The sequence below is a fragment of the Psittacula echo genome (assembly GCF_963264785.1).
Source record: "Psittacula echo genome assembly, chromosome: 3".
NCBI classification, from domain to species: Eukaryota; Metazoa; Chordata; class Aves; order Psittaciformes; family Psittacidae; genus Psittacula; species Psittacula echo.
Window position 1 is genome coordinate 46,935,581 of NC_137736.1, and position 144,179 is coordinate 47,079,759.

At 42.0% G+C, this 144,179-nt stretch overlaps 2 protein-coding genes across 2 annotated transcripts; one reads left to right on the forward strand and one right to left on the reverse strand.

Moving 5' to 3' along the window:
* Positions 1-25,349: 25,349 nt before the first annotated feature.
* On the forward strand, positions 25,350-85,178 carry SCML2 (Scm polycomb group protein like 2; the record flags this gene model as incomplete). Its single annotated transcript, XM_080614172.1, has 14 exons — positions 25,350-26,081; positions 31,560-31,628; positions 38,319-38,389; positions 42,594-42,828; positions 46,866-46,954; positions 48,353-48,596; positions 62,526-62,776; positions 67,652-67,787; positions 69,496-69,699; positions 74,257-74,439; positions 75,524-75,637; positions 82,387-82,668; positions 83,376-83,539; positions 85,053-85,178. Exons 1-14 carry the CDS (start codon positions 26,060-26,062, stop codon positions 85,176-85,178), a joined length of 2,190 nt encoding a protein of 729 aa, XP_080470298.1. The 5' UTR covers positions 25,350-26,059.
* A 12,814-nt stretch (positions 85,179-97,992) lies between these two features.
* Positions 97,993-100,355, reverse strand: RAI2 (retinoic acid induced 2; the record flags this gene model as incomplete). Its single annotated transcript, XM_080613461.1, has 1 exon — positions 97,993-100,355. The coding sequence occupies one exon, from the start codon at positions 100,353-100,355 to the stop codon at positions 98,691-98,693; it is 1,665 nt and encodes a 554-aa protein (XP_080469587.1). The 3' UTR covers positions 97,993-98,690.
* Positions 100,356-144,179: the final 43,824 nt, after the last annotated feature.

The following is a 144,179-nucleotide window of genomic DNA, read 5'->3' on the forward strand; positions in this document are numbered from 1 at the left end:
GTCTCTGTAAAGCACAGGAAAGATAGCAACACAGAAATACTCATGTAATCAAAGGAATTAACTATCTTCCTAGTAGAAATACCCAACAAAGCCCCCAAAACTAGCTAGCCATGTATTTTAAGGGTCAGTAATTTTTCAACCCTAAGAATGAGTACACACATGATTGTACACAGAATATGTAAGGAAACCATGAAGTGTCTTGATAATAAAAGTGTTGATGTATATGAAAATCTACTATTTATAAACTTCAAATGCAGCTAAAGGAAAAAGCTACATAGCCAAACAAAACCATATATTAATCCACCCTTTTTTACAGGTTTGCTTGTACTCAGACTGAAGGTGGGGTAACCACGACCTGTAACATCACGCATGTCAGGGCTGATACTACATGGGAGTTGTTCAGAGCAACATGATTCAGTTTTGGTGTTATTTGAGCCCATGTTACCATAACCCTGGCTCACAAGAGAGAGAAAATTAATTTGGGCTGGATCCTATTATTCTCCCTGTGAATATATCTTTGTCGGAACATACACATCTTTTTGACCAAATTCAGTATCTGATTTTCAATGCAGTCCTAGTTTACCTCTTCTTTTTTTTTAACATGTGCTAAGCTAGAGTGGTGGCTTTCCAAAGCTGCAAAATGAAAACAGCAGTTCCTTTTGATGCTGTTCTGTATGCTGCTTTTTCCTTCTGCTGGAGTATAAACCATCTGACAAGAGCTTTTAGTCCAATCTTCAGGTTCAGTGTTTACCTTCCTGTTTTCTGCATAGCTACTTTGGCTTTTTGGAGTAAGGCAAGTTTATGTCCTGCTCCTGTATTTTGTTTAGATCCTTGTTTCCTAAACCTATCAAAGCACTGAAAATGTGCACAAAAGGGCACATTTCATCGAAGGGCAGCACATGAGCTTAATTATAACTAAAGGAAGAGAAAATGTCCCTTTTTTGTGTCATCTGTATGTAGCAGTAATTTCTCCAAATGCCTCAGGCATCTTGGAACATCAATTTATTAAACTTGTCTCAACAAAGAATTCAAGGGCACCATTTTCCAAAGGATGTTTTATTTCCGAGTTAGCATCAAGAAACATGAAAAACAAAGTTCCTGATTTTGTATATTAAAATAAATAGAGTTTGCAGTCTCTTTAGTAGTGAAAGCTTTCTACTTTCAAGGGATTTTCCTGTGACCAGGACTGGATAAAGTAGTGATAACATGGATGGGTACAGTGTAGTGGCATTACCTTTTTCCCCTCCCTTTATCTCAGAAGTACTTGAGCACCACAGCGTTCTCTTTGTCCTTCAAAATCCCTCCTTTAAGTATCTACATTAGCTCAGATGAGTAAAGCGAACCAGATAAATCATAGCTGTATGCTGTTCCATGGTGGGCTTTTTTCAGCTGGAAGCATGAAACACCCTGAAATGTGAGCTTGTGTCCACAAGAAAAAATGATCACAGTCCAAATGATTTCTATGGGCTAATGCTCTGGCATGCTTTCAGTACATGTAGGATATTATAAATGTATTTAAGAGACAGCTTTCAGCCAACCACTATGAATTAAGAGGGTACTGTAATTATGCTGCTGCTGTGGTGTGTCTAACCAGAGCATCACCACAGCTTGCTGGCTATGGCCAAGTAAGTGGCAGATGGCATGAAACAGCAACAGTGCCATGAAATTCAATCGTTCACTGTGAATAAAAAGTGAGGGGCATAAAAGGCCTTATTCCACACACAGAAACACATGGAAACATGACAGTTCGTAAATGAAAAACAAAGAAAAAAGCAGGGGTTTTTTAATCTTCAAATGGTTTAGGTGACCATACACATTCACTAGTTCTCACAGGGCTGGTGCAGGGGGCTGGGGAGGAGCAAAGAGTTTTGTGAACTCTTTTGAAAATCCAAAAAAACTACATTTTTCATTGTGACAAAGTAGTTGTAAGTAGGACATTAGAAAATTGCTATTTGTTTACATGAGTAGTCTGGTATAATTTTTGGTCCAACTAAGAGAGGAAAAAAACCCCAAACCTTCAACGTCTGTTCATGCAATGGCATGACATTAGCTAAATAATCCATGTCTTGTCAGTGTGTTACCCCAACTTGTTCTTCACTTGTCACAGGTAGTGAAAAAGGTCTTTGTCTTGTGCAAATAAAAAGACATTTGAGTATTCCTAAGTAGAACTTTGAGAGAAATAATATTTGCTTGAGACAAACAACTGTTTTGTGACAGAACTATTTCATCTGAAAAGAATGTAAAAATCTAAGCAATGTGTCTCTGGTGTATAAATAAATGCCCTGTAATTGTCTGCTAAAAGTGGAGTTAATGGTGTTGAAACAATAGACTCCATTGAAAAATGAAATCCTGTAAAGTGATAAATGTGTAAGGTCAGCTGAACTATTTGAAGGTAAATCATTTTTCTTTCCTTAGCTACTGGCATCTTTAATCTGAGAAAGAAGACATCCAGAAATTAACTCTGTGTGTTCCACAGAGGTAGGAAAAGATCTATAAGAGCTATAGGATCACACCTGCCACTTCACTGAGCTGGAACCCCTTCGGTACACTGCCTCTTGACTGGATTAGACAATTCCTAGCACAAAAATGTCCAAGCTCTGTTCAGACATGCTCAGCTCCCACTAAGACAGTTTCACACAGATGGCTGGCAAGACTGATGGGACTGATGCATTTCTGACCAGTTTGCGGCCAAGGGGCTAATACTTCACATTCCTTCTAAGAGGCTGGGGTCCTTTAAAAAGGTAATGGGCAAATCCCTCTTCTATACGCAAAGAAATGCCAGATCAGTGGGCCCAAATCCCTGCTGGAGCAGGGATATATACAGGATGTATACAACACTGCGTGTGCTGATACGTACATATCTATATAGCACAGCTGCTGTCCCAGGCAGCGGAGGTATCCTATTGTAAAGAATTCTCCACCCAAGCATGTTAAGTCAGTAGTGGAACAACATGTATCCTTGCTGCACGTATAGGAACACTCCACTTGTGATGGGAACATCAACCTCTGCACCAACAACTGGGTGCAAGCACCAAGGGCTTCATTTGGTTTTGGCTCTGTCTCTGTGCTCGTATCCTCTTTTATTTTGAATGCATGAGAATTCTTCCATTAGAGCTTACTTTGTGAAGTTATTTTGGGAATAACTTCACAAGCAACTGAACAAAAATATAGAACAAGAATAAAGACATAGAACAAGAATAAAGACATAGATAGTGAAGGAATAAAGAAAAAGGTGTTAACACCAAGTATGTAAGAACTTACAAAAAAGAACTACTAGAAAGAAAAACACCGTGTTCTGATAATTCAGATATTTGATATCTCATTCTTATGCAACTCATTTTCTTTACATCCCTGGTGTTTCCATTAGAAATATGATTCTCCACCCCTGCCTCCTGTTCAGCTGGTATTTTGGTCATGACAGTTTTTCATCTTTAAGAACAAAGGCATTTTTGTACTTGTTAAGATCAGAGGTTTGTGCAGCCCCATGACTTCCCTCTGACAATGACAACCCAACTGACTGCAAAAAAAGTACAAGCAATTATACAGGCAAAAAAAGAATTTTCTTTGTCACCCTTAGCAGCTGTCAGCTGCAAAAGAAAAACCTGAAGGGATACTCCCTATTTAAAATTATCTCTGTTATTATCATCATAAGATGGTCAGGCCTATTTTAACATCTACAGGTCTATTCTTTTGTGATATCCTCTTAACTCTTGACAGCAATGTTATATCGTGGTAAGGGGCTTCACAGATTACTCTATTTTAAGTATTCACATTTCCTGATATTCAAGTTCAGCGTATGTTCTTATGTTTGGAATAAAAGACTATGTAAGTTTACATTCTTTGTATTTTTTCTTTTTTAAGAATATTTATTTATTGCCTCTCATTCATCTCTATATTAAGCCCCATGTATATGGTCTCTCCTTGTAGAAAAGTCTCAAGAGAATTTCTAATTTAGTTTAACATCTATTTTTGAAGTAAATTTTTTTGCCTTGTTTTGAGATGGATAGAATAAAACTAACCACAATAGAAAGAATACTTGTGAGTTAAAGAATGCTTGTATAATTTCAGTGTTATTTTCAATGCTCCTTATAGGCCTTTCTTGATAATGATAATTTTATGCAGACACTTCCAAAGTGTAGAAGGATTTGCCTTAGGGACCATCATCATCTTTGACCCTTTGCTGGGAAATGTTTGAAAAAAATACCTTAGGCAAAGAAAGTCTTCCTAACAAGTTCCTGAGAAGTATCTCTTTGTTTTGCCTAAGAGTGACTGCATCTCATATTAGCAGTTCCACCATTTATTTCAAAACTGTCTGAATGTACCATTTAACCCTGAGGACTTGTCCTTCACTGTATCCTGCTGTTTCAACACCTCTCCCTCCAATTCCTCAATCTTCATCTTTACTACCAGAATGTAGAACAGAAATATTGACATTTTCTCACTGTTTCTACCCTCCTTCACACCAAAACTTTACCCATATTCTCATATTTTTAACAAAGAACATTTCCATAATCTTTTTTTTTTTTTTTTGAGTATGTAACACAAAGAAAGATCTTGTTAAAATTCAAAGCTAGCTAAAATAGTTGAAATGCTTAATTTTCTTCACACAAATGCTGAAAGCTGAAGGTAAGGTGATATATATACATGAGCATGTAAAAGCACATTATTTTTGTATCTTTATAAGAAATACTTTAACTGCTGTAACATCATTTCTCATACTAACAAACTTAATTATGTATTTATTCAAAGTATTTAATAGTAGTGTTTTGACACAGAGAGAAGAAAACCCCATTACCTCTATGTACTGCTGATTTGGGGTTGTCTATTATTAATTCAAACAGTTGTCTTGGGAAAAATCATCCTTACTTATGAATATTAACAAGAACATTTCATTTGGCACTGTTATGCTTCTCCACAGCTTGAGACATTCCCTGTCCTTCCCTTGCTCAGTCTTGTTGCTGTGCAGATGAGGTGCAGACCCAAAGGAGGACAGGAATGGGTGGCAGGAGATGACAACTCTCACTTTGCAGAAAGGGAAAGAGAGGTGCTGGCTGCTGCTTCTTGTCCTCCCTGCCTTTGACCTACTCCCTTTCCCCAGTTAACTGCCCTTTTGCTCTCCCTCCACATTCTCCAGCAGCAAGGGTACATACACCCCAGGGTCTACTGCGCATGTGGGGCTCCATCCACAGACAGCTGAGAAAGGCTGTGCCTGGCATGTGCCTGCCAGAGACCCTGCACAAGACCGGCACTCACATCACTCCAAAGATTAGTGTTGAGCACCCTCGTGGGCAGAAGCAGCTATTCCTAGTAAAGCTGAATAAATGAAACTATAAATAAATTAATAAATAAATGATTGAGAAGCTGAATAAATGAAACAGCACTTTATGTTTTCTATCTAAACCAAGCCATTCTGCTTACAAAGAACAGCATTTTAAGAAAAGCAGAAGTCACTGGTGTTTGTGAGCTTGCAAGCCAAGAACTGCAAGCAGACTGCGTCTGTCATCATTTGAAAACACAACACTGACTGATCTCTGACTTGATCATAGCACTAAACAAGATTAATCACTTTGGCATCTCAGGTTTCATTGCACTGAAATGGGAGTAAGTGTTGTTCACATGAAAATGGCGTTTGTCATATTATTCATGCCTGCGGTGGCCTCTCAGGGTGTACATGGTTGGCCACATCATGCCAAACAATGTATGACTTGAAACTAAATTTTCAAGAGTGCCTTAATGGTGTTATTATCAGCTAAGTCTTCTTTTGGTCTCAGGGTATTAATTGAATGAGATAGCAACCCAGCTCAAACATCATGATATCCCTGGCTTCAAGAAAAAAACAATTTTGGGTTTATTCTCATGAAGCCCATTGATTTAACAGCCCCTCACCCGCCCTATGCACTCCCTATCACCTGCATTTCAGCCAGGGCACGTTCACCAAGGGGTATAGCAAGAGCAGGACTTGCACAGCCATAATAGAGGCCTGATTCATTGGATGGTGAATTCGGGATCCCATTGCCAACTGGAGCGTGTCCTTTTGGTGGCTTCCCCAGGTCCCAGCTGCTGCCCAGACCCAAAGGCAGCCCAGACGGTGGCCACCTTGCACTTCTGGCTCACTCCGCCATCCCCACTTGCCAGCTGGGCTACCCCTTGCTATCCTGGGTCTTGGCTCCCTTCTGTCTCCTGATGCACCAGCAGAGCTGGGGGAACAAAGGAGTTGAGGAGACAAAAGAAAATGTCAGGGAGCTATCTGCAAATCTGGCAAATCCCATGGCAAAAGTGCTTGGTTAGGTGGCATCACAGAAACTGTACTGGATATGGAAGCTGTGGGATCATGAGGTCCACAGGCTGCATACGAGAGAAATCCACCCCTCACATGTATCTGTATGGCATGTCAGATTACCTAAAAATATTGGCAGAAAACAGTACATTTGCTTAAATTTGTTAATTTTCTCAAAGTCTCCTACAGTCTGATGAGTTGGAGGTTTATTTTTTAACCACACAGAAAGCTGTCAAATCTTCCCAGACAGACCTCCTGCAGCACATCTGGGACTTGGTTGGGCAGTGATCCCCCCAGACAGGTGGACATGGCAGCGTTAGCACCAACCACTGAATTCAAAAGCACGGATTATTAGCACTTCATCTTGTTTGTGCTCTCTCTGTTAGGGCAGTGGGTGCTCTATGTTACTTGAATTTCATTTTTAATTGTACAGAGCACCCAAAGGAAAAATGTTAGTATGCTAAAGGAGAGTTTACTTTTGTTTGCCCAAATGTGAACCTGCAGCCAGAACAGTTCCTCTGTGGTTAGAATCAGAGAATAGTTTGGGGTGGAAGGGACCTTCAAAGGTCATCTAGTCCAAACCCCCTGCAATGAGCAGGGACATCTTCAACTGCATCAGGTTGCCAAGGTCACATGCAGCCTGGCCTTGAATGTCCCCATGGGTGGCACATTCGCCACCTCTCCAGGCAACCTGCTCCAGTATTTTACCACCCTTATTGTAAAACATTTCTTCCTCACATCCAGCCTAAATCTCTCCTCTTTTAGTTTAAAACCATTACCCCTCGTCCTGTTGCAATAGGACCTGCGAAAAAGTTTGTCTCCATCTTTCTTATAGACCCTTTTTAAGTACTGAAAGGCCACAATAAGGTCCTCATGGAGTCTTCTCCAGGCTGAAAACCCCAACTCTCTCAGCCCTTCCTCATAGAACAGGTACTCCATCCAACTATTGGATGAGCCAATGGCAACAATGGCTCAGCCACTTATTGCCCTTGTGTTGGATGATGCTTGTGGTACCCCTTGAAGAGATTCAGTCTTACTCAGACATGCAGAGAAACTAACTGCATTAAGAGAAAACAGGGTAAATTATGCCACCTTCCATGCTGTTCCCATAGCTAAAATATTTGTTGATGCACCAGGACTGATGATTTAGGGTTGGTATTACAGCTTTTGTGTTTGGCCCCCTAATACAAATCACTGATTTGAACTATTATTGATCCAGAAGGTTTCCTGGTGCTGCTGCTTTACTTCAAATCCCATGTTTATATTGATTCCATACAATGTTTTCTCTCATTTATTCACACCTTTTAGACTAGTTGGAAAGCTTCCTACTACATTTACACAAGTAGTTTCAGTGCTTCACTGAAATTCCAGTAAAGGGATAATTTTTCTGCGTTCCTAGATCCAGACAGCAACAAAACAACAGACAAAACAGAAAAAACAAGCTAAGGTTGGGTATTATAACTCTCAAAAAGGATAGAGCTAAAAGTTCTGACAACATCTGGTTCACAATCATTGAATTGTTTCAATTAAAATATAATGCAATTTATGTGAAAACAAAGAAAGAAAGGGTGAAAATGGGGGATTTAGAAATACTGAAACAAACCATTGCCATTTACTGAAACAGTTTTACTCTTGACAGCTTGTGATCATGTGTCAGGATTTTGATGTTTCAGCTATGGAAAAATATACAAAAGAAATGGAAAATTCATAGGGAAGGAAAATCAACTTTCTCTCCAGCCCTGCATATAATTTATCCAACCAAGAGGCAGCCTGAAGAACTTGATAAATGTTAGGAAAAGAGTCTCCTCATCACTTCAAATTTTATCTTTTTTGGCAATCCAAATCTATTGCAGTATTTTGTAAACAACAATTTGGGAGGCAGTACTTTTTTCTTTTTTTTGTTTGTCACTGTGCAGGAAGCACTCGTTTAGGTAACACCGAACCAAACCAAGCTGTTTTCCCTTGATAGGGCAATTTTAATCACTATCCATCCAATGGCGAAAGATTATCCACAGATGAATTCTATCTTACCTGAAATTGGCTCCTCGCTGCTTTTCCCCTACAAATCAATTTCTAACTATTACAGGCAAATATTTTAACAAGTTGTATGGCCAATACTCTGTTCCCAGTTATTGCTGTGAGCATCCTGTACCTCAGAGAAGTTATTTTCAGGTTTGCACCCATGCAAATGAAAAATAACTCCTTTTCTTTCAGTGTTACCAGTTCCTACACACATCTTTAAACACCTTATGTATATACTGTAACAGTATAGCATTATATGGAACTGCTTTAGGAAGTCTGAATATTTTTACTTAATATAGTCATGGTGAGTGTTCTTTACACTTGTCATCTGTAATTCTTCCTGTTCTTAAACTACACAGTTTAAAAGTTGTGAAGGTGGTGGTGGCATTTTCTACAAGCAAGCAGAAAAGAAAAAAAAAGGAATGAAAAAAAAGATGTTATTAAAAGAATATGTCATTGTCACAGTTCATACGCCTTGAAGCACTTTTGAGGCTTCATTCTCAGGAAAGAACAAACTTTAAACTTGCTGTCAGATAAAAATCTACAATATCTGTTGAATTCATATAATTGTGAGTAGAATGCAGACCTATTTATGTCTAAATTATGTCTCTCTTCAGGTAATGAAACTGTGCATCCTCTTGTGTATCTATCATGTACTTTGCTGCATAGGACAATCACACTGTGACAGCTTGAATGAAGGAGGACTCAGAAAATAGACAGCCAGTTTAAAATTCTTATTGAAACAATTTATTTTTGGAAGCTAGCGGCATACTCATTGCAGAAACAATAAAATCATTTCCCTGAGGAAGCTGGCACTTACCAATAGCCTTAAAGAAAGCTTATATTCATTGACTCATGTTTCTGGCAAGGACCATGGAAGGGGATTGAGTCCACCCTGTGCTTGAGGACCATTCTACCTGTGCCAGCTCTGAGCAGTGGTCCCTAGCTCTTTTTAAAGAGTCCGAGGCTAGAGGCTGCACAACCACCCATATGATCTTCTTCCCTGTCCTTATCATGTTTATTTTCTAATCTTCCTTGCTGTATTTTAAACCTGTTCTCTCTTGACCCATCCACCGTGGAACCGGAGAACAAATTCATCCTTTTCTCTTTACAGCAATCTTTCATATATTGGATATACACTCATATCTGTATTGTATAGCTATGTATGTTATTTTCCCTTCTTCCACTTTTCCCCCTTCGACATATATACCTTTTGGGTTTGGGGTTGTTTGGTTTTTTTGTTGTGTTTTGTTGGGGTTTTTTTTGTTTGGTTGGTTGGTTGGGTTTTTTTAGAATTTCCTTATAGGGCATATTTTGTAGATGTGCTCTCGTTTAGATTGTTCTTTCTTACTCTTTTAGTGAGCTACATATTTACTGAAGCCAGACCACAGCTACCGAACTTATCAAAAGCCATGTAAAGGAGGCTGCTTTACAAAGTGAAGTGTGCTTCTTTTTGTATTGTTTTATGTGATTTGACTTTCTCACTGCAGGTCTCTGACACTGTCCCTTTTGTACAGATTGTGATTCAAAGAACTACAGGTCTTTTTTCACTTTTTCACATAATTGAAGCTTTTTATCCTCCAGAACACCTGGTAATTCCCCCTTTCCCATTTGTATGGCTGATTGTATCTGCCGTATCTCTTGAATAGTACCCTCCTTTTTTCAGACCCAATCTCTAGTGTGTGAAAATCCTTCTAAATCGTACATTTGTTCTCCAGCATGATAAAGCCCCTCAGTTTGGTATGATCTGCAGTTATGTAAACATGTTTTCTGTGCCATCCCCAAGTTCATTAACATCCTTCTGACAATGAGCCGCTTGCATCAGCTCCCTAAATACCTTCATCCTCATTCTCTTGTTTACTTACATAATATCATATGAAACCGTGTCAAAAATCTAACTAAAGTGACATCCAACATGACATCCAATGTTTCTCCTCCACTGACAATTCCTCCTACTTTGTTGTGAGAGGGATGAGATTTGTTTTACATCTGTTTTTCTTGACAAACCTGTGTTGGCTGTTGCTCATTGTGTTATAACTGCTTAAAAGTATCCTGTTTACTTGCTCCAGTATCCTTTCTGGGCAGTGAAATTAAATAAATGAGTATATAACTTTCTATTTCCTTCTTTCCTTACAACAACACCATTTGTCTCTCTCTGTCCTGTAATACCCCTACACTGTAAATTCTCAAAGATGAACACTAGTAACTGAGATTTCATCAGCCAGTCCTTTAAGTCCAGCTGGTGGAAAAGTAGCAAATTTTGTTTGAATAATTTATCATTTAATACTCTTTTTTTCTGAAGAATAATCAAGTCTGAAATCCATCTGTTTTCCCAAGTATTAGTAACGCATGATTATTATTGTTATATCAATATAAGATGCAAAAATATTAAAAGGCTTCTCTTTCTCAGTGTTGCCTGTCAAAAATTTTCCAGTTCTCCTTGATACTGGAGTAATCATTTGCTTGAGCCTTTTCCACTTCTGGTAATGTACGTGAAATGACTTCATGTTACTCCTGATGTCCCTTGCTAGTTACATCTCATTTTCTGTCACCTTTTCTGATTTCATCCCTGCACGATCAAGATACATTTTTGTAGCTCTCCCAAGTAACATGACCCAGCTTCTCTTTTCTGGGTGCTTCATTCCCATCTGAGCTTCAGGAAGAGCTTGTGATAGTCGAGCTGATCTTTTACTGAGCCCCTTACCTCTTCTGCATGGCTAGCTCACTTACACTCTTAATGTTATTTGTTTGGGGAACTGCCAGTTCTCTTAAACATCTTTTTCCTCTGCATCAACTTCCCATTACATTATATTGAGTGGTTGTACAATTTCATTGCTGTCTACCTCCATGAAATATTTCAGTTTTGTTTTGGTATTGTTGGTTCTTTCTAAAATTATGGAATCACCCTATAAAAAACCCTGTGAAGTCAGAGTATATGTACATGTACATGTACTGTGTACACACGTGTATATATATATATACTTATACATACACATGCACACATTTCTCTCTCCCTCTTTGTAAAAAACACTGAGAACTTAAAAATTGCCTGGCTTTTCTGACCCAAATGATTCAGTTTAATACCTATAATACAAAATGAAAGATGATGGGTGAGTCACGGGAAAACAAGCTCATCATTCTGCTGCAGAATGGAAGCAGGCAGGACTACTTACTCCTTTTCTAATAATCCTGTAAGGAATTTTTTTGCTTTACATCAGCTATAGCTCATAGGTGGAGGACATGTGAAGATGGAATGGACCCATCTGGCTCCTGGATTAGAGATGTACATGTGATCTTGTAGACATTTATTCTTACATTTATTGTTTATTCTCGGTTTCACCACACGAGGGGTTTAAGAAATAGGATTAATGTTGGACTTGCTTCCTGACTTCAGCCTCCCAGGAAAGCTCCGAGCAGGTAGAGAACTGTGCCAGTTCACATCATCCCGCTGGCTCACAGGGAACAAATTCCTCAGATGTTGTATCTGTCACTGAAAAAGGATATCTTTAAAATATGTTTTCGTTTCCGTCTCCCACAAGGACTTATTCTATGATGCTTGGCACATTTCTGTGTCCATCTCTATAATGAGCATAATCTCTCATTTTCCTGCAAAAGTTCAGTACGACAGAAGAGGGAAAATATTTCAAATTAAGCAGCAGCCACCTGCATTGGTTCTAAGCATACTGCACTTTGCTATAAAGATTTTCTGTAAGCATGTTTCAGTATTTGTCTTTCTCTTGTATATTTTTAATCACCCAAATTAGCGTATTTTTATTTCTCTCATGTTGTCTAAATATGAAATCATTTATGGCAAGGACTAATTTTTTTGTTTGTTTCTGAAGAACCATTTACTGCTTATGAGAGTGCTTAAAATAAATTGGTAGTAGTAACTTACAATATATGCCGGATACAAAAGTTGATAGTATTTAAGAGGCTATTTCTCACCAGATATTCCTATGGACATCCCTATGGATATATATGCCTCTTGGCACCCACTGCTTATAAAACAGGAACGTACCCTCCTAAAAAGCCAAGGACGTACTTTTCAATTGTTATGCAGTATTTATAAGCACGGATATCGGTAAAATAACGGTGTATGAGTTCTCAAGCAGACGTGCACAAACAACTCTGTAAACCCCGTGCATGATTAACGCGGAGCCGGTCGCACCGCACGGGGGTGACCGCCGGCAGCCCAGGTGTACCCGCAGCGCACAGCTGCGCTTCCCTCGAGTTTCTCTGCTGAAAGCCTTGCCTTTAGTTTCTCATATATTTTCCAGACGTTAATGGCTTACACGGAGGCCTCCGACAGAAACACCTGCCATAAGGTCACCTTCCCCCCCCTCACAAAGCGCTCCCTGCGACAGGAAGCGAAGGGGAGTGCGGCGCCTCCTGCCCTGCAAGATGGCTCCGGGGGAGCGGGGTGCCCTGCTTCCCCAAGCTCCACGAGGGTACGGCATCAGGTCTGAACGCAGGAGGACTGCAGACGGGAACGGCCGCGGAGCCGCCGGCCGCGCGGCGCTCGGGGCCGCCTCACCGCCCCCCGGACGGGCCGGCGCGGCTCGGCTCGTACAGTGCCGGCTCAAGCGAGGCCGCCTCCCGCAGGTACGGGCGAGAGTGCAAGGATGCCAGCACCCCGACCCCCCAAAGCGTGCTGCTCCCGGCGTGGGATGCAGAGTCCCAGCCGCCCTCCCTCCGCTGCCGCTTCCCCCCGCGGCGGGCGGAAGGTGGTCGGCAGGGGGGAGGCCCGCGCCCCCGGTGCAGCTGCCGGGCATGCGCGGTGCCCCCGGAACATGGCGGCGGCGTGAGGCGGGCGACGGACAGGAGCGGCTTGACAGGCGCGCGAGCCTTCACGGACCCGCTTCCCGCGCGCTCGGTGAGTGGCGGCGGCTCTCCTGCAGTGGCGGGCGGCAAGAGGGAGGGAGGAAGGAGCGGGAGAGTAAAGGGAGCTCCCACCCTGACCTCCGCCCGCCGTGGCCGCGCCGGGCGCCTCGGGGAAAGCAAAGCAGTGGCCCAGTTCCCTCTTCCCTGTCCCCCTCATTCGTCTCCGTGGTGCCTCCCCTTGCCGCCCCGCGCCAGCCCCGCCTCGCTGAAGGCGGCAGCGGGTCATCCCAGGGCTGCCCCATGCTTAAACACTGCGTCCCAGCCTCCCGGATCTGCCCTCTCCCCTCCTGGGCGGGCTGAGCGCCCGGCGCGGCTCTGGAAAACCGCTGGTGGCTGAGTCAGGGGCGCAGCAGCAAGAGTGGGCAGCGGGAGCCGCTCCCCCGGCGAGAGGAGCGTGGCGGCTCTGCCTTCCGGCACCAACAGAGCTCCTTTCCGAGGGATTTTGTGTCTGTGTGTACGGGGTGGTCGCGGCTGCCAGGCAGCAGGAGCGTGTGCGGCTCGGGAGGTCTCGGGGAGCGCCAATGCCTGCCGCCCGCCGGAGCAGCGGGGCCGGCGGTGTTTGACAGCAGCGCCGGGAGGACACGCCTCTCCTGCCCGCGGCGGCTCCGCTCACAACCCGACGGCGGCGGCTCTGCGCCCTCCTGGCCGGGGCTGCCACTGCCCCGCTCCTCCCCGGCCAGCTCCGATGCTGGCGTGGTCCTAGGGAACGGTCGTTACCCATAAAAGTGGATGCGCGTTAGGAATTACGTGACTGGGAGCGAGCTCTTGTGTTGGGTAGGGGCCGGAGACTGCGCGGCCGAAGGGGGCCGGTCAGTGGCAGAGGAGCGGGGAGGCACTGGCTGACTGGCGGCGTTCTGAACCGCTCCTGGTTCATGTGCAGTTGAACGGCGTGTGTGGCATGCGTTGATTGCTGAATTAAAGGGGGTGTCTTGCATGGGGAATCGTATTTTCCATCACTGTGGAGTGGCCCAGAGAAGTTGTTACAGTATGAAAAGTTCTGTTCCGACTGTGTTGTGCATCAGCGTTGTCTGTAGCACCTGGGACAAGCTGTGAAGTAGATTGCAGTGCTTTAGTAGTTAAATTAATATTTAATATTAATAATTAATATTCAAGTTAAATTTTGTGCGCAGTTATTGTTTGGGAGAGATGCTTTAAGCGTTTTTAAAGATCTTTTAACTAGTTGCTTACTGCAGTTTAAAGCTGAAGCCTTTAACCGAAACAGTTACTTTTGGTTTTCACCTGATTAATTGGGCTGTAGGAGATAGCTAGAAATAATTTTAAAACCTTAAAAGTTTAATGAAGAGGTGTTATCTTAGTTATAAATACTGTTATCTTAGTGAGTTCTAATAGTATAAATCTTACATGTGACTCATGTATATTCTAACTAATGTAGCCTGAAACAAAAAGCAGACTCTGTAGATATGACAGTAGCTTTTCAGAGCGTCCTGTGTCTGACTTGTAAACAGCTCTTCAAACTTGACTGGTTGTGAATTTTTTATTATTCAAAGTAGCAGTCTTAAACCTTTGGATTTTTAAAGCTTCTTTAAAGATTTTTTTAAACTTTACTCTTTGAAAGCCACAGGGCAAAGCAGTCGTCGAGGCAGTTGCTTAGGCTCAGTAACCACTGCAGCACTTGTGCAGGTGGGAAGAGTAATGGCAGGAAGGCATTTGCTGAATTACAGGCATGTTTTAGGCTGTCATGTTAACATCGGGTAATAAAGAGGGGAGTGAACGAGTTGCGATGTACCAGTTCCCCACGGGCCACCATCAGGTGCTGCTCACTGGTAGCATGTCCAGGGAGCAAACTTGTACAACCAGGCTGTGTGCTTGGAGCTGGGGGAGCTGGTTTTCTCCCTTAGGGTGTCGTAAAATGTAAGTACTATTTAAGGATGATATTACTTGAATTGATGTGAAGAAAAAGCTCTTCTGCTGGTACTTTAAGGGAAGTTCTGCAAGCGGGAGGCAGCAGAAAGGTGTATATGGTAAAACTGGAGATCTGGAAGTACTTGTATAGCTTTTAATTTTAACAAGGTCTGGTCTAAAATGTGAAAACTAATGTTTACGGATTTTATTTGAGACTCAGCTGATGGAGTTTATGCTCTAGTTTTCTATTTGGTGTACATTGGTGGTAATATTTGTGTAATAAGGCAATAATGTTTGTATAGTATCTTGTATCAAGTAGGTTGTTTGGTCTTGTGTATTTTTACAGTAATATTCACATGTAGCAAAATCAAATGCTGGCTTTGATTGTGTGTTATAACTGTTATAAGAAGTATAAAGTATTTTCACACCGATTAGAAGCTGTATAGATATGCAAACGTGACTGTGTCTTATTAGATTGTTCTGAAAATTTTGTCATATGTTAAGTGTTGATCTTGATGGAGGGAGGTTAGGGAAGAAGCAATGACAGTCCTCTCAAATATGTTTCCTCAGACTTTGAATGTGGTGATGCCTTTTTTCCTTCTCTGTGCTACCCTTGCTGTACCCATGCTCTCATGAGGCGGAGGCATTGTTTTCTGGAGTAGCTTCATGAGTACAAAAGAGGCATTGAGAGAGTGTTTCTTTTACAAAACCAAGTGTAAATTTGTTTTCGCTAGTGTGAAATTTGCAGTGCTGAGAAAGTATTCCAATGTCTGTCTAAAAGTTGTGTGTATAAAACACGGATGCAGCTTTACTTGAGAAACTGTGAGAAAGCCTGAAGTAAACATAGGTAGCTCCTTCTGCCTGTTGCACATGGGTGCCTTTCTCATGATTTTGCCTCATTGTTGTCTTACTGTTCCAATGGGATCGTGAACTGTGAGTGAGCCCTGTTTACTCCCATTACTGTTGCAGTCAATCCATAATGGAGTGGATGTACAGGGAGAAATCAGGTCCTCAGTAACTATCCCTTGGTACTAAATGGCATCACTAACAGGAAATAGCATTTGTCATTGACAATCTACTGTATTTTCTAAATATAGAACGAATTACAGGTAGAGACCAGGACACTGCTTCTAGGAGCCTACAAAAGGAAGGTTGTTAACCAACTTCTTGAACTCTGCATCTGCAGGGCATTTAGAGTTCTCTTCATTCCCGTTTGAAAGAAATAGCCTTAGGCACCCAGCCTCAGTGCTGATTGCTTCTTCCAGAGATTAGAATCTTAAATGAAAAGGAGAATAACCTTTGTGTTCTTCAAAGTGTAAGACATGAAACATAAATGGCCCAGAAGTCCGATAATTTTCTAGCATGTGGGAAAAGCTAGAAAATCTGGTATAAAGTTGAGGCTTAATAGAACAATTTTTAAATATAAAACAATGGAAATGTTAAATAGAAAATTATTTGTACTTGAATGTTACAGGTGTTTTCATTGCATGTGGTAGCCCTGATATTTTTGCGAATACTTCTGATTTGCAGTTTGGCTCAATGTAATTTGAAGTTAATAATCTGTTAATATTCTGATATGATTTGGTATATGATTCTTTTTTTTTCTTTTTCCCCCCACTGTGGTTTTTGTTTTGGCGTATTGGAGTGGTTTTTCCAATACAATTTGTACAGCTTCTTTGGAGACTTCTTTTAAGGTCCAAATGTCCTATAATTTGGTGATAACATGATGTAGTTGTAGGAAGCTTTAATATTAGTTAATATTAAGTTTAATATTAGCATATAGCAGTTCAGATTGTTCTCGCATTGTAGCAAAGACTGGTAATGGTGAGGTACATGTGATGTGTGTGAACAGTTTTAATTACCATCTCTAAGTGGAGAGATGATTCATTTGCTTGAGGTAAAGCCTATAAGAAGTGAAATAGTGAAGTCCTTAAGGGACTTGTCTATTTTAAGAGTATATTTCTGTGTGAATACCATTTTTATGCCTTCATGCACTTGCTAGCTGACTTGGCTGCACAGGCAATGAGGCCTGAGGGTGTGTGCCCAGCTCCTACAACTTCTCGCCCCTGCAGCAGTGCTGGAGGTGGAGCAACAATGCTGCCTGTTGCTCCTGGAAGCAGTGAGAGAGGATTTGGTGAGTGATCAGCTCAGTCCGTGTGTGGTTGTGTGTGTAAACTCCTCACATTGCCCAAAATTTGTATCCTATGTCTGATCTCTTTGAGCATATCTACCTATTGTCTTTTGGGATGGGCAAGGGGAGCTTGCAGGAGTGGATGGCTGGCTTCAAGTAGCTGATCCAACACTGAGCAGACTCCCCTTTTGTCTGCAGCAGGTATATAGACAAAGAGTAACCGATGCATAAATGGTGGTGATGACCCTCAGAGGCACTCGTATCCCTTCCTTGTAGTGTTTTCACTTGGTCAGCAACGACATAGAAACGAGAGTCCAGAGCTGCATGACAGCCTTTCAGAAGGTAGCAACTGTCTTTAGAAGCTTCCTTATCTCTTTTATTCAGGCTTGCTCTGGTAATTTGTCTTGTATGCAGTAGACATTGGGCACAGGTATATACAACTGGACCATTTGTGGCAGAGGGCGTATACTGTTTCCTGCTCTTAGCAACTCTCCTCCCAAGATCCCTGTTACAAAAAGTAATGACTTTAGTTTCTGTGCCCTTGGAATAGTACCAAACCCCCAGTGTTTTCTTATATTAGACCTAATGAAATTGAAGAAGTATACACTTCTTTGCGATGGCAAGTTACATGTCTCTTTTAGCAGTGTAGATTCAAGACTCATTCGTAGTTCCGGACTTCAACAAAGGTGCCCGCTTTTGAGTAGTGATTGATAACGTTGCCTCAAATTGGTCCAATGCTAAGTGTGTGCTTACTGTGGGTTTTCCATGTGCTTTCTTCCTGCCTTTCTGAATTACTTAGACTCTAATATCAAAGCCTTTCTGAAATGGTGAAGCCTTTAACAGAATGTTAGTGCTCTTCCATTTGTTTCAGCAGGGGGGTAACCCCTCTGCTCCCCAGGGAAGCTGCTGTCTAGATAGCTTATGTCCAAAGTAATCCTAAAGTACTTTTTTCTTTTATTGATCTGTTACAATAATGCTATATGCAGCTTAAGTATGAATGGTGTTTTGGACTGGTATTTCTTTACCCTTAAATGGTATATTTTCTGCGCAGCTCCCCATTTGTATGTTGTCATCTAAAGCTAAGCAAGACATTGCATTAAAGGTAGATGTCCTACTTAAATAATTTGACTCTAGGCGGTCACAAATCAGGTCAAATTCTATTTAAGATATCAAGGGAATTCAGCCTTTCATGAAAGGGATGAATTTCTTTGATGGAAATCTGTTGTCTTCTCAAGGTAATATGATATCCTTTTTAGTGCAGGGCAAAGACCAGGTTGAGCCTTTCATCATCTCTAGCATACATTAGCTCAGGGAGCATCTGAAGTTTATAAAACTTACAAGAGGGTAGCACCATTTTAATGAGGTGCATACCTAAAATGAAGCATGAACCGTTATTTATGTACTGTATGGAATCTATCACAAATTAATGCAGGAAGGTTCAGTGCAAGAAGTGCCATTCTTGGGGCACTTTTAAAAGCCCATTAAAAAGCAGAGTTTGTTAAAGTGAGTCTTGTACATGGAGGAATGTGAAAGGGTATCAGAACTGCTAAATTTGGTGGAACTCCTTATTGTCACTGTCGTCTGTCAGGGGCTCAGAGATTAAAAGGGCTCTAGCATGTCTGATGGCACTTCTCATACCCTCTCTTGTATGTGTACCCTGCACTGGAGAGTTATAAAGAGGCAGATAATACTTTTATGGAAAGTTCAGAAAACTTGTACTGGTTTTAATAACAAAATAAACAGTGTTATAATTAGTGGAAAGACTTTGCATGGGGTGTGCAATTTCTTTTTCCAGATTGTTGTAGGAAGGACCTACATAGGTCCTTTGAATATTCTCCAGTGCTCAATGGTGTGGGCGCTGAGTGATGGAGTGAGGGGAGATCTCCTCCAGAAATGTGATCTCTAGAAGAAAGGGGGACGCTCTGCCTCTGTTCTGGGCTGGAGCTGCACACAACCAGTGACAGCTGTGCAGCCATGCTGAAGAAGAGGTGGAGGAGGTTGCCTGCTTCTTTTTTAATTAATAATCAGAAATGTTGTCCTGGTAAGTGGTAAAGAGAGAGATGGATTTGCTGTGGATGTTACTGATGCTTTGGGTCTTTCATCTTCTTCCATTTTTGAAGATGGAAGATACTACAAATAAATACTACAGCTGAGTATTGGCAGCAGTCAAGTTCTTTGAGCACTTCTGAGTTGTCTTCTGACCTATCAGCCCTTTGTTAGCTGCAGAAATGTTCAGCAGCACTGAATGTTGCTTACGAATGTTTGTCCAAATAGATGGACAGGTGGTTTTGGTGGCATCTGCATGCAGGATGAATTCCCTCTTTTGTGTGAGGGGATTAAAGAAGGATTTCCCTTTTTAGTTTGAGAAATAAGAAGTTGGAGAAACAGCGCAGCCATTGGTACCAGCAGCACAAGTGAGCCTAGGGCAGGAATGTGGGTCAGCCTGGAGACTGCAAGCAGCTCTTTGGGGTTTTCCCTTTAGAAATATCCTTTGGAAGGGGGAGCTATCGGGAAACTGCTTCAGGGTTGGTTTGGTTTTGTGCACTGACTAGGCACCAGGATGTGTGACCAATGTAGCTATCCCATTACATAAGCCAGGGTAAACCACTGAGCATTGCAGTGGCAGATGTGGTGAAAAGAGTTCTGTCTTTGTTACTGTAGAGTGGCAGGAGTCCCAGCTAGCATTATGTTGTTTAGATTCTCAAGTGGGGAGAGAGAAACAGATACTTTAAGCACTGGAAGAAGATAGTGGCAGAAGTATGTTGCTGTTGGCATTGAGAACAAGCAAAGGGAGGCAAGTGTGTTGCTCTGAAACAAGCTAACTCCACTGGGGATCCTGTGCAGAAACGTCCCAAGGCTGTTCTCCATGCCTTCAATGAAAAAAAAAAAAAATAGAAATTGTGCATGCTATTTGATGTTCATAGATTTCTGCACCAGACTGAAGGTGTTTGTGTTTCTCTAGATAATCTGTCGGATGAATAAAGACTCTGGACCACAGGGGTGGGATTGCTGGCTGCGTAGTATGTGGGTAGAGATCTGTTAGATAATATCTGAACTGAGCTTCCACAGCCCTTTTCAAGTTTGGAGGCAATGTAGATGGGAGGAAGGCAGAATTGCCTAAGAGGTTGTAAAATCCCTTTTCCACCATCCCTCCTCCGCTTGTCTTCCTCCCCCTTGTCCACTTATGTACACATACTCTCTGACTGCTGCTTTTAAAGCCAGTGCAATTGCTTGTTCTCCAAAGACAAGTGCAGAAAAGTTCTATAGGGATCTCTAGCATCTGGGAATCTCTTACTATGTTTGCAACAGCAATTTTTTTTTTCTCTCCCCTACCTGCTGTATTTACACTGTGCTGAAAGTATGCTTGGTGCCTCACAGAACAAATAATTCGAGAGCTCTCTTCTCTGTCAAGGGAGGCTGAGCTGAAGGCAAAGGAGATGCTTTGGGGTGTAGAGAGAATTTCATGCAGGTATGTAGATCTTAGCTTGTGCTATATGATACAAAATTGTGGGGTTTTGTGCATAAATTAGTTTGCTTGATGAACAAAATTTGAGTTTCGCATTTGAACAAAGCCAGGTTGAATAATGATGATGAATGTTTTCACGAAGAGTACTCCGGGCTTGAAGGGGGAAGTGGAAAACAGCACAGAGGTTTCAGTGAGCTCAATTCACCAAAATGTTTAAACAATTTGTCAAACTCTTGTGCTACTGTAAATAAGTACTAGTAAACTACTTAAAATGGACAGTTTAACTTAAAATAGAACTATAAGCTTTGTGAGCTGTATTTTTGATTTATTTGAATATAACATTAAAATACCCTTTCATGGGGGAAGACTGGCATTTTAAGAATATTTAAAGCTGTTAATGGCCAGTCAGCCGCTTTGCTGAACTGCTGACTTCACACATACCATTTCCTTTTACAGGTTTTTACAACCCCACATCTTCCGACTTTTAAAGCAGAATGGGGAGAGAAGGAAAGAGAAAAGCTATTTTTATTTTCCACTGGTAGCCATAGAGCAGCTTTAAACTTTAATTTGTAAAATTACTGTGAAATCTGTAATTGTTGAATCTACATGACATAAATTGTTTCTGTTGCGTGTTGACACAAGCTATGCTGTTTAGTTTGGAGGCTTCAGTTTTCCGCTTTTCTCTTTTATAAGTATTTCTTGTTTCAGGAATTTTTGGGACACATCTTTGGTCTAAAACCTATTAGCGTTGCTTTTTAAAATACACAATGCCTTGCTGTGTACTGAATAATACACTTAGTATGGTTTGAGAGTTTAGAGAGGTTTTTGTAGTCTTGAAATGTATGACTTACTGTAATTACAGTTGCTCGTATTCTAAAGCAGATCATAAACTTACCTGGAGAGAGGGCAGAACAGTTATAGGCAGTATTTTACTGCTGACAGCTTAAAAGTTTGTTTATGCTAATCACTTCATAAATAGTGAGCAGTACACTACGGGTGACTTTCTGAGGAATTTTGCAAGTGTAGAAAGTCTCTTCTTGATGTTAAGGCAAGTGACATTATGAAATGATACTTGTAAAGCACTAAGTACCCACTTGCTTCCTTTAACAACTTAAGAAATACTTCAACTTAGTTGTTGTAATAATACATATAGCTAGCTAATAGTTATTCTTTTGAAAGCTTGTAAATTTGACAAAAGCCTGTCTCTCCTAGGTCTGTTCAGATACATCAGCTCGTTACAAGTTCTGCTTTATGAAAACATGGAAATTTCATTTGCTTTCCTTGAAAGAACTATAAAGCTTGTGTTACATTTTATAAGCTTCTGATACATTCGTGTAAGTTTTTTTTTTTCTAGTCTTCAAGATCTTTCTTTTCTATGATGATGCCACGGTATGCTCTAAAAGGTGTGAATTATTTCTCTTACAGAAATGAGGAAGTATATGCTGTTGTGTTTTGAAGTGTATTCAGTAAGTCTACACATTGGATAACTTGCTGGAAAGTAAATTTTCAAGTACTGGAAATTTGGAAGTATTGCATGTTATAGAAATACTCCTTTTAAGTCTTCCTCTCTTTATTTGCCTCTTTAAACCTCTTTGGGAATTGTGAAAATAGTATGAAGTAGGGTTTTTATTCGAGAGATAACTGGTCAGTAGATGATTAGGTTTAAAAAAAGGTATTCCAGATTCATGAAGATGACTTTCAAGGAATGCAGTCAAGTCACATTGTGTTTGAGAAGTGACTGATGCCTGTTAGGCACGTTACCCGTGTGTGGAAGCTGGAGAGGGAGCTGCAGCTGCTGGTCTGTGTGTCGGTCCATGGAGGAGGCTGTGCAGGTCCTTTTCTTGAGGAAATACTCTGCTGTATTGGCCATAACAAACAGCAAGAATGAGGTGAGGAGCAGTAACAGCAATGGGAGCATGGTGATATTGGCCAGTGGTTGTAAATAGTGCCTCTTGTGTTTCTAAAGCTGACAGCATGTGAATGCTGGTGGTGAAAGCAAACGTAGTACTTGTACGTACAAAAGAGTTCGGAGAGAATAATCTTTTTGCTTACGTTGTGCCTATTCTCTGTCTCTCTAACTGGTTTTGCTGTTCAAACTATGTGTTTCCCCTTTCCCCTCCTTGTGTATGGAAATTTGATCTGGAAGCATTTGTAAAAGAAAAAAAATGACAGAAGAGAGGGGCAACTAAACCTCCTTGTTCAGATTGATTCTGAAAAATGTCTGCCTGTATTTCAAGCTAAGATTAAGAAGAACTTAATCTATGTTTCAGAGTGGATGTTTTGTTGGATTCCTCTTCTGTGCTGTGTATCCATGTAAAAGAATAGTCTCAGTCCTTATCCAGTGGGGGCTGCTCATTGACAGCTGTCCCTTCATCCCCAGAGGATGGCAATGATGAGGTCTGAGTTACTGCATTCATACCACTGGTAGGGTCAAAAAGCTAACTGGCTCTGAAATCAGTGTCTCTATCTTACTTCCAAGAATGAGATATAGTCATTGATGGAAAAACCTTTAATCTTTTTGATGGGGACTAAACCAACAATCTGCTGGTTGCTCAGGCTTTTAAAAAATGTTATGTTTATGTCTGTAATTCTGTGCTGTGTATTTTTTATGAGCAGGCATGCTATCAAGGTGAACTGGGAAGTCCTAGATAGGCATGATTTTTTTTGAGGACATTCAGCTTACTTGAGTGCCTGTCTTACAGTGAGAAGGATAATGGAGAGATCTTGCAGGCAAAACAGAGAGTGTTTTTGACATCTTCTCTGGAATACTAGCTTCTCTGAAATGCAGCAATACATGTCCTTTGAGTAATTCTTTCAAAATCAGAAGAGCAAAGTTAGAGAGGAATAATGTTTTCCATCCTGTAGTCTGACACCTAGCATTATGCAGTAGCAATGAGGAGAGGGTGAGAGCATCAGCTTGTCTGCTAATATACTGCTTTGTGACAAAGGGCTTGCACAGTGGGAGGTGGCTAGTAGAAGTGATTTGGGGATTAACAATAAAAACTTCAGTGAGGGATTAAGGGCAGATGAATGCTTTCTATCTTGATTTTTTAAAAAAGTAACTGATGTAAGGGATGGTAATCAGAGATAAAAAACCACCTCAGTTTACAGGATGAATTGAGATGTAAATTGCATAAATAATACACTTCATGAGTGTGGAGATCCTGCACTACTGTTTAAATTGGATATATTTTGATGATGAATACTGTGTTACCCTAGGTTCATGTCTTTTTGGGATTTGACCATTTTCTAGCAATCGCTGTGCTTAGCTTGATCCCTGTAACTTTGATTTTCATTCTGCTGCTTTGCACATCCTAATGCCATTATGCTTCAGCCTTGCCATTGCGTTTATTTGCTGGTATATTCCTGACCTGTTTTTTTTTTTCATTTTTTCCCTTTCATTTCTAGAAAGCTTCTAGAAGCTGCTAGATTAAGTTCTTAACCTCAGCTTTCTGTATCACTCAGCTTGCTTGCTGAGGTGCACATACAAGAGCACCACGAGCTCTGTCCTTGCTACATAATTTTGCCCAAACTCTCTGGAAGTTTCTCTCTTGTATTTGCTGGTAGTTCTCTTCTGTGGTGGGTGTACTGTGGGTTGAGCAAGGCTGGTGATGGTGAGTGCAACGTTAAGAGATCTCTGTCTTGGTTAGCAAAGGATATAACTGCCTTCCTTATGGTTTGCTGCTTAATTGCTTGAGATGATGGAAAGCTGTTCCTAGGTCTGCCCCTGCAAAAGAAGTTATGCTTTGTTTCAGACTGATCCTGCTCTGTGTTGGAGGTAACTGGTTTTCATTTTGCTCTAGTTCAGCAGCATGAGCAATTGTTAGAGGCTCAGAAATACTGTTCTTGAATGTTTTCTGTGACAAACAGCGCTATCTACAAGCTAATTTAATAGTGGCTTTAAATTGAATACTTAGGTGTAAGGGGGTTTTAAGTAGCACCTCTCTGAAACAGTGGCGTATTTTATTCCTGAGTTGGATTTGCCGCATTTCAGGCAGCACTTTCAGAACTTTCAGTTGTCTTATATTTTTAACAGGCTGGTGGGCACGCTGTAAAACAGCCTATCTGGTACAACACAAGCTAATGAAAAGCTGGAATCCTTTTTATGTTCTGACAGACGCTCCGGTTGTGCTAAACTTGATGACTATCACTGCGGGGTTGGAATCTTTATTACTGCACCAAGTGCAATCTGGTACTTGGAGCAAAAAGATAAAAACCATGCACTCTTTTAAAGTAATCTGTAAAAACAGTTACTTTGACTCTGCATCACCTTTTACGATTTATTACTTGCAGTGGAAAAGCTTTGAATTTTTGGGGGAGTCTATGAAAGTATCAAGTATTTCAAATCTATCTTGTGGCTTAAAAGGATTTCTGGTCTTAATCCTGATGATCACTTATGCTATGAATGCTATTGTGTAGCAAAACCTGCTTATTTTATGGTAGGATTCAGTTTTATTTATAACTGCTTTCAAGTCTCAATCTTGAGAGTTTTTGTAATAACGGTCTACCATGTTCACACACACACACACACACAAAATGAATTCTTCCGTCAATGGCATTTTTAAAGCCATATTTAATTAGCTTTAGCCATGGGACTTGAACACAGAGTTCAAAAAACTAGGTGCTGGAGTTTGTAATGTAATGTACCTTACAAACTAATCACAGTAATGTATGCACACACACACAAAATTAAAGGTTGGTTTTGCTGTTTTGCAATAGTTTAGCTAATCTGGCCCTTCTAGTTTCTAAACATTACAATAATGTGGCTTGCCACTTTTATCTGCAGTTAGCGTTCCCCTATCAGGTTCTTTCTGCTCTATTACAAGTCATAGTGGGCAGGGGTATCAGTGAGCACATGGGCTTTTGTGTAGATCTCTTACATGAGTGTTTTGTTCTCACTTCTACCGTAGTTGTGCAAGACTGTGTTTTACCCAAAGGTGTTTAAGTTGATGATTGTTTAACAAGTGAGGCAGGATGAGTGGGTTGTGTATAGAAGTCTTTCACCCATTTCTCAAGTAATGTTGGTGAAAAAAGGGATAAAGCATGTTTTATATCTTCGTATTAGAAATCCACAGGAAATGCAAATCATTATACAATGAATGGTCTAAAACAATGAAATTAAAGTTTGGGTTCTGTACCCTTGCTAGTTTGCTACATCCATTGTTTGCACGCTGTTCTACACATAGTTTGTTAAACATTTGCAGCTTAGTACCAGCAAGATAATTATACACCAATACAAAAAAAAAAAAAAAAAATCCTCCTTTCAAATAAAAAAACCAACCCAAACCCCAACAACAACCTCCCCCCTAACTTGTTGTATTACTACTCCACAGGAAACTGTTGTGCTGAAAGGAAGAATTAACTGGTCTTTCAACTTCAGCCTTTTTATTGTGAGAGGGGAGATCACAGAAGTGTTACCATGGGGAGAACAGCAGCTAAAGGTAAGGCCTAGTAGCTTTTATCCAAGAGGAAGGAAAATAAGGAACCTGCTGAATTCTCATTTTGAAGGTGGGTGGGATATTACTTGACAATTATACTGTTAGAATAAAGAATACAGTTTATGATATGTACTGAATACAGGTAAGTTCAAACTTCATATTGTTTTAGAGTAAATATGCTAAATTTGTCTTATCCTGGAGTTCTGCAAGTCGAACCAAAGCAGTTTTTTTCCTGTGACATCTTTGAAGCCGTTATGCTACTGTAAAATTGACGAATGTGTCTGGGTGTGATATTAAATAAAATGTAGTGCTTCATTCTGTAACTGCATATAATTTAGCAGGACAATAACTTAGTAGTAAAAGGAATAAAATTTTACCACCATGAATGGCATTAGCAGCTGTCTCTTGAAGACAAAATGTGCATTTTTGAAGAAATTCATCCATGAATACACAGTGTATTACAAAGGTGTGATTTCTGCAGTGTCAGGTCTGCCAAAGTTAATCATGAAATAACTGCTGAAATAAAGAGTGAAGCTTAAGAAGAAACAAGGGTGTTTGGGTTAGTGAAACAAAGAGAATGTGAAAAAAGACCCACTGTCTGAAACCAGGTTGCTGCTGCTTTTCAGAGCTTTCAGATGGGTAGTCCTCCCCCCTAAAAGGCTGCTAGCACTTTTCTATTTTTCTTGAGCTTTGCATCTTCAGCCCAAGCTGCTTTATGTGCTTGTGTGCTCCCTTGGTAAATAATTGCTTTTGTTATAATAGATTTTCTGTAATGGCAGGAGTCATCTGTGTAATTGTCGCACCAAGAGTTTATGGAGGAAGTCTGTCCCCTTCTCTTGTAGGTTTTCTGTATGGCTGTTGTCTAAATACACTAAAAGAGATACCCTGTTCTGGGCAGATAAGATAAGAATCCCAATAGGGAAGCACAAAAAGAAGGGAAAGGAGACATTTCATATTAACTCGGTCTATATATCTTCAACTGTGTGCAGTGAGGCTTAGCAATGGGTAGATTTAGCTCACAACCCTGGGTGGTATGGAGTGAAGAAGGCCTCCTCCTGAGCAGTGGTAAGTCTTAGTAAATTTCATCTGATGGTGAGTAACTATGTGGCATGGAAAGAGCAAAAGTCTCAGTCACACCAAAGCATTTCACATCCTTCAGGAAGAGACGAGGGGTTTCTTTGAGAAAAGTGGTCTCCTGCCATGCTTTGAACATCCATCGGAGTTGAAGATTTTAAGGTGGCTAAGAAATAGCTGTGGAAATCTCAAAAGCATGACAGTGAACTGCTTTTTGCCCATGTTGGATGGCAAGCATATAGCAAGTCTTAGAAGGTAACGCATATATGCTTCTTCATGTAGTACACCATTCTCTGATAAAAACTAATACTGTCAGAAGATGTCATCTTGCTTGTTGAAAAGTTAATTCTTCCCAGAAAGAAGTGTTGTGGATTTTTAAAGCATCTCAGACGAGAAGCTGGAGTTCAACATTGGAGTTTATAAGAGGAACTATACATTGGTCACCAGAATTATCTTTACCGGACCTTATATACTAAAATCGCTTTTTTTTTTTTTTTTTTTGCATCAAACTCAGTTAAGATAGCTTTTTTTTTTTTTTTTTTTTCCTCCTTGTCTCTAATTTCTTGCGTGATAGATGTGGTTCTGCCTGTCTGCTGTTGAGTAATCTTATCAGCAGAATTCTGTGGTTACAGATAGGGTGGGAGTAATGTAAACACATGAAGTTTTGAATTGGGAAGCAGAAAGCACTGTTTTAAATGATCTCACACTATGTTTTGTAGCTACAGCTTTAGTTTATGAAGTGCACCACAGAAAAACAGGTAGTTGGTGAACTATAGAACATACTACTTCTGTAATTTTAGTATATTCTGTATTCTAATATCGCTACCTAAAAGAAAATAATCTTTCATGGGGTTTTGAAAATAAGTTATTTAGCCTGTATTAGTATTATAGGCTAAATGTATACATAGCAAATATAAAAACTCTATATATTTGTATGTATAACTATTTTTTTTTAACTTTCTTTGAAAATGGTATCCCATTCCTTCATCTGAGCCGAGTAGCATGTGATGAAGTCCACAGCAGCTATATTTCATTTTTGTTCATGCTTTGACAAAATGGTCTAACACATATACTGTGTTTTACATTGGAAACTAGACTGAAACTTGTCTCTTTGAAAATGGACTTTATGAATAGAGGAAAATATATAATGACCTTTTTTTATGTCACCATGAGCTAATGTTTGTTCTGTCTCCAGTGTATGAATAAAGTGCCTATCTTCAAGTCCACTTTTCAGATTTCAAGGAATTTAGTCATTGACTGTAGCTAGGTGAAGGAGATGAAAAGAAAATACTCTTTGTACCTGCAGATGCATTTCCCTCTTTCATAACCTAATTTTTGAAGTTTGACCTCAAAGTTTGACCAAGCCGAGAGTCGTATGCTGAGGAAGTCGTCTTCCTTACCCCAGTGATTTGATATAATAGTCTTCTATGTCTTAGCTTTGTTTTCAGTGATCTTTTTGATCTTCGTTTTATTCAGACTTATTTTTGGGTGCTTCTGCATGTGCTGGGTGAGTTTTATGTCAATGTTTTATAATGTAAATTTCTGATTTCTGGCCATCAAAAACAAGTGATAGTGATGATGCTTTGGGTTTATTATGAATGAAAATACCTCCACCTCAAATGAAACAGATGTTTAAAGTGCTAGTAAGGAATCAGTTTCTTCTCGTTAATTAATGGCATTACCTCTTCTTATTCTTGTAGTTTTATAGTGGCTGATCATAAGAAAAATGTGTTGCCAAGTGTTCCATTTCAGCATTTGTATTAGCTGTGATATTTGTGAGGTAGGCACTAAACCTAACTGGTAAATGAAATAAATAATTTGGGTGGTGGTTGTCAGTGAGAACTCATCTGGTGTCCAGGCTGCGGTTTTTCATTCCTTCACCTGTTCTTAATGTCTCTCATCATGAAAGGCTGTCATGGTGTTTGAAATCTGGCACCGTTGGGTAGATACTCTTTCATGACTGTATCCTTTCAAGCTTTGGGTGTTCACAGGAAGCAGTTATTAATTCTCTTCTTCAGTAAGTCTCTTATGTGGGACTCTGTTGGATTTCCTTTTCAGAAGTAAGCAAATTGGAACTTAACCATTCTCTAAGCTGTCAGCCTGATGTCTGTGATAGTCTCATGATAGTTTTGGGGAAAACCTGACTAACTGAGCTTGTAGAACATGGCAAAAGGCTCTGCTGGTAGAGACTGCCACCACCCAGTAGAAAACCAGCTGGATTCAGTTCAATCCTGAAGAGGCTGGATGAAATGTATTTTGATCTGTGGAAGGGAGGAGGTGGATCACGGAATCATTAGGGTTGGAAGGGAATGTTAGCCTTGTGTCTAGTCATTGTTTCTGAACTATCTATAACGCTATCCCCGTTCAGATTTCCACTGGTATTTGTTGTTGGGACACAGGGTGTCCACTTGTGTGGCTTAACACCCTTCCTGATGAAGTACTGGGATTAGAACTCTGTAGGCCTCATCCGGCAGCATTTCAGCAGGTCCATCTAAAGTTGACCTTAAGGATTTTTCTTTGGGAACTTATCAAGTAAAAAATGTTCTAAAGCAAATTTCTGCCAGAAGAAAGAACGTGTAAGTCAAGAAAGAAGACTAAGTCGATGAGTAAATGTAGCATTTTCTTTCCTTTTCAAAAGACCCGTGGTAATCCCTGTATCTGCTTTAGGAGAAGCAGGCTATAGTTTTGCAACGTATGGTGAGCAGGTATGTAGCTGTAGATATATTTTCTAGGACTGTGGAGTCTGGGATATTTTTGGGAGATGTCTTGGCCCTGAGTCCACTAATAGGCTTTAATGGCCCTGACTCACCTCACCTGGGACCTCTCCTCATCCTGCCCAGAGCACCATGTCAGCCTGTGTCCCAGCGAAGCCAGAATAGGGCCAGTCTCCAGCTCCTCACAGCCTTCCCCTGCCAGGCCATGGGCCCATGGCCCATCCCATACTTAGCCTGTCCCCAGGGAGGGTACCCAGTGCTGGGGCTGCCCCCAGTGCCTCCACACTAGTGGCTGTTTGCCAGGGTGAGGGGTGGCCCCAGCTGGTGTAACCCTGCCTGGCTGCCCCTGAGGGGTCCCTGCCACTGTTGTGCACTGCCCAAAGGAGCACCACATCCGGCCCAGCACAGAGCCAGGTGGATGGCTTGTTCCCGCCTCACTGACCGATGAGGGAGGATTTGGGGACTGATGACAGAAGATTGTCATGATTCAGCTCTTGCTGTATGTGGCAATTCCTCAACAAATAATGAAAGATTTGTGAAAGAAATTATGAACATAATTTCTTCCTTTTCAGTAGTCCTTGTATTAAGAAGAGCCTTACAGAAAACACAGAAGAGAAACACTATTAGGGCTTAATATTTGCTGCAGAACAACCTGGATCTTGTGTGTCTGGTCACTAAATGCTACTTATTCTAGGTTAGAAGTGTTTTTATTTCATGTACCAGTCAATAGTGAAAGACATAAGTGTGAGTGAATATAAGAATCGCTACCAACAGAGTCTCAAGTGAGTAATCTCTTCACCTGTTAGTTTGGGCTAACTAGGATGACCCAAGGCGTGAGCTAAGGCATGCGCTTTCCCAGATGAGCGGCCCCATTCCTAGTGCTGAGGTGCTTACAAGACAGTTATTCTGCTACACAGAGCTTGATAAGCTTTTTAGATCTGAAAATGTACTTGCACTTTGGTTGCCAACTCAGTGTCAGATTTGAATTGTGCTTGAGTCTATGGGTGTCCAAAGCAGGTCATCAAACCAGTATTTTAAAGACTAAAAGGAATGAGTGGAACTGCCTCAGTCTTCTCCTTTCTACCTTCCCAGTCTCCTGGGTCTCTCATACATACTTAAATCCCCCCAAAATGAAATACTGCAGGCTCCTTGCTGTATGTGTGCAAAGATGAGTGATAGAGAAGGTAGATTCTTATGAATGATTTTTTTTTTTTTAATAACTGATGTGTGCGCTGAGATAACTGCTTGCCTGTGAGTATTCAAGAATTTAAATATAGAATGGAATCTTTAACTTGGAAGTATGCTTTTAGGTAAGTTCGTTTTTTCTTGGTTTTCAGTTCATGGTGGTCTAGGTAAGATTTAAAAAGATAACCAGTGATTCTGAGGATCTCAAATTGTGTGTAGCTCAAGTAAAGCTGTTAAAAAATTAGGATAGGGTTGCTCTTTGTGAGGCTAACACTACATTTTCTGCAACTAGATTTATTCTGATAATGTAATATAAAGTAGTCAAAAATAGTACTGCAGTGATTAAATGTATAGTACAAATACCTTTTTGATTATGTACTGAAATGAGTAAAGGAAGTCGATATTTGGAACAAGATATTCTGTATTGTTTGAATACATTCTGTGTTATGCTGGACATTGTTATGATGTGAATATTGCATTTATTATGTAATGGAATCTTGTCTTTTAGATTCAAAGAATATTAAAAAAGAGAAAGATGGAAAGAATCAGCAGGCAAACAACCCGTCTTTAAAAAGTGGTAGGTATTGCAGCTGTCAGGCTATTAGTTGAAGTACTGTAAAAGGAAAAGCGTGTATTTGGATTGCACTATATTCTGAGGCTTTTTTTGCAATCACTTTAGCTATTACTGGTGGGTAGTTAAAAACATACCTATACCATACATAACATATTGCTTTTGTCTAACTGTTATAAAAGTATGTTTTGGTATCGAAAATTATATTTGAAACTGCTTGATAGTTTTACTAGCCAAGACAAAGTACTCTTTGTATATATAATCAAAGATATTGTGTAAACAATAATTTTCTTAGATGATTACTGATATTTTTTCTTCTCATCATGTATTTCATGGTTTCATGACTTTGCTGCTGCAGTTATCTTCTCTTTCCTTAATGTGTTTGCTCATGCCAAAGAAAGGATTTTCAGTTTAATACCCTTGAGTTTTTAGGATCGCTAACTGGATTAAATTGCCTGAGATTCTAATTTTACTTTAAGCAAATTCTGTTTTCAAAAAAATTGTGTTTTTATAATAAACTGAGAAAACTACACACTTTCCAGAAATGATCCAGCTTCTTATCAAACTAAGACAGCCTCTGCCATCCTCCACAGGTGCCGTGGAGCAGCATATACATGGGATTGCTGACAGTTTATCTTTTGTGGCTGCATTGAGAGGGCAGCAGCATCCTTATATACCTTTCATATTTTCATGTACATTGCTTGAATATGTGGCAGTAAGAAATGATACCTTATTACCACCAGCCATAGTACAGCTTTCTGCTGTTACATTTGCCAGACTTAATTCTTCAATTTCTTGGAGTCCTAGTAGCCATCTTTGTTATTCTTCCCTGTTTCTTTGAGACAGGAAAGGAGGCATATTTGTGTCTTGTTTTCCCTCTTCTGCATTGTAAGAGGAGCTCCAGTCAAACTGGACTCGGATAGCATGTCTCTTTTAAAATAGTGTTGTCTGATGTAACAGACGGAGCCCCATAAACCACCCCCACCCCCCAGCAAAGTGCTTTTCTTATGTGGGTAAGATAACTGTATTTCATGAGTCACTGGAAAATGTCGCTGCTTCATTCTGCAAGGTGTTGAAAAAGCTTTGTAGAGAAGTAGTGCTAAGCAGGCAAGCCTTATTCTATCATCTGTGTTCTATGTTCAATCTGTGTTCAATCAGGACTATGCTGTTAATCTAGTGTCTGAGCACTGAATTTACTTGTGAAGTCTAGACTCAGCTGTGTCAAACACTTAGAGATGAGCGCCTTGCTCAAGATCATGGAAGATCTCTGATTTTTTTTTTTTTTTTTTTCTAATCCTGTGCTGTTACTTGTTGGTGGCAAGGACGGCAACAAGTTACTTGTTGAAGTTCGATGAAGAAAGATGCCTTACAATGCTCCGGGCTAGCATCCACGAAATCCTGGAGTTATCAGGGGGATGTGTGATAAGAAAAGCTGAAAAGGGTCGAAATACAGAGATGTACAAACAGGTGAAAAAATAGTCTAAAGTAGGTAGAGGACAGGAGGAGGAGAAAGGGTCTAATTGAATAATCACAACATATAGGAGGTACAAGGTATAAAGCAGGGTATGAAATACCCTGACACTTAAACTAATATGTTTGAAAGAGTATGCAAACGAAAATTAAACGGAGGCCTTATTTTTGACAAAGAAGGACTGTGGGATGAAGGCTGAAATGGTCATACAGTCATAGAATGGTTTGGGTTGGAAGGGACCTTAAGTGGTCCCTTGGGTTGGAAGTGCCAACCCCCCTGCAGCAGGCAAGGACACCTTCCATTAGACCAGGTTGCTCAAAGCCCCGTCCAACATGGCCTTGAACACTGCCAGGGATGGGGCAGCCACAGCTTCTGTGGGCAACCTGTGCCAATGTCTCACCACCCTTACAGTGAATAATTTTTTGTAATATCTGATCTCCTCTCTTTGTGTCAAAAGTCTCAGATACATGTGTGCCAAGGGGACCTAAGGGTGAGATGAGAGGACATGAGGTGCTCAGTCTGCTTAAACAGTGTTTAGGCTATGGTGATACTGTATTGTAACCTAAATAAACCAGGATCTTAAATTTTACCTAGGTAGAAGTGACATTTAACTCGTAGTTTAAATTTTCAATTTAAATTTTGTGAAACTTGGCTTAAACTAAACTGAACCATTATGTACAGTAAAAGATGACAGGGAGCACTTTAGCAAACGGGGCATTCCCCTATTCCTGGGAGCAGATGGGATATCTCCAAGAGTGCTGAGGTAGATGACCAATGTCACTGTGAGACTTCTCTCTCATTTTGGAGAGGTCATAGTGATTGGGGGAGTTTCATGATGACTGGAGGAGGATGAACAGTATGCTCAGCATCAAGAAGGACAAGAAGGGATCACCTGGGGAATTACAGGCTGGCCTGCCTGACTTCAGTCTTCAGGAAGACTATGAAGAAAAATCCTCCTGGAAGTCATTTACAAGCAAACTAAGGACAAAAATAAGGTTGGGAACAGCTGGTATGGATTTGCCAAGCGTGAGCCGTGTGTAACTGACTGCTTTCTGTGGTAAGTGATCCTGTAAACAAGGAGAGAGCAGTAGGTGTTGTTTGCCTTGACTTTAGCAAGGCTTTCTATAGGGTGTCTGTAGTGTCCTTTCAGCCAAACTGGTATGGTGTGATTTGGATAGGTGGATGGAAAATTGAATGACTGCCAGACAGTACAAGTTCCACCTATCGCTGGTAGCTAGTGGCATTTCTCAGAGGTGAGCCCTATGGCTGATGCTATTTATGCCTTACCAAGAGACAGGGACAACTTTACAACATGCTGTCAGCTAGTTTGTTGGCAGCATCTAACTGGGGAACTGTCTAGTAGGCTGGAAGGCAGAGCTGCCCTTCAGATGGACATCCCCATCCTAGAGAATTGTTCTGACAGGAACCCAGTAAGAGTAAAAGGCAGATGGAGGGTTCCTCATGCCCCTGGGCAGATTCGAGCCCTGAAGCAGCACAGGCAGGAAGCTGGCTGGCTGGAAAGCATTTCTGCAGGGAAAGCGCTGGAATCCTGGCAGGCAGCAAGCTGAGTGCGAGCCAGCAGTGTACTCTTGTGGTGAAAGATGTTAACTGCAAATCGAGTCCTAACAGCAAAACTGTAGGCAGCAGGCTGAGAGAAGGGATTTGCTGCTTTTTGGTATTTGTGAGACTGTATCTGCAGTGCTGTATTCAGCTCTGAGCTCCCCAGTACAAGGAAGACTGTTCTATACTGAAGCAGGCTGGCTGGCAGTCCAGCAAAAAAAATGAAGGAATTGGAATGCAAGATGTAAGCAGAAAACTGGTACTGAAACCAGAAAAATGGTTTCTTCAGCGAGAATAGAAAGCTTGTGGAGGATGGTCTTGCTGTCTTCAGTTACCTGACAGGTGGGTGTAGGGGGGACAGAGCCAGGCTTTGCCCAGAAAAGTTGAGGCTGCCCAATCCCTGGAAGTGTTCAAGGCCAGCCTGGATGGGGCTTTAAGCCACCTTGTCTAGTGGAAGGTTGGAACCCATGGCAGGGGTGTTGGAACTAGGTTATCTTTAAGGTCTCTTACAGCCCGAACCATTCTGTGATTCCCTCAGAGACAGTGGAAGGATGAGAAGTAACAGCAGTGGCTGGAGCATAAGAAATTCCTGCGTGATGGAAAGAAAAAAAAAACAACATATTGAGGGTGATGGAACCCTGGAGGAACAGGAGACTGAGCTAGAGACCTCCTGGGGTCCCTTTTAGCTTGAGTTACTTCGTGATTGGCAGGTTTGACAGGAAGTGATAGGGTATTGATACAGAACTGCAGAGAGCATCAAGGGTCATTGACCCATGGGTTGTTGCCAGGAGTGCTGGCAACTATGGCATAAACTTATTTCCTCCATTTTCAAATTAGGCTGTTTGCCCATGCTGATTGTCTTGGATCACTGTTTTAGAGTCTCAGTCCTGTGTTGATAAAAACTGGGGTTTGTTTGTTTGTTTTGTTTACAAAAGGTCCTAGTTTCATTCTGGTGTAACATATTTCCTGCTTCCAGTATATGCTGGCATGTTATTCAGCATGAAAATTCCTTTCTCTCTAGTTTTCACTTTGCTGGTGGGTTACAAAGTTGTGCTTGTTGCATAATGGGTTTTTCTTAAGCTTTTTTAATTCAGCCTGCGGATTTGAGTGGGAAGAGAATTGCATGTTAAGTCATTTAGTGAGAGCTAATTTTCTTAAGGTTTTCTGTTTCTCAGAAGTTGCATGTTTTCAAGGGATTTAGAATTAGAAATATATATAAAACAACTACTTCTTTACCTGTGGACACTGAGAATACAGAGAAGCTTTTTGTGCAGAGATTTTTTTTTCAATGTGATTATCTTCCTAGGCATGCATCTTACATGTTGCAAGCATACATTCATCTCCTGTTTCTATGAGTGCAGTAATTAAATTATAATTAGCACTATCTCTGAGAGCTTGGTTTTAATTTAATACAGCGTATCTTCACAGGTGGAGAGGTTCTAATTTCAATTTCAGGTCATTTGTGCTTGATGAAAGAGGTTTTGATAGCCAGGAGTTAAAGCAAAGAGCCAGGAAGTGTTTTCCTCTTGGCTTTATCTGCAGCTGGGTGCTTATGTTACCTTATGTGTCTTTCTAGTGAATATTCCCTTGGAAAAAAAAAGAAAATCTGTTTGTTTCCTGCTCTAATTTTGGGTCATCCCACCAAATTTACAGTCCTGTTAAAAAAATTGAGATCATTTGGGAAGTGATGGTATATAGAGGTAATTATTTTGGAGGTTTATCCTGGTGAAAGGTGCAGTATCTAAAATACCTACATTTATATGGTCCTTAACATGGTGAGGCTCTGATTCATAATTACAGCTTTTACATCATGTTTTGCATCATTTTACATCAGAGATAGCTGGGACATAGCTAACATTTTCTTTTAGGTACGTTTAATTTTACTGAATTTGGTACTTTAAAGTTTACTAAGGTAAACTGATTAAAATAACATTTATTTATTTTTAAATCAGAAGTCAAACATAAGCAGCAACTTTATTATTAAACTCAAAGAAAATAAATATAAGATGAAGCTTCCATAACAGTTCATCGTAGTTAATTTTTGCAGTGTCCTTGGCCTGTCAGTGAAAAGAGCAATGGATTTGGAAGCTGCTTTCTGGAGAAAGCTCTGAAGTGCCATTTCCTGAGCATGCCTTCCTGAAATACAAATACCTAACATATGCTTAAGTTAATGTACCCTGCCTTTTGTCAGTAATACAAAAATGATGTAATGGTATAAATTTGTGAAGAAAATTTTCATTCCAAAATAAGCAGACTTTTAAGATATTGCATGGAAATGCCTTTGTTACTGGCCTACATGCAGTCCAGACCACCAAATTAACAGCTTTTGAGATTTTACTGGCTTGTTACATAGCTAACGACCACATGGCCTCTGCAGTGTCAAGGACAAATCACTTGTACACTTTTGAGTCTGTTATGCCAAAAAGGATCTTGGCAGATCAAGGGGGTAGTTCTCTTCTACTTGAGGTGCTGTATACTTTCAACTAAATGATGTGCTAATGCAGGCAGACTCTGTTCGAGCCACTGTGCATCCTTCAGAGAAGCAGTGTGAGAGTGCTGGAAAATGCTGCCATATTCAGATTATTTCTTTGCTTCTTCTCTCTCCTTAATGTTGCAGAGATGTGTTTAACTGTGCACGGTGGTGTTTTGGGGAAGATTAGTATAAACCCAGTGTGGTCTCTCCATTGTCACCAAGGATTTTTGCTATAAGCTGTGTGATTGGCCGTTGCTGAGCCACTGGGTGGCATCACTGCATCATTTTGGGGTTCATGGGTGATTTACTCTTCAGGAACATCAGAAAGATGCCAGCTGCCCAAACAAGAAAAATAAGCAAAATTGCTCACTTAGATAATTGAGGAACAAAAGCATTAGCTTTTGCCATTATAGCTTTTCTCTTGTGCTTTATATTAATTTATATATTTATAATTTATAATGCTTGCTTATGTCTTTAATGTTAGTATTTCATACTGTTGCATTCATGCAAAACTAATAAACTGATTAAATCAAATGCAAAATACACTCACCCATGCATGTAAACAGTGCCAATGTCAACACTGGAAAGCATACCATGATGCTGTTGCTGAACATTGCCATAATAATATTAACCCTGCAAAGAGAAACCTTTATCAGACTTCAGATGAAAAGAAACAAGATGCAGTTGGAAGGCTGTGCTAATCCTTTTGCTTTCTAGTGGACTGGGGTAGTATTCTCAACATATATTTCAACAGAATCTATGTGTTTGTGGTTTTCAGCATGCATCATCTCAGCACTCCTATGAGGTTATCATGTAAGTGCTGCTGATAGGGGAACTAAGATACAGAAACGCTAACATGATTTGTACAAGGATGCTTGGGAAGTCCTTATGCAGAAAATTGAATCTGGAAAGCCTGACTTGTATCTTTGTATGCAGGGGAAGGTTTATATTGATTTTGCCTATTGTGTGATCACTCCTGTGAATTAACAATACTCTTAAAGCTCCTTCAAGGGTTGTTTGTTTTTTCAAAGCTGGAGTTTCCATTTGAGAGTAATCCTGTTCTTGAAAAAAAAAAAACTATTCTACAAGATAGTTGAGTTTTTCTGACCCTTTCTTCCCTCACCCCTCCTTTTTCATTTAAGTTCCCTTTAAAAAGTGTCTGTGTGGTGTTTTTTTATCTTGTGTCTTCCAGAGCAGTTTAATTGGGATGAGTATCTGAAAGAGACTGAAACAGTAGCTGCCCCTCTGCATTGTTTCAGACAGGTATGCCAGATACTATTTTGCAAGTGTGTATGTATTTATGCATGTTACAGGGTGATGATTCTAGAGCAACTTCTATGTTTGGATTGCTTGCAAACTTCCCATTTGATTCCTTTTGATCTCTAGTTATCAGTAGCTTACAGTTTTGGCAGATGCGAGCTACTGAAGTTTTTCGTTCTTGCTTTCTGCCTCAAGCCAAACTTTGAGGGTTTCATTAAAATTGTAGCTTTGGACTCTGTTTTCCTTTTAAAATTGATTAGTTAATGAAAACAGTCTTATCAGAGTTCAAAAATATTTCCTAATTTTTTTTCAGTAATCTTAGAGGTACCATGGTTTTAGTGAGAATTAAAATATGGCTGATGGTCAGAGGAGCCTTTCTCCTGCCCTGTTTTTTAAAGAGTCCTTTCAAAAATGGCTAGCTACAAGATGTGTGTCTGTGTGTGTGGTAGAGTTTCTTCCCCACTTCTTTTCTGTATCTCTCAAATAGGTTCTGAGCTTTTGCTAGGAGTAACAGATACTGAAGTTTAAAAAAAAAATCAAGGGGAATATATGGGAATACAAAGGAAACACTGGATTTATAGTGAAAGGTGTTTAGTGTATTATGTTTTGGACTGTGCCCTACAAGTTTGATTCTCCACTGCCAGATGGTTTGGTATGTATTTGCAGATGGAGTTTAAATCTGCCATCTTGTATGAACTAATGAGTCCAGCCCTCTGGAGACTGAGTTGACCTCTGCAGGTATCTTTCTCTCAGTAGAGGAAGCTGGAGTTGGTATTTTCTTAAGTTGAGGAGTATCTTAGCTGCATAAAGGTAAATAGAGTGAGTTTTGGTCTGTATGCTTTCACTGTGTTAGGAAGATAGATGCCGAAGGAATTGGATAGTTTAGGTTGATAGAACTGTAATAGGTGTGACAAGTGGAGCATGTCTAGTTCAATGGACTGGGCATGTTCAGAAAGGTATCTCGTAGGGTTTGTTGGTAGTCTGATGGTACTGTAAATGATACTGGCCTCTAGTGGGGATTAGACAAAACGCAACAAGAATGTAATCGGGGCGAAGAGAAACCATCATTTGGTAAATCTGAAGTAGCTGCAGGTATGGAGAACAGGAAGAGAGAAGTGCAAGTGGTAGCATTTCCTTGTACTAGATCTTGAATCTCATCTTGCTTTTTGCAGATGAGGGTAAAGGACAAAGAGCCCCTTGCATGCTGCTTTCAGTCAGAGATAGCTAAGAGTAGCAGCGTCCATAGCTGTGAGTGGAGCTTCAGAGGTTAATTCTACAGTATGTGTTTTTCACAGTGGATACCAGCTCAAGGCAAAGACTTCAAACATGGCTTGGGTAGAGGCAGAGGGCAATAGCACATTACTGGATCCTTCTGATGTTATTGCCATACGCAGATGGTAGACTGCCATGACCAGAGTGTACACTGTTGAGAGATGTAGCTACTGCAGAAAGCTGCTCAGAAGCCTTTCCTTTCTTACATCTTCTTCTTCCCTACTAATGGTCAGGAGGTCCAAACTGAACAATGAAGTAACACCTTAAATAAAGACGCTTAAGTGATGTGCATTGACCAAGATAGATAAATCCTGGTGACCTGTATTGCTTAAGAAGTGTGTGGTTTGGGAAGAAGAGCTTTAATTTCTGTGCATAACAAATTTTGAAACAATTTGCATGTGCAGACTTTCAGTTTTTCTAAGAATTGACCTTTTAAGAAAGTGATATGCAATGTTAATTAGTGCAGAGCTAGCTCCTCTCACTACAGAATGTTCACAGATTTTAGAAACTACAATGCTTGAGCTTTGTGTAGGACTAATTTGACTTTATTGGGTTACATATGAATTGTACATGTCATTATCACCCTGTGTAATGCAAGGAAATACACTGCTGTGGCTAACCAGAAAACAAGTAGCAGAGAAAAGTTTAATTTGAGAATTATATCCAGAATTTGTGACCTGTGGGAATTCTACAAAGTTTAAATTTTGTAGTAATTAAAAATGACCCAGGGAGCAATAAATTAAAGCCTGTATCATAAAGTAAGATACAGGCACAGACTGCTAATGGAAATTGATTAAAGTATTTATCTTAATTTAGAAGGTATTTTATCTTTTGCTCTAAGTTGTTTTTAATTGCTACTTAAAATTTCGAAGCATTCCACATCCCTTTCTCATGCCCTGAAACTTTTTTCCAAGCAGTTGAAAATTTTAAATAAAAAAAGCTCAGTCCTGTGTGGTTTAAGCAGAGCTTAGAAAGAGGCTGTTACCGAATGGGTTTTGTTATTTTGCTGTAAGGACAAAGTGGCATGGAGGAGTTACCTTTTTAATAGAATGCCCTGAGTTGTTGGTAATAAAGCAATTCACCTTTTCTATAAGCAAACAATCGCCTCGATTTCTCCATTTCAGTTGCTTTTTGTGGTTGTAGAACATAACAGCTGGACAAGCAATATCCTGAAATTGAATTGCCCTTTAAATTTAATATGCTAAGACTCCCCTTTCAGACAGCCTGTTGTCTAAATGCAGCATTAGCAGATGCTACACTCAGTGTTCACTGAATATTGAGTGCCTCTGTTTTTCGGGCTTTGGCTCCTCCAGGGCTCTTGCTGTTTATCTAGGATGTGTTGTAAATAGTGCACCTGCACACCATAGCAAGCAGAGCAAGATGTATTTATTCATAAATTGTATTAATAAAAAAATTAAGTGTGGTGGAGGTAAAATACCACTAACACTTGTTGAAGTAGCAGATTTCTTCAGCCTTTTCCTGTGTACCCAGATAGAGAAGTGCAGTTTCTCTGCTTACTGTGGGATCCTCACCTGGACTGGTCAGGCAGGCAGGAGGGGGGACATACGAATCTTGTGAGTGTAAATGCCCATGGTTTTGGTTTTTCTATCTGCCCTCCCATATTAGGATTCAGATTGTGTTCCCATGTGTTTACATGAGATAGCAACTGGGTATAAATGTCATGGAGAAGGCTGTCTATAGTTGTCAGCATCTGTGTTCAAGACCAGATTTGTACTGGAAGAGTTGCAGTAAAGGACTTCCAGGATGACAGAAGAATAGTCTTCCTCTCATAAGAGAAACTTCAGTGTTTGGCTTATTTAACTTGTTGAAAGAGTACTGAAAAAGGGCCTTCTGTAAATAAACTATAGACTGTTATTTGCAAAGATGCAAAAAGAATTTAAGTTAAATTACAGTGTTGGCAAAAATTGCCATTCATAAATTTATCTTGAAATGAGGAGACATCTCAAGAGAATAGTGAGAAGCATTCAGTCCCAGTTAGTGCCAATATGAAGTTTTGAACACCATTAGATGATGTTGCTGCCTGCAGTATTACAGTATCAGACTGTGATTCAGCCAGTCCAGACAGAAATATATTGACACGTGAATAAAATATACTCTCCTTATCTTTTGTTTAGCTTGTGACAAAAAGTTCTGCTCAAAGACCAAGTCGCATTCATCATGTTTCTTTTCCCTGTGATAATTAAATTGGCATTGCATTATATGTGTATGGATATATTCAATTCTCTATGAATAAGCATCAGATGCAATTTCTGTCTTAGAACTTTAAAGTTTTGTGTGACTTTAACAGAAAGAAAACAGACAGTCCTAATGCAGTTAACACTAACTCCCTTTTCTGTTGTCTGTATTGGCATATTTTTTTGATTCAGAAACTCTTTCTTGCCTTGAACTTTCGTAGTGCTTAGTGCATAGGGTTCAAATTTAGTTTAAGTTTCCCAGATATTACTATAATAACTATTGCTTTTGTATTGAAAGCATGTGAATTTTGTGAGTGGGGTTTTTTTTTGTAGGTTGGTTTGTGGGATGCTTTGTTTTGGTTGAGTGATTTGGGGTGTTTTTTAGTTGAATGTCATGTTTCCCAATGTCCTTGTTCTCCATTCCTTTCAAGTATTAATCATTGGATCTTTATGTTCATATCTTCATCAGGATTCCCTTGTTAACCCTTCTTGGTGTGCTTATCTTCTTAGAAATCAGTCATGTTTGTGCAGTAGGAACATCAAGTATCTAAACCAGTTGCTGTTGGTAGGTTATCCAGCTGCCTTTTCTGACTTGCTGCTGAACACTCAAAGTTCAAAGACTTTTTTATACTTACCATTTATATGATATGCTTAGGTGCATGAAAGCTGCATATTGAACTGGCTGGTAAATTTAGCCATACTAACAACAATAAGAAAAAGTCTTTTACCTTTTATTGTAGTCTAGAATTCCACCCACGAACGATTTCAAAGTTGGGATGAAACTGGAAGCCCGTGATCCTCGCAATGTTACCTCAGTTTGTATAGCTACAGTAATTGGAATCACTGGTGCCAGGCTGAGGTTGCGGCTGGATGGAAGCGACAACAAAAATGATTTTTGGAGGCTTGTGGATTCCTCAGACATACAGCCCATTGGAACCTGTGAAAAGAAAGGGGACATGCTCCAGCCTCCACTTGGTAAGAAACAAAGCTTCTCAACTAAAGCATGGGAGTATTGCTTTCGTGAAGTCGATTTGACCTTTTGCCTTGGCAAATTCAATGGTATTAACATTTCACCAAACTATTATTTAATTGAAAAAGAGGTAAGCAAGCTAGTTCAGGCAGGGTGAATTGTGGCTTTTTGTTCTTTTTGGGTTCTTTTGACATAAAAATGAGCAGAATAAATAATTGGCTTGAGTTCTGTTGTTTTGGATTTTTTTCAACAATCCCTTAGTAATAAATGGAACTGTTTGACACTTAGTTATGAGATACACTGCCGTGTGCCCATTCTAGTGTGTATGGCTACAACGTTTTCTTGCTTGATGCTGTGCGTACTTCTTTTAGTCAGACCTTCGTAAAAAGTGGGGGAAGTTGACTTGCCTTTCTTCTACCCAGTGAATCAGAGCAGTCCACTAGAAGGCGCTGGCTGTTAACCGATCAGTGAAGGGCCCAGCAGGACTGCAGACCTTGCAGCAGCTCGGGGCAGTCTGAATGTTTTCGTGGGCACTGAGCAAATTGGTTTGTGGTCTGGGAAAGGCAACATAGGGTGGGTTAACCGCGGTATTGCAGCATTCTGTTCTGCGGCAGGAAAAAGAGCACTCCAGAGCTTCACCAGACTGCAGGCTTATATTGTATGTGATTCTCCTCAAATCAACGCATGTTGAGGAGCATCTGCAGTTTGGCATGGCTGGTTTTGTGATCACAACGAATGCTTGGGAACAAGAGATAGCTTTCATGTACTTAGAAATAGTATGCAGATTTTTTTTTTTTGCCTTCCATAAGCAATATGGGTGACAACATTATGTGTCTGCCCAAACTGAGAACAGTGCTTGGGGTTAGGAAGCTTATTAAATAGGGAACTCTACAAAGGAATTCCTTGCTATGTGGTGAATAGTCAGAGGTAACTTTGACTAAGTGCTAGGGGTGGTAAAGTGGGATATCACCTTTCTTTGCTGTGATTACCCTCTATACTTAGATCTTCTTTCTTGTGCCATATTTGTTATAGCTTGAACTTGTAGGTGTGGAAATCTTTAAAGAAACACATTTTTCACATTGGTCTGAAAGTAGTTCAGCTTTTAAAAAGAAGGAAAAATAATGACCAAAATTTATCTGAACACACCCCAAAGCCTCCGCATCAGCAACATCTCCTCCCCTGTTGACCTGTTGCCTTCTGTAATTTTTAGAAGATGCAAGAAATAACATTCTTAATATAAGAAATTAAATGCTACTGCTGTTTTCTCATCTTATACTTATGAACCTATGTCTGGTTTGGTGTCATTAGTAAGTATTACAGATTTCTCATCAGAGATTTAGTAAGGTAGGTATGCTTTCTCTTAGTAGCCTCTCAGAAGCTTGTCATCCCAATTTGTTAACAAGAAGTGAAAAGTATCGTTTAACTACAGTATGAAACTTGATTTGCATATAGAAAGGCAAACAGACATAGGAGCAGTTGACATAACCATTATGACACTTTACATAAATTACAATGGTAGGTTTTTGTTTTGTTGTGCTGCTTTAGAAACACAAGAAAAGCAATGCCACCAGAGTACCTTTTAGAAAAATATCATTTGGGATGGATAGATAGATAGATAAAGTTTGAACCTGAAAGGATTTTTTTCCTTCTTTTCTCTGAAGTATAGGAGTTTTGAATGAAAGCACTAAAAGCTCTTGACCCCTGGGTGTGTCACCTTTGAGAAGTAACTCAGTTTAACCTCTCTGAAATTCTTGCTATAACCTTGTAGAGTGAAAGCAGTGATACGAGTATGAAACAGGATTGTAATAGAGAAAAGTATACCTATTCCTTCAGCTGCATGTATGTACCATGCTAAATATATGGCTTCTATTGAGGAGCATAGTGCTTTTTCAAACGTGTTTCTAAACCAGTCTGATGAATAAAGCAACTCTGGTTATGTATAATGGAGGCAATTGATCTCTTAAGAAGATAAACTTTCCATGATCATCAGTAGAAGCAGATTCTCCTTGGGTACTGTTTGTTTCTCCTATTTGGTCAGGCGCTGGTAGTGCAGCACCAAACAACCAGGTGTTCCTTATACCTAGGTGTGTAAGTTTACCTGCCCTCCAAACAATTGCTGGTTTTTCAGAAAAGAATGCGAGTGCCATTATTTTTGTCCCTCCTGCCCTAGATATTTCTAGAGATAGGCTAAATTCCAGCAATCAAATGTTCTGGCATACCTAGATAAATTTTTGAAAAAGCCTCTTTGGCAGTTCTACAGCGTCCTGTTCCTGGGCAAAGCTGGGAGCTAATTGGGTGTATAATTACCTCCTGTTAGACATTTAAGCAACTGAATAATTTTTTTTTTCCTGAGTGCTAGGGAACCTTCTGGATACTAATGTTCTGCTTCTGTTCATAATAACTAGCTAAAATAGTCCCTCCTACCTGATTTTTACATAGGTTTAATTATGCATGTTACATAAGGGTTTTGAGAAAGCGATTACTATAGCAAAGCATTCCTGTGCCAGCCTCTGTTTCTCATAGGTGATTTTTTTTTTTTATTGTAGAGAGCTTAATGTTCTCAACAAATTACATTGAGGATAACATTTTCTCTGGTTTTACCAAGATGAATTAAAGGCCAAATGAAATTAACTGAAACTATTGTTTAGCTGTCATTCCTATATATATATCTTTTCTGGGCTAGCTGTTTAGGAATATTGTGTTTCAGTAACCACACATGTTTAGGTTGCATAAAGACTCTGGTATCAAACCAGGACTGATAATCAGCGCAGCAGTCCTCAAATTACAACACCATTTATCAAATAGGAGCTTTGTATTCATGTAGGTGTTGCATAGGTAGTTCCAACTTGAAAACTGTTTATTCAACTCAAGATAGCATAAGTTACTGGTTAAAGAACCATTATAGTATATAATCCAATTTTAGATGACTTAATGATTTAACTGATCGAGAATAGCAGGTATGTTCCACCTTTCTAATTCATTTTTTTTAAGAGAATTGTCAAGGCTCAGTTACGAGGGAGCTCATCAGTTCCTGGCAGATTCTTTTACTGTTTGCTTTGTGGAAAATTTTCCAATTTGCTCTATTATGTCTATTTTCTGTAGAACTGTGCCAGACATATAACTGCTAAAGACATAGAAGAAAATGTCCACTATCTGTTATCTTACTTATTACTTTGAAACATCCATTTGGAAAGCACAGAAAGCAAAAGGATTTTTGTTTTGTTTTATTTTTTAACTGGAAAGTAGTTGCTTCTGAGGGAAAATTATCTGGCATGAGAATGTTTTCAGCCAAACCTTTGTTCTGCTTGAATAAGGTAGTTATCTAAACAAATGTGATTTTTTTTTTGCGCTTTTTACTTCCTTGTTAATGAAGAGTATTGAAGTGGAAACCTCTTCCAGCTTGTTTTCCAATATTATATATGCATTTGTAAAAATAATTGTATATTTGTTCTTTCCTCTTACGATTTCTTTGGGATTTAGGGCTATTTATTTATCTTAATGGGGGAGGGAGTAGAAACAGATTGTTCTTTTTTTGTCTGTGGCCTGGTGAAAGAATTACAAGAGTCTTGAACATAAAAAGGTATCTCAATAAATGAGAGGAGCTGGAGCAGGAACCAGATGATCTTAAGATCCTTTCCAACCCCAACTATTCTATGCTTCTGTGATTCTGTTGTTTTAGAATGTGAGCAAAAAGCAGACCTGAAAAGTTAGCTAGGCACAAGTGCTGGGGAAGTTCCACTGGATCCCAGACTGCGAGTGACAACCTTATGATCTCCTGTACTAGAACCTGCATGTCAATAAGTCCTAGATGTTTCTCTGTAGTATCAAAAATTATGATGAGTGATTCTGCAGGCAAGTAAATCGGAATGGAAATGCATTGCATGGCTTTCTGCACCTACAGCAACCCTGTTTGTTCCTTCTTGGCTACTTTTATTTTGGCCAAATCCAAACCAGAGGCAATGAGGCATTAGTAAACAGACTTTATATCCTTCTATTTTATTTTGCAAACTGAAAGTGGGGCTATTTTTAATTTGTTACTCAGGGTTCCAGATGAATGCATCTTCTTGGCCAATGTTTCTCTTAAGAACTCTCAATGGAGCTGAGATGGCACCGGCAACATTCTTTAAGAAGGTAAGAAGAAAGGGACTGCTAGTAAACAACTTCTTATCAATTGGCCCATGAATACATTTTTTAAATGAGGATGTCAACATATTTTCCTGTTGTCTGCAGCATGGCAAGGGAAGACTATTTAAAATTACTTTGAACTGGATTGGCAAGCTACAGGAAGTGATCTGCTTCTAGTCAATTGAGATGGGCATGTCTGTTTCTGAGTTGAGATTTTTGAAGTATGGTGTATTATTTAGAAAAATTGTGTTAGCTCATTTTTTGTGTCAGTACAATACATATCACATCTCTTAACAGCACCATATTAATGTGATTGTGCACAGGAGAAGAAAAAAATACAACAATGGGGAATAAGTCATTGGAATGCAGTGGGGCTTGGAAAGGTTTTGTTAAACATTTTCATCAGTTAAACTGTAGTGAGAAAGTAGTTGAAAATAGCAGAAACAGTTACTCGTTTTTTTAAACGTGCCTTGAGTAAGTTAAAAAAATTATTATAAACCCAACAGTAATATTGAAATGACTTGTTGGTTTAATCTTTTGTCAAGGTGGTAAAACCTTGCTGTCACATTGAGTGACTTCATTTTTGATACTGAGAGAGACATTGACAAGTATGTCAGCAAATCAAACAGTTGGGTTCAGACCTGCACTCACATCATTTGCCTGTTACCTTTATATAATTATGTAGTTGTTTTTTTTTAAATAAAAGATTGTATAGATTTCCTGAGGCATGAGGAACCATGTTTGCCTGTGATAACCTACCAACACATCTGAGGTGGCTTTTGGATAATGACGTTCCTGAGGCTGAGGTGGTAATTCACATTCCATTGGGTCACAACTCCTGTTATGGGGGTACACTTAGTCTCATCACATTGACTTGGTTTTTGTTTTTCTTCTGTCCACTCGGAATTGGTATGAGGCCAACTGAGCTAACTGAGGCCTATAAATAATGTCCAATGCTAATGAATTTTTCATGGATTGAGAGGTGAAGCTTTTACCAGACAGTTATCAGTCCCCAGAAATATTCATTCCCTGCAAACCTCTTCCTCTTTATTAGCATGTAATAATTCCATTTTAGTGTCTTTGCTGTCTTGCTGCCCAGACATAATGTATTGGGTGCGACCTATTGCTTATGTAAATATTTATAGCAGGGTCTTTCTGTCATGGAGAATTTTGCTAATTATCCCAGCTGTGTCTGTGGGAACAGAATCTAGATTTTTATAATACAGAAGAGCAAAAGCACATTTGAAATACAAGTAAGTTTTCTTGAATGCCTGCTATAACTTTTTGAGAGTAGTGAGTGTAAGAAGTAAGGATGTTGAGGAAAAATAGATAGTTTTCTTTTTTATTATTATTTTTTTAAGAGGCCATAGAAATGCAAATATTCTGTCACTCTTACTTTTGTAGGAACCACCAAAACCTGTGCCAAACTGCTTTAAAGTTGGAATGAAACTTGAAGCTATAGATAGAAAGAACCCATACTTGATTTGCCCAGCAACCATAGGAGATGTTAAAGGAGATGAAGTTTTTGTTACATTTGATGGCTGGAGAGGAGCATTTGACTATTGGTGCAGATGTGATTCTCGAGATATTTTCCCAGTTGGATGGTGTAGCTTGACAGGAGATGCATTACAACCACCAGGGAACAATGGTAAGATGACTAATAATATTGCTTAATTATTTTTCCCCTCAATTACAGCAGAATTTTAAAAACCAGCAGTTTGTATGCAGATAAGACTGAAGATTTGATTTGTGAGTAGCTGCTGCTGCTGAAATGCTGTCAAATTTTCTTTAAGTAGTTTAAAGTTAGTAGGATAAGTTCTGAGAAACAATTTTTGTTGGTTCATAGTAACTCTGAGAATGTGTTTAATACTGTTAGAAGGGCTTCTGATAATCTTCCATTTTCATGTGCTTATGAATAATCTTGGACTTAAACTAGATTTGCTGTTTATGTTATTATAGTTAAATACTCCTGTTTAATGATACTGTATATTGACTGCAGCAGCACTTAATATTAAGCTAACTGCTAAGAAAGTAAAGTAGTCTTTGCTTCTTTGATGATTGAAGTTTAAAGTGTATATTCACTCTTTCTTCATAGTCACAAAATTCAGAATAGGCAGGTTCAAGACAATGCTTTATCATTCTTATGCCTTTAAGGATGTTTTTACATAGGGTTATAGAGTCTCTTTATGGCCACTGTGCTTTATAATGTACAGCTGTCTACCTTAGAAAGAAAGGAAATGGCATGAAGAGGGATATCACTGAATGTAATCCCTCTGCTACGCTGGAGACCTCGTCATGTTTCTGTGTTGTAAGGCTTTTCTTTCAAACTGTTGGGGCTCTTCTATCCTCACTCCATTCAAATTTCACATGAAGAGAGGTTTTTAAAGAGGGGAACCATATTTTAATTAATTACTTCAGTATTGTTGACCAGAATAATTTGTTCTTATGGTGAGCATTTTCACAGCTGTTGTTAAGTGAGTAAAAACAAGTAGACCAGTATCACAGAACTCTCACTGAAAGTACCAAAGGAACAGAAGCAAGAGGGGAAGAAAGCAGTTGTATTTCCCACCCTCTCCATCCAAATTTTTTCTCCTATTCTTTTGCCAACAAGTCAAGAACTGTATGGAAAAACTAACTGGAATCAGTTAAGGGTACCTCTGCATCCTTGCTCTCACCTGCCTGTCTGTAGTTACTGTCTGCAGTTACTGCAGATGGTCATAGTACCCATAATCTAGTTTATTCCACTTTAGCAGATTTCAGCAAGGGATGAACTATGTGTGTAGCTTTACACACCTCTATATGTGTAGGTCCAGGATGATCTGCCAGTACAAACCTGCAGTGAGAAGGCAGGGGGAAGTCAGGTGTGGACAAAATACATTTGAGCAGTAGTCATCTAATAGGTACCCTGCTGACCTCAGTTGTAGTGGTTTTGTGCTCCCAGTCTGTAAAGTGTCTTTCTTACCTTCTTCAGAAGGTTGACCATGTCCTGAGAAATCATGAATAAGATGTGTAATTATGGTAAATTATTTATGTTAATTGTGATAACATAAAATGGCTTTATCTTAAACGGGTGGTATAAATAAGTGGTGTAAAATTTTTAGAAGATATTCCTGTTTAGATTGCTGAGTCCAATTGCATCTTCTGAATAGAAGTATTATTAATTTGTTTAGTCGACTTCACTTTCACTGCTGGAAAACTAGCAATATTTTGAGATAATACGTACAGAATTTTTCTTGCTTGATAGAGATCTAAGAGTTCTTTAACAGTTAGTTGGTAAAGTTCACTATATATTCCAGTTCAGGTAATGAAACAAACAGAATTGAATATGTTCAAATCTGCTGAAGGCTTGAAATAACCAAGTATTCTTAGGAATTCTATTGCCTTGTTACGAAAAACAATTAACACTTCAGGAATTAATAAAACCTGAAGCAGGGTCCTTACAGACTTGCAGTTAAAACTGAGAATTTTGGACACGTGATAGAAACTGAGGGCAGGGAGGTGCAGGCTGTGGATTTCATTATTTTTAATTCTGACAGTGGACCCAAAGTTAAGTGCATTTTTATTAAAATTGTGTGTGCTCCTTTTTTGCTCGTTCTGAGCATAAAGAATTTGTTCTTTCAGTTTTGCTTCATGTGCTTATTTTTTTTATGAGCTGTTCACATTATACACACTTATCAAATCTACATAGCTAGATGAAATATTTTTTTGCTCTCAGGTTATGTTTTTCACTGTTATTTGATCACTTTTGAACCATTAAAGAACTGTAATGATAATTCTTTATTAAGATGTAAATAATAGCTTCAAGGAGAGTGTAATCAAGTCATTTCAATTCAGAAATATGATAATGTTGTCAGGATTCTTCAGGAAGTCACATTTACATTGACTATTCCTGTTAAGGAAGAAAGTATGGCAGATGCTATATTGTAGGTATTCACTTGAAATATTATAGCAGTATTCTGGCCTGGACTTTTTTCCAGTCAGTTTAGTATTTCTGCCTTGGATTTCCACAACAGAAAGTGAAAATAATCAAGTGTAGTTTAGATCACAGTAAATATAATGAGAAATATTCTTGGGTTTTGTAGCTATCTTTCTTGAAAGCATTTAACGCTGGTTAAAGCACAGAAAAAAACCTCTCTGGTTTTAGTGAACAAGCAAAACCAATACCCTGCAATAAAAGTATGAAAGCAATAAAGGATCCATACCTAGCACAACGATTTCCTGCCATGAGACTTGCATTTTAAGGTCTAATTTAGCTTTTTGAAAGAGAGATCATTATAAAATCATAGAATAGTTAGGGTTGGAAAGGACCTTGAGATCATCTAGTTCCAACCCCCCTGCCATGGGCAGGGACACCCCACACTAAACCATGTCATCCAAGGCCTCATCCAACCTGGCCTTGAACACTGCCAAGGATGGAGCATTCATAACCTCCCTGGGCAACCCATTCCAGTGCCTCAGCACCCTCTCAGTAAAGAAGTTCTTCGTTATATCCAATCTAAACTTCCCCTGTTTAAGTTTGAACCCATTACCCCTTGTCCTGTCACTGCAGTCCCTGATGAATAGTCCCTCCCCAGCATCCTTGTAGGCCCCCTTCAGATACTGGAAGGCTGCTATGAGGTCTCCACACAGCCTTCTCTTCTCCAGGCTGAACAGCCCCAACTTTCTCAGCCTGTCTCCATACGGGAGGTGCTCCAATCCCCTTATCATCCTCGTGGCCCTCTTCTGGACTTGTTCCAACAGTTCCATGTTTTTTTTATGTTGAGGACACCAACATGAAATGCAGTAAGGCAGACAATATGAAAATTAAGGAAGAGTTTAATTCAGCTGTTTACTGTCTTAGCCATTTGGGATGTCCAGAGAGAATATAGGACCTCCATCATGGGAGGTTTTGAAGAACAGTTTAAAAACAGTCTTCTTAGATATGAGTAAATTTATTCACACCAGATTATGTGGTATATTTAGTCTTTATATCATATCTCTGTAATTTTAATATACAATATCTCTGTAATTGGCATTGGTTTAAGACAGATAAGATCAAGAACTAAGATGCAATTAATAGAAGATAAAATGAAGAAGGTAGATGAAAAGTTGTTTTGCACTAACTGTTTTGAGCATTCAAGCCTTAATCTTCATGTTGATGTTTTGTCTTCAGTCCTTACCAGAAGATGTGATGTAAGTGGACCTGGCTGAGTGCCAGGGTGTGCATACAGTGGTTTGAAATGTAGTGTTCAATATTTATATTTGCAGAAGCTGTGCTTAGCCAATGTTGTAGTTTGTTTCCTTAGAAATATCTCTGATAATTTTTGTTATGTATGGTTTGACAACAGTGCTTGATGTTGGCTTGGCCTGCTGGCCCAAGGTTAGTATTTTACAGATGCAGTAGACTGTTTTCTTTGTCTCCTGGTCACTTAAGTGCTTTTAGAGATGACTTGTCACTCAGAACATCATTGTGAACTATAGCTGGTGAAGAAAGTTGGCATGATAGTGTCTGTGCTGGATCAGTCTGAAGGATCATCTGCTTTAGCAGGCTTTCTCCCAGCAGTGGCACATAGGAGAGAGGCTTTCAGGAGTATTCCTAGTATCTGGCTGTCTATGACCCAGCACCTCCCGAGCCCAGAATAACACTTCATGCTGAGTACCTATGGAGGAGCTCGATCTATTTTGTTCAGTTATATTTTGGAGCAGTCTGCGCTTTCATCACCTACAACATCCTGTACTTAGGAGTTCTGTACTTGAGTATATGTTCTCTGGAAAAGGTGATATCCTTTTTCTTGATGGTAGCTTCATTTCTTGTCCTCATGTTCTTGTACCGAAATAGCTTCTTGTACTTCCAGTACTTGTACGGGAAGAGACAGTAAATAGTCATTCCCTAATTGTCTTCTTCATATCCATCGTGATTTTGTAGACCTAGATTCTAGCTTCCCTCAGCTATCTCTGCTCCAAACTTGTAAAATCTTATTCTAATTTTTTATTGTTATGGGATCAGTTTAATGCCTCTGATCAACCTTGTTCTTCTGTACTGTTTCCGTTTTTTGAATGTTATTTTTTTTATTTTATTTTTTGAATGTAATTTTTTTCAGTGATGGCATTTTTAAGCCACTGGAACCAGAAGTGCACAAAGTATTTAAGACATAGTGGCATAGTGGCGCTTTCTGTTTTGTTTTGTCTTCCTTCTGTGATTCATGAATTGGGATTTCGGATTATTGGACTACCTACCAAGCAATGAGCTAATACTGTCATAGAAATATTTATTTCAATTCTATGATATCATTTTTGTATATCTTACAATTGGGCTAATAGCCCAACACTGATCATGGAAGCTGCATTATTTTTAATCTCTTGACATTGTGTTTCATCTGTTACTTCCTCTACAGAGCAACTACTCAGCTTTACAAGATCTTTTTACATAACTTTACTGACTCAAATAATTGTTCAACAGTTGTTGCCATTTCATGCTTTACTGTTTACCATTTGATTCCATATATGAATCAAATGATACAAGCCCAAGCAGAAACCTCATCAGAAATCTCTAGAGTCCTCTCTCGACTGTGGAAACATGTCTGTTTATTCCTGGCTGCTGTTAGGTATTTTCCATTAAATTCTTTAGAAGGATCATGAGGATCTTCCCTTGTATTCAGTGCCAGCTAAGTATTGTTTTGAGAGAGGCTGTGGTGTGAGATCTTGTCAAATGCAAATCCACAGACTAACTTTCCATTGTCTGCTTGCTTAGTGACTCCTTAAAAAACGAAGTGAAATGATTTCAGTGAGATGTGACTTTTCCCTACAAAAGCTATGATTGGTTCTCCCAATCCAACACATTGAATTTATTTTTGGGTTTGCTACCTCTGTTCTGTACAAGGGTTTTTAGCAGTTTTGTCAGTACTAACATCAGGTGTCCTCTCTACACCTTGCTGCTAGAGTGTTGGCATTGCATTAACCACCTTTTTAAGTCTCTGAACTTGAGACAATTTTAAGGACAAACTTGCACAGCACCATCAGTAGGTTGGGCATTTCATCTTTTGGATTCCCTAGATCTCCTAAGTGCTGTATTTTCTGCCAACACTCTACTGCTTCTTTTGTCTTAGTTTTCTGGCCTCTGCTGCTGGTACTTCATGTCAGGGAACTTGTTTCTGGTCCTTATGAAGAGGGGTGCTGATATGTGAATTGATGCAATGAGTTTCCTTGGAGTCAGTATAAATGCAAACAAACATTCTGTCCTATTGCTTTAGTATTATCTTAAAAAGGCTTTTTATGTTTGTTATCTTTTGGATGTTTTCTGTTCACCCTTCTTCTAGGCCAAGCATATTATGCATTTCTATTTAATCACCATAGATTGTAATTTTAATTTTACTCAATTGGAATTATCCAAAAGCTGTTACTATGCCTAAGAATATTCTTGTATTGCACTGTAGTTAGTTGTAGCTTAGGCTTATGATTGAAGTAGATGGCAGATAACTGGAAATTGTCAGAGCAGTTTCTGTTTGCTGTTTCTATATAAAATAATTTTGGTGTTTAGTCTTTAAAGGGAAATTGCAGTTACTAAGGCAATCCACCTTTTTATTTATAATAGAAGTAAAACCTGTTCCAAAAAAGAAAGAAAACAAAAGAATAAGTGGGGACAAGCCTTGTGGGAAATGACAAGTAGTTTCACCTGCAAAGACTGATTTCAGTCTAACATTGTATCCATCATTTAGATGTGAACAGTATCTGCTATATACCCTTGATCCTATGGTCTTATGAAGCCAGATCTTTGACAGAAAAAGGTGAGGCAAGAACTAATGAAGGAGGAATTACTCTCTGCACTTTGCAAGAGAGACTAAAGGAAGATGATGTAGTAATATAAATAAAAACAGTGATACACTGTAGCTTTAATCTTTAGCCAGCCTCCTTTCCCTTCTCCCCTCCCTCATCGTCTGCCCCCTCATCGCTTTTCTCACAATTCAGTGCATTCATTGTCAGTGAGAGCAATCTTCTTTCATTACGCTAATCAGCCTGTGATGTTAAAGGTCTCCCTCAAAAGCTGTCTGCAGCAATAACAGCAGTACAGGCTCAAGCAGAGATTAAAAAGTACCTTATTTGTCTGTCTTGTGATTTTTTTAGTTTGGTTTTCTTTCATTTGCAGATGTGTTTTCATTGCTTTGTTTATGCAGATTTTTCTAAGCTAGCTACTGCAGATGCACTTCTCTGTTATTGATAATGAAATTATGTCAGAATAGGTGTGCTATATATTCAGCTGAGTTGTGCACAAATGTGCAACACCAATATAAATTTAAGTACTACCCTGTATGTTTGCATATGAAACAAAAGAATTGTTGAAACTTTAGACAGAGCTACAGTTAGATCTATGAAAAGACTCTGCTTCATTTAAAGTAGCCAAAACCAAAGTCAGATAAGCATGGTAATCTTAAGTTTCATTAAAGGAAAAACCAAATGCTGAAATGGTACAATTTCATGCTGCTGGAGGTTTCATTTTTCTCTCAGTGCAGCCAGCTTCTTTTCACAAGCAGGTCACAGTAGTTAAATCAGGCACATACAGTAAGCAGATTTATGCTGTCTTCAGAACTGTACATGAAAAACTCCTCAGTGCTTCAGGCTAAAGTCTGATTTGCCACATTCTCTCACATGTTAAGCTTTTTTTATTTGGTATTAATGTTTCTTGGCATCTTGCAGTAAGGCCTGGATGGTGCTGCTAAAGGGCAGTAATCACTAATGAAAAAAATAAAGGTTTTGCCTTTCCCAAAGCTGTGTCCTTACTGTAAATCTGGTTTCCTCACCATCTTACCATGTTTATTTATAAGGTAGTTGTAATTTTCTTTTAAATTGGAAGTATTCCAACACATGTATTTTTTACTGCTACATGGAAAATATGTATTTATTTTTTTTTTATTTTCTGTTGTTCAGGTCTTGAGGGTACTGATGTCAACAGTGGTTGTGTTGCTCAACGAGTGGATGGGATTGAGTGGATTTTCTCCAAACCTGTATTAGTACATATAAGCTATGTTAAGAATATCAGTGCTGGCATTCAGATATAGAGACAAAACAAATTGTGGTTTGCACTAACCGCACTCAGTGTTTCTTTTTTTCTTCCCCTGAAGCTTGTTGCATTTTGTTGTTTCATTTTGGGCAAATCTTTCATAGTGATGCTGATGCTATTTGGGGAAAAATAATAGCAAAACCTGGGCAGAACTAGTAATGAAGGGGTGAAGAATCAGGATGTTAAAACTCTTGCCTGATGTGTAGAGCTAGGCTTTGCAGGCTTAACAACAGATTCATCATCAGCATACCTAAATTGTCTTCAGGTAACTCAAGTTTCTGCTGCTTTGATAGTTCATTTGGTACTTACTTATAGAATCATAGAATAGTTAGGGTTGGAAAGGACCTTAAGATCATCTAGTTCCAACCCCCCTGCCATGGGCAGGGACATCTCACACTAAACCATGCCACCCAAGGCCTCATCCAACCTGGCCTTGAACACCACCAGGGATGGAGCATTCACAACCTCCCTGGGCAACCCATTCCAGTGCCTCACCACCCTCACAGTAAAGAATTTCTTCCTTATATCCAATCTAAACTTCTTGCTCTCTTCCTTCTCAGTTTATCAACAAAATACAGGTTTTTTTTTATTTCAGTTTGGTTTCTTTTGTGAGTTTTTTTTTTTTTTTTTTTTTTTTTTTTTTTTTTTTTTTGTTGATTGATTGTTTTGGGGTTTTGTGTTTTTTTGAGGGGGGGCTTGTTTGTTGGGGTTTTTTGGAGGGGGGTTGGGTTTTTGGTTTTTCGTTAATGTGGTTGCAGTAGCAATGTTTTATTGAGGGGTGAGACTGGAAGCTGGCTTTTCACAGTTCTTGGTTTCTGGAGATCAACTGGAGAGATCTTTTCCAGAGCCTTTCTTTTGTTTTGCTTATAGTCCGCACTCTGCACAACCCCTGCCCCAGCCAGGCTATTAAAAGTTGCTTTTTTGGAAGTGATGTGTGTGTGTGTGGTTAACGGTGAATTTTGATGGTGCTTGATTGGTATTTTCACAGGACTGTTTTGTAAGTGCTGGCTTGCCTAGTGCTTGAAAATGTGGGAAACTGGGGGTGAGGGATGGAAGTTGCCACAGTACTGCCTGGGGAAGTCACTAGGAAAGAAATGCTTTCCTTTCACAGAATTGTTAGGATTGCAAGGGACCTCTGGAGATTATCTAGTCCAACCCTCCTGCCAAGGCAGGGCCACCTAGATCAGGTTACACAGGAACATATCCAGGTGGGTTTTGAATGTCTCCAGAAAGGGAAGACCCCACAAACTCCCTGGGCAGCCTGTTCCAGTTCTCTGCCACCCTCAACATAAAAGAGTTCTTCCTCATGTTGAGGTGAAACTTCTTGTGTTTTAGCTTATGGCCATTGCTCCTCGTGTTGTTTCTGGGCACTACTGAAAAGAGTCTGGCACCATTCTCCTGGCATTCACCTTTGAGATACTTGCATGCAATAATGAGATCCCCTCTCAGTCTTCTCTCCTCTTTAGATGAAACAGGCTGAGCTCCTGCAATCTCTCCTCATAGGAGAGATGCTCCAGATCCCTAATCATCCTTGTGGCCCTCCTCTAATTTCGTTTTCTGTCACTTGGCGCTCTCCTTTTCACCCATTTCACCTTTCACCATTTCACCTTTCAGGTCTGTGAAAGGAAGGCTAGGATTTTTTAATGAAGATAGCAGGAGTCTTCTGTGTTTGTGTTTTTGTTTGTTTGGTTTTGTTTTTGTTTGGTGTTTTTTTGTCATTTGTTTGGTGGTTGGTTTTGTTGTTGGGGTTTTTTTCTTTTTGTTTTGTTATACAGGTAGCAGAAACTAAAATCCAGAACAAAGAACATTGCAAGCCATAATCTCCATGTCTTGCCAAGGTGGATGGTGAAGTTTCCGAATGCAGTGTTGATTTCTAGATCGCAAAATGATGACTTATAATTGACTTTGTATCATAGCAACATATCAATTAGTATCTCACAGCTACCTCTTAACCAGAAGTAATCCAAACACAGATAGAAAGAGGTGTCATGTATTACAGATACTTACGCTTTTGTATGGCTCTCTTGTTCAATTGAGACATAAGGATATAAATTTTTATAATCCTTGACAGTAAGCTGTTTAGAAAAATTGCTAATCTTTTCCACCTCCTTTGCCAGTTGTCAAAACTATCATGATAATAACCTACTGCATTAAAGAAGGTTAATTTTATAGTTAAAATCCCAGGCTAGAACTGAGGAGGGATGTTTCCATTACTTCTGCTGTGGAATGCTCACATGGCTTTAGGGTAATCTGCTAAATCTTTTCACCTCATTTTTTTTATCTATAGATGAGAGAGAAGGGCTGAGCTTTTAGGTTCTCAGAAGAACATTTGGCTTGTGTCTCAGTGTGGGCATAGGAACAATACTTCAGTACAAATGAATCGTTTCTGTCTTGAAAGAAATGCTGGTTTAAACAGTGAATTACTGTTTTTACAGTCCTAATTTGGCACCTTCACCTAAGGTAGCAATGCTGTATTCACAGAATGTATGGCAGAATGGGCCCCTATGTTGTTTTGTGTCATTTCACTAAAGCTTTTTAAAGTCTTGTCTTGTAATTGCTGTTCTGTGACACTAACTGAATAGTAGATTTCTAATGTTTAAATATTACTACTAATCTGAACCTTTTTTCCCTTTGCTTTGCATAAAAGCATGGAGTGAAACCATCACTGTGGATTATTTGAGGGAATTTTACTAATTAGAATTGCATGAGAATTCAGGCTTCAAAGCTGTCATCTGTCTCATCCCCTTCCCAAGTGCTGGAGGTTTTGGTAGCTTCAGATTTCACAGTTGTCTTAAATATCTGACTTACTCTAGATAGAGATCTTAGGGATAACATTCTGGGGTCAAATTTTGCAGTCCTGCATGTGTCTGGGCAGGTTTTCTGCTTCTACCAGCAGAATTTGGCCCTCATCTAAAGTGTAATCTTTCATGTCCTTCTCATGCAAATGAGTTTGATTGGCTCCAGTGGATGATCTGCTTGTGGGAATGAGAACTGAGTTATGGCAATGCATCTTTAAGCTGTGAGTTCCAAGATAGTGGACTTGGGGTTTCTCTTACATATGTTAGATACAAAGTTTATAGGTGTTGGAGTACTCACAGAATAGTTTCAGGGAGAAAATGAAAAGGTTTTGAATGAGCAGTAATTGAAAGTATTGAAGCTGTTTGTGTGTTGTGTGAAGGTAGTCACCTATAGCCCTCACCAACGTGACAGTATAACTACAGCTGTGTGTATTTGAAAACGCTGTTTAGTTGCTAGCATTGCAATGTTAAAGTATGTTTGTGTAGCAAGATCTCTGCTCCTCAGTTATTGAGGATGCCAGTAGGTTTTGGGTGTAAATAAGAGACTTGGGAAAGAATGCCATGCAGTACATCCCTCGACTGAAACTGGAGCAGTGGAAATTTGTGTAGAAGAGCAACATGACACAAGTGCTTGATTTTGTTTGTGCAAATGAGAAGGTCTTTGTGATGCAAAGCAGCATCCTGAAAAGGCAAATGTGCTTTTTTGGTTGTAAATATCCCAGCTAAATACTGCAGTAATTGCAAGCAGAGCTTGGCATTTTTCCTCTCTATTCTTTTCATCAGTGTATTTTAACAAGTTCTCATGAGACTATTAAAACATCTTAGTTTTTGGAACATGTGGCCTAGTGGGGATAACTCTGTCTACAGATGCAGTGGGTTGGCAGCTCGATTTTTGCATGTCTTTTCATTTCGCTTCAGATCCTGTGACCCAGCGTAACCTTTGGTCTCCCTCTGAAGGCTGGGTTGAAGGAAGTATGAGCAGGTGACTGATGATCACTGTCAATACAGCCTGCAGACAATATGGGAATTACTTTAGCAGTCTCCCACTCCCTTGTGCTCCCCCCATCCTCTCTTAAATCAACAAATGCAAATAGCAGCCTCCTCATTTGCTGCTATCTCTGGGAGGCTGCCCAGGCAGCATGGGCTTTGTTGCAGTCCCGCCTATTGAAAATAGCAGCTTCAGCCCTAGGCAGAAGGAAGAATATCAAATGGGACCTGATTCCCCCCCTTAATGGTTAATGCTCCTAATATTTGGTCCTCTGGAGTATACAGGTAGGAAGATACTGAGATAAGGGTACTTGTGTGTGGTTCAAGAGGGCAGCCTGAAGTGGTTGGAGCTGTTTGCATTGTTACTCTTTGTCCGGTAAATGTCCTTCTGGAAGTGAATAGGGATTACCCAGTGTCCTGAAACTCATACCTGTGCTCCTAGAACCTGTTGATGTTGCGATTAGCTGTGTATTTAACCTTAGCTCTGTCTTTACTGTGTGAGAACAGAAATGCATTTGTTAGATTTCAGCATAGGCAGAGGCACAAAGAATTTGTGAAATGTTTCTTTTGGAGGTCGTGATTGTTTTGCTAAATGCATAGTTGTGTAGCACAAATAAAAATAGCTTCATTTTACATTAGTGCAAGCGTTATACAGGACACAATATGTAGTACTGAATTGTACAGCATTCAGTTGATAGTGTTTTGCTTTCCAGACGTATGGCTTAATGTGAGGTGTCATTCAGCAATTCAGAGATCTCAGAGTAATGTTATGCCAGCATTTGGTTAAAATTCTGTTCATTTTATTTTAAGCTGTCATTGCATATGAGAGCAAGTTTTGGCTTACATAAATAAAATGAAAGTGATCACTTTGCTCATCCAGGAGGTGGTCCTTCTCAGATACCTAGGGATATCATGTCTGTATTTGATGTATTAGGGTTGCAGGCGGTTATAATGAAGAGATTTTTTTCTGAACTGCCGTTAGATTAGTAACAGAATGGAATAGCAATGTATGTGAATGCTCCCACAGCTTTTAAAATGTGTGTCAGTAGTACTTGTATTTTGTAAGAAGTCTGTTTGCAATGTGTATTTCATTTTACTCTGTTGCAAATACTTAATAACAGTGAACTCCTGAATAAAAATTCAAAGTTAAAGTAACAGTTGTAAAGCTCGCTGCTGGGCTATTAAGGTGAATATCATTCATAGAGCTAGATGTTAAAACTGTTACTCAATCTGTAACTATGTTGTTTTCTCAAGATCTCATTTCAAATGTATCTTTGAGTTTTATTTCATGTTTTATTTGCTTACCAGAAAGCCTCAACATACTAATATTTTAGGAGAAGAAATATTCCAAATTCCCAAAAATCCTGGAAATTAATTATTGGCAGCCCCCTGCGCTTCACTTTCAGTCTGCAGTAGTGCTTTGGATCAGGCACTGATGAATGATACAATCAAAGCCCACTTGAGCCCTCACTTGCAACACTTCTAAGTTGTGTCACATTAAGTTCTACTATGTAGGGTTGGGGGGAATCATGGGAGTTTCATCATCAGGGAAATACAAAAGTCTGTAGTGGGGGCAGTGTGATACTAGAAAGCCATCTGATTATAGTCTAAAGGTTTCAGATTATCCCAACTCTGTTGTGTGATCTTGTCCTATAGCTCTCACAAGGATGGTTTGCTGTCACAACATACCTGTTTTCATTTTCAACTTACCTCTTCCTCAATTGATCTGTCTGCTTGCCAGCAATCAGATCAACAAAACAGAATATTTGTTGTATTTTTGGACTTAGTAATTGCATTTTGTTGGCTGCAGGTGCTGCTGTAGCATGGTGTGGTACATCTCTGCATTGAGGATATGTCCTTAGCTGTGGGTTCTGTTTGACATCCTTCTAGTGTTTTAATCTCTCCATTGTGAAGGGAATTATGAAAACAAAATCATCATTATTACTTCAGAGAGTAGTGTGTTGTGTGGAAAACATTCCTAACTAGGAAGTTCTATCCAATGAATTCTGATTATATCTTGCAGCTTTATACAAAGTTATAATGCAGTCACATCATGTACATATTGGATCAATTTTGTATTGGGATAGGTGATTCAACAGAGAACTGGTTCAGTGTTAAGACTGAATTAAAATGATACTTTGTGTTTGATTTTTGGAAGTCCTTCTTCCAAATAAAATTTTAAGTCTGAATAGCTCCAGGTAGAAAAATCTGGGTACAGTTATGTGAATTTGAGTTTCTAAACAGGCATCTCAGATGAATACTCATTCATGATACATTTCCTATCATTAGTGTCTCCTCATTAGTAGGGTGATTTTCTTTGCTTTTTTTTAGCTCCCTAGAAGTAGTTGGCATGTCTTGTAATTGTGGAAACTGCTCTTAAAGAATGGATATATTATGAGCTCTATAATTTCTGAAGTATTTTGAAGGCCTTCTTGATGAATGGCACTTTATAAATATCATAGTTAAATTATAGGAAGCATTTATAAGGTGAGTGGATTAATTATTTTTTATTTGTTTGAATGTTTTTATCGTAGGAAACTCCCTCTAAAAGAACGGATATAAGGAGTTCTGTCTTTGGCTTTAATAAAGTTCTGTAATTACATGCCAACCACTTAAGTTCAAAATATCTAAGGTTGTTTATTTTACATTGTAAATTGTGCACTACATTTTTTTTTTTTAAGCCTTTGTTAGAAAAGTTTCTTTCCATCATTCATTTTGAGGTTTTCCCCCCCCTCCCTTTTGTTTTTGTTTTCCTCAGTTTCCATTACAAAGAGCAGTGCAAAAATCCAATCTTCCCCTTCCAAAGTGACCCGGCGTTCAATGCAGTCTCCACAGAAATCTGCTCCGGTACCAGCGCAACGGGGCAGGAAACCAGGTCGGGGCAAACCCCCTGGACAGTCTGCAGTTCCCAAGAAGGGCAGGTCTCCTAAAAATATTCCCCTGACAAAAAGCATCTCTCATACTGAAAATCTTAAAACAAGGAAAAAAAGTTTAAAACCTGGAAAAAAGGTTAGTCCTTATCTACTACTTTACTTTTTACTGAAAAATTTTGTAGTGAGATTTTTTTTTTTGTTATCATGTAATTTTCTGTCTTCAGCCTTCAGGGCTTTACTGTTTTCAGCAACTGATTACAAGAAAAGTCTAGAATAGCTATTCTGGAATATGTCAGTATAAACTTCTATGGATTATTTCATTCCAGAGCAAGATTACTGATTTGTTTATGGGTGAGTTGCTGGTGTTTAGTATTCTGGAATAGCCATTTCCAGTAAAATTACAAGAGCCAGGAGAGCCTTCAGGCTTTTTAGTCTGGGTTATTTTGGTACTGAATCATAAATATAGTTTGAATTTTTTTTTTTTTTTTTTTGTTTCATGTTTGGAAACAAAGGATTAAGAACAGTGAGGGATTTGTAGCAGAATTTAGGCATTTTAGGCATACAGCTGAATTTGCCAACTGAATCACTAATTGTGAAGTTACCAGCATGAAGCAAGAAGCTTCTTTCCAGGCAATACATTTCTCCAGGTGTGGGCCTAATTCTGCCCTGGTCTGAAAGACAAGATGACTTTCTGCATTTCTCCCTGCCAAACTGCGTCAGATCTGGAGTGCTGGCAGCTGCAGCTTCAGCTCCTCTGGAGTTGTTTGATAAGGTACAAATGATCACTGCTGTAAACCCACCTTCCCAATCCCATGTGACACCAACACTGGTGGCTATATAATCCCAGAGTGAGCTACTTGAGGGAGCTATACTGGTAGACAACTGGCACAGCATCCATACCTCTTACTATCTTCTTTGCCTCCTCCACCCCAAAAAAAGCACAAAAGCTACATCTGCAGCAAGGAAGGATAGGATCACAGCGGGGCAGATTTAGGGCAATTTGAATTGCTGTGAAAGTATAGTCTTTTTTCTGAGGCTTTTCACCCACTGCAGGCTGCCAAAGAGGAGTAACAATCCTGCAATGTCCTTCCCTAAATGATTTGTGTCTGTCCTTATGGTCCTCCCTCCTTTGCATTAGCACCAATGAGGGCATGGGGGGCATTGTGTTTTCTGAGTTTGTTTTGAGTTTGGGTTTTGGTTTAGTTTGTTTGGTTTTTTTTCCTCCCTGTCTGTCTCAAATTTCAAAAAGTTGTATTTTGGAAGTTTTTCATATGGGATCTATTGCTAGTTATATGTGGAAAGGGGTAGATTAGTGGCACTCTTTTAATAGGGCATTATTAGGGCATACCCAGAAGGCTGTAGCACAAAACTGGGAGCAGGCACTTTGTTGAAATGATGACCACAAGGTAAGAAATGGTTCTGGGGACCAGAAATTGAAAGCCAAGTGCTGTCTCTACTGCTTGCCCCTTCCAGTCAGACATCCACATTGGTAGGCTACTGATGCAAATGGTCTCCAGCTCTCTTGATTGGTGTGTATCAAAGTGCAGAGAGATATGAATTAAAGAGGAGAAAGATGCTCCCATCCAGACTTGGCTGGTGGATGGGGTGTTCTCCAGAAATCAGGGGGGGCTTTAAAGGAGAACACAGGACATCTGTATTTTAAGGATGTACTCAGGTATGGCAGGATGCACATTTTCGTGTGTTTTGTCCTCTGTGTCTCTTGAAAGAGAAATTGAGAGGCTTTGTGTACCATTTGAAAGAATAGTTGGAGGTATCTCACCTTTAGAAGAGACTTCAGGGCTCTTAATACTGGCTATCTGTAAGTGTCTGCTCGGAGCACTGCATTTGGCATCTGGTCTGTGTGAGGTACTTGAGGGGATTTGCCTAAGGAATGGGGGTTACTGCTGACACTCCCTTATCCTGAGGCAGTGAATCTGAGGTACCTGTATGCATGCAGGATGTCCTCTGTGGGACAAGGCAAACAGGAGTTAGGTTTTGCAGAATCTAAGTTTGATATATCTAACTTGTGAGTTTTACTCCATTGATTTTTGCAATAAAAGCTTTAAAAATTAGCTCTTGTTGAGAATCCATGGATTGTTGTTGTTGCTTTGGTATATGGTTAAATTGCTGAGATGTTATATATATGTGCAAAATCTTTGGACACCTGTTTGCATAAGAGAGGAGATGGAGCTTTGTGGGAGTTCTGCACTAAAGTGAGTGTCAGATGGAATGCCATACAGCCTGTTGTCCAGAGAAGCTGTGGCTGCCCCATCCCTGGCAGTGTTCGAGGCCAGGCTGGACAGGGTTTTGAGCAACCAGGTCTAGTGGAAGGTGTCCCTGCCCATGGCAGGGGGGTTGGAACTAGATGACCTTTAAGGCCCCTTCCAACCCATACCATTCTATGATTCTGTGATAAATACTATGGAAGTGGTATACGCATAGAAATTTGAAAGTGCTTTTTTCCCTTCCCAGACTTACCATCAAACCCTCTCCAGCTTTCACGCTAAGTAATTGTGCTTCCAAGTGTTAGCTGGCTATGTGGTAGTTAAAAAACTGTGTATTTAGGGAGATTGGTCTATATCTGATACTCTGTAGAGTTGTTTGACTTTCCTTGTCTTTTTACACTTGTTATGCTGCAATGTTTATCTTTATGCAGGTATTAATTTTTGTTACACAGCTAGGAATATATACAGCTGTTGAGTCATCTTTCTTCTTTACTTAAAGTTTTCTAAGCTTCTCTATCAGTGTGAGTTGCATGTCAGGTTTTATTTTCCGTTTGTCTCCCCCCTGTTTGCACTGTATGTTTTTATTCTGTCATAATGAAGAAGAAATCTCTTTATAGCTCTTTCACTATTTTTTAAAGTACACTTTGCATAACAACACAGAGAATTCCTTCCAGAATTTCTTGAGGAAGTGCTTTGATCTGAGTGTGGATCATAGCCCTAAATTCGATCCCACAAGAGGAGAGTTTCTAAGCGTGAAGGGGAAGCCTGTGAAGTTGGCCATGTGGTGCCAGGCTGTGAGCAGTGCTCTCTGTGGGCAAATGGAGCTGGTATACCCTCCCAGCTGGCAGAGGCCAGCTGGCAACACCCTGACCAAGGAAATGTGCTGAGACCTGCTGAGAACACGGCCTGCCTTGTCAAACAACATGGCTTTGGGGTCGCAGTTTGCTGCTCGTCTGCTTGGGGTTGCAAAATGGGAACCTCAGCTGAGCAAGCGTAATGTGCTGTATTTCCAAAATGCATGCTCTTCTTCTGAAGGAGGAGGTAGGAAATGGCTGTCTAGCCTCACCACCCTCGTGTTAGTGTGGAGAGCAGCTAGTTCCTTTGTCAGTTCAGAGTTTGTATTTTGTTTGCACACTTACATTTCTTCTGTTTCTTCCTCTTCCCCTCAACCACCCATACTTTGCAGCATGGTGACAGACAACTGCCCCCCAGGCAAAAGTTCCTCTGCTCTAGAGGGGCTTTCAGGAATGTCTGACTTCAGGTCCAAAGCTCAGTCTTCCCAAGTGCATTTTGGTTCTCAATATTAAGGATGGAGAGAGACCTTTCTTAACCCAGTGTTAAGATACATAGGCAATTCCTGATGAATAATACATCACTGCTTAGTTCAGTGTTTGACCTGAGCCACCTCATCTCATTCACAATGCAATGCCAAGCCTTGGCAGTTATGGCGATTCCACCCAGTACCATATTATCAAGTAGCTTCTCCAGCCAAGCCTGTCTTCTCTGAACTGTAAGAAGGGCACAGAAATTTTCTTTAAACTTCTCTGGATTCCAGAACAAAGCTAATTTATTCTTTTTAAGTGTTTTTTTAGGTGTTATGAAGAAGTTAGGCACTGCTGCTTTTAGGAAGGTGTAAATTTTGTTTGCTTTCTACATGTCGTTTAACATATTATTTGGAAAATATGCTGCTTCTAAAAGTGTAAAGGATGACTACTGCTAAATGAAAGAGGGCTTAGCCTCCCTTAGAAACTTGACTGAATTTTCACTCCACTGTAGATTAATTTTACCAGTAAACCCTTACCACATGAGCAGTAAAGTCTCTGCAGTCTTCAGCAGTGTCTTGACACTTGGGTAATCTCTTAGATTCCCTTTTTTTTTTTTTTTTTTTTTTTTTTGGTAGATAAGAGAATGAGAACATAATCTGTTCCCATGCAAGAATAAATGGTGAAGGGTGAGGTGATGAACTTCTTTCTAATTCATTAATTCTTTTATTTCCATATATAGGACCTTAAAACACATTAGAAACACCTTCCTTGTGCATGTCTCTTTTCTAAACCCCAGTCCAAACCATGTTACAATAAAATTCTTCCCTCCTCAGGTGAAAAATAATGCACTGACAAATTTCCAAATCTCTGTGCTGCAAACTCTGGTTATTACGTGATAAGTTGCAAAGTTTAGTTTGGGAAAGGAAAAGATTTTTGGAACTCACTTGACTTGATTGCAACTACTGGTTTATTTGATATCTTGTGTTCCTGAAAGTGATTCCAGTTCCTGAAAGTGATTACTTGAAAATTTCAGCCCCTTTGAAACAAGCTGAGGGAAAATCTAAGTGCACTGTAAAGTTTACACCTAGATGTGGCTCAAGTTTTACATGGGAATATGCACACAGTCCAACTAACTGCTTTGAGCTGTGATAAACCCAGATGATTGTGGAAGGGTCTGGACAGGAAAATAATCCAAAACACCTCTTTGGTGATTTGTAAGATTTAGAAGAGTCATGAATTAGTATATAAAGCTCATTCTTTTCCCACTTTTCAGAAGTGGGTTTCTTTTTAAGTAATTTGTGCTCTGCTGTCTTACTTAAGTAGCTGTAAATGCAAACTGACAGTTTCTGGTCTTCCTTTCCTGGACTTTTATCTGCTGTGTGTAGTATTTTTGTAATAATGAACCACGCGCATTCAGTAAGATGGTAACTGATAGCAGGAAGATTTTGCAGACTCCTTAAAATGCATTCAGTGTTTTGATTTTGGGTTGGTTTTGGTTTGTTTTTTTTTCCCTCTAAACAGAAAAAAGTCTTGCCAGAACAACTGACTCCTGCATCTCCTTCTCCTCATTCTTCTCCTGAGAGGGATGGTGGCACAACACAGATACTTAAAGATGGAGTTAGCTTGTCTGGTGCAACTGCAGCAGTTATATCCACAGGTAAAAGACAAAGGAAAAAACATTATTATGTTTTTAGTGTTAAATGGCATCCGTTTCAAGCAAGTGAATGTGGTGCAAAGTTCTTACTGTAAATCACTATCTAGCTACCTTATTTTTAAAGATATTTGTAGGTGCCAGTATTACTTAGCGGAAATACTATTTTGATGCCTCTTATAGCAAGAAGTGCTGGAGCACAGGGACTTGGCGATAGGTCTGCTAGACCTGTCAGTTTGTTCCTGTCTGAAGAAGGAAACTACAGTTCTTTCATGTCTATCCCGCTCCTTAATATATGAAATGGGAATAGATACAGCTAAAACCCCATGTGATATTCTGATATCATGCAGGCTGTAGTGTAATATAACAAAATGGAGATTTTTATCTCTGTATATCCTTACATTAAAAGAAAAACTCAAGACTGTTTAAACCAAGTAAAGGCAAACAGAGGAAATACATTCCTCTTTCCTCTTATGTTTGCTTGTTTTTGAAAGATAATGAAATGTGTCTTGAAAAGGGTTGGCGAAAGAGAAATAATCTAGCAAATGAGCTAACTCATTTAGTAACTTGTAACCCTGTAGTGAAACAATTTGTATGTTGTTAACTGAAATCTCATAACTTTATAAAACCTCCATAAGTTATGATAATTTGGGGTGCTTTTTTTGCATTTAAAAACTGTTTTTACGAGCTCTTCTCACTCCTGACTTTACTCATGGACAAGGGGAAAATATGTATGCGTTTCCTAAGAATATAAACCTTTCAGGAGGCAGATGTTGTTGAGCCCAGACAGAAAATGCATGGAAACCGTTTGTGCTGATTTGTATCTTTGGTTATTTGTACACATAGGCTTCCTCCCATTTGCAGATGCCAGAGAGTGAGCAGATACACGTGAAGACATAAAATCATTAAAACACAGAAGTATTTAATTTTTAAAAATCCAGGTTTTTAACTAAGCCCAAGTAATACTACAGTATAAAAAATATAGTAATCTGTTTTCAGTTACAACTTTTTCCCCTTGCAGTCCCTTTTTCTGCCTTGCGGTCCCTTTTGAAGGAGAGTTTTGCATAGTCTCTGTAAAACTAATTTCAGAAGTCCTGTTTGATTGGTTTGTGCTAAGGTTTAAACCACCTTACAGTGTTTCTAGAAAAGTGTTTGTTTAGTGGAGAAGGACAAGTTGCAGCATGGAAATCATACATGGGCGCTTCAGCACTTCTTAAGGTATGGACTTTCAGTAACCATTATATGTACACACAGGACAATAAAACATGCACAGATTAGTACTACATGGGTGCTTCAGGATGAGCATCAGTGGTAGATATATACCATAGGGTTGCAGCTTCTCAAATAGGACTAAAAATAGAGCAGTAACTTGGTAAGGCCACCTTTTTAGAATCACATCTTGTTAGTTTAGAGTACCTGCCAGTAATTCTTACTTTATCTGAACTAGTATATGAACAGGGATTAGTCAAAACAAAAGATAAGCACAGTTTATGACATCTTTGTTACTTTAGTGGGGTAGAAAAGGACTTTAAAGAGCAGAGTGGTTTAGGACTCAGGCAGGAGAGCCTTGGTACAAGACAGAGAGAGCACTTTTTGCATGCTCTGGAAGTATGTATGCATGTTCAGCTTCCTGAGTTGTCCAGTACATCTTTTCCTCAAGGTTAAAACTAAAAAGATGGTTTCTTGGCAATAAATATGTCTTGTTATTTTTCAGTGTGTGTTTATGTCAACAAGCATGGAAATTCTGGGCCTCACCTGGATAAGAAGAAGGTTCAGCAGCTTCCAGATCACTTTGGACCAGGTCCTGTCAATGTAGTACTTCAGCAGGCAGTACAAGCTTGTGTGGATTGTGCCTATCAATCCAAAACAGTCTTTGGATTTCTGAAATCTGGCCATCATGGAGGGGAAATGATAACTGGTATGTGAAGATGCTTTGTTTCTTGTGTTTCTTCAATTGGTTGTGAACTTGAGATAGGGCAGAACAACTGAAGTAGCTGCAATGAGTTTATATCACTTCTGTAACTATTTAAGAAAAGTCAAGAACATATACTTGTGAACTCCTTTACTAAGAGAGTATTGGTGTTGTGTGATTTATCTTACTCTGGGACCAGGATGATTTCAATAATTCTTTAAATTAGAATTTAGTAATAGCGGTGTTAAGTTACTTATGATGGTACACACAGTTACATATACAATTACATATAGGATATACACAGTGCACTTAGATTCTTGTACTACGTAGAGCTTGTGCACCTCATTTAGCAGCTCTAGCCAAACATATATGTCAAGTAAACTCAGTATGAGTGAAATAATCAGCTTTATTAATTCAAGTCATTTGCATAATCTTACCCATACATAGCGTTTGTGTTCTTAATGCCTTAACCAAGTGGGTGACAAGTTTCAAACTAATCTGTTTAGCTTCCAGGCAAGTAATTCCACATGTTAAAGTTGCTGCTTCTTCCCTTCCTCCATACCCCAGAATTGTAGCAGTATCTTGGTTCACTGTTCATCCACCTATGTCCGCTATTATGGAATAGGTTTATTTCTATTACATATTAATGGCAGGTCTACAGATAAAGTATTTCTACATCTCAAACTGAATAGCTGCTTCTTCACGTTTCTTTTTCCTTCTAGGCTAGGAAATATTTTATATAGCAGTTAGCACATCAATTCATAATTCTATCACTGGTGATAAAAAGACTTTGTGTTACTTTTAATCTCCTTATATTAACACCAGATGTGAAACATGATTAGTAGAGTACAAGTTCAATTAAATACTCATAAAGATGCTGCTGTCTAACAATATTTAAAAAGCAGCACCCTGACCCGCATGCAGCAGAACTATAGTAAGCCTTGCTTATGTGTCCCCATGAGTTTGTTCACAAAATGGATGCAGCTTCTCTGCTGTGTGGTAAGGGTTTAGTGGCATTGCATATGTTTGGTTTTGAAACCTATATTGCTTTATTTTTGCAAGATACATGAAAGTTCCTTGCTGTACCAAATTCAGAGAAGTCATTCTTCTAGAACAAAATGCTCAGAGATGTGTGTTTCCTGTATTGTTTATTTATCATGAAGGACTAAATTGTAGGTCAGTGACATATCTGGTCTGTGACTGAGTAATTGAAAATAATTCTTTCACAGAGGAGAGAGAAATTTCAGCATCTTAATGCAGTTGTAGTTTGCTTACATTCAGAAATTCTGTATGAAAAGGAATTACTGTTCTGCACCTGGCTTCACCCAGAGGCCTTGATTCAGAGCAACTGGCTCTGTAGCCCTGGAGTTGAGGAACTTAGTTCTGTGGACTGCTCCTGAAGCAGAGTCCTGGTCCAGGTGGTAGTGAGGCACAAGACCCCACTGGGTTTCCAGTATTCTTAAGTCCCTGCCTTTTCATCAGCTTGTCAGACAGGTTGCTGGGAAGCGGGTGAGCAAATGCTCGCTGTCATTTTATCAAAAATTTGTGTGTGTTTTATTTTGAGAAGCATAAAATGTGACTTAGGTTAATGTAGCACATTACAACCAGCTGTGCATGTGAACAGTAAGGAAGGAAAGGAAAGCTTCAGTAGAATAAAAAGAGGAATTACAGAATGAAATTGCAAGAGTGTTTTCTTGTGGAGCTTTTGTTTGCAAGTGGGTATGGAGTGTGATTTGTGCAGTTTCAGGGGGTTTTTTTTAGACTGGCATAAAAAAAATTGTTGCAACAGAGAATAAGCAAAGAAATCTAAATCTTTTGTGGACTGATACTTTCATGATGAGTATTATACCTGCAGTAGAAGGAAACTGTATGCTGATGAGAATGTGGATAAAATAATCTTGCTAGAATACATGTCAATAATTAGCGGGTTCTTTTGGTTCAGCTGCCAAAGAAAATAATTGTTTTGAATAGAACTGAATTTAGGATTTTTCCATCTTTTCTTACTCAAACAAAAGCACAAACCGTTTTATTTTTGCTTGATGCATAAGGTTTCAATTCAGGCAAATATAACTGAAAGGAAATTGAAGGCTTGATTAGCAAGCCCACTAATGGTGGTGGTGTCAGTCCCTTTTTTTCTCCTTGTAGTGCAGAGACTATGGCGTTTGTTGGGATGAAATAGACTGAGTTTCAGATAAATCTTCTCAAGCAGAACATTAAAATCAGACTCTTGGGTGAGTTTCTTCACTGTCAGACACACATTTCTCTGATATTTTAGCTCTCAGCCTTTCATCCTGTCTTGAACCGGGTATTTAAAGCGTACTTACACAACGGAAGGTGAAGAAATAAGAAGACTCTTCATCCTGGGGGTTGGGATTGTACATGGCGAGGTCCATTCCTTGTTTACTTGTTGTTGAAGACTGAGGTTACTGCACCTCTGAAGTACTCCTTTTATTTTTTCCCCTTAGCATTTGTCTGGGGTGTAAGAGGCTTATGTTGTCCCCAGGCAAGGCAGATAGTTGAGCATATGGATCTGGATCGCACACCCTTGGCTGGAGTTCGTATGGTTGCCCCTAGGTGTTCAGAGTACAAGGGAGCTGTGTTTGCACTGAATCTTTATTTGTGGATTTTTCCCATGGCATGTCTTGCTGCGGCAGTCTCATTGCCTCAGCTGTTCCTTGCTTTACCCTCCTGACAACTCTAAGATAATATTTTTCTTTTCAGTACTTCTTTTCAAAATGAGAAATTAAGGCATGGAGAATAAGTGATTTCCCCAAGGTCATATAAGAAGATCCATAAAGCTATTATAAAGCATTTTAAATTTTTGCTGTAGCTGCCTACTACCTTGCAGTAAATTTGTCAGGAGATCAGGCTGTGCTAGGTCTCACAGCCCATTTGCTCTCCAGGACTGGTTGAGTTCCAAGCAAAAATTTGCCTTTAGAGACCCCTTCGCCAAACAGGAGGTAGAGGGCCTTGTACCTGAGCCACATGTGGGACTGTGAATCATTAGTATTTCATTTGAACATTGGAGCCTGGAAAAACCGAATGGGCCATGAAAACACATTGGTCTGGGATTTGTCCCTGTAGTATTGACTCTTAAACTTTAAGCACTTGCAGCGGGTCGGTCTGTTGTGAAAGCAGATGAGAGAGGTACCACGTTGTTGTTGATGGTAGCTGGTTAACTTTCATTAACTCTAAACAGAAACTTCCTTACATCAGCCGTGTAAGTAAGTGACTCTTCTGATTTCATCAGGAAGCCTAAAATATGCTAAACTTCAGTGTTTTCTTCAGTTCTGTATATATTATCTGTCTCTTTTGTAACACAATATGGAAGTGTTCCATAATTCAGATCTGTGAATAAAGGCTTCGTTGTCATTTCTGGTTTGGATTTTTTTGTGTGTGTGTTTCTTTTTCCTCTTTTTTCCTTTTTTTTTTTTTTTTTTAAATGCATCTGCTACCAACAAGATGCGATCCTTTAAAGCTCTGCTTATCATTTGGAAACTTACATGAACAACAGAAAGCTGCATGACAAGCTGAAAACCAAGAAGACAAATTGATGCGTAAACCTGGTGTTTATGCCACTTCTTTCTAGCCCTGAGCTTAAGTAACAAGTTTGTTCCTGCTTTGTTGTAACGTCTTTCTAATCAGACGTAACTAAAAGTTTCAGCTAATGTAATTAATTAGTGTAATTAATGAAATTAGTGTAACTATTTGCCCATATATTGGTAGTAGTGAGTCTTTCAAAATCTTACTGACCTTCACAAAAAAAAAAAAAAAAAAAAGGAAAATATGGTCAGTTGCAACACTCTGGGAGGGAAAGGAAGGAGGTCAACAAGAAAAGGACATACGCACATGTCCAGGCTCTTTGTAATCACTCACCTTAAAAGACACAAGATCCATTTGTGGCTGTTGTGGCATCTCTGCCACCTGGCTCCTGTTGAAATAAATGGGAGCTTGACCACTGTGGTGTTGACAGCAGGATAGATTTCTCTAGTGATAAAGTAGCAAATGGCAAAACATTTTCTGTAGTCAGAATTTCAATGCTAATGGATTCCAGCATGTCACCACAAGTATGCTCAGTTCAGTTAGAAACTGGGGGGGGGGGGGGAATCTAAAAAGTTGTTTGCTTCCTTCCTGGCCCCCCCCCCCCCTTTTTTTTTTTTGTGTTGGCTTTTTTAGCAAGTACTGCAAAGCATCTTTTTGGTGTTATCTCCTGCAAGTAGGTGGTGGAGAGCTTGCTGTTTTATAAGCAACCAACAGAAATTACTCGTAAGGTTTTGGTGATGAGGGAATAGTTGCAAGTTTTTTTATGCTGGTGTGTGAATCCAAAATTATTTTATTAAAATAAGTTCCCATAGAGCAAATTTAAACTGGCGTGGATCCAGTGGAAGGTAAAATCTGTCCTTTGGACGTCAATTTGTTAAACTACCAGAATGATTGCTTACTCCTCTCATGTTTTGTGTGGTTTAAATCAAATCTGGATGTCTTCTCCTTTAAGTTAATAATGGTATTTTACCATACTTCATGATGCTTGGGGGGTGTTTGACATCATCTTCTTATTCACAGCTTCCTTTGATGGGGAGAAGCATGCCATCAATCTTCCTTCTGTAAACAGCGCATCGTTTGTCCTGCGCTTCTTGGAGAAACTCTGCCACAGCCTGCAGTGTGATAATCTCTTTAGTAGCCAGCCCTTCAGCCCTTACATGGGATGTGCACATAGTCCTATGGAGTATGATAGGAACAAACCAGGTACTGTTGAAACAACTGTTATTTTCAAGTGCTGATATTTTTGAGAAATGTGGCGACTTCATCACATGTAACTTTTTAATCTGTCTTTCTATGACGTGAGTTGATTGAAATGAATACGCTTCAGTTCTTAGTGAATTGGTTCCAGTGTCATAGTGCTTTTACAGGATGGGATAGCTCATACCACATGTGCAAAAATCATTTTGTTCAGCACACCCCTCCTTGTAGCCAAGCCAGGAAACATGTATCACTGTGATGCTACTAAAAGGACAAGCTCAAAACTTTGCATTTCATTTGTTAAATTTATGTTCAGATCATAAAATAAACTTACAAAAAGATATTTACTGCCTTATGAGAAGGGCCTTCCCCTGAAAAGCGTTCAGTCTGGCCCTTCCTACACCAAAAAAAAGGACCTTTCTTCTCTCTTCATTTACCTTACTCAGTGGTGGCTGAGTTACATTCTACTCTGTACAGTTCAGCATTCTAGTAGAAAAGGTGGGGTTTTTTAGGTGTCTGCTTTTGATACTTCATATGAGGCCAATAACTGTCTGCTGCACCAGGAGCATAGAGTGAGGGCAAAATGAAGTGGCTTGTGCAAGATCTTCCATCAGATTGTTTGCCAGGCCTGGTATTGCAAGTTCCAGCCTAAGGGTTACCAGGAGCCATAACTAAGAAAAGCTTAATATCAGGGCAATTCCAGAAGACTTATATTGGGTGTGAAGCTTCCTCACAGCTGTCTGATAGCTGAGTCTGTCTTCTGGGTGCTACTGTAGAATTCCCCACCACTGCCTTTTCAACAGGGAAATTATGTTTCCAATTCTGTCATATGAAGGTCATTAGTTTTACTTCTTTATTTTTTCTTTTTTTAGAAAAGTAGCCACGGTCAAGGTAATTTGGGTGATGACAGTACAGACTAAGCTGTATTTCTGCTTTGGAAGTTTGTATCAAAATGAGTTGAGTCTGTGTGACCCAAGAAGCTGAACTGTAATGTGATGAATGGCTGATGTGTGTCTTTGCCTTTGTCCCCTGACTTTCTCCATGAGCAGCTTTATGCTAGAATAATAGCTAGTGACTTTTCTCTTCACAGCAAAAGAAGAAATGCCTGAAAACAGGATTGCTAAACGATACTCTCAGGACTCTCCACCGTATACTGCTCCTCTTTCCCCTAAGCTTCCTAGAAATGATGCTCATCCATCTGAAGGTAATTACATTATGTTGGGATTATATATGAGGATTATTTATGGTTTCAGTATTTCCAATCAAAGACGACCAAGTACAACATATGTGTCTGGTTTGTCTCTAGTCTTTGACAGGTCAGGGTGAAAGTATGTTAATTATTGATCACTGGCACAGATTTTGCACTGAGGGAAGATCTATGGCAAGTTCCAGCAGTCCTTCTCCTAAACCTGCTAGTCTTGTTTTTGTGAAGGTGCGCAGGCAGATAGGTGACAGATGAAGCCTCCTGCTTCATATATGACAATTTAGCAGAAAACCAATTGTGCCAAAATGGGTTAGGAGATAAATTGGAAGCAACTCTTAATAACTCTAGGCTGGGGCCATTAAGTGAGTAAGGGTGTAGCTTGATGATACAATTCAGCTGAGTTTATGGCTAGCTGCCAGTGAAAAGTTGTTCTGCTTTTGCTTTCCTTGCCTCTTTGTCTCTGCAGTGGGTACCAGGCCCCCTGGCTGAGTGGTGAGCTGAACCAGTGAGCAAAATCGCAGAAAACATTTTAATAGAATCATAGAATAGTTAGGGTTGGAAAGGACCTTAAGATCATCTAGTTCCAACTGCCATGCCATGGGCAGGGTCAGCTTGCACTAAACCATGTCACCCAAGGCTCTGTCCAACCCGGCCTTGAACACTGCCAGGGATGGAGCATTCACAACCTCCCTGGGCAACCCATTCCAGTGCCCCACCACGCTCACAGTAAAGAACTTCTTCCTTATATCTAATCTAAACTTCTGCTTAAGTTTGAACCTGTTACCCCTTGTCCTATCACTACAGTCCCTAATGTAAAGTCCCTCCCCAGCATCCTTGTAGGCCCCCTTCAGGTACTGGAAGGCTGCTATGAGGTCTCCACGCAGCCTTCTCTTCTCCAGGCTGAACAGCCCCAACTTTCTCAGCCTGTCTTCATACGGGAGGTGCTCCAGTCCCCTGATCATCCTCGTGGCCCTCTTCTGGACTTGTTCCAACAGTTCCATGTCCTTTTTATGTTGAGGACACCAGAACTGCACACAATACTCCAAGTGAGGTCTCACGAGAGCAGAGTAGAGGGGCAGGATCACTTCCTTCAACCTGCTGGTCAAGCTCCTTTTGATGCAGCCCAGGGTACGGTTGGCTTTCTGGGCTGTGGGCGCACACTGAAGCAGGCTCGTGTTCATTTTCTCATCAACCAACACCCCCAAGTCCTTCTCCACAGGGCTGCTCTGAATCTCTTCTCTGCCCAACCTGTAGCTGTGCCTGGGATTGCTCCGACCCAGGTGTAGAACCTTGCACTTGGCATGGTTAAACTTCATCAGGTTGGCATCAGCCCACCTCACAAGCGTGTCAAGGTCCCTCTGGATGGCATCCCTTCCCTCCGGCGTATCAACCGTACCGCACAGCTTGGTGTCATCGGCAAACTTGCTGAGGGCGCACTCAATTCCACTGTCCATGTCACCGACAAAGATGTTGAACAAGACCAGTCCCAACACCGATCCCTGAGGGACACCACTCGTTACTGGTCTCCAGCCGGACATTGACCCATTGACCACAACTCTTTGCGTGCATCCAGCCAGCCAGTTCTTTATCCACCGAGTGGTCCAGCTATTAAATTGATGTCTCTCCAATTTAGAGACAAGGATGTCCTGTGGGACAGTGTAGAACGCTTTGCACAAGTCCAGGTAGATGTCGTCAACTGCTCTGCTCCTGTCCATCAGTTTTGTAGCCTCATCCTAGAAGGCCACCAAATTGGTCAGGCAGGATTTCCCTTTAGTGAAGCCATGTTGGTTGTCACCAAGCACCGTGTTACTTTTCATGTTCCTTAGCATGCCTTCCAGGAGAATCTGCTCCAAGATTTTGCCAGGCACAGAGGTGAGACTGACTGGTCTGTAATTCCCTGGGTCACCCATTTTCCCCTTCTTGAAAATGGGGGTTTTATTTCCCTTTTTCCAGTCGTCGGAAACTTCACCTGACTGCCATGATTTTTCAAATGTGGTGGACAGTGGCTTAGCAACTTCATTTGCCAGCTCCTTCAGGCCCCATGGATGGATTTCATCGGGTCCCATGGGCTTGTGCGCATTCAGGCTCCGAAGATGATCTTAGACCTGATCATCTCCTACAGTGGGCCTAAGGTCTTCATTCTCACAGTCCCTGCATCTTCCTTGCAAGACTTGGGTGGTGTGGTCGGAGCATTTGCCAGTGACGACTGAGGCAAATGACTCATTAAGAACCTCAGCCTTCTCCAAATCCAGGGTAGACGGTTCTCCTGATAGATTCTGGGGAGGGCTCACGTTGTCCCTAACCTGTGTTCTATTTGGTGCATAATTTTGGTGAAGGGAAGAGTCGTTTGCAGTTTACTTCTCTGGACTGATTCACTGTGCACTTGGATGAGCACAGGGAAGGGTTGAATAAAATGCAGCAGTGGCCAGGGTAGCTGCCTGGCAGATTGATTTAGCTCACTGAGGAATAGCACCTTTTCCTGTGCTGCGGCTCAGCTGCAGTAACTGAGCATGTATCTAGTCTTAGTCTGCCTCAGACATGAAATAAAGCATCTAGGTTTAAGCCTCAACGAGAGAGACTGAGGAAAATGTGGGGTTTTTTACTCTGCATTTGCTACTTAACTGGTTAAACCAGGGTAGCTTGTTGGTGTTGACTCATCCCATCTGATATGTACTTTCCCTTGCTACAAGATACTTGCACAGCATTTCCAAGGGCTTTTTTTTTTATTATTTTATTTTGGTGTTTTGTATTTTTTTAAATATGATGGCAATTAGTTATTTCTTTCCTCATTTTTTTTTTTCCTCTTTTCTGTGATCCTGGTGTCATTTTGTGTCTGTCAGCACCAGTGGGGGCAGAGTCATGATCTCTTCTGTGCAGATTAAAACCTCATAGGACTACAGTTAGAACAGAAAAGGTTATAAAATTAAAATGTTCAAAAGGATAGCTTATTTAAAATGGTACATCTTATTACTTTATAGATATGTATGTAGGGTATTCACTTTTTTGTATATAATAACAGCCTCAAAAAATACAGTTCTGCATTGATTATTGATTTCTGTGTCTTTCCAAAAGAAGTACTGGTTTAATTCCACAGATATATTCTACACCTAAGTCATATACTTCTCATAGGTAACTTAGTAAGTGTATAACACTTAATTATACTCAAATGAAGTTGTTTCAGTTGGAGCAAAACAAATGTTTGTGTAGATCTGCATTATCTTACAAGAAATCTTCCTCAGAGTGAACATGTGTGCACATACTGCTTTTAAATCTGTGTTTGCTAATGGATCCGTTTTATGGATGAAGACAGTGTACTCCTTAAAATACATTTTAAGATCAATAGTTCATTATAAAGTGCAGTTACTTGGATAAAAAAGATAATTAAGTGTTTTGTTGGGGTTTCAGAGGTTTGAATTTGTGCATTTCAGGAGGCCAAGTGTTCTCCAGTGTTGTGTGTTTCCCATTAGGGTAACGTCCTCTGCTGAAAATCTGGAGGTAATTCTTGTAGTGGTCAGTCATGGGTTGGTTAGTGAGAAGGATCCGCCCCAAGAAAGTTCTGGTTCCACTGAGACACAGTTGTTTTGAAATAGTTTTGAAGTATCATTTGAAGGCAAAACGGAATAATTGTGAGAAAGGGTCTTTCAAACAGCTCATTTTCCTTCTGATGTGCTCAGGGATATGTTTTGCAGATTTTGCTGCATTTCTTGCTCACTGGCAGTTTCTTCTTAAAGTTACGAAAAATAAAGGGTGGGTGGGTGGGAATAATTCAGTCTCCCTCCCCCTGAAAACAGAGTGTTCTTACTACTGCGGCCAATTACATCATTCCCATCATGTATGAGGCAGAACAACTGGGTTCTAATTCCCAGAAGAGCTCCAAGAAAACAAAAACGTCTGTGTTTAAACAGTCTGTTGTCATCCTTACATTTGAAACATAAGGCCTTTTATTAATCTGCCCAGAGATCAGGCATGCTGCAGGGGAACCTCCCATGTCTTTCCATACCACTGTTGCTCACAACTGCTCAAAATGTCAAGGCAGGAGAAGCGTGTCATTCGTTGCTCCATGCATTGCAAAGCTCTGTTTGCTAGCTGCCAATTTTGAATCAGCTGTCATACCAGTTGACCACTTTTTCATCAAGATTGCAGCTGCATTGTGTTAGAAGAGAAGCTAAATGGGTGGAAAGGAAAGTGGACTGGACACTATAGTTGCTGAACAGAAACACCTTGAAAAGATGATGGGAAATATGCCAGCTTTTCCACCTTGTGTATGTGAAATGAGAATTTACAATAGGATAAATTCAAATGCTTGTATCTTGGGGAAAAAAGCAGAGTCGATCTTTTCCAGCCCTATTTACTACTGTTTACTTTAGGATGTATAACATCAGAGAAAAATCTGGGATATAACTGGAATAAATCAAATTAAATTCTTTTGCAATACAGTCAGTTTTAAAAATCTTTTTGTCTTCCGAAATCTTGACAGAGATTATGTAAAACAATTATTTAAAAAAACCCACCTGTATTTGGGACCTCTGCTTCTTTACTATTAAAACTACAAGAAGTTGTTTGTTTGGGTTTTTTAATAAACACATTACATGGAGTTGGCTGGCACATGCTTAAATACCCTAGTTGAAATTTTCTGCTGGTGAGTATTGTCTCCTCTGTTTCATCCTAGCATTCATGACTTCAGAAATCTGAGTCTACAGGTCGAGTCAGTTAAATGTTAGGCTCTTTTATATAGATTTGTTGTAACTATTTGAAGTATCACCTCTGCCTTTGGTCTTGGACTGAGATTTCTGTTACTGGTTTCATTCTCTATAGCTCTAATTTTCCCTTAGTTGGCTACCCTTTAATTTTATAATGCATATCATTGGTTACATCTCCTAAAGTTTCTCTGAAATTCTATAGAATGATGGGGGTTTGTTTTCATTTTGGTAAATTGCTGCAAGTGCTTCAAGCTGACAAATGTACAGAAGTTAGTTTTCTTGTTTGTTTTCTTTGAAAACTTCAGTGCTTTGCTTTTAGGATTCAGATCTAACAAACTAGAAAGTTTTGCAGTGGTTGTTAATTGTTGGACTTAATGAAAGGTCCTCTCCAACCTAAATGATTCTGTGATTCTGTTCTGTGATTCCATCATCTTTCCCTTATTACATTCACTAAGTAGGGAGCTGGCTCTGAGTGCCCTTGGCTGCCTTTCAGGATTACACTGTCTGAAGACCAAAATGTGCTTAATAGCTCTTCACTGCAGAGAGCTTAAGACCTCATGAAGCAAGTTGAAAACATGCTTGAGAAGCTCACAGGGTTTTTTAGGAAAATACTCTTTCTTTAGGTTTAATTGGCCCAAGAAATTATTGAACTTTGTCATATAAGAAGAGTAGTAAAAAGCTTATTTCAGGAACTTGTTTTGCAGAACATGCCAGCTCTTATTCCAGAGAATATGCTGCTTCACTAGCATATGTTTTATAACTTCACTAGAGTAATTTTCAAGATGGTAGTGTGGGGTTAACACTTATGTGAACCTGTTAGCTGTGTTTTCCAGCTTTTAACTCTCCTGCCAAGCAGCATTTGTTTCATGCAGATTTGTACATCATGGTTCCAGCTTCTTTTTTTGTGCTAGGTATTGGCCTGGAGTAGAATACATATGATTGCTAGAGAATGGAGTGGTGTTCTGATCTGTTTGGGTTTGGATTTATTCCTCTTATAGCATGTTTCTCCCAGTCAGACCTGAATTTGGTTGACTGAGAGTGGAATTTTCAGTGATCAAGCAAACTTGGCTCATGTCTCATGGCACAGGGAAAGGGACCAGCTGAACTCTGCTCATCTGGCTTAGAAACTGTATTGACAGGCTCTAAAAATTCATGAGTCTTCTAAGTGGGCGTTGTTTGTGTTCTGCAGAGTAGAAATCAGCTGAGAAGTGCTAGGAACTAAAACTGGGAATGTTGTTACACTTCCTTCGGAGGCCTGGTTTATGTGGGGGTTTTTGGCTTGTGGTTTTTTTTTAACTTGCTTAGTGGATTCAGTAATTCACATGTATCTTTTTAGCTTTTCAGAGTCTGTGCTCATAGACCCTGCCCTGTGCCAAGAACTAGCTGTATGTAGATAAAGGGTTTTAGTCAAAATGTGTTACGTTAGAGTGCTGTAGTTGTAATGGTTTTGCCTCTAAGCTGTCCAGTTTTTAATGATGGCCTCTGTGTCTGTATGCATTGGGATCTATAGAAGATAACTGTCCGCTTGTTTATGAAGTTAGCGACTCCCTCTGCTGTCTAGAACAAATTAAACAATTGTTAGTTAGCATGAGCTTTTATTTATAATAAAGATTTCTTGCAAGATAAATGTAACACATTCTTAATGCTTAGCTTTTTGAGAATAGTTTAAAAAAAAAGATAATGAAAATGCTTGACTAAAATTGTTTGATGTATCAATTTTAATGTTGGACAGTTTTACCTAAAAAAAATTCCTCTGTCACTTCCCTGTTCATAGTATTTAACAAATACAACTGAAATTATTTATGGAAGACTGTCGCAAACTTGCCATATTAAATCTTCTGCTGCAAAAAGGGTTTTAAAGATACAGTAAAAGCTCAGTGATTAGTAGAGGAAAAGGAGCAAACTTTCAGCAACAGTAATGTCGTCACAGGAGATTTGTTAACAGGCTTACGATCTGTCAGTATCTTTAAGAGAATATAGCAAGGGGTTGAATAACAATGGTATAATGTCCATCACTTTGAACATACCCATACTTGGTTTTTTGTGTAGCAGAAACATTGCCTATAGACGAAAACAGCACTTCCAAAGAACACCGATTTTCTGAGGACTCTCTGGATTCTGCACATAATTCTGTAAATCCTTCAAGCCCAACCTGTCGAAATTCCACAGAATGTCGTGCTTCAGGGAGTGCAGCATATTACAGAAATTCCCATCAGTCAGTGACTGCTACCTCAAATTCAGCCCCAATCCTGCGCAGGCTGTCCTTGAGCTCTGCTGGGAGCAGCGGTTACTATGAAGTTAGTAGGAATCGAATACAGAGGCGGATTGAAGGTACACTATATAACTAAATTTTCCTAAATATATAAATGCTTTTGTTAAAATACAAAGTCTGTGAGTTATGAATAAAGAAGCTCTTTGCCATAAAAAAGCTTGCATATGGAATGAAATGTGCTATTGCCAAGCATGTCAGGCTTGCTAATGTAACTGCAAATACAGAACTGAAGACTGTTAGAACTAACACTGCAGTGGAAGCTGGTGTGGGGGGTCTTGTCTGCTGCATCTTCCTCTCACTGCTATTATGAACCCTGCAGCAAGGCAGACTGGAGAGGGCCAGCTATATGCAGCTCACTTCCTGAGCATCTTGTCACCTATTTCTACGTTGTTGAAATATGGGGAGAGGGTTTCCTGCTGTCCTTCCCTCTGTCTGCACAGCTTAACTTGCCTTTGCCACGTTCCCAGTTAATGGCATCTTGGGACCCAGGAGCCAAGTATAACTCAAACTAATCCCTTTAGGTGTGTCATAGTGCTAATGTTTATGCTGCTGTAAATATGTGTAGTTATATAAGGCATTTAAAGACAAATGGAACAGCTCAATGTTGTTTGGGAGAAAATAAAACATCTTTCATTTTTATATATTACGAAGAATGCATTATAAAAGCCACATGTTAATATTAAGAATGTCTTATGTAAAATGAAATGTGTTATCCCTGTATAGACTAGTGATACTTCTTCTTTTCACAATATTTTTATACTAAAAGCTGCAAGTTCCACAACTGGGCCAGATTTGAATTCACTAAAAAGGGAACCTTCAAGAATATTGAATAAGGATCCTTCCACCTGGTCAATAGAAGAAGTAATGCGTTTTGTGAAAGAAGCTGATCCACAGGCACTAGCTCCACATGCAGAACTCTTTAGGAGACATGTATGATGCATATCCATTCTGTTCTAGTAGATTGTGTGTCAAATTAATCTCCTAAAATACAGCTTCCATCTCTATCACTCTATTTGCAATTGAAGGTAGAATAGACTCTACTCATATATTAGAGGGAGGCTGAAAATTATTTTTCCACCTGAAACTCCTCCTGCAGTATATCTTCTCTGTGTTCCAGTCTTGTTAGACTAAATATCCACTGCTTTCCAGTTTCTGTGGAGTAACACTAATACTAGAAGCATCCAAGTTCTAATGACCAACATCCATAGTGCCCCTGTCATCCCTGGTACCTCTAGAGGAGATGGCATTCTCATGTACAGTTTGGGGCATTTGGCCTACCTAGATGTCACCTCTCTAAGACAGTTTGTTTTGGGGATTGATTATCCTAAAGTAGAGGCTGTTATGCCTGCTTTACATTTGGTCACTAATACTAGAATTCAGAGAATAAGTTGAAATGCTGAATTTGCCTGTTTGGAAAAAAAGTGTGTAGGATTTTGTAAGATTTAATTAAATGTTGTCTCTAGAGAGATGAACTTGGTCAGTTTCTCTGTGCTATTACTGGTCTCTCCTCTTCCTTCTCACTGTGCTTTTCTATAGCATGTTGCTCAGCAAAAAGCTGCTTGCTTATTTCATTGTATATACAGCCCTTCAAAAAGAGGTTGGCTTTCTCTTTAGTATTTTCCACACGTTGTGCACCAGCTCTTACTAACAGTTAAATCTCAGGGTAAGCTGGATTGGGTAAGCTGAAAATAACTTTTAATGGAGCTTCCTGTCTTATGTTTTATTCTTAGTTGTATAACAAGACTAAATGTCACTTGTTTTGTCAGGTTTATGTTTAAAAAAATAAGACAGAGTGGTTTTCTTTATGGTGTTTTAAGGAACTAATTGCCTGTCTACAGTATGTAATGCTGCTAAGAGCTTAGTACTGTCACATTTCAGCAGCTTCTCAACCAGGCTGTTGAAATCTGACTAAGTTGTCCTTGGTCTTGATCCTAACAATCTGTCTAGTTTAACCTGGACAGAGATCTGTCTTATTTCACAGATTTAGATGGTCTGTAACCCCTTTCTCTGTGTGACTGTTTGCATGCGCATGCCAAAATCCTCCCACAGCTGTATTCAAGGTTCAGTGCAAGGCCTCAGTGCTTGGATCATTTAATCTCTAACTGCACAGCCCTTCCTTTGCAGCTTCCTTTTTTTTTTTTTTCCCTTTGACCCATTCACTTTTTTTCCCAGCCAGTACCTACTTTTGAGGGCTCTTTGGTCAGTTTCTTTTACATACTGTAATGTTCTCTAACTTACCAAATTCCTCAACCATACATTAAAAAAATACTAACATGAATTCAGTTTCAGTGGCCACCTCTAAATATCAAATTGTACTACATTACGAAGTTCTATACAAAGTAGATAACTTTATACTATAGGATAAACGAATGTAATGTACTTTCCAGTTTTACCAAGCAGCTTGTTAAAGTAGTTGTGTGTTGTGTTTCTTCTCTTCTTGTAGGAAATCGATGGGAAGGCACTACTCTTACTGAGGAGTGATATGATGATGAAATATATGGGACTGAAGCTAGGGCCTGCCCTAAAGTTGTGCTACCACATTGAAAGACTTAAACAAGGAAAGTACTAGCCTGTGGGGATGCACTACAAGTATGTGTGTTTGTTTCGCACTAAGCTCTCAGGTTCACAGCCATCGCCTTTGGAACAATTCTGCTGATCTAAATCATCTTTATTTTTTGAAAGTGCTCTCACAATGTAAATAAGACATTCAGGATACAGGGGGGAGGGATATAATCTGTATTACACTCTAGTATTTTGTGAACTGTTTCAGAAGGTTTACAGGGAAGGACAGTTGATCATACTGGGGGCAGGTGGGTCAGGTGACAGTGCTCTTCCAATCTTGTGTTATCTATTACAGACTTCAGCTAACGTGTTTGTATTCAGAACCAAAACAGCTGAATCCCAAAGGAAAATAATAAAACAAACCAGCATCAGGTGTTAACAATTTTTACAGGGGTGGCTGTAAACTTTTTATTTTGCAGGAAAAATTTAAAACAGAAGGTCTCATCTCCATACTGAATACTGTGTCTGATCCTCCAGCAGTGTAAGACTCAAGTATATTATTCTAGATTATTCTTCCTAGATTTCTGAAAGGAAGTAGCCATATGATGTGTTCATGGGGGATGGAGGTGTGGGGAGGTTAGGGTTATGGAGGATAGGGCTTAATACAAATATAAGCTTTTATAAAGTTTGCTTCTCAGTCCTTTGCCAAGTTATGAGGACAATATATTGTCAATTTATGCAGGCAATAAATACTTTTGTTTCACGAAAGGGCATATTGGCTGTTTAAACAAGCCATTTCTGGGACAGACTGATTTCACTGGAACAATGCATCCACATTTTAAACATTCCATCTTTCTGCCAATTTTGGCATGGATATGTGTGTTCATGCTCTTTATATATACATTTGTATGTGTCAGGGAAATACATACTATATACATAAAAATATACATACACACTGTATGTATGTATTCCGTTATTTTAATGTATACTTTGCACTGTGCCAGAGAAAACTGTACAACTTCTTGTTGGGTTTTTACCAGTAAATCTGGTTGTGTACTACTTCCATACTCATTAGCACCTGTTTAAATTTTTTTTGTCCATTCTTGGAGTCAGAAGGTGACAAACAATCAAAGGGTGGTTTTATTCATACAGGCAAGATTCCTGTACTATGCAATACTCTTGGTTATTCATCCCTGAACTCTGAGCCATATATTCCGGTATATTTCTGGAAAGAGGCATTTGGTTCCAGTGGCTTGGGCTTATATTTCCTATTAGGAAGTGCTACTATGTAACTAATAAGCCTTTTTTGGGTAAAATTGGTGCTGTTTGTATAAGCTGCAAGAATGAGTGGTGATAATATAGCAGTTTGTTGTCACGGCTGATTGTAATGTATACCAGGGATAAGAAAATATACTTTCTGTGTAGGAAACTGAATGTACTGTATGTAATAGTGTGAGTGATAAAAACTATTTCCTAGAGAAGGTCTAGTCTTAAAATGGTAGATTTATTATATTTCTTACTGTCTTTTTATATGAAAGCATATAGTATAAAAGTATTTTTTGCAAATTCCTTTTCTGAAAATGCCTTGCTTTACCAATAGTCTGATATTCCTCAGGTTTGAGCAGAGATACTGCTGCAGAATAATTTTTGTGGCTCATAAGTGTCCCAAGTATTTTGTTAGTTTAAGTGACTGCAATGTAATTTGAATTTTATCAAGTCATTTGGATTTTGAGAACTGTTTTTATTATTACATCATTTGACACTAAAGGTTATCTATATCGATTTGTTTTGCATATCTTTTGTGGTGCATATATGCTTAGATGAATAATACAAGCATGCCCTTTATAGTGAGAAAAGGTCAGAGCATTGATTAAGGAAACAGAATGTTTTCTCTTTCTGTTAGGAAAATACTGACTTGATTGTTGGCATAACCATATGAAAGTTAGTTATATGCTGACGAAAACATCGTGCGCCACATGTTCAGTATATTGTCCATACCTTACTTCTTCCATGCTGTATTATGTTGATTTTCAGAGTTTTTCAGTGTAAAAAGATCTCACACATTTTAAGTGGAAGTAATTGACTGAAAACAGTTTTCTTTTTTACGTTGCCATTGGCATAAGAAAAACAAAGATGTTTAAATTTTCTGTTTAGCCTTTATGGAATGACATTTTTGTACATGGCACTATTTTGAGTATAAATATTTGTTCAAGGCTTTCTGTGCGCCCATGTGCACAGGGATTACTGTGATGTTGCAGTACCTGGATTTCACAGTGTGCTGTAGCGTGAGATTCAAGTGTTCAAAGTGTTGTAGCAGAATATATTTTTTATTCTTTGTTTCAATGGGATGTTCTTATCTATCAACAAAAATAAAATAGTTTGTTCATTGTTGTAACTGTTTTGTTTGACATTGTATATATACTAGATATATGTATCTGTGTGAATGCTGTTTGCGTAGGCAAGGGAAGCTATCTTATCTGGCATTTGGCAGTTCTTGACAGTTCATGTAAACATCTGATGTAAGGAAGCTTTAATCAAAAGGTTAAAATCATTCCAACATTGTTTATCTAAAGCGATTCATGTTTTGAGCTTTGGTTAGTCTATGCTTTCAAAGTTACAGTTTAGGAATATATTCTGCTATTGCGTTTTGCATATCGAATTTCGCCACTTACAGCTTACAAAACTGTCACATAACCACTGAGAGGAAGAGACTGCTAAAAACTGTCCTGTGTTCAGATGAAGACCTGAAGTATTTTAAATTGAAGGAATTAATGGCAATAGGTTTGAACTTCATACACTTCATGCTTTCTTACTTCTACGAACAACAGAAATCTGTTGTTCTGGTTGCTGTTCGCAGTGATCAGCCTGTGCTTGAGAAGTAACTGAAATTGAGTTAATGGTAACCTCAGAACCTTCACAGGCAGATTACGGATCTTGGAAGTTGGTAGTGACAATAGTTCAGAGGCATTTTGCAACTGATTTCTTTCAAAAGATACTGAATATCTTTTTTTTGTGAGTATTTAATACATGATGTTCTCTGAGTTGCTTTTCTACTGACAGGAATTCATCTGTTTATCTGGTTCTGTATCTTTCAGTCGTCTTGCAAGACAGTGCCGTAACTCCTCAGTACATCGTAAGACCTCTTCTATTTGAAATTAGAATACTGCTGCCTAGCAGCTCTCACAATTCTTGTTGTAGAAGACATATACAATATCGGAACTGAAGAATGCTGCATGGCAGTGTGATTGCATGTTGTGGTTGACATGACTGCATTTTTAACAAGTCTGTTGTGGCTGCATATATAGTAGAACTTTTTCAGAAAGACACAAAAATCGTGTTATAAATGTTGGCTCAAAGGATGGAGTATGAGGATATGCTCTGCCCATCATACGGATCATTAATGATGATGTTAAATGGGATCAGACCCAGTACTGATCCCTCGGGTACACCACTAGTTACTGGCTTCCAACTAGACTTTGTCACTCATAATTGTCCTCTGGGCCCAGCTGTTCAGCTAATTTTCTATGCACTTCCAACCCATGCCTCAACAGCTTGTCTGTGAGGATCACAGGATGGGAGACAGTGTTGAAGACCTTCATGAATTCCAAGTAGACAATATCTACTGCTCTCTCCTCATCTACTAGGCCAGTCCTTTCATCATGGAAGCTTATTAAGTTTGGTGAAGCATGACTTCCTCCTGGTGAAACCATGCTGACTACTCCTGATGATAATCATCTGGTTCATGTGCCTGAAAATGATTTCCAGCATTAGTTCCTCCACACTGAGGTGTGGCTGACTGGCCCATAGTTCCCAGGGTCATTTTCCTTGCTTCAGGCACTTCTCCCATTCACCTTTATTGATCAAAAATTACGGACAGTGGCCTCGCAATGTCATGTGCAGGCCACTCTCCCATCTGCAGGAGAGTGGCCCTCAGCACTCATGGGAGCATCCCATCAGGCCCATTAGACTTACCTATGTCCAGTTTGCTTAAGTATTCCCTGACCTGTTCCTTTTCCACCAAGGGTCCATTGTTCTTGCTCCAGCCTTTCCCCATGGTTTCTGGGACCTGGAATTCCTGAGGGATGGTCTTGCTATAAAAGGCTGAGGCAAAGCAACCATTCAGTACTTCAGCCTTTTCCATGTTGTGTGTAACGAGGTACCCTGTCTCATTCAGCAGTGTGCTCACATTTCCTCAGTCTTCCTTTTTCACCTATACAGTGTAACCTATTCTAATGCAGTATCGTGTAATAAAACACATTTTAAAAGTGGATAGCATTGTTGTTTTCTTTAATTGGATGGCGAGTTACATTTGCTCAAAATGAACATTTAATTCCAACGTTAGATCTGTGAACCTGTTCTAAAAGTTCTGACCACCTTTCTGCTGCTCAAGTTGAAGCTACTTAGAGTAAGGCTGGCTTGGTTTAAAGAGAAGGAAAAAAATGAGAATCCCTCAAGATCAATTTCAAAGGTCATATATTCCTCCTCTCCTTTTTTTATTACATGTAAAACTATTACAGTGAGTAAAAAGTGCTCATTTGGAACTGCCTACGAGTGACGCAGGGAAGCAGAAGCTGGTTTCATGTCCTTTTCAGTGGTGAAATGATTGCTGCTTTTTTTCTCAAGCCCTGATTATAATCTTTCGCTCTGTAAAGCTTACAAACTACCCCGTAATCCTCGGATCGTGTTCCCCAACTGTCTGTATTCCTGTTGTTTCAAAGGTCATGCAGAGCCATTCTGAGACTTTTATCTTCTTAAAATCCAAACCGTCTGTTGCAAACTCACTGTGTTCTGAGTCTACAACTGAGACATTTTGTATCTTTAATTTTTTTTTTACAGTAAGAACCTCAGACATAGTTTGTTGGGTTTTTTAAATAGCAAAATATTTTGCTGCTTTCTCAGCTGACAGTTCATCCTAAATAAATTCTCATTTCTGTGGCTGTGTAGATAATGGGAGTCCTATGTGTGCTTAAAATCTGCCACTACAGTGGTCCAATAGGCTTTTAAATCCCCCGCTTGCATAAATCATCCATCCTTGTCCTAGCAGATCATTTTGATTAGCTGTAATTTGTCCCATTTGAATCAGAATTAGCCTCACCAGCTCCAGAATCTCTCAGTCGTGCTGTACAAGCTGAGGAGTCCTGAAGGAGCTACTTCTCCTTGTAGCATTATGCACCACTGCTAGTTTTATTTCAGCTTTCATTATCTTCAGGGAGAGTGTTTAGTGCTGATAGCAGAGGCTGCACACCTCTACTTCTTTTCTTTTTAAAATACACAAAGACATTTTCATCCGCAGAGATTCACTTTGCAGCCCCCGAAATCGAAGCCATTCCAGGACAAACAGTACAGGCAAACAGATGCCAGCACACGAGGAAGGGGAGATGGCATCCCATGTTGTGTGAACAGACAAATGGGAACAGATGTACAGTTTGAAGCTGGCAGAACCCCTCTCTTCCAGTGGTTCCTTTCTAGTTCTGACAGCTGGAAGAAAATGAATACACCACAAAACCACCATGATAATTGCCATTTCCTTGCACTGGCAGTCTCAGCACTGAGGTCGAGAACTGGGAGGACAAAGGCTCGTCTACCCTCCCAGGTGGAAGCTGAGGCAATTGGCAAGACACTGGGAAAAATCTTAATAAATGGTGGCACACCTTTAGAAAGTCGGGTGCTCAAATGAAAAAGGCCATGATTTTACTAGATTTCTCCCTTTCTCGTAGTTAGCTTTTTTCAGTTTATGGAGGCACTCAGTTTCCCCAGGCAATTGTGCTAATGCTGCACAGATCCCTAAGAGTGGGGGTTTCAGATTTGAACTCTTCTTTCAACTTCCATCTCTCCAAACCAGTGATGCCAAACAAGTCTTCCCTTTATTGGAGACCCTTTTGAGGGAAAGATCTTCGCATGTGCTTCTTCTGCATGCTTTGAAAAGTAAGAAAGGGGCTCTGCAGCTTGTTTGTTTTATCTCTGATATACATACCAACTATTGCTGCTGTTCTCATTCCTTGCCTGGGAATGTTGATGGTACTCTCTTGTGAAGAGATGCCTCTCACTTAGGCGATGTTATTCAAGGTGTGGTCTATCAAATGCTTTTCTGTCTGTCAGTCTCCCTCTTTAAGTCCCTGAGCCTTCACGAACAAAATAGTGGGGGTGGAAAAATTAGTAAGTAAGTGCTCAGTTTTAGTCTACCCTTGATTTATGCTAGTACTTTCAGGGTGAGATACTAGATAGGTCATTGGAATGTACTTCGGGCATATCGCTTGTTAGGCTCAGTGGGCAATGGTGCGGAGTATGTTTTTGGTTGTTTTGGGAGGGGGTTGTTAGTTTGTTGTGGGTTTTTTAACTGAATTCTCTCAGTTTGTTTATTTTCAGGAGACCAGCTCAGCCAAAGGGAACATATTACTTTCATACATCTTTGCATTCATTATAGTGTATTAATTGTAAACTGTCTTTGCCTGGGTGGTGGTTGGCTACAGGAAATGAACAAGTTGGGGAAAGTTTAAATGTTTTGAAAGAAAACAGAAATGGAAGCCTGGGAGGACTGATAGGGTTTGCGTGCAATAAACATGGGAAAGAAAATAGATGAAGAATGAAGTAATGGAAAATCATAAACGAGAAAACCAGGTGGATATACTAACCTAGACTGTTTCAGATTTGGATGCACTGACTGTTGAGTCATGACTAGTGTCTTTGACTGTTTGCGTTGAGCTAAGATTTTTAAAGAGGAAATTTAGAAATTAACATTTTGAACCATGTCAGGGATGTGAAGTATTTTATCTTGACATGATTTGATCTGAAAATATGGACTGAATGAGCGGCTGCTACCAACTCCTTCTTGATATGATTTCTTTTAAAGCCAAGCCAATTGAAGAGCCAAAACCTAGGAATACAGGATTGGGTTTTATTTCATATAATTCCGTATCATAGTTGTTTACACTCTCTCATTGTAGTCCACAGAGATCAAGCTGACTGAGTTGAGGGTATGAGTGATCTGACCACATACCAACATCTGTTTTACAAGGCAGTGAATAGCTCTCTTGACTCTATTGGTTTTACTGACTGTATTTCCAGTATCTATAATGGGACTCTTGATACCTATCTCACTTAGCTGCAACATATGAGCTAATTTGCCACCTAAAGTGCGGTTCATTTCAAGTAAGATGGAACAGTGCCCTTACGTGAGTCCGACATTGAAGGACCTAGTTGGTGTACCGACCAAGAAATGCTGGCAGGTCCTGTGGTCCACCACACAGGGTTTCTCACTCAAAAGTCCTGATGTCCAGAAAAAAGTCTATCCATAGAGAGTATTTCTGCTGTCTTAGAGCTTGGCTGTTGCACAGTTGGAGCGCTGTTGCATCTCTCTTGTTTAAAAGGTCTCTGAAGGATGGGCATGTGCTTTTTATGCTGATCCATGCTCTATGGACCAAGATTTCAAGGTACTTGGAAGCATTTGTTTAAAGAATGAGGAATCTACTTGGTACCTTTATAACTGTGAAAGGAGGAAGGCTTTCCTTTTTCTCAAACAGGAAATCACTTGTGTACCAGAAGCCTCAAAAGTTAATAGCTTTCCCATGCTTACTGATGGGGCTTTTAGGGGGTTTTGTGCAGTACTTAGGCTCTAGAAGTTTTGTTTTTTGTCACAGTGACACACCCTTTGTCTGTGAGATGCCAGACCAAGACGAAATGTTGCCTATCTTTGATTCTTAAGCAAAAAAAAGATGGAAACTCCATTGACAAAGATGTGGTGGGAAGGATGATACTGAAACAATGCAGAAAATGTGACCATTTTGAGACAGCTGTGGGTTAAGGAACATTAGTAATCCCAGGAGCAAGGGGGGCTGGGCACAGGCTTATGTGAGGATGCAATGTGTCCATTACCAGTGCTTTCCTGGAAACATGCACTTCTTAACAGTGAAAACTAATGTTTTACCTGTAAAATAGTGCTCCCTTCCAGATATCTGATTAGATTGTACCCTGCCATTTGCTTTTTTAATTTCCCCCTCTCATTTTGGAAGTATCCTAATAATTTCAGTACCAGGATATTATTCTAGGAGAGGTTGGGGTATATGGGCACAAAGCAGTGCTAAATATTTTAGCGATTAGCAATTTTTCTCCCCATACATGAAGAAATGTTTCAGATGGTTCAACAACAGAAAATGGATTTTCCTAGCAAGGCTGCGATACCAGCGTTTTAACAACTGGAAAATATGTTTTCCGCACTAAAATTAGGGGATTTGCTCGTGTGTGTGTAGGGCTGCCTCAGTGTACTCTGAATTGCGAGCTTCAGCATTAAGAGTAAGTTGTATGGTCTAAGAGAAAGGCAACTTTAAGTAAGAGGAAGGGGAAGCATTGGGGAAAAAAGTAATAGGTAAGTGAAAAAAGCAGATTGCTCAAATTAACATCATTAATGTCACAGTGGCAGGCTGGCTGCATTCGGGAAGGCAGGAACCGATCCCAGCCAGAGGAAAACGAGGGCTTTGACGGAGCCCTTCAGCATGTTTTTATAAACTTGAGCACAAAAAGAAACTAAACCATCTGGCACCAGGATATTATGCAATGTTGTTTTATGCTATTTTCATTGTCCAAGATTCTTCATGAGGACTGGTAATGAGCCTCTTATTGTTGTCAGAGCACTGTCCTGAGGTACCTCTGTGCAAGTGAAGGGGCACAGACTCCTCTGAATCTCTCCCTTAAGTGCTTGGTGTGCCAGCCAATGTCCCCCAAAATCTTTTCACATGCAAGAAGTGTGTGAAGCTGCTCCTTGAGCCCTTGTGGGTCAAACCTCTGCAGGGATTTGCAGGGTGGTGTGGCCATCCCAGTGCTCTGCGGGGCTGAGTGGAAAATGGGTAGAAGTGGTTAAAAAAAAGTTAGCAGTGATGGGAAGATATATTGGTGTATCAATTTCATAGCTGATAGGAGCAGGGGTGGTAGGAGATCCTCAGTCACACACAGTCACAGGGCATTTGAGGCCTGTGATATGCGGAAATGGATGCCTTTGCTGTTCTCCTTCCCCTTCCCTTCCTGCCAGGCTGTGTTTCCTGCTGCCCTTCCCCGTCCCCTGCTGTGTCAGGGCATGAGGAGGAAGGCCACACTGCCTTGCGTGCTCTATGTATGTGTGATTTGATGTACCACCTCCCCTGGCCCTTGCTTCTCAGCTGCCTTCAGGCCAAGAAAGCATTACCAGTGCTCAACGCTCTCCTTTCTTTCCACTCTCACTAAACCAAGTTGCCCTGGAGCCTTATTTTTGAAGCTGCCGCCTTCCTTTTCTGTCTGTCATCTACTTGTGGCCAAGGGCCACAGTTTTGCTTCTCCCTTTCATTCTCTGGTTGGCTGGTTGCTAACTTTATTAAGGTGCAGTGCTAAGAGGCCTGGAGGTGGCTGTTATCTGGGCTTTCACTTCCTACTTTCATCTCCCCATTCTCCACCTTTTCCTTGCACTCATAATTGTCTGCTGCTTACTTGACTGCTTGTCTGTTCTCTCAGCCTAAAACCAGGTCAGTTCTCTGGCTGAGAAGATGCTCATTCTTCTTTTGGATTAATTTCTGTTGCTCACAGCTAACTCCCTGCCCTGAAGCCTTAGCTGTGCACCCCTGAGCCTGGGGCTATGCCGAGGGCACTGCAGGGGAAGGTGACTGCAAAGGAAAGCTCCAGGCTGGTGCACCTGAGCTCTCCCACCCTTAAGGCTGCCATGTACCATGGCTTTTGCCTGAAGTCACAGAATGATAGAATACCAGATTGGAAGGGACATCAAGGATCATCTTTCTAGGCAAAGCTTGCCCTAGATTAGGTGTCCCAGCATGCTGTCCCAATGAAAAAACGTACAGCCCTGCTCCCCTCTTCAGATTCGGTGTCTGTCTTCCTAAGAAGCCTCTGTCTGACAGGTTGAAGAGAGCAGAGGGGAAGGTAACCCACACTTGCAAACCTCTCCTCTCTCAGCCAGCTTCTAATAAATGCTCACACCCAAAGTCCAACTCAAGGAAGCTTGGAGCCAACAAGGGGTGCCCTTGAGGGTCTGCACTGCTCCTCTCTACCTTGCATATACCCATCATTGTAAAACATCTTCCTCCTACCATTACAGCTTAATGACTTTCCCTTCAACTTCACAAGAGGTATTAATGTCTCCATTAACAGCCACAAGAAATGGAAGCTCCATATATCATGAGTGCAGCTCCGTGTCCTCTTCTTGCAGAAGTTTCAGAAGCAGTTAAAATATAGCCCTGTAGAAAATTAATGGCCCCATATACAAAATCTGTAATTGCTGCTAGAGGCAAGGAGGAGGAGGAGGTGAAAGTGCTCAGTCTTGGTTTAATTAAGTGTCTTGTTCTGTGGCTGCTTCTCCCCCATGCTGATGGGATGTAGGACTTGTGCTTCACACACGAGGGATGGTGGGAGGCAAATGGCCCCTACTTAGTGTCATTTGCCCAACAGTTAAGCGTCAGGAGAGGTGCTGGTGTGTGTCTCCTCTCCCCATGGCACAGCCTTGAAGGCTGGGGTTGCATAAAGGGGTAGCAGGGGAGGCAGTGGGAGCTACCCTAAGCCTTCCCAGAAAGATGCTGTTCAGAATATCTCCCCCACCATTGCAGTTTCAGCAATGGAAAAGCCAGGCTATGGGGTGGGTGAGCCCAGTCTGTTCTGCTCATCCATTTCTAGTGGGGTGGCTCCAGCCTGTGTCACCTTGTGGCAATGAGGATGTTGGTGGTGGCCAGCAGTGCCAGGGAGCTCGGCCCTTGTGGAGACAGCCCCATAAATGGGAGGCTAGGATAGTTGGGGCCTGATGTTTTTCCTCTGTTTCTGCTGTTTCAGAGAAGGGAGGTTGCAGTTGCTCTTGTAATGGTCTGGAGAAGATGCAGTTGCGTGGCTGCTGGTCTGCTCTGCCTTTACAACTGGTACCAGTTGGCTTTAAACTGAATTAGTTGCCCGTAGGCACTGTTTTGACAGTGCTTTTATGGGTTTATAATGGCATAAAGCTGATTTAGCCTAATTTGTTGTCAGGGTTTCTGGGGCTTGTGGTCTAAATCCAGTTACATGAGACCACTGTGTGCAGAGCAGGCTGAGAGATAGCCTGGGCACTGAAGTTAACCTGGGAGCACTAATAGCTCTCAGGAAAGACTTGCAAAGGGGAGGAGGAAAAGCCTCAGCACCTGCAGTGGTGTCACTCTCAGGCACTGCTCAGCCTGTCCCATGTGCCCTGTGGCTGGGCAGGAGGGGTGTGCATTGGCTGGGCACCAGTGCAATGTCCTCTGATGGCCAAGGATGCTGTGGGGGGTGACCCTTGCATAAGGCCGGAGGGATCAGGGCAGTCAATGCAGAAGATCATAGAATCACAGAACAGTTTGGACTGAAGGGACCTTAAAGATCACCCAGTTCTATCCCCCCCTGTCATGGGCAGGGACACCTCCCACTAGACCAGGCTGCTCAAAGCCCCATCCAACCTGGGCTTGAACACTGCCAGGGATGGGGCAGCCACAGCTTCTCTGGGTGACCTGTGCCAGGGCCTCACCACAAGAAGCACATACTTGAAAAATACAAAAAAATCCCAGAAACTGTTTTTGTGCTTGCTTCTGTCAGCTGTGAAGTAAAAACGACAGCAGCTAACGCTGTGACCTCCTTTTGAAATGATCTGGTGCAGCCCTGGGGAGAAAACACGTTTGCAGAAGGTTTTCTTGACACTAGAACAGACCCAGCTGAAATAGAGTGGGGCAGTGACAACTGGGATGGCTATCCCCAGGGATGTTGAATTCCTGAGCACTGCAGTAACCAGAAGATGACACATTTCATCAGCACGGTTTCTTAGAAGGAGCAAAACAAAGTAGCAGCAGCAGAGTATTTTCAATTAAGAAAAAAAAAAATAATAAAAAATACACTCAGATGACTAAACATTCATGAATCCATCAACACTTCACCCTCTTCTGAACATTGTCAGTTCTGCCAGCTTCAGGAAAAAAAATAAAAGGCTTTAAAAATACTTAAAAAGCAAGAGTTTGACAGATTTTGATGCTACCCTTATGTGAAAGTTCTCCATTTTCGTATTAAGCAAGAGGGCAGCGATCCTTTGGCCCAGGAAAAGAGAAGCAGAATGCCTCTCTGAACTTCGTAATGCAGATGCATTTTTCTGAATAGTGAACTGGCATCTGCTGGCATCATGTTTCAACAGATTTCAGCACGACACCAGTGCCTAAGGGTGCCGTTAAGACTTGTAGCCCTGAAGCTGCTTCTTTGGACAATTTCTCATTGCATGAACAACTGCAAAAACCTTCTTGAAACTGTCCAAGAGAACTCTTGGAAGTAGCTTAGCTGCAGCTATTAAAGGCAGGCACAGTATGCAATGGCATCTAGCTGATGGGTTTACAATGGCTTATTTTTATTTAGAGAGAAGCGGTGCGGTGCTGGGAACATGTCATTTGAAATAATAGCACAAAAGATTTTCTACGTAAGGGGTATAGCCACAAAAAAGGCAGCACCTACTGAAAATTGTTCTCCTGCTCTCACGTTCATCCTTCAGTCGGGATGGTTTTTTACAAGTGAGCTGTGTAAACTTAAAAGCCAACAGACCAAAATGCATCTCCAGCTCATTTCCACACACAAGTGCAAACCCGTAACCTACCAGAACTTTTATTTTAATTGTACATTCACATTTCTCCATTGACGTGGATGGCTTGTACACTGCCCCGTCATAATGGTACACAGTTCTGCTCTTCCACGTGCATTGATTTCAGCCAGCAAAGAGTAACAATAAACAACTTTTCCTTTTATCTGTAGTCAGGCTGGGAAAAATTAGGTGACTTTTCCTTCCCCTCCCGTCCCCCAGGCAACTGAATTCCCCTGACTTTCAGGCTTTTCTCTTTTAAATGACTGATAGCATTTCTCAATATCCTAAGACAGGTTCCTGTGGTCTCTCGCAATGAAGCTGGCGTTAGGTGTGCACTGGGCTGTACTGCTCGCTCGCTCGCTCTTGCTTCTCCCAAAGCTCATTCGGGTGCATCACTAGTGGCTGTGGTGACGTGCGCTGTTCCAACAGTGCTGCGGGACAATATAGTTTTTCTCAGCCTGTTAGTTTTACTCTGAACACTTCAGGTTCATCACAAGTCAGCTGCGGCGCTTTCCAGTCTACAGACCTTTAGCCAAAGCTCCTCTGTGCACTGCAAGCGGTTCAGAAATGACCAAACCCATGCCGCCACCGATTAGCACGTACAAACATTTATTTTGAAATCTCCATTCTGAACTGTTCTGAAGAATTACATCATCAAAGCACTTCATGGCAGTGAAAATAGCTCTTACCCCTCGGACTCATCCATTACTCCATTAAAGCTGCAAAATGTGCAATCTGCTTGAAAAATAGGTTGCTTTTTATTCAGTTTCCCGTGAAAAGTCAAAATTCAATAACAAAAAAAGGAAAAAAACAAAAAAGAAAAATCAACCAACCCAGCTTATAGGGACTCTACATCCGATCCTCTCCCCCATCCCCCAAAAATAACTTACAAAGATAGTTTAAAGTTTTAAATGAGTTTAAAAACGAGTGCATCTTTTTTATTATCTTTTTTCTCCTTCTTCTCATAATAATCTTAAAATTCTAAAAACCCATAATTTACTTTCTTGGAAAAAAGGCAGCGAGCCGTTGCTTCTTGATTGGAAGAATATGTATCTCCGGCGAGTTCATTTTCTTTAGCTTTACGCTCCTGTTTTTGACGGGTTTCCTGAGGGCCTCGGCGCTGTCCCGGGGCTCGGGCGGGCTCTTCACATCGTAGCACTGCAGCACCGAGTCCTGGGGCAGGTCCCTTTTGAAGGAAAAGTTTTTGGTGGAGACCCCAGACAGGCCCTTGATCTTGCCACAGAAGATGGTGGGCACGGCGTCCTTGACGGAGACGATGACTTTGGCTGTCTGTGAGGTGCTGACGATCTCGATGTTGTTGCCGGCCTTGGGCTCGCAGCCCGCCCTGCCCGCCTGCTCCACCAGCCACTTCTGCGGCTGCCGTAGCAGCTCAGCCTGCCCGCCGCCTGCACCCCTGCCCTCCGCCTTGCCCGATGCCTCCTGGGGCTTGCAGGGGGTGAAGGGGGCAGCTGGGCCGGGGAGCTTGTCCAGCACAGGGTGAGCGCCGGCCTCAGCAGCGGCGGTGGGGATGGTACTGGCCACCTCCCCAAGGGGACCCGCCGGCTTGCGACAGGAGGCGAGAGACAGGTCCAGGGCCCCGTCCTCAGGTGGTGGTGGTGGGGCAGCCTCGCTGGCCCGGGGTACGGGTGGCCCTTTCATAGAGAGGTCCAGCGCCTCGTTGTCGCTGCCCATCTTGATGACAGTGTGGCGGCTCAGCTGGGGAAACTCCCGTGGGTGCGGGAGGTCGAAGGGCTTTGTCTCCTCCTTCTCCAGTGGGGTCTGGGTGCCCTTGCACGAGTGAGCGGTGAAGAGCTGTGGCTTGGGCGGGTCAGGGGCTGCCTTGGCCTCAGCACCGTGGGGCACAGGTATGGGGACAGGGATGGGGATGGGGACAGGGACAGGCAGGGGCACAATGACAGGGTAGGGCACCAACAGCGTAGCAGGGGGCACCAGTGGGGAGAGGGGTGAGCTGAAGGCCTGGGGTGGGAGGGTGGTGTAGTCCGGGGGGGGCTGGCAGGGGGCAGAGCCCAGGGCGCCCTGTGAAGGAAACAGGTCCTGAAGGACGGCGGCAAACCCCGGTGTCTGAAAGACGGGCGGCAGGACAGTCTCCTGTGCTTGGCTGGAGGGCTTGGGGTCCAGGAGCTGGGGCTGCCCGACGGGGGGAGCAGCACCAGGGAAGAGGCCGGCGTGCAGGGGGCTGGCAGGGCAGGTGGTCCCCGGGGGCAGCACCAGGGGAGAGTTCAGGTGCTGGAAGACGTGCTGCTCCAGGAGGACGGGCAGCGGAACAGGGCCCTGCGTGGTCATGACGTAGGGGGTGGTGGTGTTGGTGGCCGGCATCTGTGGGGCAGCGCTGCCGGCGACCTGCAGGTGGATGGGCAGGACAACAGGGCTGTCCCCCAGGCAGATGGGCTGCAGCACGGTGGCCGCCACCTTCAGAGCCACCCCGCTCTGAGACTCGGCCGGTGGCGTCAGGATGGAGGGTGCAGGGACTGTCACCAGTGGGGACAGGGCCTTCTTCATCAGGTCAGCAGAATTGATGTTCCAGGCCTCTGCCGTGATCAGCTGGGCCACCCCATTCTCCAGCTTGTTGTTGGCCATTGCCGAGGGCGAGTTGGTGACGTCCATGGGCAGGTTTGGGGCATCCTTGTAAAGCTCCTCCATGTTGCAGGGCTTCTTGGGCTCTGCCAGCACTGCCTCTACATCGCCGTCAGTGAGATCCGTGGCGGCTCCAGGCTGCCAGGAGCATCGGCACCAACATAATTTGGCCTGCAAGCCAGAAACATATTTTAGGCACCACATAAATCTCCTCCCTAAAATAATATTTGCAATTGCCTTTAAAGACCCCATCGCCAAAGAAAAGCCATCAAACATTTCCACGCTTCAGGCTAACGGCTCCATAATGCAGCATACTATATACACAGAGATGCTGGATATACATACGCCCGTGAGTGTTGTACGAAGAGTTTTGGGGAACTTATATTTAGCTGTAAACATAGATAATTTAAAAGGCTTAAGGACTGCCTATGGCCAAACCCACCCCCCAGTATGCAGTGTAAAACAAGGCAGGGGGTTGGAACTGGATGATCTGAAGGTCCTTTCCAACACTAACCATTCTGTGATTCCATGATTCTATGACTTGGGCTGCCTGTATGACATTTTTTAACAAAACTCCACATAATGACAGTGCACGGCAGAGCAGAGTGACAGAGCACTGTTATAATTCAACAAAAGCCACCAAAACAAGCATTTCTAACATCGCAGCTAAGAAATGTTCCACCATGGGTGAGCTGTACTCGATTCCCCTAGAACATTCATTCCTTTTTCATCCTGGTGGGATTTACTCAAGGCAAGCAGGTGAGTGTCACATGGTGCTTGTAAGCACCTCCAGAACTGCCATGTGCAGGGTGAGAAAGGAGCACAGCCAGGCAATGGCAAAGCAAAACCAAACCAAACCCCAGTACTCACCCTGCCACTGAGCTAGCTAGAGACAGAAATGTGAACCAGGCACCTGACTCATTAAAGACCTGAAGAATAACAAAAAATCAAAGCAACCTCAAATTTATTTTGACAGCCCAACCCTTTTGTCGTGGTTTAAGCCCAGGCTGTAAATCAGAACCATACAGTCCACTTCCCCCCCCACCTTTCTTCCCTCTGCTTCTGGAGGGACGGGGAGGAGAATCGAAAGAATGCAGCTCCCACGGGTTGAGATAAGAACAGTTTAATAACTAAGGTATAACACAAATCACTACTGCTACCACTAATAGTAATAATGATAAAGGAAATAACAAGGAAGAGAATACAACCGCTCACCAACTGGTACCTCACCCCCACCCTGCCATGATCCAGCCCTTCCGGGAACTCTCAGTTCTACATCTTGCGCATGACGTGCTATGGTATGGAATACCTCTTTGGCTAGTTTGGGTCAGGTGTCCTGTCCCTGCTTCCTCCTGGCTTCTCCTCCTCCCTGGCAGAGCATGAGACTCACAAAGTCCTTGGTCAGGGTAAACATTCTGACCAGCAACTGAAAACATCGGCTTTATCAATATTTTTCCCAGGCCAAAAGTCAAAACCACAGCACTGCACCAGCAGAAAAAAAATGACTGCTACTGCTAAACCAGGACACCTTTATATCAACCAAGCAAATGGCAATTAAAAAAGGGCAGAGATATTTTCTGTTCGTGGTTGCAGTGAAATGTGCAGCCTATTTCCTAAAAAGATTAACACCTCCTTCCCCCTGAAAACAAACAAGCAAATTAATGGCACTGTGCATCCATCTCTTTAGAAGGATAAACAATTTCCAGCCTGTGAGCTACCACCAGCAGACTTTGGCTAGGGACTGGCCACTGTGCCTTGGCGCTGCCCGTGCCTCTCCCGAAGTGTGTGGCGCATCCTGCTGTAGTAATAATCACCATGGAAACTTGTCCAGTTTCAACTCCGTTACCATGGGAAAGCAGAGGCGCACCCCAAATTTACATTTTCCACCTGCACGCGGCTAAATCCTGCTCCCTATGAGCACAACATGTGCCATTCCCATCACCCGGCTGGTGCAGCCAGTGAGAGTGAGGCGCTTCCCCATGTCCCATAGGCATGCTGGTGTTGGGATCACAGGAGATGACAGGGGTAGGTGAGGGGTCCCAGCCTGGGGATGTGTCTGAGCCTGAAAACACGCAAAGAGCTCAGCTGGCTCTGGCACTTACAGAAATTATTTGCTTGCAGAGACATTTGTAAATGACAAACCTGCAAAGGGGGGGAGGGAAAACGGAAAAAAAACCCTCAAACCCCACAAACAAAGGCTAAAAAATGACCAAGGCAGGGAAGCGGGAAATTTCCCAAGTCTCTCCTGAGACTTGTAAATCCTTGGATTTGGCAAAGAGATGCTATGGCGAGCACAAGACTCCAGAAATGCCAGGAGTTAATGGGGGGGGGCTGGTTGGGTAAAATGCTAATAATTTATCAGGCACATTCGAGTTCTTAAAAAGGATTTTTAAAAGTAAACAGATGAGTCATTTCTTTTCCCCTCCTGCTGCTGGCTTAAGGGGAATAATTCTGGAATTTTTCATCTCACGAAACATTCTGCAGAAAACATTCACAAATACGAAGTTGGGGGTTTTTTTGTTTGCTTCCTTTTCTGCCCTTGGCTGAGACAGATTACCAGCAGGCAGAGATGCCCAAGCACTGACAAACAGGAGCAAAAATCAAGCCCTTCTCCAGACAGTGACAAGTACTGGTATAAAAAATTGGGCCAGTCTTGTTTTGGGGAAAAAAAAAAAAAAAGAAAAAAAAAAAAAAAAGGAAGCAATTGTTTCTAAAAATAAAGACAATGAGGAGACCACTCAGCACATTCAAGCTGCAAAAAAAGGATGTTGTTTCGATTAAGGAATTAAAAAGCCATTTTCCCCTACTCTCATATAATCTCTCCCTCCCTCTTTGTAAAATGACCATTTTAAACCCCTGTGGTCTCTTGCAGCTCACCCCAGCATATTTGCTGCTCCAGCTGCTGCAGCACAGCCGAGTGTTTTGCACATGACACTGGCTCTTCCCCATGTTTCTGTTTGCTTGAGAAGTGGGAGATCGCCGTGTTTTCATAGAGAATTAATGATCTGGCAGAGACAGGAAATGACCTCCTGTTCCTCTGGCAAACCCATTTCATGTTGAGAAATAGAAAAATCAAGATGAAAATTATGCTGCGTAAGAGACTTGAGGGATTAGCATGCAGTATGGATGTGGGGAGAGACAGATCACTGCTGACGATGAAAGTATAAAACATAATAAAATCCTCACAATTGCTGCTTTAAAAAGCGACAGGGCTGGAGGCAGAGGAAGTATTTAGATGAGGAGAGCAGCTCATCTATCACCATCAGACACCTTGAAGAAATGCCTGTGGGCTTGGTTTTGCTGTTTGGGGTTTTTTTTAAACCATAGTCAAATATTGTTTTCCACACTTGATCCTGTATTTTTCTGGGATCTGTAAATTGATATTGTTGAGGTCACAGTCCTACACTGCCTCTGGGAGGGCCCCACTGTGCGAGGAGAAGGACATGATGAGAAAAGTGAGGTGCAGTCCTCAACCCAGGTTTAGGGGTTTGGGGTGGGGTTTATCTCTTCTCACCTTTCCTATGCGGAAATGTACCTTTCTGTACTCCCAGTGTATCTGCTTCTTGAGCATGTGACAGCTACAGAAAACAAAAAACCCCATATGGGGCATTGATGCCCTATCCCTGGCAGTGTTCAAGGCCAGGTTGGACGGGAGCAACCTGGTTAAGTGGAAGGTGTCCCTCACCATGACAGGGCAGTTGGAACTGGATGAGCTTTAAGGTCCCTTCCAACCCAAACCACTCACTGATGCTATGATATATATATATATGTATATATATTATATATATATGTAAATATACACCTAAAATAGTTCATGATCCTGCCCACAGCTCGCAGGCTGCCAGGTACAGCAGAGTCCCAGCACAACTTCCTCCTGCTCCCTGTAAAGCAATTTTCAGTTTCACCCAGAAGGGAATCCCAGGGTTGCTGAACATACATTACACTAAACACCTATTACCATGGTCAGTAAGCAGACAGAGTGAAAAGGATCCAAGTCCCTATGCTTCAAAAGAGGACATGTTTGAAGATCTGGGGTAAAGAGACAGCTTGAAGTTGTGTTTTGTAGTTCCTAGGCTTCTTTTTTATACTACGTACACTGTGTACATGGTACAAAGCCTTAAGTCAACATGGAGATGACTTAAACTAAAGTAACTTTTCCATGTTGGTGTTAACAGTGATAGCTATACTGTGTTTCTCCTTTAATAAAAATCAAGTGGAAGTATGTGCTGGGTTTTTGGTTTTTAAAAGAAGTTTCACGTACCTAATACACACAGATGAAGGTAATATAATGCAGTGAAATTCCTTCAAGTTTCCTCTGTCTACCGCACCTCAGTGCCGGAAGATCAATTATTTTCCTTTTCACTACTTATCTACTTAATATTTAATTTGCTGTTTGTTTTAGTTGAAAAGAAGCTTGCAACACTTAAAGGAGCTCTATTGTAAAAAACCCAGGCTTTCCCACCGGGGTGCTGATAAAAGTTAAGTTCATGGCACTAACCAATGATGTGTGTAACTGTACAGGAAATGGTATGTTGGCTGTACAGAAACGCCATGAAAGGCATGGTGATAACTCTACCTTATTTTTTTTATCTCCTGCTGATGGCTGTGCAACAGGCTTTTCTCAGGGCTGTTGCATGCCTTCCTGTGGAACTGCAGCACTGCATCGTACACAGCTATCCCTGTGCTTTGCTTGCTCATCCATACCGCGTTATCTACACAGAATTCAAATTACACTGTGCACACTATGGGAAGGGTCTCTTTGTGGGATGCCCTGCTCAGTATCTCATCTCCTGGAAAAATAGGGTTTCTCTTCAGTATAAACATGGTATCAAACACAGAACAAAATGTGAAATCTTGACTTAATGGAACAGCCTGGGGACAAAATTATGCACAGATTTGGATATCAGTGTTTTGCCAAAACTCACTGCTTGCTGTCACTAATCCTCCTGCCAAAAGCAACATGTTTGAAGCAGAAGCCCACTAACAAGGGCCATAGTGAGAGCATCCCTTATGGGAAGGCAGCAGACCTGCTGAGCACCTGGAGCTGCATGCACCCGACCACAGTGCCATGCCAGGGCCTATACCCTTCCTTCTGCATGCTTCTGCTTTAAATATACAAATAGGCAACATTTTGATACAGACCAACCAACTATAAATCATCTTCCATCCTACAAATTTTGGTTTGTGTAGTTCAAGCCATACACAAATAAAGGCTTTACCATATTGTTATTGGTGTTTTGTTGATAGCATAGGAAAAAAAAAAGAAGTATTTGAAGAAAGTGAGCTTTCATAAACCAAATAAATGGAGCTATCACTACATAAATAACATACAGATAGGTTCCCCATACATGCAAACCACAGATGATCTCAGCAGTTTGCCTCTCACATTTCCCACTGATTCATGTGTTCAGGCACCTGGGACTGACAATCCAGGCCATGGCACAGGCCCTTTTAGCATTGTAATCCTCAAGCACCAAAGGGCAGAGGAGTCAACAACTCACAGCTAATGGTGAACTAGCCTTCTTTCCTGTGTTTCATCATTTGTGGTGCTGAATTTATATCCCCACACACACCTTGGCCAGGTGCAGAGGCACCAGAAGGGCTGGTGGGACTTGTCCCCTCCTCTGCTTGCAGGAGGGCTGATGGTAACCCCCTCCAAGGTAACGGGGCAGGCAGAGCAGAAGAGATATGGAGGGCATTTATTAATGCAACCAGCCCTTCACCCTCCTGGCAGCTCAGTCAAGACATCAAATGCAGTCCGATCTGTCCCCCCCTAGTCATCACCAAAGGGAACCACTGGGGATGCACTTCTCTGTCTTCTTATCATGGTTTAAGCCCAGCTGGTAACTCAGAAACAGAGCAAGCAGCTGCTTCCTCACTGCCCCCTCTTTTTCCCCCACTCTGCATTGCGGAAGAGAATTGAAAGAATGTAAACCCCACAGGTTGAGATAAGAACAGTCCAGTGATCAAGGTATAACACAAACCACTGCTGCTGCTACCACCAATAATAATAATGATAAAGGAAATATCAAGGGGAGAGAATATAAAACTAAAAGGGGAAAAGGAAAAGAAACCAATGAACACAAGTGATGCACAGTACACTTGCTCACCACCCACCGACTGATACCCAGCCTGACCCAAGTAGCAATCTGAGCCTTCCGGGTGACTCCCCCCAGTTTATACACTGGGCATGACATACTGTGGTATGGAATACCCCTTTGGCTAGTTCGGGTCAGGTGTCCTGTCTCTGCTTCCTCCCAGCTTCTTGTGCCCCTCCTCACTGGCAGAGCATGAGATTGAAAAGTCCTTGATCAGGGTAAGCATTACTTTGCAACAACTAAAAACATCAGTGTGTTATCAGTGTTGTTCTCAGACTAAAGCCAAAACACAGCACTGCACCAGCTAATAGGAAGGAGAAAAACAACTGTTACAGCTGATCCCAGGACATCTCCAAGGGGCACTAAGGAAACATCCTGGTTTAACCCTACCCTTTCCCACCTTGTTCCCTTGACTCAAATACCCAGCAACTCCTTTTTAAGATTTAGGAGGCACAATTCAAAAGTGAACAAGGGCAAGGTGAGAAAGATATTGCAAAGACAGGCAGAATTCCCTTTGGCATCAGCCAGAAAGAGGAGGGAGGACCACACTGGAGTATCTCCACTGGCATGAAAGCTACACCTGTAGCCTTTGCTCCCCATCCCTCTGCACAACATTCTCTGCCCACCACGCACCTACATGCTGCCCCACGTTATTTATCACTCTACATGAGCTATAGCATGGAGGATGAGCTGGAGGCTGCTGAGGAGCTGTTAAAATAAGAGCGTCTCATTAACTTCAGAAGATGCCAGAGGAATAACAAGGCTCTGACGTGGCTCACGCAACAGGTACTCTTTTATTTTCCACTGCTGCATTATGAATCCTTTTGGGAGGTGAACCTGTTTTGTGTCAAGGCTCCCATCCAGGCTGTTAAGCCCTGGGGGAACACAAGGGAAAGGAAATCATTACAGCAGTGCAAAATGGCACATTATAGATGGGACATTGACAATATGTATACACTGCTTCGGCACACAGCACGATCATTCTCAAATGCAGCAGCTGGACTGGCTGATCATACTTCGGTCTTTTAAATAGTTCATCTGAGAAATACCACAGTGGTCTGCCTATTGCACAGGCTAATCGCCTGCAAAGAGCTGTGTTAGAATCATGTATCTGCTAACTATAGTGCTTTTGTCAACAGCCTGTACTTAGCAATCCGTTTTGAAGAAGAGAGAACTCACTTTCTCCTCATTTAAAAACAAATCAGACCAACTGAAAAAAGAAATCCTATCACAGGCCCGAAAACAGTGTCTTTACTCCCAAGGGCAATATATGCAAGACAGACAATAAATGCTGTGGAAGGAATAGAGCATTTGCCTGACAAATTTCAACCTGTAGTGAATTTTTATACCCAGTTTAAAAGCCTAAAAAAAAACCAACCAAGCCCTACATTTGCAGAGGAAACTGTGACATACCCCAAGCATAAGGGAGATAGCACATGCCTTTTCCCTGCCTCTGCTCCATTCACAAATTACTCCACTAACTGGATATAACACTTAACTGACGGTCTTCAACTTTCAAAAGGACCACGGCTCATGCAATATATAGTATTACATATAGCAGGCATTCTAAAAACAGGGCTACCTTGAACTCACTCGAGATTGATTCTGCTATTCCCAAATGCTCAAGTTTCTTATATCCACAGCACATCCCAGTTCCTGGGGTCTCCAAATTGTCATGCTTGGATAAACCTTGCAGCAGGTTTCTGAAAATAATACCTTTTGAACGGTGGTTTATTTTTTCCGCTTGGCATAGCACAGAAATACCTGAACGGCAGCAGCTTGCTCAGCCTGCAGTAAGATGAACTCATGTTCTAAGGCAGAGACAGCGCACAGAAATCTGATGTATTAAACCTGACGTGTGAAGGACAAATATAAATTTGCCAGCCATAATTACTGATGAGTCACGTGCCACCTGGTTTGGTGATGTCCCTGTGACCTAGCAGGCTCTTCTAACTTGGTACAGCTTTCACACTCCGCATTTGTGTTCAAACAGGGATGTCCCCCATCACATCCTGGTGCCTGGAGTTGTTTCTCCCCAGGTGCAGGGTTTTTCACTTCCCCTTGTTGAACTTCATACGGCTCCTGTCAGCACATTTCTCAAGCCTCAAGCCTGCTGAGGTCCTTCTGGATGTATCAGCCACTCTTGCCAGTTTTATGTACTATGCAAGCTTGCTGTGAGTACGCTCTGCCCCGTCATCCAGATCGTTAATGAAGGTGTTGAATGGGACTGGACCCAGTGCTGACCACAGAGGTGCACCATCAGTCACTGGCATCCAGCTAGACTTTGTTCAGTCATCATTGTCCTCTGGACCCAGGCATTCAGTTTCCTCTGCACCTCACTGTCTGATCATCCAGCCCATATATCAACAGCTTGTCTGTGAGGATCTTATTGGAGACAGTGTCAAAGACCTTCCTCAAAGTCCATATAGACAAATACCCACTGCTTTCAGCTTACACTGTAAGCCAGCTCCCCACAGAGAAGACAAACTGGCAGTAGGCTGAGAGTCTAAGAAAGTCTAAATTAAAATGCTATTATGGAAAAACTGGACTTCCTCTGGAGATCAATTTTGCATTGGAGCTCCTGAGTTTTTCTATACCTTGACCTCCATAGTTTTCACACATGTGGTGCACCCATGTGTTTACTTTTGGAGTGAGACCGTAGGAGGAATGCAGACTCACGCTAGCATTAAAAGACTTCTTTGGCTCGAAAAGTAAAGTGCATGATTTTCCTATGGGAAAAAATTATTTTATACAATTTTTCCTGTCATTAAATATCCCATTTAACTGATTATTTAGTATCATTTTCAATCAAAACATTATATTCACCAGCAAAGCAAAGAAAAACGAGCTGTTTTGAGAACAGAGCTAAACAAAACAAACAAGAGCCACTACTTTACAATAAATTTTAAAACCCGTGCATTTTGTTTTCCCAGCAATCGATACAGCAATGATAACAAGAGGAAAAGGATACCAATTAAACGTAATTGCAAGCCCTGCTTCCCCCCAAACCCCAAACAAAAAGCACTCAGTGTAAGCCTGAGAAAATATTTGCTCCTTTCCCAGTCAAGTGCTTTATTAAACAGTCCTTAAAGCATCTCAGTTCCTACAAAGGATTTCCAAGTTTGATATCAGTGAACCAACTTCAAAGTCTCATTAGTTCCCCAGCAGAGGTTTGTTCTCTGCTCAGACACTCTGCTCGCTATTTTGTCCTGACCCTCTCCACTGATCCCAAGCTCAGATATTTTTACTACTCTCATTTGATCTTTTCCAACATCCAGATGAGAATTAGTATCAGTGTGGCAAAGACCGTCATCCACTGACCATCCCTTCTTGCTTACCTGAATCTGTTTCACTGCTGGTTATGAGGGACAGGAACCCCTCACAGGCCAGTTACCAAGTGTTAGCAGGTTAGTGAGGTAAAGTTAAAAATTGATTTTTAGACTGCTATGACACTTTTGCATGCAAAACATCTGACTTTGCCTCATTATACCAACATTGTTTTGACCGTTTTGGCTTTCCCAACTAGCTACACAAGCAAAGCATGCCAGAGTACCCCTCAAGGGGTAAACTAGCTTCACCAGCTCAAAACCCATCAACAAAGTGAGATGCCACCAGAACCACAGACCCCTGAGAGCCCCAGCCCCTCAGATATACTGCAAAACCTTTCCAATCCCCTTCTTATGGCATGCCAGCTCCAATTAAAGACCACTTTGTCTTGGCACAGACAAGGCCAGGAGAAGGCTAACCTCAGCACTGCTGAGGGGACTCCCTATAAGCTTGTCTTGCTTTCTGAACCTTCTTGAGACAGAGAGAAAGAAACCAGTTTTACTGTATTTTAAAGCTGTGGGGGTTAGAACAGCAAATCTGACACCTCTGTAATCATCTTAAATCAACTGACAGCCACATTTTCACATAACCCCTCTTTGTCCTAATACAGTCTGGCTTAAATAAATAAATAATGAGAAGAAAAGCAAAATCAAGTGAAAAAAACTGAACCTTCCAGCTGGCGGATCCTTTCTGGGGGTTGGACTAGGTGACCTTTAAAGGTCCCTTTCAACCCAATCTATTCTATGATTTTATAGTGAGGAACAAATGCCTCTAAGACCACAGGTAAGGACATGCAGGTGATTAACCATATGCATGCTTCCCGTAACAGGCCAAAAGGGCAAATCCTTTCTTCTGCCTATAGCTCTGGTGGCTCTCAGTGGCACAGATATTGTCCCAGATGACAAGATTTAGGGATGGGCTGAAGAGATGGGGACTGAAAACAGATTCATCAGTTTCTCTTCTCTCATGGGACAGTGTCTCACTTGGGAGCACAGGGAGATATGGAGGCATATAAGTGTACTCGGGTACTGCTTGAGGAGGAAAAGGGTAGAAGAGTCTTCCCTCTCCCAGTGCAAAATGTGGTTATTTAATACTTCATCCTTCCCCACTGGCATGAGTAACCAAATGCTTCTTCAGCTTGTCACCTCAAGATCAAGTTTTATGTTCATTGGTTCAGATTTATTAGACTGACTCTCCTACTCTCCCCTCCCTGCTCACTTTGATAAACCAAACCCAACATTTCATCGGCTACATGACAGCTGTAATCCTCAGCAGAAAGTAGGCCCATGTCAAATTTCAAGCTTGCCCTACTCTTGTACCACCCCCACTAAAAATGTGTGGATGGAAAAACCTACCAAGCAGAAACAGCCCCTTTTTCCATCCTTGCAAAATCTGTAAGCAGCTGCAGGGATTTTGTTTAAAAGAGCCAGAAAAATGAAGACCTCTGTGATGTGAGGAAAAATGTAGCTTTCTTCTTCTGATTTCACATCTTTTTACACACTCGCTTTCATCACAGCATTTGTACCAAGTGTTTCCTGGTTTGACTTTGAGGGGCAGAGAAATAACCTCTTCTCTCCATCATGCCATGATGTATGAAGGATATCAACCTTCTGACTGAATTCAAGGTAAGACCAGCATGAGAAGCAGCACGACAGTGCTGGTGGATGCAACAAGAAGGCCTCATGACTTTTCAATGTTTTCACCCACAAAGACCAATTTTACTCTCCTAGAAGCCCTCATGCTGAACTGAGAAATAGAGATGCCTCTGACCACGAATATGTGTATAACAGAAAATACTGAAAATCTGTCTTGTTGCATCTCACGTTCACTGAGGTTAGCGCTGTTCAGTTAACTGGTCCAAGTTACCTCTAACACCTACAAACACCCCATGTGCACATGCATACATGCAAGTATTTCTTCTCTAGTGCCTCTTGCCTCATCCATTGGACTGTGAGATCTTCTGGGCAGTGGTGGTTTTGGCACATACTTAGCACAAAACACAGACCTCAGCTTCAATTCCAGTTACCACTGCAGTCCAGATTGTCCATCACTCCTGAAGATGAGTGGGCACAATAGACGCCACACTCACTGAGGTGGCATGGGGCTGCCTTCTCTCTCAGTCTAGCTGCTGGCCACTACTTGCAGTTGCATCCCCCCAGTGGGCCTTTTCCTCCCTCTTCATCATGTTTCCCTGCTGCTGGAACACTTACAGTCTGCCTAAGTGTGAACGTTAATGACCGAATTTTACTAGTTCGATGCTATAAGAAGAGAGACCTTCTGGCCAGTTCAAAGGAGTCTTCTCCAGCCGAGTATCCCAGCTCTGATCGACACACTGACTGCACTGCACGGAGGGGAGACCATTCCAAAGTGTGCCCAGGCTACACAAAAAGTAATAATCCTCTTTGTCATCAGGGATCCAGACTCAGACCACTGAGAAAAAAAGGGCTGTATTTCAGGAAATGCAGGCAGGGCACCCAGTGCTGTAAAAATAGCGCTGCTGCTGCAGGTAGAAGTAAATATTATTTTTCCTGATATTATGAACCAGCCAACACGAACATAATTTGCAGACGTGTATTGCAAGAGGAAACAAGGTCGGTCCTGCCCAGGCTTCTCCATCAAACCTTCTGAGAGCACATACATCATGATGAATGCAGTGTACCAAATTTTGTTATTATCACCTCCCCTATCTTAATGATGGCTGCGTGGTTGCAGAAGAGGAGTGTACTGCCGTAGGATATAGAGCCCCTGACATATTTACTGCAGCATTTTTCACCAGCAATTTCCGCTGCGATGTGTGCTATTACGTGTTCAGAAAAACTTAGGGAAACTGCAGGATGCAGAATGACAATTACATCTTTCCCAGATGAGGCTACAACGTTAATGGATCGGTGTCATCCATCACCATAGATTGTAAGTCCTCTGGGGAACGTCACCAGGCCGCTCTAATAAATCTGACCGGGAGATTTTGTATTTGGCTGTTCAGCTCAGCCTTAGGAAGCAGTTTAGCAACACACTCCTCAGCATGACTACGGCTTAGCTCTCCCAGTGAGGTGTCGTTGCCCTACAGCCACGAAGCTCTGGATGTAGGAAGTCCTGCAAGCCAGCATGGCAGGACAAACAGGGCTGCAGCCTGGTGTTAATTCCTCACATGGCTGGTTCTCCAGTGAACCAAACATTGGTACACAGACTGTAGACTGTGAGGGAAGAAAGCTGACTGCACAGCTTTGTTCCTTTACCAACAAAAGGATATAAAAAATAAAGAGGAAAAAACTAATAAATAAAAAAAAAATACCTACCAGCAGACCAGTGCAGCTCTGAAGTAAATTTTTTTGCTGTCAATCTCTGATACTTCGGGCCACCTGAGCAGGCAGAGCCGACTGTCTGCCATGAAAATGTAAGGTGATGCTCTATTAGGGAAGAACATACTTCTCACAGGCTCTTCCTTTGAGAAAGCCAAACAAATAACCCACAAATAAAAATCTCCATGGTTGTACCATGTCCTAGCTTATCCTTGCAATAACAGGAGAGTAGGACCTGAGGCTGTCTCCCCTCGTCTCCTGCACTAATGCAAATACAAGAGCAGTGTAAAAGCAGGCTGGGGGGGAGGTCAGCCCCACTGAAGCCCTTTTGGGAGGTAGCTGCAAGACAGGGGGTCTGAGGGCACTTCTGTCTCTCCTACTGTATGTATATTCTGTTTCAGGCAATGATACGTTTTCCTGATATGCCTTTCATGTAGCTGGAGCTAAGCATTTCTTCATACAGTACTGGGGGTGGGGATCTGCCACAGTATCAGCATCACTGCTCCCAGGCTTAACCATTTTGAGTCCTCTCTTCCCTTAGGCACAGGATTTCACCACCCACCCCATGCCTGCCCCAATGCCATGGACTATGCACGTGTGGCCCTTCTCTCTCATCCTGGGTACCCAGTGCAAGGGCATCAACAGCAATGACCATTCCCACAGAATGGGGCCACCACCAGATGTGCCCCACAAAATGGGGACAGCCTTGGGGTACCTTTCATGCCTGTCCAACCCTCCTTGTCCCAGGGTGGCTGACGGATGCACTGGGTTTGGCCAGACAAGCAGGGATGGAGACCTACAGCTGGAACTACTGCAGCTCTGCAGCACTGAGTAGCTGACAGTAACCAGAGGGAAGCAAAAGTGGAGCTTGGGAGATTAGCAAAACAAGGAGGAAGTAATTTTAACTACATAATAATTTCAGGGAATAAAAACCGCCTATAGCCTGTATAAGTCATGAGAAACAGCACACGCACGTCTTGCCTCAGGCAAATCCATATGTTGGTAGACAAGCTCAGCTACAAAAATGACACCCTTTCTTGCAGCTAGGAACAGCAAGAGCACCCAAAAAAATGCAAAATATTCAGTATTTTCTTGGCGGGGTGTTAGAGAAAACAACCATGCTCATTTAAAAGCTTGCTGTTGGCAAAGGAGGGGGGCAGATGCCCTCAGCCCTTGCCTCCTGCAGAAGCTCTCCACCATCCCTCCAGCCAGGCAGTCAGCATCAGGGCTCTGCACTTGCCCCCCTGCTCAGGGCGCTAAGCTGTGGCTGCTGCACCTTTCAGCTCCTTCTGCATGTAAAGGTGGGTCTGCCCCACACTGCCCCAAGAAACTCCATGGCTCCAGCTGGGCTGTCCTGCGCAGGCACCTCACGCGCAGGGATGGGCAGTCTGCGAGGTGGCAAAGCAGTGTGTGCCACATCACTGGGCTCCCAGGGGACACTGCTGGCCAGTCACTGAAGGAAATCAGAGCAGTGATACAAGAGGCACAGCAGGAACAAGTTGCATCACAACAGGGGCTGCAGAAGAAGCCCAGAGAGCTAAGGCAGCAACCAAGGAAAACCTCTGGTTTTACCATGTCAGTAGTCAGTCACACGTACCAAACCACTGGCCAAACTGGGTAAATATCTGAACCAAACAAGAGAAAACAGCTGTGCCCTGGCAAGCACAAACCCTCTGCGACCACAACTGAATGTTCCCCAAAAAGGTGTCGTGATCCATAGTTTGAGAAACTGAGCAGACAGCTGCTGGCCACAGCTGCACAGGGAAAGGAAGGCTGGCCACCACTGCAGGTATGACCGACCAAAAACCAGCAGCTGAGCTCTCTGTCAAGATGTGCTCCACCTCGAGAGGGCACCAGAGCTGCCCAAAACTCAGCGTCCACATTTTTTTGCAATGGGGAGGATGGGCTGGCCTGAAATGACCGATTTCTTTGGCTGACTCATACAATTAAAGGAGCCATCTCCACGTGGTGCACTTCCCAGAAAACACTTCATGCAGGTTAACTCTTAATCTCAAGGCATGGCAGCCAGGTGCTGGGAGCAGCACTTGGCTCTGTTTGGGCGAGGGCATTTGGCCAAATTCCTCTAGCAAAGTCAGTGCTGGTGCCCATGGCTTCATGTGGTACATGGACATGGTGGTTGGGTCCTGGGAAACACCTATCTTGCCGTACTGGGTGTTCTTCACGTCCAGCAGAAAGGCTCCTGCAGCATGCTGCAAAAGCATGAAAAATCAATAGCCTCCATTGACTTTTTGTCTGACATTAGCAATTTTATAGCTTAATGCTAACCAGAGTAAGCAGGAGAGCATGCTGCTACCAAAAATGAATTAAAGGGGGCGGGAGGGGGGTGGATCTTCAAAGACCCCAAAGTCACCCAGTACAATGAATGCCTGGTAAACCCTGCCCTGTCCTTAAAGTGATTAAAGATGATTTGGCTCTTGCTCTGGGATGAAGGTTTTGCCAGGCTGGCAGAGACCAAGTGGCAGGAAGAAGGAAGAGGAGCAGCTCCAGGGCACCATTCCCCTCTCCATGATGGTGACACTAAAGCGACACCAACATAGCAACCCCAGCAGCACCAAACACAGTATTGTGGGATGCAGGCAATGAGGTAATGGAGGCCGGCTGTTTGGGTTTAGCTGTCTAAACAGGGACTGAGGGATTACGACCCTTTGCATCTTCAGCACTAATTAAAGGTTATTTATTATCCAATTGTTCCCTATAGTGTATATCGAGGCCGCTCAGGGCCAGGCTGATCACTGAGCTCTGCCCATTTCTTCCATGCTGGCTGTGGCTTGAGCAATAATTACCAGGAAGAGAAGGTCTGGCCAAAACCTTAGCTCCCAGAGCAGCAGTAGTTGTGTGTAATCAGAGCTTAATAAGGTGGCTGGAGTAGGCATGCTCCCATTGCAGAATAGTCTTTACCAGAGCATTCCAGGCAGTGCTCGTACACGCAAAACATGTGCATCTGGAACAGCACGCAGCATCCCCCTAACCACAATTTTGGGGCTCCTAGAAAGGGTTTACCTAAATATAGCTAAATAAGGCCCTATGGCAACATCTGTTCCTTGATACAGCAAGTGGAGAAGGATGGGTGTCTCTTCTAGGCATTGGCTTTAGGTGGGCTGTGGAAACCAAATGGGTTTGGCTGGAAATAGAACCCAGCCTCTACATTAAAAACCTAATGAAGCTGCCAACTCGGGCACCAAGAAGAGCAGAAATTCAACCTTCTCCTGGTTGCCTGTATGCTCCTCACTTTGTGTGGCTGCATTACAATGCACTCTTAAATACACAGTTATTCCTTCTTCTTCAAAAGGCCCTGTTATGCTGCAAAAGGACATAAAAGGAAAAAATAATTTTTTTCATAGGCCTCCTTGTAACTTTCAAGCTTCAGACTCTGAACTAAGTAGCATTTTTTTTTCAGGCAGATTTCTACACGTAATAAAAAAAAAAAAATTACATTGGTCTATGAATCTGCTTTTAATGATAGGATGCTACCTGCTACCCTTGTAAAGATATAGAATTATTTTAGTCTTTCTCTTGCTGCATCTTAGAAAGGCAACATACTGTAGTTTCAGTAGTTGCATTTTTAAACATGTTTATCTGGGTCACTGCTACTTACAGCATAAGAAGATTTAGTGAAGCCAGTTTAGCATCAGCCTAGTGCAAAGGAAAAAAAAATCTTTAATTAAAAGCAAAAGAATTATGTTATTTGGAGGGTAAAAATCTTGACATTATCAAATTAACGTCTTTGGACTGTTCAAGAAGAAAACAGACCTCTGGGCAATTTAACTCAAAAGGCACTTGGGGCTTGGGGATGGGGGTGGCGAATCACAAACTATTTTGCGTAATTGGCAATTTCAGGTACAGAAAAGAGAACCAAGAGCATTACTACATCAGGATTTTCTCTAATGGCATGATGTACAATCATGAACAATGGAAGAATGTGATTCCTGATCATGGCAGTCCATGGAGCACTGCCGGTGTGCGAGACATCTTGCTCCAAGAAGTTGCACTTCCCTACTGTGTAGCGGCTCACATAGAAGACAGGGGAGAAGGCAACCTCTTTTAATGGCACTGCTCCCAGACCCTTCCACTAAGATACAAATGATCTGCAGTCAGAAGAAAGCAAGGAGGGGACATTCAGAGGCCAGGAGAAGCGCCTAATGTAGTCTCCGTGTGTTCCCAATGGTCCTAGCTTTCCACCGTCTTGGAAAATGCCAGAAGAAAGGAAGGTGTTTATTGGCAAAGGTGAAGCTGCCACTTACGTGGAAAAGGCCATGGGAGGCTGAACGGCCACTGCAAGATGAAAGTCTGAGCACGCCCGTGCGATATGAGAACATCCCTCAGCTTCCTGCAGCCCGTTGGGTGAAAGGGAAGTGACTCAGAAGACAAGTGCCCTTCAAAGGTTCATGAAATACTGGTTTATTCTAGCTGAAGCCTGCCTGTGGTGGAGTGGGAAGGACCACAAGCAGAAAGCATACGCTCCTCATCCTGTAGCTGCTGCTGGAGCAGTTCATCCCCCAGGAACAAAAAAAGCCTTCCTCCTATTTTCCCTTTCTTCTGGAGGAAGGCAGGCAGGGAAATAGCTGTCATTGTCACAGCTGAACCACAGCCAGCAAAGGCCCGACGCCACAGTGGTGCAGGATGAGATGCTCGGCGCCCACCCTGACGTGACCCATGGTCTCTACGGCAGAAAGCTCAACCACTGTCTATCCATCAATAGGGTATTGGTGTGACGGAAACAGTAGGTTACAGCAGCCACATCACTACGATCAGCAGTTAATTATTCCCCATATCCAAAGAGCAGCAACGCAGTAAGGAAAGGGATGAACATGTAGTCAGTAGTTTGATCCCATTATTGATTGAATGCTAACAGAGGGAAATAGCAAACTATAAAATATTTCCTGTCAGAAACAGGGAGGAAGGATGACGGACTTTCTTCAGATTGTTGGGGGCAAGAAGGGGAAAGTAATAAATTCTCAAAATCCCAAGGTTTTTACTTAGCTTTGAAACATGGCAGCTTTTTTCCAAGTTTTTCTTGGGGGGCGGGGGGGGTTGCTTTTTGGTGGAGTTTTTCTTTCAGCTGCTTTGATCTATTCCTTGCTGACAGACAGCACACCAGCTATTCACTGGATATGACAATCTACAGCTTCGGTCCTTGAAATTCCCACGTGACTGCAAGAGGGCAGCTTCGGGCACTCCCAGCCCTGCTGCAGCAGAAGTCATCTCACAGTCAGCGGGGCCAGCTACAGATCAAGACCTTGAAGGAGTAAAACGCTCAGTATCTGGCCCCATAGTTAGAGAGGATTTATTTTATCATACTATTTTTAGAGATTTATCACTTCCTTTACCTCCGTACGCACAGTGAAGAAAATCTGTTTTAAACATGTGACAGCCACGCTTTCCAACAGAGAGCAAATTTTGGGGATAAATAGAGAAAAAATCAGGTATTTTTAAGCCAGAGATGATCTCCGTGCTGATGAGTGAGCACACATGTCTGAACACAAATGTTGTTCGGCATATTTACAAGATCAGGGTGCCACATTATTCTTCAACTGATCTGAGATTACTGGAACCCCTTTCATTAAAAATACAGCTATAAGAAGTAACTAAATGTCAGCTTGGGGGTTGTGCACGTAGGTATGACTGCTTTCTCTGCAGGTGCCTTGGAAACCTACTGCTGCTCTTCACAGAAAAATGCATTACACCCTAATATTAAGTACCACAGGTTGTAAAGCCCTACATTCAACTTGGTGGGATTTTTATGCAACAGCTTCAGAGAGCTGTACTGGATCAACACCAGTAATGCATATACCTTTGTAAGCAGGTTGGATACCAACCCTGAGGAAACCAGGAGCATGCCCTCCCAAAAAGCAGGGGGCAAAAAGAGAAGGAAGGAGGCTGGGATGCCAAGCTCCTGACATCTGTATCGCAGAACTGCAAAAACCTTTGGGTTATCTCCAGATCAAAGGACCACTTGATAGCAGTCACCAAACGCCTTCTAGCAGAACACCACCATTCATCTCGTCCTTCGCACATCCTCCCAAGAGAGGCTACTACATTGATACACTTCATGATTTATTCCCAAGAGTAGCTGCTACGGAAGGAAGTGGTATCACATGGAGACCTGGTACTGGCAGAGACATTGCGGGATCCAGTTCTGAGGACACACATGGTGCTGCTACAAACAGTGGAGGTGGTGCAAGGCACAAGACGCAGAGAGTTCTGGGCATTAAAAAAAAACAAAAATGAGGTGAAAAATGTACGACTGCTGTAGGGAAGATGAAGAGGAGAATGAAGGAGAAAAACGTAGAGCTGCTGACACGAGGGATAAGATGAATGAAGCTGAGGAGACTGCCTGAAGTAGACAGGGTGGAACCTTGAGTTTGTTACGGAAGGTACAGAAAACAGTGACAAATACAGAGCTGCTGTGCAGTGCCCTTAGCTTGCAAAAATAAGACTTGCTGAGGGATGTTTGCTGTCTTTCTAAAATACTTGCCAAAGATGAATGAAAAATTCCTCTGACCACAGCTCAGGAAGTGATCTATTTCCTTAACTCTGAAATCTGGAGAAGAATTGGGGTGTCTTGATCACACAGCAGAAAGCCACACCATACAAACGGATGTCCTTGGGCATATCCATGCTCTTTTTTACGGACCTCCATGGTCTCTCCATGGTCTGCGTGTGAAGGTCTCATCTGGACTGAACACCCAAAGGAAGTGACTGGCCAGCAATGGGGTCCCAGGGCACCTCCTGTATGATGTGCAAAACTGTTAATCAGCTAAAATTGCAGGAGCTGAGTTTGTGAGGAGCAGAAGTATATTGAGAACAGTGTTCAAAGCTCTTGAAAAATACTATTCTACCTGCTGCCTGCAGTCACTCCGACATACAATTCCCTAGTACTTTGTCTTCTAGAAGGAAAGAATACCATGATGAAGCCATTCCTTAGCAATAACATATCTTCAGATGACTGAAACCCAACTTTGAATGCATGTTGCCATTTACTAAGCCACTGAGAAATTTCTTATCATTGCCTTGAAGCCGCAAATTCCTGTGGCCTGCCTAAACCCACTTTGTGCTTCAAAGTCTCAAATCAGCACAATAGCAAAGACGATTAAAAAATGTGTGCTACACTGCAGCCAGTAAACACCAAGGAGAACATCCTGAGCTTTACAACAAAAGGTTACCATGACTTAACAGATGGCCTCCAATCTGAGAAAGAAAGTAACTGAAGTAAATCAAGTGGAGTTTGAAAAATAAACCAAATATATTCTCAGGCTAAAAGAACCTGATAGAGCCAAAGAAGAGTCAATAGAGATTTTCAATTTTATTACTTAGATTTAATAAAATTCTTTGGATAGTGTTGCTTGCTCAGTACAACCATAGAAATTGTAATGGCAAATACTGGACTGTGATTTATGGATTGAAAGGTTGCCTGCTTTCATTATGCTGGTAAATAGGACAGTGCAGACACCTTCTCTCGGAAAAACTATTTCTCAATTGCTACATCAATATTCAGATAATCAGAATTGATATTTACCTTCTACAGGAAGAGCAAGTGTGTGTCTGCTTATGTGTGTGCTCAAACACACTCATTTAAATTCTTAATATTTCTCCATCTTTTGGATTGCAGGAATACATGCTACAGGACCTTCTTTGTCCCAAAACCAAGACCTATGCAGTTGCAAGGTGCCCAGCCCTTCATGTAGGACATTCCTGCTAACTGCAGCTTTTTCTCTCACTAAAATAAATTCAAGCAGAAGTACCCAGCAGAGCTTCAGCTCAATCATTTGTTATTCCAGAACTATAAAGGCATAACCTCACCTTCAGTTTACAATGGCATAATTGATGGATAAATCACTGAAGCCCTCAATATGCAGTCCAACACTTACGTTAACTCTATTTATATTTTTCAGCCGGAGTAGAGCACGATAAATCACTTTTTACGTAAACCTTGCTTTTCACTCACAGTTTTGCAACAGAAATACAAAATAGCATGTTAAGGCAGACTGCAGGTACAAGAGACCATGTGCCACTACCTACAGCATCCACAGGGCAGGAGGATGGCAGCGCCAGCAAGGCTCTGGGGTGACATCTTAAAAGGGTTGGGAGAGGGTTATGGAGACAGCAACAGAAGCTCCGAGGACACGTACCCATCCCCAGCAGCAGGCAGACGAGTGAGGGCACGTCTCGCCGTGATAAATAAAACAGGCCTCATCCCCACTTCTGCATGCCGCCACAGCAGCCCACAGGGTGATCCTTTGCCTTGTCCCCCTCGATCACTGTCACCAGGAAGAACAACTGGCTCTTATCACCAGAGACGCCTCTGGGAAGGAGTGACTTCAGGACACAGTGTCCTTCCCCGGTTCCTTGAACCCCCAAGACAATTTACGACACCATCACTTGTACGTTCTCCCTCCTCATCTGCACAGTTCTTGCCTCTAAATTTAATATTTTGATTTCTAAGTAAGTGTCCTTTAGAGCTCTTAAAAGACCTTGATGATAAGCCATTTTATTGATATTTCGGTTCACTTTTCAAAATATTTGCAGATTATAGGATAAATAGTGCTTGCTTTTAACCCTTCTTCAGGGGATAACAGTTTGGTAACTTACGTTATCCAGATGAAAATTTATTGGTTAGCATTGGGGAAAGCAGATCCTTTCCAAAATTAGCCTTTGACCCACTTAGTCTTTCATAAACAAGCAATGATTTAAAAAATCCTCAAAGGATATGAGATGTTTGCAGTCCCAGCATCAACTTGCACAAATGTTAGAAGGCATAACGATAACAAAGCTACATCATCACTATTTCACAGCATCAAGATCGGGGTTGAAAAACTACAGAAAACTTCCCTAATGAAATGTCAAAGCCAACTAGCTTCACTACAGCTAATCCACAAATCTTGATGACAGTGCAGATTACCCAGCCTGCTAAACTGGCAAGCACCCAAGGAAGCTCATCTCCCAGGGATTACACCTCTGTTTAGGTTTGCCTTCCCCTGAATTATTTGGAAAAGCCCCAGAGGAAACAAGTTTCAGCTCATCTATTTCCTTCTCAGGGCTTTCAGTACACTATCCGGTCTAAAAGCATCAAGCAACAACAGCACATATACACACACACACAGACAGAGTCCCAAATATTGACATTACTGTGCAATAGGCCAGTCACCCGCAGATACCAGGCAGAAAGCTGCTGACAGATGCTGCAGTATAAACCTCTTAAGAACCTTCACATTTGGCAAAGAATACCGCTGTTCTCCATCTACGCTGCCCCAGCACTTGGAGTCGAAACACACCCAAAATGAAAGATTATTTTTTTCTCACACTGGCTATCTATAGAAGATCCTTTTTATAAATCTCTGTTGTGCAGCTCCTGAATGTCAGGCCCAGCAAATCAAAACATTTTATTGTAATTTCATAGTGTTTACTTTTGCAAGGCAGGATCTTGGCAGAGACGAGCATTTCCTCCAGGGACAAGGAGGATGGGGCTGGGAGCAGGGGGAGAGAGGACGAAGGGATGGAAGGAAGCATTTTAATGCAGACTTCCTCATTGTCTATTTAACAGGGATCCTGGCTGAAACACAAAGGAAGAGGTAACTAAAAAGACCTTGGCTACAGATCTAGAGGTGCCAGAGAATGGGTATGAGGATGCATCAGGGGCAGCCTGCGCAGGCAGGGACAACAGATTAGGGATGCGGCACGGCAGAAGGGAAATACTGGCAGCCCTTGCCACCACCCTCAGCGCACTGGTCACTGGGTCAGTGAGAATCCTGGGGACTGCAGACAAGAAGTTGCCGGGAAGTCCAGCCTCCTCCCTGCTGCTTCCACTGTGCTCCATGTGCCCCTGCAGAGCCAGCATGTCCCCCTCATCTGGGGATGCTCCTGACTCCTTCCCCAGACCCTTCTCCTCCCTCCCAACCTCAAACTATGGGCACGTTGCCCTCTGAGGAAGACAGCACTGCCAAAGCATTTCTTTCCTCATCAGGACCCTCCCACTCTTCCAGGAAGAAGAGGAGGAGGCTCCTTGTACCCTGCAGGCCAGGGACACTGGAAGGCACAAGTGATCTCACCACAGGCATCTATTTTTCACTGCACACTTCCAGGGAGATTTGTCTCATGATGTTCAAATATCTGGGTAATACTTAAGCTGATGAGAGCTTAAGGTTGGGGGAATAAGGCATTCATAACATGTCACATTCCCAACCCTCATACATACATAGTTTCACTTTGAGCCTGCTGCTGAAGCCACAGCCCTCTGAGGAGCCTGCAGGAGACGGACCATTCCAGGACAGCAGTACAGCCGAAAGAGATTTTATTGGCTTTGTTCTGTCCCCAGCTCTCCATATCAGGGACCCAGACGTTGCCACCTTCTTTAATCCAAGTTGCCTTGAGCTCCTTCACTCAAGACAAAGTCCCAGGGCCAGACACATGGAAGGAGCATGATGCCTTGAAGTCACAACTTGCCCCATCTCTGGGACTGCCCACCGTTGCGGGCGGACGAGTCGAGGCAGAGGACCACCACTATTTCCGCACACTGCCTGGCAAACCTCGGCAGAGCTGAGCTGCCGGCTCTCTGCCAGGCATAACAAATCTGCCTGTCCTTTGGCACGGTCTCTCCCTCCTTCTCAAGCTTTGTTTGGGTAAAGAAAGTGGTTCACAAAGACCTTTGCACAAACTCACCCCAATGACAACTGCCTTATTACGTAAAATGATTCACTGGTGTTTAAAAATCCCACAAACAGGAGTCCTCGATGACTTTATGACCGACTTCCCACGAAGGCACCAAGGCCGGCAATCGCTAATGCTCTGTCTGGCATCAACTCCCTGTGAGTATCTCTCAGCAATAACAACTGATAGCCGAGCTCAGAGCCTACACATCATCGTCCTGTTTGTTCATAAATTCCCTTTAAAAGGATTTCGGCATCCTCACACTGCTTCTTCCCAAGCATTTAGGCTCTTAAAGCCAAGTCAGCCAGACAGAATGGTGCCACACAACTACAAACAACATGGGACAGTTTTTCATTACAATACATGGCACTATCTTTTCTAAAAGCACCGACAGTAATATGCAGCGTGTAAATACTACACATTCATCATAATGAGGTTAGATACTAATTCCTGCAGCTTAATTTTTTTTAGGGGCACCAACCCATTTTTCAATTAAGGCAGGATAATATTATTAATCATATAAAATTGCTGATGTGTAAAATTGTTTCCTTTCTAGCTAGCACTGGCTGAGAAGCATCGGACGTGCTCCCCCCAAATTAGTCTAACTTAGTGGCAGTATGGAAGCTCAGCTCTCTGGTGAGCATTCATGCTGCTCGAGCCTCAGCCATGGGAGAGGCATACCCCTCTGGGGAGTGCACAGACCCATGTCTCCGCTGTGCTGGGTACAGGCTGCCAGCAAGAAACCTATGGATATAGAATACCACAGAAGAGCAAGCACCGTCTGCTGTGGGGCACCACATCACTGGGCAGCCCCATGCCAGGAGTGTGCTTTAATGGTCTCCGTTGCCTGAGTATTTCCAAGGGCACCATGTTTCAGCACCCCCTGGAAGGAGAGACAAGGTTTCCCAAGGTTGTCCCCTCCCTTGATTTGCAGTGCTAAATTTGGCACTATGGGGCTCTCTGGTGAGGTAGTCAGTATTTTCTCTTGAACATTTTTCCCCCTTCTGATGCTGCTGAATGGTTTTGCCTAATTGCTGCCAAAATAACTGGGAGCCTCTCCTTCCAACTGGGCCACCAAAAGTGGCATGAAGGAAAGAGAAGAATTAAAAAATCCCAATCCAAATCCTATGAAATAGGATGGTAGTGATAACAAAACCTCTCCTTCCCCTGTGGTAAGCAAGGGAGACACCTAGGCTGTGGCTTGGCAGGACCCAGGAAGATGTTGCAGAAGCATGAGCATGTGAGCATCCTTCAGGACAGCAGCTCCCTGCTGTGGTACACCCTGGTACCTGGCTCCTCACCCTGTCCAAACTGGGGACCTCTTGAATCACTCCTGGTGCAAATGCCCAGCTTTACCCCAGGCTAAATGTGTGACTGCTTCAGGCAGACAGGGGGGACCAGTGTGTGCCCTGTCCTTGCTCCCTTAGACAGCCAGCTATGACCTCCAGGAGCCCTCCACAGGACACAGGCAGAAGCAACCAAGCAAGGAGCAGGGCTGCCCCAGGCCCCTTCTGCACCAGGGAGACGACCCCAGGGCAGGTTTCTGGGGGATGATGGAGCTGGAAGGAGGCAGCCTGGCTCCTGGGTCCACAAGTGCCTGGCCTGTACTGCAGTGGCACAGATCCAGACAAAAAGTCTTGTCTCCAGCCATCTGTCCAACCCTCTTCCCATCTATGGGCACTTTCCCTCCCACACATCACCAAGCCATATATCCTCTGACTTCTGCTGAGATCTTGCACTCCCCCGCTTGCAAGACCTCCCACGAGCAGCTCATGGCAGTTATCTCCTTTGCAGCTCAACCTTTGCCCATCGCCTGGAAAACTTTCAGTATCACCCCCAACTTGTGTGCCCCAGCTGCTCCTCTCCCTCCCTCCCTGCTCTTGTTTCTCCCCTCTTCTGGAAGCCTCATCTTGCATATTTTTCTTTCCGTAGTGGCCAATCTCCTCCAAGCTGCAGAATTCCCCTCCTGTTTTTCCCCTACACAACCAACTCCTTAACACTATTCCCAGCTATCGGCAGCCTTGTGCCATTATTTTCCTGACATTGCCAAATACTTTCTTATCTGAAGATGGCATTATTTATACACAGTTATATATCAAAGGCAATTTTCCACCGTCTTATTCACTGCTGCCCAAGAATAAACCATGTAAAGAGAAAAAGCCAGACACTGGGACCACCTTGGGGGATGCCTCAGCCCACAGTTGTTGCCTCTTGGCACATGCTGCCAAGAGGAGCACTTTCACTCTCAAGTCTGCAGAGGCAAATCAAATAAATAGAAATTGTGAGTTTGAGCCAAAAAAATCCTTTCTGACAAGAGTCACTGCTATTCATATGACTAGTCTCATTAAGATCAATGAGAACAGAAAAGCTGCAGGACAAAGCGTGCATGTGTCTCCTGGCTGAGATGTTCAGCTGCATTTTTCCTTGTGAAGAGGAAACCAACCCTCTGTCACCAACGCAATACACATAGTGGGATTACTGGTCAGCACCTCACTGGATACCACTTCCAACAGTGCTATAGTTAGCAAGTACTCATTTACAGTAATTGTTACAAACATCAGAATTAGCAGAGAGAGATTTTCATATTATCTACACCCATATAGATATATAAAAATACCACTTTGTACAAACCCAAAGTATGTGAGGTCAAAGCTAATGGGCTAGCTTTGTCGAGCATCTCAAAAATCAAATTAACTGCAATCAAATTCATGGCACAACTCAGGGTTCATTTCATTACTATCAGAAAATTCAATCTCTGAAATCTTAGAATATTAAGCTAAAGCAATGATCTTTCTCTTAAAGTTCTTTCTTTTTTTCATTTTAAGGTGAGAGAAAGCTGGTGGGCACGGGAAAGGTGGGGGTGGGGATTCCCTATGGATACTACTGAAAGCTTGGCAAACAGTCAATCAATTACTCTTATAAAAGGGAAATAAAAAAACCTCATACTAAAATACACATTTCAAACACATACTAAAATACGTTTTGAAGTATAAGTTCTACCTCTTGCATCTATTTCTTTGTCATGCTTTTTCTTGCAAAGATGAAGTACAGACACACATGCACACAGAAATGCATATACATATTTAAATTCAAAACACAAATCCATTAGGGAGCTACTTAAATCTGCTCATTGCTGCAATAACTAATGATCTTCTCTCTGGGCCTTACTGTAGGTGGGGGAGTCAGAAGTTCATTGCACTAAATGCAGACATTTTCCTTGTTTTAATGAAGCTGCCGTTTTTGGTTTATTTGTCAATAAGCATCCTTTAACTTTACTGCAAGACCTAACTGTAGAATACTCACTGCAATTTCAGCCTCCTTTTTTATCCCTCCTCTTCAAGATTCCCAGTTAGGTTTCTCTGCAGGAGTCAAGTGTGGTTTTAATAAGGCAGATAAGGCAGGGCTTCTCAACTGCTTTTGATAGAGGTGAGGTGGTCAGCTCTTACTGACTTTCTGCAGCACTGCAGCTACAGACCGTACAGACAGTCTTGCTTTATGAGCATGCACCAGGCAGGAAGTGGGCCTGGAAATTTCCAGCCGGCGCTGTTTGATGCACTGTTTGAAAAGCTGCACGATCTGCATTTAAAGGAAACGAAGGAGAGCCTTTTTTGTTGTTGTTGCCACTGCTAACTCATCAGGCTGCAGTCACTACACACACCTAGGAATGCCTGCTCAGGAGCCATTTTAAGAATTAGTATGTCTCAGCAAAAGGAAAAAAACTCCAACCTTGGTTATTTTGTGCATGTGAGAAAGTGCTGCGGATCAAAAATCCTTTTATAGATGCTTGGAAAAAAATCACATGGGAGGTAACCAGCCACTAAATGATTTCACTGTCCCTGTCTTATGTAAGCAGCCACAACACATATACACTGCATACAGTGCACAGCTGTACTGACATACAGCATCCTCACAAGGGGATGTGGAAAAAAGGAAGCAGTCACGGGCTGGTATCACGTACTATTAAGGTTTTATTGATACCAGCACAGAGCAACTGCATTACTAATTAATGGATGCTCACAGGCTACACACATCCTTCCAATCAAGTGGCAATAAAACCAAGTAGCCTTCTTCACCTTCATACATATATTACTTTGGCTATTTATCCTCCTCTCTAGTTTTTGGGGCTTCTGCACACCCTCCCTTCATCACCCCACACCCACACTAGCAAGATATATTCCTTTGCTTGGGGATCAGGGAGATGCACACTCACAGCCCTGCTCAGGAGCTTCCCAGTGGGCTGGAGTGAACTGCTCTGAGCCAGGTTTGTAATGCAGGCAGGGTCCAAACTACACAGGCAAGAGGTCTGGACACACCACACCACTCCTCCCCAACCCCTACTTCCCCCACCCCCGCCCCTCCGAGATGTATCTGTGTATGTGGACACGAAAATAACTATTAATATTGGGTTTAACATCTCTCTGTGCCTCTTTTCCTTCCTATCCAAGAGGATGATATCCCCCTGCCCCAGGGGAGCGCAGCGACAGTAAGCAGACCAAAGATGGCAAGATGGTTCATACACTTTGGCTATGTCTGAACCTATAGCAGATGTCACCAGCCCTACAAAAAGCTTGAACAGACTTTAGTCCCTACAAAACTACCACACACACATACCCACACCTGGGTGTTGCTGACTGTGGATGCAGACTCCAGGTCGCACCCAGCTGCAGCAGCATCAGCTGCAGAACTGCTCTTGGCAAGGATCAGCTGAGGAAGCCGGGTCCCACCTCCTGCTGAAGCACTGCACCTGAGCATCCAGAGCTGCGTGGTATTTATCACGATTTCACATCTTTCTGATCATTGCAAAGCTCTTGGGGACTCTGAAAATAAAGCTATGCACACACACAGGGCTTCAAAAATCTTACAGCCATAGTGTTACAACCAGAGCATATGCCCTTACTGCAAGTAAGACTTCACTATATGCTTAAATTCTGACTTCAGTAGGACATACAGATCTGCTTAAATTTCATTATGTGCTCAAGTGTCTTTTCTCAATAGATAGGCTTTCCTGCACAAAACCTTAACTGTATACTAGCCATTTGTTTTATAGTTACCCGAATAATACGTCTTGCCTTTCTAAGTACAGCACTGGGCAACCTCCACTGTAGGGTATTATTTGTTACACATGAACAGAAAAGCAGGTAGAAATTGGGGCAGGCTGGAATTTTAGTTAGCTATCTGGAAAACATGGACAATGATGGGCAGATGACATGGCTGCACACTGCAGTGTTATTTGAGTGCTCTCAAATTTTTGCCTGCTAGATAAGCACCAGTGGACAGCTATAACACAGTCCTTAAAGGAAGGTGAGGAAAGGACAATAACCCACATCACAGAACATTTCCATACTGTGTTCTACATTTTATATTTTAAATGCAGCTACAGGGAACTGGCGTCCTGTGAAATAACAGATGTTAGGCTCTCACCACACGTACACCGCTTTAATTCCGATGACCTTGCTGAATTAGGAGGCTAAATACAAGTTAAACATCCACCTCCTCTCCTGTATGCCTGTCATGAGCAGATCCATTTTTGCTGCTGTTTGGCTGATCCGTGTTTCCTCCCTGCTCCCCATCTGCAGTTCCCCAAAGCACATTCTAACAGCAGTTTGGCTTGTTTTTCCAAATCAGATGCCGCGTACATCGTGAATCTCATGCATTTGCTTTGTTGATAGGAATTAGTGATTGCTTCACTTTAACCCTCTAACTTGGCAGGAGCTGGAGACTGGCCTGGACCTGCTGCCAGTTTGCGTTCTGGGTCTACTCCCAGTAGGCAATAGATGTTCAGGGCTTCTGGAGAGTCATATGCAATACATTGATTTAATCAAAATTACATGCAAGTTTCACTCCTTAAAGCAGAACTTAAAACAGCCAAACAATTAATGATTTAATTTTCAAGGTCTTTTTTCTGCATTAATTTAAAATGCTCGAAGAGAAGAAACAGACTGGCATTGTCTTTCGCTGGTGGCAAAGCAGATTATTCCTATCATATACTGCAGGGGTGCTGTCAAATGCTGTTCCAGGCTATGGGCCAAAACCTACCCCCAGTCCATGTGCTCAGCTCTCACTGGCATCAGTGGTATCTCCACCATGGACTGACAGTAGTAAATGGGCAGAGATGCGCTGGCTGCTCAAATAGCACAATCTAGGTGCTGAATAATTCATTTTAAACTGTTGCACAGATGTCAAAATGTTATTGCTGATTTCTAGCCAGCAGAAATGGGTGTTTCTTCTCCCAGTACGAGTGTGTCACTGTCTGTAATGCCAGAGAAGATCTGGGGGAGGTCTCAGCAAGGCAGCAAAGCCCATACATGGCATGCCTATGAATGCACAATTAAAATGCTCAGTATAGGTCACCTTTCACTCTCCTTATTAGGATTCTCCTGTGGATGCACTCACACATTGCCTCCAAAAGATTTCAGAAAAGCAGCTCAAAACATGCCACAGTTACACAGGTTTGAGTGTATGGGGCTCCAACACTCACTTCATCCCTTTGGATTTTCTGTAAAGTTCCACAGAAAGCCTTCAAGTACAAACAATCTGAAAGTCACAGCCAAGTTTGGGTAATAAAATAAACCCAAACAGAAAAAACCCTCTGCCTCTGTAAATGAGAATTAGTACATCTATCCGACAGGATTTGTCAGCCTGGTCATGGCAAGAGCCCCATGGTAGAAGTCAAAGATCTCCTGCCCCTCAACATCAAGGAAGAGTTTTCCTGTGTTTCCTCTTTCACTAAACCTGTGCTAAACCCAGCCAAACAGTCTGGCTGGACTTAGCACCGAGATGGTCCAGGAGCTGCCTGACCCATCCAGCCACTCAGGAGGTGGACTCCAGCCACTGATGGCCAGCAGTCATCTCCAGGAGCAAGGTGGGACTCCCGCCTGCATACAGGTTTGGATGCCATCATGGGGGGTGGCTGAGGGTGACAGGAGAGATGGAAGGGAAATAGGAAAGATGCAGGAAAGCCATACGTTTTTAATTGAGATCAGGGACTGGTGATCTCTGATGGGCTTTTTCATGTCAGCTGGTCTGTGTGGAAACAGACCTAGGCTTAATGAGGTCTAATTTGTTTTAAATCCATAGGTTTCTTTTTAATAATTAACAGTCCCATCACTCAGCAAAACCATTCCTTACCCCTGACTGCTTGCTATTAGGAATGAAATTTACTGTGAAATACTGTTAAAAGGTGGAAAGCAAGTGACATAATTCAAGTTTTAATTAAAAAAAAAGATATATCACATCAAGCCAGAGCCATAGAAGGAATCATAACCAAATAAGAGAAAAAGAACTCCACTCCAACCCCATGCCTACTCTTCCCAATTACCCGCTTTATTCTTTTTATGCTATTTGAATTCTTGTAATTGGTTTCTCTTACTGGATGCCCTGTGCCCAGACCGTACATAAGGTTTTCTCTCTGCGATTCCAGGAACTAGAGAATGTGTCGGCATCATTAACATGAACATTACACACGCTCACATGCGAGGGTCCAGGAACTACAATTAACACATTAAGAAATAATAACTGCCAAGGGAGCAACGAAAGATAAACAGCATGGAGCTGATGTAGCAAGAATTCTGCTTGGGAAAGGGCTGTCTCTTGGGTAACGGGCAAGGGAGAGAAATCGAAGCGCTGTGCAGCACTGCCCATTTACCAAAGAAATCCCCCAAAACAGCTGAATGACTGTTTATACATTAATTTATTGAAATTTAATTTCACTAAAAGTATCGCTGGCTTTAAACTAGATTTAAGAAATTGGGAGGCTTCTGTTTACACAGAAAGTACGACTGTCTCCTGTTGGAAAGCTTAAATCCAACGCGGTTTTTGATATTTGAAAAATTGAGATTATGGGGGAAAAAGAAAAATAAATGTGCTGTGGGTCTGTTGTTTTCTTGTTCTATTTTTTTTAATAGAAGTCAGAAATAGATATAAAAAAATACATTAAAAAATAAAACAAACCACAACTTTTTCTTGCTTGTTGGCATTCATTTTTATGATTGCCTCTTTTGGGGTTTGGTTTTTGGGTTCTTTGTTGTTGTTGTTGTTGTTTGGTTTTTGCTTTTGTTTTTTAAAGCAATTGAAAGAATTAAGTTACTTTCCCAAGGGCTTTCACTGAACACAATCTTTAGATTTCAAAGTCTTCTATTTAAAGCTTCCAGCCTGAAAATATTTTGTCTGAGTACTCCTGCAGAAGCTACATAACAAAAGCCTGCAAGAGCATGCCCACCATTAGGACATACATTTTCATCACTGTAACCAACAGAACTCATGGACCACACTGGTTCTTTTGGATACCAGTCTTGACTTCTGTTATGGAATGGATGAGCCAAAGGCCTTAATACCTTATTTACCACTGAGATTAGGAGCTTAAAAATTAGGATGGCACAGGTGAAGCTTATGAAATGCATTGTCTCTTGTCTCTCTCACCTTGAGGCTGCACAGCCACAGAAAACCCAACAAAAAAACTGCCATTATAACCTTTTCCCTACATTCACTCCAACCCCTGTGAGGGAAAAGGGAGGCAGAACAGGCACACGCACGAGGGTAAGACGAGCAGCCCTGCTCAAGATCACCTTTGGAGGAGAGAGGGATGAATCCCTCTTGAGCTGGGGCAATGCCTGTTACCAATTTGAGGGCTGGAGCACAGAGTTCGTGTGACAGGCGTGATCCTCCCTGCTGCCCCCAAGCATCACTCATCAGTCAGCTAAGACATTTCACAGCAAATCACATGGCACTTTGTAAAAACATAATTGTTTTTATTTTCCAATTTTCCATGTTTTGTGTAGAGTGCTGCAGTGTTCAAGCGAAGTGAATAAAAGCATAAACAGTAAGCACCATCTGGAGAACATTCTTCCAGCACGCTGAGAAATAGCAGCCGCCTGTGAGCTACCTGCTATAAATAAATGCCATTAAAAAATGACCGAAAAATTGTTTGTTCCTATTTCATGGAACTGCAGCCAGATAAAATTTCCCTCAACCCTGTCTTCAGGTACCTGCCATCTTCACAACAAAAACAATGAAGATGTGGATGTTTGTTTCTCACTGCTTTATGTTAATATGGGTATCACTAACAGAATATCAACCCTACATGTAATTCTAATAACAGCAACCAAGGCTGACACTTAAGAGTAACACATGAACAAGACGTTCAAAATCCAAATGCTTTTCAAACTGTACCAGGTTCACAATATGGTGATATCCCTCAGCGGGCTAGCAAGAGAATGGGTAAAATTATTCTTGCTTTAAACCGATGGTGCATCAGTTTGGGAGGGAAAAAAAAAAAGAAGAAAGTCGATAATTTATTTTCTGTCTAGCACAAAGCCGCTCCTATCTCCCTCTCTGCTGACAAAATACAGACCAAGTTGGCTGTGGGGCTGTGATGAGGCTCTGTGAAGGGTCGTCGTTTGCTGTGTTTGTTTAATCACTGCAATTAGAGCTATGCAAATAATGAAATTGTTTGCTATGGTGGCCAGGCTGGGGAGAATAAAAAAAATCGCAAAGAAATGTTTGGGTTGAGCGATTTAAGAACTGTATTTTCTTTTTTTCCATAAACTGAAAGCATAAAACTGTTCTGTTTGTTCCACTCAGAGGGCAGCAAAGCCTTGAAAGAATCCATTCAGTTTGAAATGAAAAATACATTTTCTCACTGGAACAAAGCGTCTGAGCATTTGACATTTTTCCTTTTTTTTTTTTTATTTTTTGTCAGGCCAACATTTTCCGCAGTCAGAGAGGGATGCTTAGAGCAGCTTACTGCTTGTTGGGTGAGGGAGGAAAGGATTTGTCCGCCCCTTATCCTAACCTCAGACACATCTCAGGCCTTCAGCAGGGGCAGGGTTGAGCACTGCAGCTTTCTCCCTTGAGGAAGCCACCACCAGCCCTCTGGTTCCTCACTGCCCAGTGCTCTGCTCTGCGCAGCCCCCAGCTCAGTGAGGGCAAGGGGCATCTTCCCACTCCCCACTGTGGTGGGGACTGGCACGCTGCCTGCCAGAAGATGCTGGGTAGGTACGGCTACGGGAACAGCAGCACTGCCTTCTCTCCACTACTGGTGGCCCAGCCACAGCTTAAATGTCTAAGTAACATCACTGATGCTGGGCAAAAACTTCACCCCACTTATATCCATGACACCCTAATGAGGTTGGTATCTGGCTCCTGGTTTTCAGAAGAGGCTATTCCGACCTCATGCAAGTTAGTGAAAAAACTAAAACCCAACAAGAATAAAACTACTAAATCCACAGTGATTAGGCTGCACAAGAAATGGACTGGGAAAACCTCAGGCGAAATGTGACACATACCTTGGGCACCACAAGATGCATGTTCCTCTCAGAGGCAGGGCTGCCTCTGTCTCCGTGAAAAAGGGTTCAGCTCTTGGCACTGAAACATCTTCCTTTTTCAGTGCTTCAAGGAACACTTCATTTGGGTTTCAGGTGGCAGGGAGGTGGACACACACCTCAAGGAGGAGGCTTGAAACTACCCACAGACCTGGGAAACTGCATACCCCTGCACTGAGCACCCGGTCTGGACGAACCAACTGCCTTGAGTCTTCCACAGCTGTAACAATTTACAATTATCTATTAAAAAACCAACAATGACCTAAAGTCAGACGGGCCCCTGGCCTCATGTGGCTCATCCCAGGGTGGCACAGCCCCTGTGGTCCACATGAGGCCAAGATGTTATTTGTGATACAGCATGAGGTTGAGGTGGCCAGAGGCTGATGCAGGAGGCAGCCTGAATCCTCACCAATGAACCACCAGCCACACACAGGAAGAAGGATTTGAAGAAATTTTTTGGGTTTTTGCTTCTTTATTTTTCTTTTTTAACCTTGGATTAGTAAGTGTCCGGAAGCGACGGGAGCGAATCTGTCTTGTGAGACAACACCCACAAAAACAAGCAGGGTCCCTTGACGGAGAGGGTGGCTACGACTCCGGAGGCATGGGGCGCATCACCAGCCTAGCTCCCCATCATCATTTCAGAGCAAGAGTGGAATCGATGGACATAGATTCGGTTCTTACCTCAAGCTATGCTGCTTTTTCCAAACCCACAGCTGTCGTACATTGGTGTGCTCACAGGGCAGCTCCACTGAAGCCTTGCTTTCAACTGGGACTGGCCACCATTCCCACTGGAAGCAAAGGCATCATTCCCACCATATTTTATTTTCTGTTTTCACAGGGACTCAATGTGCCCGGAACCGTATGAGTAGGGATGAGGGTACAGTCCCTTGCCTGATGAAATCAGCATCTCAAGCCCAGCAAGGGCAGGAAATGATAACGTGGTTATGGTTCTCATTAGCTGTATTTTCCTAATATAAATATTTTAGCTACTTTTATTTACACAGTCCACTCACACCAGTTAAATGAGGTATTTTGCAAAGGGATACTTCAGCTGTCTGGAAATTAAGACATCAGACTACTGATTTTGTTAAGATGATGATTTGCCTAGATGAATAAGGTTTTCCTGGACCAGGTGTGCAGGGAAGGCAGGTGGTGGGAATGTGTCTGTCCGTGCATGCACACAACCGTGCATGTGTGTGTATGAGGGGGAGGGTTGTTCTTTGTTTTGTTTTTGCCTTTGGTCAAATTCAAACAATGTGCAGTAACAAGAAGTAAATGTCATTTTCCTCCCATCCATCTTAATTTGGCATCCATTTTAAAGCTTACCTTTGACCTTTTAAAATGTTAATACACTTAAGCAGATATAAAAAACACAAAGCTCCTGGAAAAATTAATCACAGCCATATCACGATGCTAGCCTAAAAATGTAACATCAGTTGTTTTCCTCTTTCATTTTAAGAAACATTTGTCCAATGCAGCAGCAGTAACTATGCTACAATTAGCTATTATTTCCTTTTCAAACAAATACCCACGTTAAGTGCTACAGCAAAGCCCTATCAGCATGGCCAGCACAACCTGCTATGAATCTGTTTTGTTGGGTAAGTGCCTGGAACCACAGAAAAGGTCCTGAAGAGAACCTTGATAAGTCACTTAACCCATCCTTCTGCCCCAGGCAGAACCAGCTACATCTAAACCATTCCTGACAGGAAACCTTATTTAGACTTCCTTAAAGTAGCAGCCTTAAATAGAACTGGAAAAAATTTTGCACAGATCAGAATCTATAACATAAATATGAAAATAATTCATGTATGTGCACTATGTATAAAATATGAAAATATGAAGAGACAGCCCTGACCTAAATGATAACTCTCCCACCTCTGACTGCCTCATACCCTTTAACCAAAGGGTTCAAAACAGGAAACTCTAATAAAAACACCTCCTTCCTTTTTAAAAATAAAAGGCTGCTAACTTGAGAACCTCAGCTCCTTGGAAATGCAGCAGCACCTTTTCTCAAGAAAACCGGTTTCAGAAGCACCAGGTCCCAACATATTTGGGCTTTTATGCTTCAAAGCAAAGAGCTCTTCAGTTCCACCAGAAAGCAAATAGGAAACAAGAGTGTTGACCAGCCCCTCTGGTAACCAAAGCAAATCTAAGATGTCTGGAGCCTGTTCGTGATCAAGGGCATCCGCCTTGCCTGTTGACTTAACTGTTTCAGGTGGGAGGCTGTGCAAAGCCCCTCCAGGATGGTCACTGCACAGCTCTTGGGTTACATGCTATGAACACAGGGATCCATGACATGCAGCCATACGCTGCTTTCACTTTCTTTTGTGTAGCATCTGATGGCATCTAGGGCTACCCCCATCAATTCAATAACCCCCTTTAGAAGACAGAAAGCTATGGTGACAGCCAAATGTATCCTGAAAGACAAGTGCTGGTTTCATGGCTAAAAACAGCTGCTACCCAAGCATCCCAAAAAGTCACTTAAACACCTAAATGGCAAACCCAAACCAAAGGCAGATGCATCCCCTCAGTGAGTGAGAAGTATAACTCCTTCCAGCTGCTTTCTTCCACCTATCAACATTGCTTTGGTTCCAGCACAACTGGAGCATAGCCAAGCAGTCTTCCACAAGCTGAACACCCGCTTAGGCACAACTAAGCGTGGGGGCAAACGTGAGGTACCGAGCCTGGCACCACCAATCCCACGAGGGGAGACACCCTTTCACGTATCCTGCACACGCAGCGCAGAAGAGCTGTAACGTACAGCCCAGCTTCTTCCATCATGGAAACCTTGTGAATCCGCTGTAACCACACGTAGGTCCTCCCATAGTGAAATGGCAAAAGGTAACTCCATCCACTCCCTAGAGACCAGAGATGATTTAACAGCATATCATGGCTACAAGAGCAAGGCTTTCCATGTATTCCTTCTTTTAGGATACACTTCTGCAAGTACACATGTGTGTATCTGCCTGCATGAATATATATTTACTTATATCTACACACCACATGCTGTCTCTGGCAGAGAGCATCCTGTGCCAAAAGGACCCTTTGCTGTCACACCTGGAGACCCTCCAGGGCTGCAGACTCATGCTTCCACTGATCTTCCACTGATCTGCCAGGGGTGTTTGAACTACGTGATCTTTAAGGTCTTTTCCAACCTCAACCACTCTATGCTTCTGTGATTCAACTGCTCTTCCATGGAGCTTGTGGAAAACTCTCCCCCAAGGTCAACAATCTTACATAGTGGGCCCAATGGGCTTGGGACCTGCAACAGCTGTCTCCAAGAATCCCAAAGACAGCTATCCAATACAATAAATAGCACAGGCAAGATTCTTCCAAACAAGAAATCATCCTCTCATTTTTTTCCCTGGGAAGTACCAATGGAGGAAGTCTTTTTTTGGTGGGGAGAGTACAATAACATGTATCTGTACATATGTTCCTACTTCCTTCTGGCATCCACACAGCATCCCACAGCCTGGAGAGCAAGGCTTAGCCACACACAAGCAGCTCTCTTCCCCTGCCATTCTGTGGGGCAGAACCCTGGCCAGGAGCTGCCTCCTGATCTCCAGCCCATCACCAAGGCCAGAGATGAAGGCATCTAGTATTGAGACAGTGATGCCTGACTGCTTGTTTGGGAAAATCCTGATTAAAAAACAACGTGTTGCCCTTCCTGTTTGCTTTGCAGTGGCCTTGTGGGGATCCAGCTCTACAGCAAGCGATCCATCACCAACAATCAGAAAGATGTGTACCATACAGACACAAAAATACCTCACATTTACTTAGTTTTCCATGTCTTCCATTCTTGTTGCCCTTCTGCATCATCTAGCTCAATGCCCCTCAATACGTTTTCTTTAACCTAATTAGTATATAAACATATAAGGACCACCTGATGGCTTTTGTTAACCAAGGACCCTTTTGTGCAGTATTGCCATATAAGCTTTCAGAGGCAATCAGATTAAAGAAAATTAAACACAACAAATACACATTTCTGACTCTGCCACTCCTAACCCTGTAATATTGGGGTTTTGCTTATATGCAACAGAATACACATACGCTGTTGTTACACTGCTTGTGACTGGTTTATTCACCGACTTTGCATATTCATGGACTATAAGCTAAATACTCCTCTAGCTAATTGGTTTATTCACTAAGCATAGATGAACTGATGGGTTCAAAAAGTTGCTATTGTCTGAGTCAGTCACCAACTAACTAACTTAGCCATTCAACCAGGGAGAAGTTTTCTTCTCTGAAAGGTGACAAGTAGCTTTGTAATGACTTCTATTATTTTCCCAATAAACTCAGAGAAAATAGGACATTGCAGCTAGAAAAACACAGAAAGAGAAATTAGCTGCTACTGTCATTAAGAATTCAGAAGCTGAAAAAGAACAGTTGGTGCAATGCAGCTGGAGAGGCTTTTCAGAGTAAAGTGATTATTCTCTGGCCATTAATGAATTATTTCTTGTAGGAGAAGACCTGCATTTCTCCAAATAACCTGGCTTTGCTGCGAGGAGCATGCTGTCTGCCAGGGCACATGAGAGCCATTGTCTCCTTGGCCCTCATGGTGGCCACTGCACTCCTGCCACCTCTTTGCTTCCATGCCATAAGACAAGCAGAGAAATAATTTTAATTCTACAGACTGAAGCACATGTAGACACTGGAGGAGTGACTGGTCTTCAAAATTAGCCTGACCATTGAATTTGGAGCTACAGCCTGGGATGTTCAGAGACGCACATGTCCTCAACAGCCTTCTAGTGCCTTAAGGGTACTACAAAAAATCTGGAGAGAGACTTTTTACAAGGGCAGGTAGCGATATGACAAGTGGGAGTGATTTTAAACTGAAAAAAGGTAGATTTAGATTGCACATTAGGAAAAAGTTCCTACTGTGAGGGTGATAAGACACTGGAACAGGCTGCCTAGAGAGACTGTGGATACCCTGTCCCTGGAAGTGCTCAAAGGCCAGGCTGGACAGGGTTTTGAGCAACCTGGTCTAGTGGAAGGTCTCCCTGCCCCTGACAGGGGGGTTGGAACTAGATGATCTTCAAAGGCTCCTTCCAACCCAAACCATCCCATAATTCTATTAACTAGCAAAAACTAAAGGGTACTGGAAACAGGTCCAGCTGAGAGAGGTCCAGTCACTCAGTCCCAAAGGCAGCACTTGAGCGCTGAGTGGCAGCTGCCATAGGGTCGCCCAGAACATCTGGCCACCCACAGGACTGGCAAAATCCCACAGACATGACCCTATAACTCACCCCACCCACACTGCAGTGCTGCTCTGTACGTTAAAGGAAGGCAGGGACAGACCTGTTTAAGGAAAAAAAGAAAAGGGAAAGCCAGAACTGACAAGCACCACTAAAACACCCAGCACAGCAGCTCCTCCAGAGAGTGGCCTGTTTACAGAATTGCTTGGTGCCCTGGGAGGGATAAGCAATATTACAAGCCCAGGAACAGAAATTCCTGAGGAGAACCAAGACAGGTTAACAATGATCTCCGGCAGCCTACGACCTCTTGTACTGCCACCTCCTTTTTGAAATGTAGAGTCTGCTGGGAGAATTTAGGCTTAAAGCTTTAAGCAAAAAATAAGGAAAACTTTTTCTTCCTGAAGACCGCTTACAAAACCCAAGAAATGTTGAAAGTGTTTTACTGTATTGTTATTCTGTAGATGCCATTTCTGGAAGGGTGACCCCGTGCAGCTGGATCTCACAACAAAGCCATTCGTGGCTAGCACCACGCATTGCCAACTGAGTCGTTCCACTCAAAATAAAATAAAATAGTAATATAAAAAAGGCAAGTGCCCCCATAAATCATTCACCCATCCCAATTTCATAACAGAAGTATTTGTCAGCTCCCATTTTCCTTCCCGTTCTTTGGCTGCCTGCTCTACAAAGCCACCATTTCAGCTGCCTGTGCATACAGACCAGCGGGCACGCTGCGCCGCCATAGCTCCTGCATCCTCATCCTCCTGCCCACAGAGGGGATGGCCACTCCTCTCCCCAGACCCTCACCTGCAGCACTAGAGATTATTCTGGGGAAATTTTTGTTTTTAATATATGTATATATATTTATTTATCAGTTGTTCTGGGGCACCCATCAGATATACTCAGCTCCTGTAGCAATCACGTGATTTATGTAGAAATAATGGGGGTTAAACTATCTGCCACATCAAACTCTTCACATTTGGCCCCATCTTTAGGACCTAGAAACATCTGAAATAAATAAACCATGTGACATCGAACAGGGTCTGGGCTTAATTAGGATCATTCTGGATTTTATGGGAGAAATCTTGTACTGCCAGCTTTATGTGGCTAGCCCATCACTTGCAAGGTTATCTGCTGGGGTTTTTTATTTCCCTTTCTATTTACCCGCAGCTTTTTCTTTTTTTTAAATCCTCCAACCAGCCGGATGACAACCACTCCTTATCTTTGGCTGTCGTCCATGCTAAAATAAGAATGCTGTTGTTACGCCGAGAGAGCTGCACCCTTCCACCTCCGTTCCCTCCCAATGTGCACACAGCTGGCTGCGCAGGAATGCCCGAGGTGCCATTTTCTGGCCATTTTTCTGTGATGTTGTTGCAATTTACCCTCTAGCCATGATTTGTATTTGGAAATCACACCGGGCCTCTCTCGTGCCACAGATTTTACAAACTTCAAGTGACAGACGGTCTCTGTTCTGAAAAGCTGGTGATACTCAGCCCATCTTCACTGCCACCGCTTCCCTGCCTTGACGCAGGCTAGCTGACACGAGGGCGAGCACGCAGCTAAGCGCCGCTCGAGCAGTGCCGGGCAATTTGATTAGCAGCAGAGAATGACTGGATTAGAAGAGGGATAGGATTAGAGATTGATGAATCGCTGTGAGGCTGCTACATCGGTAGGATTGGCTTCAGTAGCAGCATTTGAATGTCAAACCGTATCCCCTCAGAGCAGTTAGGTCCCACCTATCACTTCAGACTCCTGTGCACAAGGCAGATGGGGAAGGCAAAGCATTTGAGTTACGGTCTGAACAGACAGCCTGGTATAGGTAAGCCCTTGGTGGGTCACAGGCAATGATGAAGAGAGGAGAGGCAGGGAAACATGAAATGATTTGCCCAAAGCTACACTGGCAATTTGTGGCAAAGGCAGAAACGGGAGCCAGATTATCTAAAACAAAAAAAAAAATGAGTTCTTCATGCAGGAGATGAGCCAGCTGCCTTCTTACATGCAAATGCTTTTTCCCCCTGTAATTCACACCGCTGCAGGCTCTGCACAGCAAATGCCAGCTTCCTGAAGTTGTAGCGTGTTCAGCGCGACCTGCTCTTCGCACACGTCACGCCCGCTACATGACTAGCTCCATCCTCCAGCCCGTGCTTGCAATGCGATCCACACGCCTTGCAAAAGCTTATCACTTCCAGTTGTGGTAGGAAGCGATCAGGTCCCTGCAATACCCATCACTGATGTGATTCCTGGTCTGACAGGGCTAGCTCTGGCTAGTGGAGTGCCTCCAGAATTTAATGCGTATACAGAAACTCAGCACTGCTCCCAGTTAAATCAACTGGTTATCCCCTCTTCAAATTTGGCTTCAATCATTTCTTAAGGTGAAAGAAATTTCACTGTTTCCCTCAGAGTCCCACTGGAGCTTATCAGAGAAATGCTACAGAATTCATCAGAGACACCAAGGACAAAACAGTGAGGGGGCATTAATGGAACAGGCTGCTCTGGCAGAGCTGCACAGGCAAACGTGTGGGCTGTCGGCAGTGCCCTGCACTAGTTACTGGAGTTACATCCAATTACCAGGGCCACTTGTCGAAGTGAAGAGGAAGGAAAGGCTCTTCCAAATTTACATATAAAAAAAATGGAAGTGTGCTGATTTTCTGCCCAAAACTCCAATCAGTATTGTATTCATGAGGAGAGCTTTACTTTAAAGGTTAAGTCAATTTGCTAGAGATAAATGGCATGAAAGGTTACCTAGAAAAAAAAATAATAGGAATACTTCCTCATCGAGTTTAAATGGAAAATACCTGAAGAATTAATGGGCAACCAGATACTCTTTTCTCATTAACAGTACATCTCCATTAGACTATGTATAGACATGTATTTTTTTGAATCTTGCACTTAAAGCATTATTTCTTTAAAAAGATTTCTGATGAAGAATGGCACGCAAGAAAAGTAACGTCAACAACGGCGACTAAAACCAATTTTAAACAGGGGAAAGAAGAGGAGGGAACGGGAGTAGCTGCCCTGCAGCACCTCCCGGAGGGATGCAGAACTTGCGGAGCTCGCACCGCACCGAGGCACTCGCCGCCACGCACGCACCGAGCCCGGCGAGGCGATGCCGGCGCCCCACGACAGCCTCCTTCAGGAAAAGCCATTACGGGAGACGCAGGTGACAGCTCATCCTCCGGGCAGCCCTCGCCGCGAAGCCGGGAGACAGCGGGCGGAATTCCTTCCCAACTTCGGAAGGGTAAACCTTCATCCTCACCCTCCTCCTCGCTTCAGACAGGCTAAGAGAAGGATCCCAAATCCCCCCATTATCGCCCATCTTGGAACCTACCCTGCGTTTTTAATCTCCTCCTTCCAGAGCGCGGACCCAGTGCTTAAAGCAGCGGTGACCGGCAGCGTTTTTGTCTCCCGTGGGGCAGGACCCACGAGCCGTGGGGGGCGATGCCCGGCCGCGGCACCCACCGCTCCTCCCCGCGCACCCACCGGCGTGGTTCCGGATAAGTTGCGCAGAGAAGAAGAGGAGGAGGAGGAAGGGGATGGGGGTGTCTCTGGCCACGGTCTCGCCCCGTCCCCCCATGGTCCGCGCCCCCCCCCACCGCCGCAGCCCCACCGCCGGGACAACCCGCACAAAGCCGCCGCCGGGCTTTCGCTGCGCCCGCTCGGCGCCACCAGAAACAATAGTCACGGGCCGAAGCGGGGACCACGGAACCGCCGTCGCCCTGCCCACGGTACCGCAGAGCCCGGCCGCGGGTGGCAAAGAGGGGGAGGGGGGAAGATTCCCGCAAAACGCCGCTGCTCCGGACAACCTGTCACCGCGCCGCCCGCCCGGGGCTGTCGGTGCGCAGCCGCCCAGTGGCCCCTACCTCCGGTGGAAGGTGCGGCAGCCCCTAGCTGGGCTCCATGGGGCCGCAGCCGCCGCCCGCCTCTGTCAAGCCCGACCGCCGCCGCCGGGGACGCACAGCCCTGCCCTGCCCGGTACCGCGTCCCGCTCCCCCCGCACCGGGCGGGGCCGGGCGGGGCGAGGGCGGGGGGGCGGAGCTTTCCCAACCCGGGCCACGCCCACCACCCTTCGCTCCGCCCCGCCGCCGGCGCTTCTCCCCCCTCCGATCCTTCTTCCCGCGCCTGCACGGAGTCGGGATCCGCACACACATACACATACACGCAGGGGGTAGAAACCACAGAGGGTCCCGCGTAGCTGCACCAGGCTTTGCGGGAACAACCCCGACGCCCGGGAGGATGCTGCAGCAGACGCTGTCATCCTTGTTAATCCATCTTTCCTCCCTGCTTGCTCGAAGGTTTGGCCTTGTCTCCTCTGCCTCTATCTCAGATTGATCGAATTTATAATTTCCTAATTTTTCTTTACCTCCCCTCCCCATTTCCCCTCTTTTGAAATTTCCCTCCTACTTTTCCACCTTCAATCTCCCTTGTCTCCATTTTCCCATCTGACAGAAGTTCCCAAGCCCCTTTGACCGCAGACTCCATGCTTTAAAATGGTTTTGTCAAGGGCAAAAGAGTTTTCCACAGGTTTCGAATCTCTATTAGTGTTGCCCGCAGCTTACTGGAAGGTGCAGTGCATTAAACTAAATCCGTGGGTAGTGTTACATAACATGCCCTCGAATGTACATAAAAGATGATTGTAATTCCATCTGGATTTCTGTTGATATTAGCAAACCGCTCGAGATTTCCTCTTGCGGTTTAATGGGCTTTTCAAAACCTTTGACTAGTGCTGGATCAAACAGATTATGATTTAAGAAAGGGTAAAGCACACTCACTTATGACATGGTAGAAATTAGTGAAAGAAGGGAAAAAAAATACTTAGTAGGTCATCTGCCTAATCCATCTTCCAAAAGAGAGTAGGAATGTCCCCCATAGGATAATTTATGGGCATTTGTCTAGTTTTCTTTGAAATGCTCCAAATATGTGGCTTCCTTGCTGCCCATAAGAATTTAGGTCAAGCTGCCTGAGAGCGAATTTTGTAGCATCTTGGGATTTA